A 107,398-nucleotide genomic window follows, 5' to 3' on the forward strand; every position below is an offset into this window, starting at 1 on the left:
CCACACCACCCCCACCATATCCCCCCCCTACCCCCCCACACCACCCCCACCATATCCCCCCCTACCCCCCCCCTACTCCACCTCCCTCCCCACACCCCTCCCTACACCACCCCCACCATATCCCCCCCCCTACCCCCCCACACCACCCCCACCATATCCCCCCCTACCCCTCCCTACTCCACCTCCCTCCCCACACCCCTCCCTACACCACCCCCACCATATCCCCCCCTACCCCCCCCCCCACTCCACGCCGCACAGCCCCCCCTACTCCGCCCCCCCCCACACCACCCCCCATAATCCATCCCCCCACTACCAGCTGCACATCCCCCACCACTCTCCCCACTCCACCCCCACATCCCTATCCCCTCTACTTCCCCTCCCACGTCCCTCTCCTACCCCCCCACTGCCCCCCCAACTACACCCCCACATCCCCCCCTACCCCCCCTAACCCCCCCCCACTCCCCCCCAACTACACCCCCTCTCCCCCCCTACTCCCCCTCCCATGTCCCTCCCTTACTCCCCCCTCTACTCCACCCCTCCTAATCCCCCCCCCCCACATCCCCCCCGACTCCCCCTCCCCGCCCGCCCGATCCCCCCCACATCACGCGCCAATGACCTCGCGGCATGGAGTCGCGAGGGGGGGGGGCGCTGGGGGGGGCGGTGGCGTCGGCGCGTGGCGGTGAATCATTGATGAGCGGCGTGGGCAGGGCACATGGGTGGTGAGGGTGGTGAGGTGAGGTGTGTGGTGAGGTGTGTGGTGAGGGTGTGGTGAGGTGTGTGGTGAGGGTATGGTGAGGTGTGTGGTGAGGGTGTGGTGAGGTGCATGAGGCTGGTGAGGTGAGGGTGTAGTGAGCGTGTGCTGGGCTGGTGTGGTGAGGGTGTGCTGGGCTGGTCTGGTGAGGTGTATGGGGCTGGTGTGGTGAGGGCGTGGTGAGGGTGTGCGGGGCTGGTGTGGTGAGGGTGTATGGGGCTGGTGTGGTGAGGGTGTGGTGAGGGTGTGCGGGGCTGGTGTGGTGAGGGTGTGGTGAGGTGTATGGGGCTGGTGTGGTGAGGGTGTGCGGGGCTGGTGTGGTGAGGTGTATGGGGCTGGTGTGGTGAGGGTGTGGTGAGGGTGTGCGGGGCTGGTGTGGTAAGGGTGTGGTGAGGTGTATGGGGCTGGTGTGGTGAGGGTGTGCGGGGCTGGTGTGGTGAGGTGTATGGGGCTGGTGTGGTGAGGTGTATGGGGCTGGTGTGGTGAGGTGTATGGGGCTGGTGTGGTGAGGGTGTGGTGAGGTGTATGGGGCTGGTGTGGTGAGGGTGTGCTGGGCTGGTGTGGTGAGGTGTATGGGGCTGGTGTGGTGAGGTGTATGGGGCTGGTGTGGTGAGGTGTATGGGGCTGGTGTGGTGAGGGTGTGGTGAGGTGTATGGGGCTGGTGTGGTGAGGGTGTGCTGGGCTGGTGTGGTGAGGATGTGGTGAGGGTGTGCTGGGTTGGTGTGGTGAGGGTGGGCTGGGCTGGTGTGGTGAGGGTGTGGTGAGGGTGTGCTGGGTTGGTGTGGTGAGGGTGTGCTGGGCTGGTGTGGTGAGGGTGTGGTGAGGGTGTGCTGGGTTGGTGTGGTGAGGGTGTGCTGGGCTGGTGTGGTGAGGGTGTGGTGAGGGTGTATGGGGCTGGTGTGGTGAGGGTGTGCTGGGCTGGTGTGGTGAGGTTGTGGTGAGGTGTATGGGGCTGGTGTGGTGAGGATGTGGTGAGAATGTATGGGGCTGGTGTGGTGAGGGTGTGCTGGGCTGGTGTGGTGAGGGTGTGGTGAGGGTGTATGGGGCTGGTGTGGTGAGGGTGTGGTGAGGGTGTGCTGGGTTGGTGTGGTGAGGGTGTGCTGGGCTGGTGTGGTGAGGGTGTGGTGAGGGTGTACGGGGCTGGTGTGGTGAGGGTGTGGTGAGGTGTATGGGGTTGGTGTGGTGAGGCTGTGCCGTGGTGTGGATAGCTGGCGGTATGTGGGAAGACATTGGGAGAGGCGATGGAGGCAGGTTTGTTATGTAAGGTGGTTCGTGAGGAGGTGTGGGTTGGCGCTTGCTTTGGTGTGGTATGATGGGGTGGTTGTGGTATGTTGGGGTGGTTGTGGTATGTTGGGGTAGTGTGGTATGTTGGGGTAGTGTGGTATGACGGGGGTGGTGTGGTATGATGGGGTGGTTGTGGTATGTTGGGGTGGTTGTGGTATGTTGAGGTAGTGTGGTATGACGGGTGGTGTGGTATGTTGAGGTAGTGTGGTATGACGGGGTAGTGTGGTATGATGGGGTGGTTGTGGTATGATGGGGTGGTGTGGTATGATAGTATAGCGACACCAACACGTTCTTGCTTTACGAAGAGCCTTTATTTCGGACACGACACTTTCTAGGCCCGGGAATCACTTCTTGATGCTTGAACTTCGTCTTCTCTCCACCTGTCCCCTCCCCTTGTGCTGTCCCCTTTTATAACCTCCGAGCCTCCTTTCTGGAAGCTTCGCTCACCCCATTCCCTTCAGCCAATTATCGTCCTCCTCCAACGGTTGTCAAACATCGCCCCTACAGTCAACTCTCGTTTACTGCCTTTTGCGTTTTAATCTCCTCTTTGAATCTCCCATCGTGACCAATCAGAGAACCTTGATTGACTCACTGACTGCCCATTCACACGTACGCTTTTGTCAGGTTAATAGTCTGTGGCCTCGGTTATTACATCAATCCCCCCCCCCCCCCCATTCTTTAAAAAACAAACGAGCTGTCCCAACTAACTCCACACACAACGTTGCGGGAACAACAGAGTGCAACAATTACATGCTGCGTCCAGGAACAGTGTTCACGTATTCGTACACATGTCGTACACATGTCGTCCACATGTTGTCCACATGTTGTCTGGGTTCTCGTTGCCGGACCGGCGTATGCTGCTGGGTCCAGCATCGCGTTGTCCTGCATTAGTCTCGGTCCTGTGGGTGGGACAGGAGCATGCACAGGATACGTAGATGCTCCGGGCAGCTGTCAATGGCTTGTCGGACACCCCAGACTCCGGCGGTATGTAGGGCATTGAGCTGAAGGTGCTTTGGTGATGGTGAAGGTGAGGTTGGAGGTGCGACGGGTGGGCATACCAATGGTGACATCCCGACTGTACATGCACGCACTGCGGCCGATTAACCTCCAGAATTTCAAACGCGCCCTGCCATGGCCGATGCAATTTGGGAGAGGTACGTAATGGGACCCGCGGGCAATGTAACAATGAAGTGTGTGAACCTGTCGCAGTGTATTTAGCTTTGTTTTAGAGGCATGTGCTTTCGGGGTGTCCGCCATTGCCGCTGTCCAGATTTCGAGCAATCGACTGAGCGTGATCTGCCGTACCCGAGGTAGGGAGAAAATCCCGTGGAGGCATGTGCGGTCAGCCTCTATGCTCCCAAGACCCCCCCCCCCGGAACAGGGAGATCCCAGTCAGTTTGCATTGTATCGACGACTTGGCAGAGCATTGCTGTTAGGGTTTCACAATACTATCCGTTTCAGGGTGGTACGGGGGAAGTGCGCACCTTCTTTGTACCCAAGCGCCTCGCACATCTCCCATAGAAGTTTTTATTTTTTTACGAAAAATTCCATTCCTGGTTGGTGAGGAGCTGCTCTGGATGGCCTTTGTCAATCATGTAACGTGAAGGAACGCATCAGTGATTGATGCTGCCGTTTGATCAGGCAGCGGCCAGGCCATCGGCCACCTTGTGAAATACTCAACCCCCACCAGCGTACATGTATTTCCCCTTTTTGAGCATGGGAAAGGCCCGAGAATATCAAGGGTGGCCAATAAGTTGACCCAAGAGACATTAATGGCCTGTAAGGGAAGCTGTGACCTGTGTGCCAGTGGTTTCCGACGCGCACACTCCGTGCAACTCGCGACCAAGCCATTAACATCAGCAGATATACGCGGCCGACATGAATCGCGTTGCAAGGTCAACAGCGTCTTACGGCATTATGGACCTCCCGTGTCAATCTGCCCCAAAGGGATGTGGGATCCACCAGGCATCGTCTGCGAGCGATTTCGTCCCACCCCATCAACAGTCCCTCGTGTAGTATAAATGGAGACCCTACTGGGGAGGTTGACGTGGATATAGGTCTACCTTTACCCCGTGGCACAAGGGTAGCAGGCTGGTGTCACCGACCTGCAGCTGTCCCCACTCGGTGTACGTGCAGTCCCTGCACGGTTCCTCTGCAGGTGGCTCCGCGGGCTAAAATGCTGTTATTGTTGAGTTATCCGACTCTAAAGATAAAGGTACCACACGACCTAGCACCGTCCCCGTCTGAACAGTGTTCGGACCCTCCCCAACATTGAGCACTTGCAGGAACAGTCTTTGGTCCGCGTTAACCCGCGGGTCGTTGCCTTTGACGGGGAGACCACAGTTGGCAAGTCAACCCACGTCATCACTAGTGGTTTGCGGTATCGTGAGGGTGCCAACATCTGTATACCTGGAGGTAGGGTCGCGGACTCACTAACCAGTGCCTGCACAGACAAACACTGACCCACTGGTTGCAGGAATTTCTATGCAACCCTGGTCGAGTATCTAGAGGGGCATCCTAATTAAGAAATCGTTTCCCAGCAGGCATGGAACTGTCAGCATGCTGGAGACCAGTATAGGTCCCGACAATGTAAGCTCCCCTATTTGCACCCACACATCAATCTGCCCTACAATCCCCATGTTACCGCCGTTATCCATCACATAAGTGCTGGTGACCGGCACTAAGCAAGGGCAACTGGACGGTAACAAGTCATATATAAATGTCGAAATGATGGTGGCCGATGCCCCCGTATCAATTAAAATGCAGATCTCTACTACTGTTGTCAGTGCCGACAGCAGTGGGTCGCTCCTGCACCCGCACGCAATGTGCCCTGGTGTGCGGCAGTGATGGCAGGTGATAGGTGGGCTCCGACACGGAGTCGCCATCTCCCCTCTCGTCCCCCATCCCCGAGGTCGCTGTAGAGTTGTCTCATTGGGCCCCGTCCACCCGTGGACTGCCACCACTCCTCGCAGCGGCCCTCCGCTACCTCCAACTTTCGCCACGACGGGCGGGCCCCCGCCGACGGCAACCCTTGCTCTGCAGCCTGAGCAGGAGGAGCAGGCACCGCTCCCAGGGACCTCATCTCTCAGTGCCACTACTCGGGTCCACCGGTTCATTTTTTCCTGTGCCCGCAAACACCGGACTACCCACAAGGAGGCCTATGCTTCCTCATCCAGGGCCAGCATTCTCTCCATCACGATTGAGTCCACCACCGCTTCATCCAGCAGAGGGTAAGCCACCTACCCGAGTGCCATCAGAGCACTGCGGTAGACGAGGGGCGACTCTGCTTTCTCTCGCACTGTTGGAACTTCCTCTTCACGTTGGATGGTGGGTTGAATACTTCAGCTATCTCGCGGCAGGCTGCTTGTAGCGTGGCCCTTCGCTCTGCCGGTGTGGCCTTGAAGACGGCGAGGGTTTCATCGTTAAGGCTAACTGGTAGTGCCCTTAACACCCATTCCTCCGTCCAGTCCATGGCTTGGTACGGGGCCTTGAACCATCCGGTGAAGGCTCCCCAGTCGCCTCCTGCTGCCACGAACTCCTTAACCAGCCTCAGCCGGCGAGGTCTGTCGGCTGCTCTCTCACGCGCTGCGGGAACCGCCTCCCGTGATGGTGCCCAGACCATCGCTGTCGCCGCCGCTGTTGTCGGCTGAATGGTTCCAATCGCCGGTTCCACGGTTCCTGGCCTCCCCTCTTTCTCGGCAAGGTGTAGCATGAGCCGGACAACCGCGTTCGTGAGGCGGTCTACTCGTCCTTCCAGCCCTTCCATCCGTCGGCTACCAGCGGCGTTTGGATGAGTGGACGCTCCCGTTGTTGCGGCTGCCCCTTTTCTATCGCCGCTGGTGCCACCACAGCCTCTCTCGCGTCCCTGAGGTTGGTTTCCGGGTCCTCTTCACCCCGGGACGTTCTGGATGAAAAGCTCCTTGTCGTCGGACGTCACTTTTGGGTTCTTTCATCGGCTTGTGCGCGATATCTTTCAGAGACCCCATTCTTGTGACATCAGTTGTAGGATGCCAACACACGTTATTGTTTTTCTAAGAGCCTTTATTTTCGGACACAACACTCTGTATAGGCCTGGGCATCGCTTCTTGATGCTTGAACTTCATCGTATGTCCAACTGTCCCCTCCTCCGAGCCCCCTTTCTGGAAGCTTCGCTCACCCCGTTTCCTTCAGCCAATCCTCGTCATCCTCCTCCATCGGGTGCCAGCTGTCGCCCCTACACTCAACCCTCGTTTCCCGCCTGTTACGTTTGAGTCTCTCCTCCAATCTCTTTGAGCTCTTATCCCAACCAATCGGCTTTGAGGCCTCCCCACACCAATCATAGGCCTTGATTGACTCCTTGACTGTCCGTTCACACGTCCGCTTGTCAGGTAAGTGGTCTGTTGCCTCAGTCATTTGAATAGGGATGGTGTCGCATAATAGGGTGGTGTGGTATGATAGGGATGGTGTGGTATGAGGTGGTACTGAATTTGTATTGGGTGCGTTGAGGGGCAGTGTGGTGAGGCGTTGAGCGGTGAGGTGTGGGGTGCCGTGGGAAAGAGGGCGCGGCGGTGGCTATGAGATGTTAACAACCTCGCCTGGTACACAGGAGGTCGTGGGCTCGGTCCCGACCCTAACGCCTGCTGCTGCTGCTGCTGTATATTTGGGGTTTGGGGCGTCTTCTCTCCCCGTGGTCGGTCCTCCGGTTTTTCCTTCCACATTTTTAGAATTAACATCACGTGTTGAGAGTTAACATCACGTGTTGAGAGTTAGCATCACGTGTTTAGAATTAACATCACGTGTTGAGAGTTAACATCACGTGTTTAGAGTTAACATCACGTGTTTAGAGTTAGCATCACGTGTTTAGAATTAACATCACGTGTTTAGAGTTAACATCACGTGCTTAGAGTATTTGGCTGCTATAATTAGTGGCAAATGTCGCTTCTGATAAAAGCTATATATACTGTACCTGCTAAAATTAAGAATAGTTTAATTGTTTTAATAGAGTGGTGAGGCGTGGCATCGTGTGGCGTGTGAAGCAGCGATGAGAGATGGAGGGAGGTGGCAAGGGAAGGAGTGGTGAGGGGTGATGTGGGAAGGAATGGTGAGGTGTGGCGTGGTGAGGTTTTGGTGAGGTGTGGCGTGGTGAGGTTTTGGTGAGGTGTGGCGTGGTGAGGTTTTGGTGAGGTGTGGCGTGTTGAGGTTTTGGTGAGGTGTGGCGTGGTGAGGTTTTGGTGAGATGTGGATGCGCCGTGCAGGTCACGTGTGACCCCTCAGCCGCTTGCAGTCGACGCATTCGTGGCCCCCCTAAAGCCTCAACAACAACAAATCTCAACAACAACAAATCTCAACAACAACAAATCTCAACAACAACAAATCTCAACAACAACAAATCTCAACAACAACAAATCTCAACAACAAATCTCAACAACAACAAATCTTAACAACAACAAATCTCAACAACAACAAATCTCAACAACAACAACAAATCTCAACAACAACAACAATAAATCTCGCATCCGACAAACGCCGCCTCGCCAAGTTCATGGCAAAAAATAAATGATTACGGCAGCTGTCAACTCGAACATTTTAACTTCGATAATCTCATAAATAAAACAGAAATAACTCGCAAAATGCGATGCTTTTTCTTTGTTCGACAGCAAAATATTGCGGACCAGTCAATCGATCCTCCCTGCCCGAGACACACAACTATCATTTATTTGAGGCAAAACAATCACGAGCGACGTTTGCGGAGGACATGCAATCATCAATTGACAGGCTCGTGTCGAACTTAGGACGCGCGTCTATCACTCCCTGCATCATCACGTTCCATGAAATAGATAAAAAATGTATTACTCCTCCACGACATTCTGGTCGGGTCTGCTGCACCTTATAAAAAGGTAATTATTAATAATAATAATAGTTGTTGTTGTTGTTGCTTTAGGCGACGGTGACGCGCCGCTAGTGCGCCGACCGTTGCAGAGATTCGCGGTTCAACACCCGGCGGCCGCCCCGGTCAGTACTGCGCCGCGTTGCATTCACGGAGGATTAGGAGGGTGATGCAGACGGCACAGCTGCCACCGCACTGTCTAAGCGAGTGGCCGTGCAGGGTGGCCAGGCGTTGTGGGCGCCGCGGTGGCTATGAGATGTTAACTCCCTCGCCTGGTGTGCAGGAGGTCGTAGGTTCAATCCCGATCTTGACGACGCCTGCTGCTGTGTATTTGGAGTTTGCAGTGTCTCTCTCATCATCATCATCACGGTGGCTATGCGATGTTAACTACCTCGCCTGCTATGCAGGAGGTCGTGGGTTCAATCCCGACCCTGACGCCTGATGTTGTGTATCTGGAGTTTGCGGTGTCTCTCTCATCATCATCATCACGGTGGCTATGAGATGTTAACTACCTCGCCTGGTATGCAGGAGGTCGTAGGTTCAATCCCGATCTTGACGACGCCTGGTGCTGTGTATTTGGAGTTTGCGTGTCTCTCAATCTGCCCGTGGCCGCGTGAATTTGTCTCCGGGTCCTTCGATTGTTGCCCTCCACATTTATAAACACGCGTTTACGGAATGTAGCCGCTACACACGTCCACGCGACGATAAGCCACTTAGTTATCTTTTGTGGTGGCCAGCTCGCTCTCGAAAAAGAGCGACTCCACATCTCAGTGGGGCCTTACCGGGTAAAAATAGAAGTTGTAGTTTAAATAATACAAATATTTTGCCATCCTTTAACAAAATGAACTCCGCACGTGACACAATTTGGTCAAATCATTCAGCAACACCCCCCCCCCCCCAATCAATCCCGACTGGCAGACGCAAGATCCGTCTGTGAAAGGCAGCCTTGCGTTACACACGCATGGCACGATGAAGACAGGTGTAGTCTATGACTCATGAACAGGTGTAGTCTATAACTCGTGAACAGGTATAGTCTATAACTCATGAACAGGTGTAGTCTATGACTCGTGAACAGGTGTAGTCTATAACTCATGAACAGGTGTAGTCCATGACTCGTGAACAGGTGTAGTCTATGACTCATGAACAGGTGTAGTCTATAACTCGTGAACAGGTGTAGTCTATAACTCGTGAACAGGTGTAGTCTATGACTCATGAACAGGTGTAGTCTATGACTCATGAACAGGTGTAGTCCATGACTCATGAATAGGTGTAGTCTATGACTCATGAACAGGTGTAGTCTATAACTCGTGAACAGGTGTAGTCTATGACTCATGAACAGGTGTAGTCTATGAATCATGAACAGGTGTAGTCTATAACTCATGAACAGGTGTAGTTTATGACTCATGAACAGGTGTAGTCTATGACTCATGAACAGGTGTAGTCTATGACTCATGAACAGGTGTAGTCTATGACTCGTGAACAGGTGTAGTCTATGACTCACGAACAGGTGTTGTCTATGACTCATGAACAGGTGTAGTCTATGACTCATGAACAGGTGTAGTCTATGACTCATGAACAGGTGCAGTCTATGACTCATGAACAGGTGTAGTCTATGACTCATGAACAGGTGTAGTGTATGACTCATGAACAGGTGTAGTCTATAACTCATGAACAGGTGTAGTCTAATGACTCATGAACAGGTGTAGTCTATAACTCGTGAACAGGTGTAGTCTATGACTCATGAACAGGTGTAGTCTATGACTCATGAACAGGTGTAGTCTATAACTCGTGAACAGGTGTAGTCTATGACTCATGAACAGGTGTAGTCTATGAATCATGAACAGGTGTAGTCTATAACTCATGAACAGGTGTAGTTTATGACTCATGAACAGGTGTAGTCTATGACTCATGAACAGGTGTAGTCTATGACTCATGAACAGGTGTAGTCTATGACTCATGAACAGGTGTAGTCTATGACTCGTGAACAGGTGTAGTCTATGACTCACGAACAGGTGTTGTCTATGACTCATGAACAGGTGTAGTCTATGACTCATGAACAGGTGTAGTCTATGACTCATGAACAGGTGCAGTCTATGACTCATGAACAGGTGTAGTCTATGACTCATGAACAGGTGTAGTCTATGACTCATGAACAGGTGTAGTCTATAACTCATGAACAGGTGTAGTCTAATGACTCATGAACAGGTGTAGTCTATAACTCGTGAACAGGTGTAGTCTATGACTCATGAACAGGTCTAGTCTATGACTCATGAACAGGTGTAGTCTATAACTCATGAACAGGTGTAGTCTATGACTCATGAACAGGTGTAGTCTATAACTCGTGAACAGGTGTAGTCTATGACTCATGAACAGGTGTAGTCTATGAATCATGAACAGGTGTAGTCTATAACTCATGAACAGGTGTAGTTTATGACTCATGAACAGGTGTAGTCTATGACTCATGAACAGGTGTAGTCTATGACTCATGAACAGGTGTAGTCTATGACTCATGAACAGGTGTAGTCTATGACTCGTGAACAGGTGTAGTCTATGACTCACGAACAGGTGTTGTCTATGACTCATGAACAGGTGTAGTCTATGACTCATGAACAGGTGTAGTCTATGACTCATGAACAGGTGCAGTCTATGACTCATGAACAGGTGTAGTCTATGACTCATGAACAGGTGTAGTATATGACTCATGAACAGGTGTAGTCTATAACTCATGAACAGGTGTAGTCTAATGACTCATGAACAGGTGTAGTCTATAACTCGTGAACAGGTGTAGTCTATGACTCATGAACAGGTGTAGTCTATGACTCATGAACAGGTGTAGTCTATAACTCATGAACAGGTGTAGTCTATGACTCATGAACAGGTGTAGTCTATAACTCGTGAACAGGTGTAGTCTATGACTCATGAACAAGTGTAGTCTATGACTCATGAACAGGTGTAGTCTATGACTCATGAACAGGTGTAGTCTATGACTCATGAACAGGTGTAGTCTATGACTCATGAACAGGTGTAGTCTATGACTCATGCACATGTGAAGTCTATGACTCGACAAAAATGAAAAGTCCGTGGGTATTGTGAGTTTCTATAAGTCGATGCATCTCTGTTTTGAGTCGATGGGTCTCTGTGTGAGTCAATGGATCTCTATGCTCATCATGGGTCTCTATGCGAGTCAATCGGTCTCTGTGTGAGTCAATGGATCTCTATGCTCATCATGGGTCTCTGTGGGAGTCAATGGGTCTATGTGTGAGTCAATGGGTCTCTGTGTGAGTCAATGGGTCTCTGTGTGAGTCAATGGGTTTCTGTGTGAGTCTATGGTTGTCTATGTGAGTCAATGGGTCTCTGTGTGAGTCAATGGATCTCTATGCTCATCATGGGTCTCTGTGTGAGTCAATGGGTCTCTGTGTGAGTCAATGGGTCTCTATGCTCATCATGGGTCTCTGTGTGAGTCAATGGATCTCTGTGTGAGTCAATGGATCTCTATGCTCATCATGAGTCTCTGTGTGAGTCAATGGGTTTCTGTGTGAGTCAATGGGTCTCTGTGTTTGTCAATGGGTCTCTGTGTGAGTCAATGGGTCTCTATGCTCATCATGGGTCTCTGTGTGAGTCAATGGGTCTCTGTGTGAGTCAATGGATCTCTATGCTCATCATGGGTCTCTGTGGGAGTCAATGGGTCTCTGTGTGAGTCAATGGGTCTCTGTGTGAGTCAATGGATCTCTGTGCGAGTCAATGGGTGTCTGTGTGAGTCAATGGGTCTCTGTGTGAGTCTATGGTTGTCTATGTGAGTCAATGGGTCTCTGTGTGAGTCAATGGATCTCTATGCTCATCATGGGGCTCTGTGTGAGTCAATGGGCCTCTGTGTGAGTCAATGGGTCTCTATGCTCATCATGGGTCTCTGTGTGAGTCAATGGATCTCTGTGTGAGTCAATGGATCTCTATGCTCATCATGAGTCTATGTGTGAGTCAATGGGTCTCTGTGTGAGTCAATGGGTCTCTATGTGAGTCAATGGGTCTCTATGCTCATCATGGGTCTCTGTGGGAATCAATGGGTCTCTATGTGAGTCAATGGGTCTCTATGCTCATCATGGGTCTCTGTGTGAGTCAATGGGGCTCTGTGTGAGTCAATGGATCTCTATGCTCATCATGGGTCTCTGTGGGAGTCAATGGGTCTCTGTGTGAGTCAATGGGTCTCTGGGTGAGTCAATGGATCTCTGTGCGAGTCAATGGGTCTCTGTGTGAGTCTATGGTTGTCTATGTGAGTCAATGGGTCTCTGTGTGAGTCAATGGATCTCTATGCTCATCATGGGGCTCTGTGTGAGTCAATGGGCCTCTGTGTGAGTCAATGGGTCTCTATGCTCATCATGGGTCTCTGTGTGAGTCAATGGATCTCTGTGTGAGTCAATGGATCTCTATGCTCATCATGAGTCTCTGTGAGTCAATGGGTCTCTGTGTGAGTCAATGGGTCTCTATGTGAGTCAATGGGTCTCTATGCTCATCATGGGTCTCTATGCTCATCATGGGTCTCTGTGTGAGTCAATGGGTCTCTATGTGAGCTGTTGGGTCTCTGTGGGCATTTTAAATGGCACGCGTGAGTTCCTCCCACTCGTGCCATTCGTGACGCTATTTGGGATTGCTCGCTCGGTTTCCATTGGACATCGTTCCGGCTGTTTATACCTTCACTGGTCGAGTTATTCCTAAATACACACATCCCCCACACCTGGTTTAGTGTACACGCAGCCCCCTGTTAAGCGCCCTCCCTTCCCACGTCATGCGCCACGCAGTCCCCTGTCAACCCTCCCGGCCACCGACTCGTTCCACCCGAGGAGCCGGTTTGAATCACGAAGCCCACCCAGGGATCGAGATCCAGAGACTCGGCGTAGTCAACGCGTTGCGGCGTTCGCGACACGGCCACATTGTGAAGCCAGTGAGCCACCCACTCATTCAGGTCCCCCCGCCCCCACCAGGGCACATACATCCACGACCGCGAGATACTTTTAGGATGATGCCTTTTTTTTGTACTTTGAACAAAGACTTCCGCGCGGGTTGCAAGAGGCACTTGCAACCCGCCACCGGGCGTGGCCGCGCGCGACGCCCGACGTTTCGCTCCCAGCTGGGGCTGTGGACGTGTCGGCGTCTACGGGCACGGGTGGGCAGACGGCATCACAACGCAAACCCGGGGGGGGGGGGGGGGGGGGGCAGCAGCCCCGTGACGTCACGGTCGACCCCTTAAATGGAGCTGCTGAACTCTCTCATTGGTGGTCGCTACTTACATTTGGCAGCCGCCGCTTTCCCATTCAAACGTGCGGCAGTGGCGGCGGTAGTGGCAACGGCGGTGGTGGTAGTGGCGGTGGTGGTGGCGGTGGTGGTGGTAGTGGCGGTGGTGGTAGTGGCGGTGGTGGTGGCGGCGGCGGTGGCGGTGGTGGTGGCGGTGGTGGTGGTAGTGGCCGTGGTGGTGGTAGTGGTGGTGGCTGCGGCGGCAGTGGCGGTGGTGACGACACCACCGCGAGTCGTAATCTTGTTTTGATGGTCACCGTCCGCCGTGGAAATTATTCCAGAAATGAATCGAGAAGCCGTCCGACTCAAGCCCAGGGCACGAGTACAGGTTGCCGCGGTGGCGAGGAGATGTCAACTACCTCGCCTGGTACGCAGGAGGACGTGGGTTCCATCCCGACGCTGACGCCCGCCGCTGCTGCTGCTGCTGCGTATTTGGAGTTTGCGCCGTCTCTCTCCCCGTGGTCGCGTGGATCTTACTCCGGCTCCTCCGGCTCCTCCCATCACATTTCGAATCGGCGTCGCGTGTTCAGAGTACTTGGCTGCTATAAATTTCCACGCGGCGATAAGCCAACCTCGTTGGGGCTACCATTTGCGACGACCCACGCAGCGGTGACCGAATTCTGCGTCTCAAAACGACGCGCGGCGCCCCCCCGACCGTGCCGGATGAAATCGCTCGGCAACGAGCCAAACGCACGCACGTCCGCATGGGAGAGAGAGAGAGAGAGACGCCAACACCGCGCACACGCACGCCGATGTGAAATGTTGCCAGGCACGTGGGAAATGCGCCCGTGTGTGTGTGTGTGCGCACGTGGCCATTAAGTTGTTTTATTTCCATCTCGCCACACGACCAATTCCCGTGACGCTGCGCGGGTGGGGGGGGGGGATGGTGGGGAGTGGTCGCACGCGGTGTGGCCACAACGGGTTTCCACGATTCAGGTGTCGGCCACAGAGGCTGTGGACGCGCCCGGGTGTGCGCGTCCACTATCCGCCGTCGCCTGTAGCCGTGTGGGTGCCGCGTCCCGAGGGCAGTAGCCAACTGATTGTTGGCGACGTCAGCGTCGTCAGCAACAGCAACAACAACAACCAGCTAAGACACTGCCAAGGGGCCACGCACAGGCGCAGGCTGTCACCACCAATAACAACAACCACAGGATTGGTGGTGGCTTTTGTAGGGTGATGGTTGATCGTGCTGCTGCTGCTGTTGTTGGGTGGTACAGGGACTCCTCCAATTACGAACATTCGACTTAAGAACTTTCAGAAATATAAACAAACCTCCCTGTATATCCAGTAGTCCATTTGGACCGAAAGTCGTAAGTTCAACCGCCGCTGAATAGATATCGGTGGTGGTGGCATCTACATCTGCAGAACGTGAACAACCAGTGGCATCTACATCTGCAGAACGTGAAGAACCAGTGGCATCTACATATGCAAAATGCAAAGAACCAGTGTCATCTACATCTGTAGAACGCGAAGAACCAGTATTATTTACCTATGCAGAACATGAAGAACCAGTGGCATCTACATCTACAGGGGATTATACAACTTTTAAAGCCATTCCCCGTGTTTAGTGTACACGCCGTGCAACATGTTTGGAATTGACAGGTGTAAAGTTGGACTTATGAACAAATCGACTTACGAACAGACACCTCTGGAACATAACTCGTTCGTATGTCGAGGAGTCCCTATACAGGCAGAAGGCCGCGCCACACGTGTGTGTGTGTGCTAGCGTGTGTACACGTGTGTGTGTGTGCTAGCGTGTGTACACGTGTGTGTGTGTGCTAGCGTGTGTACACGTGTGTGTGTGCTAGCGTGTGTACACGTGTGTGTGTACACGTGTGTGTGTGCTAGCGTGTGTACACGTGTGTGTGTGCACGTGTGTGTGTGCTAGCGTGTGTACACGTGTGTGTGCTAGCGTGTGTACACGTGTGTGTGTACACGTGTGTGTGCTAGCGTGTGTACACGTGTGTGTGTACACGTGTGTGTGCTAGCGTGTGTACACGTGTGTGTGTACACGTGTGTGTGCTAGCGTGTGTACACGTGTGTGTGCTAGCGTGTGTAAACGTGTGTGTGTGCTAGCGTGTGTACACGTGTGTGTGCTAGCGTGTGTACACGTGTGTATGTACACGTGTGTGTGTACTAGCGTGTGTACACGTGTGTGTGTACACGTGTGTGTGTACACGTGTGTGTGTGCACGTGTGTGTGTGCTAGCGTGTGTACACGTGCGTGTGTACACGTGTGTGTGTGTACACGTGCGAGCCTCCACTGCCAATTCTCCACTGCTGGATGAGGTTCCTCCGGACGCAAACTCCACCCACGAGCAGTGGCTTGGAGCTCCTCCCCATCGTCAGTGTCGGGGTCAGCAGGTGGACGTTCCACGTTACTGTGACGGGGCCAATTCCTCCCTGATGAAAGGAAAGACAGTGGCACCATGCTGTGTAGGGAGCGTGGGTGCACAGCTGCGTGAGCCTCGAAACCTCCACCCCCTAGCCCCCAAACCCCCACCCTCTGTCCCCCAAACCCCCACCCCCTATCCCCCAACCCCCCACCCTCTGTCCCCCAACCCCCCACCCCCCACCCCCTATCCCCCAAACCCCCACCCTCTGTCCCCCACCCTCTGTCCCCCACCCCCCCCCACCGCCTATCCTCCACCCCCCGATCCCCGACGCGAACAAAGTGGTGGCACTCATCACATCGACCCTGAAAGGAGGGGTGACGGTGGTGATGATGATGATGGCGGTGATGAAGATCATGACATCGACAGTGATTTCATGATGACGATAACGATGATGGTGTTGTTGTTGTGATCATGATGATGGTGTTGTTGTGATGATGATCATGATGATGGTTTTGTTGTGATGATGATCATGATGATGGTGTTGTTGTGATGATGATCATGATGATGGCGTGTTGTTGTGATGATGATCATGATGATGGTGTTGTTGTGATGATGATCATGATGATGGCGTGTTGTTGTGATGATGATCATGATGATGGCGTTGTTGTGATGATGATCATGATGATGTTGTTGTTGTGATGATGATCATGATGATGGTGTTGTTGTGATGATCATGATGATGGTGTTGTTGTGATGATGATAATGATGATGGTGTTGTTGTGATGATGATCATGATGATGGTGTTGTTGTGATGATGATCATGATGATGGTGTTGTTGTGATGATGATAATGATGATGGTGTTGTTGTAATGATGATCATGATGATGGTGTTGTTGTGATGATGATCATGATGACGGTCTTGTGATGATGATCATGATGATGGTGTTGTTGTGATGATGTTGTGATGGTGGTGGTGTTGTGATGATGATCATGGTGAAGGTGATGATTGCTATCAGTGCACTTGGCTGCAACTGGAACTCTTGTGTGTTTTTGTGTGTTTGTGTGTCTGTGTGTATGTGTTTGTGTGTGTGCTGTGTGTTTGTGTGTCTGTGTGTGTGTCTATTTGTGTGTGTCTGTGTGTCTGTGTGTGTTTGTGTGTGTGTGTGTGTCTGTGTGTCTGTGTGTGTGTTTGTGTGTGTCTGTGTGTGTGTGTTTGTGTGTGTGTCTGTGTGTGTGTTTGTGTGTATGTGTGTTTGTGTGTGTGTTTGTATGTGTTTGTGTGTGTGTGTTTGTGTGTGTCTGTGTGTGTTTGTGTGTGTGTTTGTATGTGTCTGTGTTTGTTTGTGTGTATGTGTTTGTGTGTATGTGTTTGCGTGTATCTGTGTGTTTGTGTGTTTGTGCGTGTTTGTGTGTTTCTGTGTGTGTGTATTTATTGTTCATGCTCAGTCTACCTAGGGGAATCTCAAACCCGGGCGTGCATAGCACTGTATCGGTGCATGTGTTACGATGTGTGGAACGTGAAACACCACTACACACACACAAACCACACACACACATACAATACTGCACACACATAAACTTCACACACTATACACACTACACAAACTACATACACTACCCACACACACAAACCACACACACATACAATACTACACACACACTACCCACACACACAAACCACACACGCAATATTACACACACATAAACTACACAAACTATACGCACACAAACCCCTATACCATCCCTAATACTGACCCCTATACCATCCCTAACACTGACCCCTATACCATCCCTAACACTGACCCCTATACCATCCCTAATACTGACCCCTATACCATCCCTAACACTGACCCCTATACCATCCCTAACACTGACCCCTATACCATCCCTAACACTGACCCCTATACCATCCCTAACACTGACCCCTATACCATCCCTAACACTGACCCCTATACCATCCCTAATACTGACCCCTATACCATCCCTAACACTGACCCCTATACCATCCTTAACACTGACCCCTATACCATCCCTAACACTGACCCCTATACCATCCCTAACACTGACCCCTATACCATCCCTAACACTGACCCCTATACCATCCCTAACACTGACCCCTATACCATCCCTAACACTGACCCCTATACCATGCCTAATACTGACCCCTATACCATCCCTAATACTGACCCCTATACCATCCCTAACACTGACCCCTATACCATCCCTAACACTGACCCCTATACCATCCCTAATACTGACCCCTATACCATCCCTAATACTGACCCCTATACCATCCCTAATTCGATCCTTGCCCTAATACATTATCCTGGATTATAGCCGCCATACAATACTGGAGTCTTGGCACTATTCACACTCACTAAGCCGATAAACGGCAGCCCTTAACACTAATAATTATTATAAGAGTACAGCACGAGCCATAATAACTCTCACCAAACCACAAGTCACATCCCAAACTGTAATCACCACGACTCCCTCACTACACCATCCCCACGACATCATACAGACCTCACACATCTCACCACACTGAGACAACGTCATGCCACCACCCCTACCACACCTACCAAACCACCCCTACCACACCTACCACACCACCCCTACCACACCACCCCTGCCACACAACCATACCACACCACACCTACCACACCACACCTACCACACCACATCTACCATACCACTCCTACCACACCACACCTACCACACCACACCTACCACACCACACCTACCACACCTGCCACACCACACCTACCACACCGCATCTACCACACCTACCACACCACACCTATCCACCCACACCGCACTACCCTCACCTAACCATACTTCACCAGACCTACCACACTACCCCTACCTAACCATACTTCACCACAGTAACCACACCACTCCGACCTTCACCTCTACCTACCTACTTTACCACCCCAACCACGGAGATAACACAAAGATCCCCCGTATAGTCTTTCACAGACTGTTGGGGCAAGAGCTGTTAGCGAGTAGCATTCTATGAAGGCCGGCACGGCACACGAAGGGGCGGGTGGCCAGCACCAGGCCCGGCCGCCTTTGTCTCCCCGGTGACTTACCACTTTCAACCACAACGATCCCCTCCGAGCCGCCACCCACCCAAACCTCCATCACGCCCACTCCACCACCTCCACCGCCGCCACCACCACCACCACCACGCCCACTCCACCACCGCCACCACCACCACCGCCACCACCACCACGCCCACTCCACCACCGCCACCACCGAGTTCCCGAATCGTTGTCGCGGTGGGGAGGCCAAAATCGTGGTGGTTTGCGGTGGTGACATCACCCCCCCTCCCCATAACCCCCCCTCCCCATAACCTCCCCCTCCCCATCACCCCCCCTCCCCATAACCCCCCCTCCCCATAACCCCCCCTCCCCATAACCCCCCCTCCCCATAACCCCACATCACCACCACCCCACAGCCCCCGTCTGTGTGTCTGCGGGCTCCCGTTTAGGAGAGACGAGAAAAAGAGTGACTCAGCACGAACAGAGAGAGAGAGAAAGAACCCAGTAAAATAATAAATCATTCGCCCATCGTTGGGATTTAAAAGCGGACATCACGGCACTTGCGGGTTGGGTGATGGATCCATCATTGTTTGCCAACATCATCTTCTCGCGGTCCGCAGTCCAGCACGCTGCGTTTGAAAGTAATCCGTGCTCGGATTACTCTGGCCAGATACCGGCGGTGTAATGTTGAAGTGATCCGTACTCGGATTACTTTTGCAAGGTGGAACGGTGGCACGAGTTTTCCCTTCAACCCACAGTGGGGAAATATGGTCATAACAATCCCCCAAAGAAGCGACACAGCCAAGGGTGGCCTTCATCCAGCAGCGGACTGGAGACGATATTCATCTCCACTGTTGCGCAGACCATTCCACGTTCCGGTGGCAGGGTCAGTCCATCCACAGAACAGCCGCTGTCGACTCCGCACATAGTGCTTGCTACACGCAATTACTTTACCGACCCCAGCCGTCGGAATTGTGATGGTGGTGATGATGATGATGACCGGCTAAGTCTACATCTTACCTTGTGTGCCAGGTCACAAAACCAACGTGTGCCGATCAACAGGCGCGCCGGGGTGGTGGAGAGGGATCAATAGATGTGTCACCCAACAAATGCGCCACTCTCCCCTGGTGTGCCGTTCACCGGACGTGTCACAAGACCAAGGTGTGCCAATCGGCGAGTGTGCCGGCGTTCTTCAGCAGGGTGGTGGTGTGTGTGTGGGTGGGTGCCACTACCGGGGCGCGTGACAGCAATGTTTGGCGTGGTTGTGCGAGCTTCCGCCGATGTCTGTCGGCTGCCACGGACGCGGGCGTCAAGCGAAGCGAAGGCCAAACAATGATGCGGGATTGGTAAAGGCAAGCCCTGACACGCGCTCACACACACACACACACGCGCGCGCGCACTCGTACACACGCACACACAAATACTCCTATACACTCATACACACGCACTCCTATACACACACACTCATACGCACACACACACTCATACGCACACACACACGCACGCACTCCTATACACACACTCCTATACACACGCACACACACTCCTATACACTCATACACACACACACTCTCGTACACACACACTCCTATACACACACATCACACCTATACACACACACTCGTACGCACACATACACACGCACACCAATACACGCACACACATCTATACACACACATCACACCTATACACACACACTCATACACACTCATACACACACACTCATACACACACACTCGTACACGCACACCTATACACGCACACACTCATACACACAAAACAAAACAAAGAACCCCCGTGTAGCCTTAACAGACTGTGGGGGCAAGTGCTGTTAGCGAGCACCTATGAAGGCCGGAACGGCACACGAGGGGGTGGGTGGCCAGCACCACGCCCGGCCGCCTTTGTCTCCCTAGTGGCGATGTTTACTACACACCTCACCAGGTACTCATTTTAGGCCGAGACGACCTAGGGGAGGAGGCCCAGGACCGGTTCAGGAAATCGTCACGTGGTGTTGGCCGTGGGACAAGTGCTGTTAGCGAGCAACTATCAACTATCACTAACGTCATCACCAGTGCCAGCCATTCACTATCAGTGACACATCGTGAGTGGCACATCAATACTACCTAATGACCCACTCACACGTGCAAAGACAAAGACCCACCCCCGAATAGCTCTGGACAGACTTAATACAGAGTTTTGTTTGGGTTAGATCGCGTCAGTATAAATGTGTCGTTAACCCGCCACAGTAAATTAGTAAGGGTCGTCACATAAACAGAACATGCCATTAATTACGAGCAGAGCACACCGCTGTGTTGGACAGCGAAGCCACAACTTTGACTATCTGAGCACGACGTTTTGCCACGGCACACGAGGGGGGTGGGTGGCCAGCATCACGCCCGGCCGCCTTTGTCTTCCTGGAGCCTCAAATGAGTACCGCACCAGGTACCCATTTGAGGCCGAGTCGACCTAGGGGAGGCCCAGGACGGGTTCAGACAATCGTCACTGGTGGTAGCCGCGAGCGGGAATCGAACTCGCGTCGCCGGGTTCGTAGCGCAGCGTCGCGCTAACCGCTGCACCACCGCTCCCCACGCAACACTCAATACCCCCGCCATTCGCCACGTGGTGACGGTGACCACGTCGCCTGTGCCAGGCTAGGTGCACTTTGAGGTCACGTGAAGTGTCGAAGGCTCGCTGACAGCAGATCTCTGGACAGACCCAGCAGGTGCCATGGGTCGGCTGATTGAGATCGGTTAATGCACCACCAGCTGTACTCCCTACTGTGCCAGGCTAGGTGCAGGAGGTCTCGGGACAGACCCAGCAGGTGCCATGGGTCGACAGACTGAGATGACCACTGGTAGATGCACCACCAGCCGTACCCTCCTTACTGTGCCAGGCTAGGTGCAGGAGGTCTCGGGACAGACCCAGCAGGTGCCATGACTGAGATGACCACTGGTTGATGCACCGCCACCCAGCCAAGGTGGGGAGCCGCAGGTATCCCAAGAGGACGCGACAGGGGTGGCCTCTGGCACCAAGGAGAGACGGCGCTCAACGTCAAGCGATAATCGCCGTGACGAGGTCAACTTCAGCTCTCATCCGCACCTCGTCGACTGTCCTCTTCTGTCACCTCGTTTACACCTCCCGACTGCGGGAGGTCTCGTCCGCATGCCGATAGCTCGTCTTCACGCGCACGCGCAAGCTCCGTGATCGTCTCCTCTCTGCATCTCCACTGCTGTCTTACCTCCGCCACCACTTGCTTCTTACAAAGATAAAGATCAAGATCCCCCCCCCCCCCGTGTAGCCTTCACAGACTGTAGGGGCAAGAGCTGTTAGCGAGCAGCGCCTATGAAGGCCGGCACGGGCACACGAGGGGGTGTGGGTGGCCAGCACCACGCCCGGCCGCCTTTGTCTCCCCGTTGGCGATGTTTACTGCACACCGCGCCAGGTACTCATTTAAAGGCCGAGTCGACCTAGGGGAGGCCCAAGGCCGGTTCAGAGAATCGTCACCGGTGGTGTTGGCGGCCGTGAGCGGGAATCGAACTCGGGTCGCCGGGTTCGAAGCCGCGGGGCCGCTAACCGTTGCGCCACCGCTCCCCACACGCGCTCGTATTTCCATTCCACATGAACACGCGCTCTGTTCAGTCAGCAAAACACAAACTTGTGAATAATGCACCAGACACACACTGCACGGCTGTGTGTGTCAGTGTCGGTGTCTGTGTGTGTGTGTGCGTGTGGGGAGCGGTAGTGTCGTGGTTTAGCGCTGTGCTGCGCTACGAACCCGTAAGGGTCGAGTTCAATTCCCGCTCACGGCCACCACCGGTGACAATTATCTGAACCGGTCCTGGGCCTCCCCTAGGTCGACTCAGCCTCAAATGAGTGCCTGATACGGTGTGTAGTAAACATCGCCACTAGGGAGACAAAGGCGGCCGGGCGTGGTGTCGGCCACCCACGTCCTCGTGTGCCGTGCCGGCTTTCATAGGTGCTCGCTAACAGCACTTGCCCCTACAGTCTGTGAAGGCTACACGGGGGGTCTTTGTCCTTGTTATCGGGGTGTATTTGTGTCGGTTCAGTACTTTTGACACGGCCTTTATGAACCCCGCGATAGAGACACGCAGACACTGGAATCGTAGACACAAAAACAAAGATCACCCGTCTAGCCTCAACAGACTGTTGGGGTAAGTGCTGTTAGCGAGCACCTATTAAGGCTGGGATGTCACACACGGTGGTGGGCGGTCAGAAATACGCCCGGCCACCTTTGTCTCCCCAGTGATAATGCTTACACACCGGGCCAGGTATCCATTTGCGCTAAATGTCGGGAGCGGTGGCGCAGTAATTAGCGCATTGCGCTAATTACTGCGCCACCGCTCCCGACAGCCACACGCACACACAGACACACAAACACACACAGACACACAAACACACACAGACACACAAACACACACACAGACACACAAACACAGACACAAAAACACACACAGACACAAACACACACAGACACACAAACACACACAGACACACAAACACACACAGACACACACACACAGACACACACACAGACACACACACAGACACACAAACACACACACACAAACACACAGACACACAAACACACGAACACACACACAGACACACAAACACACACGCACAGACACACAAACACACACGCACAGACACACAAACACACACACAGACACACAAACACACACAAACACACACAGACACACACGCACAGACACACAAACACACACAGACACACAAAAACACACACACACAGACACACAAACACACACAGACACAAAAACACACACACACAGACACACACACAGACACACACACAAACACACACAAACACACACACAGACACACAAACACACACAGACACACAAACACACACACAGACACACACAGACGCACAAACACACACACAGACACACTTACACGCACACTGACACACACCCAAACACACATACACACACACACCCAAACACACATACACACAGACACACATACACACAGACACACTCACACACAGACACACAATCACACACACACACAGACACACACACAGACACACAAAAACACACACAGACACAAAAACACACACACAGACACACAACACACACACAACACACACACAGACACACAAACTCACTTACAGACACACTCACACACAGACACACACACAGACTCACTTACAGACACACTCACACACAGACACACACACAGACACACATACTCACACACAGACACACAAACAGACTCACATACAGACACACTCACACACAGGCACACTGACTCACACGCACACTGACACACGCACAAACACACACACACAGACACACAAAAACACACTCACTTATAGACACACTCACACACAGACACACACAGACACACTCACACACAGACACATAAACACACACAGACACACTCACACACAGACACACTCACACACAGACACACCGACACACACACACCGACTCACTCACAAACGCACTAAAGCTCAAAGTCACTCCACGTGCCAGAATTGCGCTGACATCGCGATACCTTCTAGACCTGCCTATATATACACACTCACCCTTACACACTCACCCTTACACACTCACCCTTACACACCCTTACACACCCTTACACACTCACCCTTACACACTCACCACACCCTTAGACACTCACCCTTACACACCCACCCTTACACACTCACCCTTACACACTCACCCACTCACCCTTACACACTCGCCCTTACACACCCTTACACACTCACCCTTACACACCCTTACACACTCACCACACCCTTAGACCCTCACCCTTACACACCCACCCTTGCACACTCACCCTTACACCGTCGCCCTTACACACTCGCCCTTACACACCCTTACACACCATTACACACTCACCCTTACACACCCTTACACACCCTTACACACTCTTACACACTCACCCTTACACACTCACCCTTACACACTCACCACACTCACGCTTACACACTCACCACAATCACACTCACCACACTCACGCTTACACACTCACCACAATCACACTCACCACTCACCCTTACACACTCACTCTTACACATTCACACTCACCACACCCACCCTTGCACACCACTCACCCTTGCACACTCACCACTCACCCTTACACACCACTCACCCTTACACACTCACCACACTCACACTTACACACTCACCATACTCACCCTTACACACTCACTTTTACATTCACACACACACACTCACACACTCACCACACTCACCCTTACACACTCACCACACTCGCCCTTACACACTCACACTTACACACTCACCACACTCGCCCTTAAACTCGTTTGCGTGTCACAGACTAACGCCGTGAGGGGTCAATGATAAAGTGACACAGATGATGATAATGATAGTGCCGTGATGTCAATGCTGATGGTGACAAATGTTCGTGATGCTGTTGGTGATGTTGTGTCACTGATGATGCGACTGATGTGATGCCACTCGTGATGTTAGTGATTATGATTATGGTGATCAGTTGTGGTTATAATAATAGTTATTATTATATCAATATCGCGCTTTTCGTCAAGGCTCTCAAAGCGCCTTAACAGGACAGGGCAGCGGCACTCAGCCTAAAACTAATGAGACTATAAATACATTACAAACACAATCCATTGACTAAAAGTTGCTTAAGTGTTCCCCTCTGATAACGATGATGAGCTGCTACGCTCGTTCCGGGGCCCACTCACTTGAGCGATGAGGATGCCCCGCGATGCTCGTTCCGGGGCCCGCTCTGCTCCCCACGCCGTGCACGCGGCCCGCACTACACAGACACACGTGGTCTCACACAGACACACGTGGTTTAAATAGAGCCGCCAGGGGAGGGGCTGGCGGGCGGGTCACGTGAACCACCCGCCAGCCCCTCCCCCCCCGTCCCCCCCACAGTTGGTGATCACTACGGGCAATTACGTGGCTTTAAGTGGCGTGTATGGGTGTGTGTGTGTGACAACGTGTGTGTGTGTGACAACGTGTGTGTGTGTGTGTGACAACGTGTGTGTGTGTGACAACGTGTGTGTGTGTGACAACGTGTGTGTGTGTGACAACGTGTGTGTGTGTGTGTGTGACAACGTGTGTGTGTGACGTGTGTGTGTGTGACAACGTGTGTGTGTGTGTGTGACAACGTGTGTGTGTGTGTGACAACGTGTGTGTGTGTGACAACGTGTGTGTGTGTGACAACGTGTGTGTGTGTGTGACAACGTGTGTGTGTGACGTGTGTGTGTGTGACAACGTGTGTGTGTGTGACAACGTGTGTGTGTGTGTGACAACGTGTATGTGTGTGTGACAACGTGTGTGTGTGTGACAACGTGTGTGTGTGTGACAACGTGTGTGTGTGTGTGACAACGTGTGTGTGTGTGTGTGTGACAACGTGTGTGTGTGTGTGACAACGTGTGTGTGTGTGTGACAACGTGTGTGTGTGTGACAACGTGTGTGTGTGACAACGTGTGTGTGTGACAACGTGTGTGTGCGTGACAACGTGTGTGTGTGACAACGTGTGTGTGTGTGTGACAACGTGTGTGTGTGTAGCAACGTGTGTGTGTGTGTGACAACGTGTGTGTGTGACAACGTGTGTGTGTGTGACAACGTGTGTGTGTGTGACAACGTGTGTGTGTGTAGCAACGTGTGTGTGTGTGTGACAACGTGTGTGTGTGACAACGTGTGTGTGTGTGTGACAACGTGTGTGTGTGTGACAACGTGTGTGTGTGACAACGTGTGTGTGTGACAACGTGTGTGTGTGGCAACGTGTGTGTGTGACAACGTGTGTGTGCGTGACAACGTGTGTGTGTGTGATAACGTGTGTGTGTGTGACAACGTGTGTGTGTGTGACAACGTGTGAGTGTGTGTGGCAACGTGTGTGTGTGACAACGTGTGTGTGTGTGACAACGAGTGTGTGTGTGACAACGTGTGTGTGTGTGTGTGACAACGAGTGTGTGTGTGACAACGTGTGTGTGTGACAACGTGTGTGTGTGTGACAACGTGTGTGTGTGTGACAACGTGTGTGTGTGACAACGTGTGTGTGTGTGTGTGACAACGTGTGTGTGTGTGACAACGTGTGTGTGTGTGACAACGTGTGTGTGCGTGACAACGTGTGTGTGTGTGTGACAACGTGTTAGTGTGTGACAACGTGTGTGTGTGACAACGTGTGTGTGTGACAACGTGTGTGTGTGCGTGACAACGTGTGTGTGTGTGTGTGACAACGTGTGTGTAACAGCGTGTGTGTGTGAAAACGTGTGAGTGTGACAACGTGTGTGTGTGTGACAGCGTGTGTGTGAGTGTAACAACGTGTGTGTGAGTGTGACATGTGTGTGTGAGTGTAACAACGTGTGTGTGTGTGACAACGTGTGTGAGTGTGACAACGTGTGTGTGTGTGTGTGACAGCGTGTGTGTGAGTGTGACAACGTGTGTGTGTAACAACGTGTGTGTGTGTGACAACGTGTGTGTGAGTGTGACAACGTGTGTGTGTGTGTGACAGCGTGTGTGTGTGTGTGACAACGTGTGTGTGAGTGTGACAACGTGTGTGTGTGACAACGTGTGTGTGTGTGTGAGTGTGACAACGTGTGTGTGTGACAGCGTGTGTGTGACAGCGTGTGTGTGTGTGACAGCGTGTGTGTGTGAGAGAGCGTGTGTGAGTGTGTGTGACGTGTGTGTGTGTAGCTTAGCGGTAAGCGCGCTGCGCTACGAACCTGGCGGGATCGATTCCCGCTCACGGCCAACAGAAGTAACGATTATCTGAACCGGTGCTGGGCCTCCCCTAGGTCGACTCAGCCTCAAATGAGTACCTGGTGGGGTGTGTGAGAACATCGCCACTGGGGAGACGAAGGCGACCGGGCGTGGTTGCCGGCCTTCATAGGTGCGACTCCCTCACAGCCCTTGGCCCAAAAGTCTGTTTAGGCTACACGGGGGGGGATCTTTGTCTCAATATGAATGCAACGGGAACGGGCAGTGAGTGAGCGGGGATTTCCAATAAAGTTTCAACTTTTTTGTTTTTATAAGCCAGTTAGCGTCGAATAATCATTGCCCCGTGAGCTACCCACTGCTGGATGGACGAGGGCCTGCGTGCGGGTGGACGTGCGAGCGAGCGAGCGAGTCACCCGGCGTTGGCACTGCGAAGCCGCCGACGACGACGACGATGATGAGCAGCCACTTCGCTGGGCTGTCTTCCGTGGTCGCTGGGCTCGCTTCTGGAAAAGAAGGAGACAGGCTCAGTGGGCTTCAAACCTGGCAAAAATAATATATCATGGTTTATTTTGTTGGAGTGCTTTGATGACCTTTCCCGTGCGTTGCACGATCGTGTTTTTTTTTTCCTTCTAGATTTGAAGTTTTCGTGACTGCGAGGATCCATGCTCTTTGGTTATTCCGGTGTTGCTTTGTTGCGTTGTTGGTGTAACCGTGCCCCGACTGAACATTTGTGAATCAAATAATAATGAGCTTTATAGCTCATCGGATTCCTCCAGTGTAAATAAAGATTGTGATGCGTTTCGACCATCACCATCACCACCTTCATCCCTTCGAGCGGCGTATTCTGCCCAAAATCCAATCATGACCTTACATTTCAGCACAGCCAACATTGGATTTGACCTGTATAATACTAATAATAATTTATAATCATAATTTGATTAACATCCCATGTCTCATCAAGGATCTCAAAGCGCTGTACGTAGGACATAGCAGCAGCAGCAGACGCTCAGCTTGAACATGAATTAGATTATTCATACATTTTAAAGATCCCATTTACTCCAATGAATCTTGACTTAAAGCTTTCGTGACTGCAGGAATTCATATTCACGGAGATAGGTTCAAATAAATTAACGAAACACGAGGACGTTTCGATCGCAACACAAGCGGTCGTCCTGATGACGTCCGCTGGTGTAGCGATCGAAACGTCGTAGTTTATTATTATTATTTGCTTTGAACCTATCCCCGTGACTTTACCGAAAGACCCAGAGAATACTCTAATGAACTAAACGTTTCGTAAGCGGAAGGGTATATAAATAAAAAAAAGTGTCCACAGGCTCAGAGAGATCACTCTGATGTCTCGTGGGACAGCGGTCCGTGGCCTGGGGGCTTCACGGTGACAACGCCTCGGACGGTCACCCACAGAGCGAAGACGCCGTGACCTGGGGACGCAGAGACAACAGCTGCACCCTCACGTGCTAGGGGCCTTGAGGGGGACACGTGGGGGTGCAGCATGGCAATGATGGAGGCCCGGGCGAGATGGTGATGCAATTGTAACTTTGATTCTTTATTTATTTAGTGGGCGCCACGGTGTCGAGTTGTCATCTTCCTCGCCTGGTACACAGGAGGTCGTGGGTTCCATCCCGACCCTGACGCCTGCTGCTGCTGTGTATTTGGAGTTTACGTGTCTCTCTCTCATCATCATCATCATCACGGTGGCTATGAGATATTAACTACCTCGCCTGGTATACAGGAGGTCGTGGGTTCGATCCCGACCCTGACGCCTGCTGCTGTATATTTGGAGTTTGTGTGTCTCTCTCCGTGGTCACGTGGATTTTTTTCTCCGGGTCCTCCGGTTTTTCCCTCCACATTTAGAAGCACGCGCTTAGACTATTTAGATGATTTGGCTGCTACAAATGTCCAAATGATGGGCCACTCTGTTGAGCTGTCATTTGTGGCCAGGTCGCTTCTGAATAATATGTTTATATTTCGATTTAAAGCTTTCGTGACTGCAGGGATTTATATTCACGTAGAAGGGAAATAAGAATAAAAAACATAATAAAATAAAATTCTCACGACGTTTCGGCCACAACTCAAGCAGCCGTCCTCAGGTGAAGAAACCGAGCTGTCACACTAAGGCGCTGTCTTTCCGACAGCTCGGTTTCTTCACCTGAGGACGGCTGCTTGCATTGTGGCCGAAACGTCGTGAGAATTGTATTTCATTATGTTTTATTTTTAATATGTTTATACCTCAGTAAGCTTTCTCTGGGTAGGATGGTGACGGTTTCGTTGTAGTTTTTGTTTGTGTTTGGGTGATTTATTGACCTTTCTTGTACTTTGCACTAGTATCGTGTTTGTCTACCGTTTGGTGTTGTAACGTTCTTACCCCGTGCCGCTATTGGACATCTGTGAAACAAAACATCTTTATAGCTCATGGGATTCCTCGTGCAGTATAAATACAGATTCTGATTAACAAAAGGATTTTAAATTTTATTCTCCGTGAAACTGGAAGGCAGTGCAGGGAGGCCAACATTGACGTACTCCGATGTGAAGAAGGCCTTCTGGTGAACACTCCTTAGCGGTAGCCGCATGCTGAGGCACGTGCTCCTCAGTCGTTCTGGTGAACACTCCTTAGCGGTAGCCGCATGCTGAGGCACGTGCTCCTCAGGCGTTCTGGTGAACACTCCTTAGCGGCAGCCGCATGCTGAGGCACGTGCTCCTCAGGCGTTCTGGTGAACACTCCTTAGCGGTAGCCGCATGCTGTCCTCTGAGGCACGTGCTCCTGAGGCGTTCTGGTGAACACTCCTTAGCGGCTGCCGCATGCTGAGGCACGTGCTCCTCAGGCGTTCTGGTGAACACTCCTTAGCGGCAGCCGCATGCCTAGGCACGTGCTCCTCAGGCGTTCTGGTGAACACTCCTTAGCGGCAGCCGCATGCTGAGGCACGTGCTCCTCAGGCGTTCTGGTGAACACTCCTTAGCGGCTGCCGCATGCTGAGGCACGTGCTCCTCAGGCGTTCTGGTGAACACTCCTTAGCGGCAGCCGCATGCTGAGGCACGTGCTCCTCAGGCGTTCTGGTGAACACTCCTTAGCGGTAGCCGCATGCTGTCCTCTGAGGCACGTGCTCCTCAATTCTGGAGGCCTTCGCATTTTGGGGTCGTGATACAGATCGAGAATCTCAGACGGGTTTTCGAGACCGGCATGATGCCCGACGTTTCGGCCCCCCGTGCTGCAACGGAATTCAGCTCGAGGGTGGGGGGGGGGGGGAGACGGATGGTGAAGATTTCGGGTTGAACTTCCCGCTGGGGAAGTTGAAGTAATTTCGCGTTCAATTGTTTGTTGTTGTAGCTTCAACCAGGTGAGAAGTGACGAGATTCAGGATGATCGGGGCGCGGTAATGAGAAGAAGAGGAATAAGAAGAGGAATAATAAGAAGAGGATGAATAATAAGGCGAAGAAGATTAAACGAATTAGAGCAGAAAGTCAACCGCATCTATCATCACGATGAGGAATTTGAAATAATTGCACGCGGTTCCACGCCGATTCTTCGCAGTGAAAATCGATTTCCCCCCACTCCTCCTCCTCCGTGCGTATTTACCGCAGCACGAGTTGACAACACACCAAGCCGCACAGATGCCACTGAAGAACTACTGGCATCTACATTTTCAGAACGTGAAGAACCAGTGGCATCTACATTTTCAGAACGTGAAGAACCAGTGGCATCTACATTTTCAGAACGTGAAGAACCAGTGGCATCTACATTTTCAGAACGTGAAGAACCAGTGGCATCTACATTTTCAGAACGTAAAGAACCAGTGGCATCTACATTTTCAGAACGTAAAGAACCAGTGGCATCTACATTTTCAGAACGTGAAGAACCAGTGGCATCTACATTTTCAGAACGTAAAGAACCAGTGGCATCTACATTTTCAGAACGTGAAGAACCAGTGGCATCTACATTTTCAGAACGTAAAGAACCAGTGGCATCTACATTTTCAGAACGTGAAGAACCAGTGGCATCTACATTTTCAGAACGTGAAGAACCAGTGGAATCTACATTTTCAGAACGTAAAGAACCAGTGGCATCTACATTTTCAGAACGTGAAGAACCAGTGGCATCTACATTTTCAGAACGTAAAGAACCAGTGGCATCTACATCTGCAGAACGTGAAAAACCAGTAGCATCTACATCTGCAGAACATGAAGAACCAGTGGCATCTACATCTACAGGAGATTATACAACTTTTAAAGCCATTACCTGTGTTGAGTATAAATTTCCATACGGCGTGTTTGGAATCGACAGGAGTGAAGTTGGACTTAATGAACAAATCGACTTACGAACAGTACCTCTGGATCCAAACTCGTCCGTAAGTAGAGGAGTCCCTGTAGGGTGATTGGTAATTTATCGGTTGATGCCGGGTGAGCTCCTCGCTCGCTCGCTCGAGACCTGAGCCTGCCCCCACCCGCCCTGTTCACAGCCCAATGATTGCCAGCCAGCGATGTTAAATAAGCTCTAACGAAACGTGGGTGCCCGCATACATTGCCGTGAGATAAATGACTCTTCAACAACTACAACATTAACCACACGTGTCCCCCGGTGGTGATTACCGAAGCTGTGATATAGTTACATGGCGACGTTTCGTTGCCTATGTCGGGTGGAGGAGGGTTTTACGACAAGACAAAGATGACCCTGTAAGCCTATAACAGACTGTTGGGGCAGGTGCTGTTAACCCGCAGTTGCCTCTTGCGTCTCCCGAACGACCAAGGTGTGTCATTATCATCACTACATGTACAGTGTGTATGTATATATTTATAGACACTCATAGGTATGCATCATCACCATCATCATCCCTTTGGGGAAGGGTGGATGGACGCGATGCGCGTTCGCATTACATTTATACAACCTATATGCACACGTACGTGTGTGTATATGTACACGTGGGTGTGTGTGTATGTACACGTGTGTTTGTCTGGGGAGCGGTGGTGCAGCGGTTAGTGCTACGCTGCGCTACGAACCCGGCGACCCGAGTTCGATTCCCGCTCACGGCCACCAACAGCAGTGACGATTATCTGAACCGGTCCTGGGCCTCCCCTAGGTCGACTCAGCCTCAAATGATTACCTGGTGCAGTGTGTAAACATCGTCGCTGGGGAGACAAAGGTGGCCGGGCGTGGCGTTGGCCACCTACCCCCGTCGTGTTTCGTGCCGGTCTTTATAGGTGCTGCTCACTTACAGCACTTGCCCCAACAATCTGTTAAGCTATACGGGGGATCTTTGGCTTTGGGGAGCGGTAGTGCAGGGCCTAGCACGCTGCGCTATGAACCCAAAGCCCATCAGGAGGTCATCATCATCATCATTCACCACGACCACCACCGCTACCATCGTCATTGCGTCTGCGAATGGTCTTGGTGGATGAATGAGCGAGTGGATGAGTGGTTGACTGAGTGGATGAGGTTGAGTGAGTGAGTGAGTGGATGAATGATTGAGTGGATCAGTGGTTGAGTGAGTGAGTGAGTGGATGAGGTTGAGTGAGTGAGTGGATGAATGGTTGAGTGGATCAGTGGTTGAGTGAGTGAGTGAGTGGATGAGGTTGAGTGAGTGAGTGGATGAGGTTGAGTGGATCAGTGGTTGAGTGAGTGAGTGGATGAGTGGTTGAGTGAGTGGATGAGGTTGAGTGAGTGAGTGGATGAATGGTTGAGTGGATCAGTGGTTGAGTGAGTGGATGAGGTTGAGTGGATCAGTGGTTGAGTGAGTGAGTGGATGAGTGGATGAGGTTGAGTGAGTGAGTGAGTGAATGAATGGTTGAGTGGATCAGTGGATGAGTGGTTGAGTGAGTGGATAAGTGGTTGAGTGAGTGAGTGGATGAGTGATTGAGTGCCTCAACGAGTGAGTGACGATGTGATTGGTTGACTCGGGCAGTGAGTGACTGGGTGGGTGAGTGAACTCGCCGGCTTTGTAGCGCAGTGCGCCCACCACCACACTGGCCGCTGCGTGGGGAGCGGTGGCGCAATGGTTAGCGCACTGCGCCACTACATCGAGTTCAATTCACGGCTACTAAACTGGACAATGTTTTGCACAGGTCCCAGGCTCTCCTCTATGTCGACTCAGCCTAAAATCAGCACCTGGCACGGTGTGTAAACATTAAGCATTGGGGAGACAAAGGCGGCTGGGTCTGGTGGGGTTGGCCACACAACCACCCTCATCCTGTGACGTTCCGGTCTTCATTGGTGCTGGCGAACAAGGACTTGCCCCAACAGTATGTCACAGGCTACCCAGGGGATCTTTGCCTTTGTGTACTCGTTTGTGTTGGCCACGTGTACACGTGAACGTTCATCAACGTGGTGGTTCATGCTGATGATGATGATGGCGCGTGAACTCTCTGTGTGTGCTTGATGGCAGTGTGGACTGGAGGGAGTTCACCCCGTCCTATGAACGGGGTGACCTTCATCACATGAGTGGATGAATGATTGAGTGGATCAGTGGTTGAGTGAGTGGATGAGGTTGAGTGAGTGAGTGGATGAATGGTTGAGTGGATCAGTGGTTGAGTGAGTGAGTGAGTGGATGAGGTTGAGTGAGTGAGTGGATGAGGTTGAGTGGATCAGTGGTTGAGTGAGTGGATGAGTGGTTGAGTGAGTGGATGAGGTTAAGTGAGTGAGTGGATGAATGGTTGAGTGGATCAGTGGTTGAGTGAGTGGATGAGGTTGAGTGGATCAGTGGTTGAGTGAGTGGATGAGTGGATGAGGTTGAGTGAGTGAGTGAGTGAATGAATGGTTGAGTGGATCAGTGGATGAGTGGTTGAGTGAGTTCATCAACGTGGTGGTTCATGCTGATGATGATGATGGCGCGTGAACTCTCTGTGTGTGCTTGATGGCAGTGTGGACTGGAGGGAGTTCACCCCGTCCTATGAACGGGGTGACCTTCATCACACCTGCGGCCACTACTTTATGGACGTTCTGAGCCCCTGGCATAGGAACATGGAATGTCTCGTAAGGGGTTAGGGCCGCCATCCGTACGAGCAGTGCTGACGCGTCGTTTTTGTTGAGTGCTTTTTTTTCCCCATTTCAATTTCTAAATATATATTTTTCATGGAAATTCCACATTCCTGTGGCGGGGGATGGCGGGGCGGGCAGGGAGGGAGGGGGGGCTGAGTAACAATGTGAGCGCAGTCGCTAAGGGGTTTGTTGAAGTTGCCGAGTTTCGTGGGAACACGCGCGCGCACCCTGGGGGGTCGACTCAGGCAAGCCGCGACTTGCCTCCAGCTACCCTTTAGTTCCCCGAGACCCCCCCCTCTCTCTCCTCCCACATCTCCTCCACCTCCCTCTGAACCCTCTCTCCTCAGGTTTACCTCTCGCACCTCCATCTCCCTCCTCACTTTGAACTCTCGTCCTCAATACCCTCGGCCCTCGCTCTCACCCCCGACATCATCTCGCTCCACTCTTTCTCTCTTTCTCTCTTCTCTCTCTCCCCTTCCTCTCTTACCTCTCCGTCAGCTCTCCCCTCCACTCTCTCCTCCTCTATCCCCGTCCACTCCCCCCGTCTCTCTAATCTTTCTCTCCCCCCTCTCGCTCCCCTCCACCCCTCTCTTTCACCTCTTTACCCCCCCCCCCTCCATAGCCCCCTTCTCTCTCACCTCTCTCTTTTTTTTACGATCAGAGGAAACAAGAAGATGCTCAGTGTAGTCGGCACTTTGCTCCGTTCATCATTTTGTTTTTTTATGCTTTGCTTTATGTAAACCGCCCCCCCCCCCCCGTTTTAAATGAAAGACCAAACAACGTATATTTTTTTTTCTGCTCGCCTTACCCCTTCCCTCTCTCTCTACCCCCCTCTCTCCCCCCCCATCTCTCTCTCCCCTCCATCTCCCCACTCTCCCACACCTCTCTCTCTCTCCCCTCCATCTCCCCTCCATCTCCCCCGCCCCCGTCTCTCTCCCCTCCATCTCCCCTCTCTCTCCTCTCTCCCTCCCCTCTCTCTCCCCTCCATCTCCCCCCCCCCCGTCTCTCTCCCCTCCATCTCCCCCCTCTCCCTCACCTCTCTCCCTCTCCTCTCTCTCCCCTCCATCTCCCCCCCCCCCCGTCTCTCTCCCCTCCATCTCCCCCCTCTCCCTCACCTCTCTCCCTCTCCTCTCTCTCCTCTCCATCTCCCCCTCTCTCTCTCTCCTCTCTCCCTCCCCTCTCTCTCCCCTCCATCTCCCCCCCCCCCCCGTCTCTCTCTCCTCCATCTCCCCCCTCTCCCCCACCTCTCTCTCTCTCCCCCCTCTCTCCCCTCTATCTCCCCTCCATCTCCCCTCCATCTCCCCCCTCTCCCTCACCTCTCTCTCTCCCCTCTCCCTCACCTCTCTCTCTCCCCTCTCTCTCCCCTCCATCTCCCCCCCGTCTCTCTCCTCTCTCCCTCCCCTCTCTCTCCCCTCTCTCTCCCCTCCATCTCCCCCCTTTCCCTCACCTCTCTCCCTCTCCTCTCTCTCCCCTCCATCTCCCCCCCCCCCGTCTCTCTCCCCTCCATCTCCCCCCTCTCTCTCTCCTCTCTCCCTCCCCTCTCTCTCCCCTCCATCTTCCCCCCCCCCGTCTCTCTCCCTTCCATCTCCCCCCTCTCCCTCACCTCTCTCTCTCCCCTCTCTCTCCCCTCTCTCTCCCCTCCATCTCCCCCCCCCCGTCTTTCTCCCCTCCATCTCCCCCCTCTCCCTCACCTCTCTCTCTCTGTCCCCTCCATCTCCCCCCTCTCTCTCCCCTCTCTCTCCCCTCCATCTCCCCCCCCCCCCGTCTTTCTCCCCTCCATCTCCCCCCTCTCCCTCACCTCTCTCTCTCCCCTCCATCTCCCCCCTCTCTCTCCCCTCTCTGTCCCCTCCATCTCCCCCCCCCCCCGTCTTTCTCCCCTCCATCTCCCCCCTCTCCCTCACCTCTCTCCCCTCCATCTCCCCCCTCTCCCTCACCTCTCTCCCCTCTCGATCCGGCAGCCGGGTTCTCGAGTGAGGGCCTCAGCCCGGTCACCGATGACTGCACAAACAAAATTAAACAAATCCCTGATCACGATTTCATTTTGCCTCAATTTCAGCTTCGAGAATTTCAAATACGCATCGAAAATAATGTTGTGTTGTTGATGCTGCTGCTGCTGTATTGGCAGCGGTACGCAACCACAACTAAAATAACAACAAACAATAAAATTACTCAACACAATCGTCAATAGCAACACACACAACTAAAATAGACGACGTTGCGGGCAATGGCACCCGTGGTATGCGGGAAAGTGCTGCCACCTACAGTGTTGAACAGACGTCACTTGAAGAAGAGGATAACTCAGAGGTAGCTCTATGATATCCGCTTCCGCAGATCGTTCTGTCTGACGGGGGGGTGGTGCGGGGGGGCGGGGGAGTTCACATCGGATTTATCATCTCTTGACACCGATGTGTGTGCACACCATTGTGATAACATTGGATGGGACAATAGATGGGATAATGGATTGGACAATGGATGGGACAATGGATGGGACAATAGATGGGACAATGGATGGGACAATAGATGGGACCATGGGTGGGACAATGGATGGGACAATGGATGGGACAATGAATGGGACAATGGATGGGACAATAGATGGGACCATGGGTGGGACAATGGATGGGACAATGGATGGGACAATGGATGGGGCAATGGATGGTACAATAGATGGGTCCATGTGTGGAACAATTGATGGCACAATAGATGGGACAATGGATGGGACAATGGATGGGACAATGGATGGTACAACGGATTGGACAATAGATGGGACAATGCGTCAAATCACTGCACACCCTGAAATCCTTTGCAAACGAGATGTTTCCATCTCAAGGGATTAACCCCGTGCAGGTGAGGTGTATTCATGAATAAATAACGGTGACAATGGTGATTGTTTTGGCGACAAATATCCATGATACGTTTCTGACTTGTGGGTCAGATCACGCGTGTGTATGTGTCGTATGCTGCTGTTCTCTAAACGGGTGACGTCGATTCTCAATGTGAAGGGAAAACCGGAGGACCCGGAGAAAAATCCACGCGACCACGGGGTGAGAGACACCACAAACTCCAAATATACAGCAGCAGGCATCGTCAGGGTCGGGATCGGACCCACGATCTCCTGCATACCGCGCGAGGTAGTTGACATCTCACCACCGCGGCTCTGTGAGTTTCACAAAGCCACCTCTCGATTATTATGAGTATCTCATTATGAATGTTTTATTCCGCTTATGGGCCCAGCGTGAGCCTCAGTGACCCTCAAGACTTCTATTTCAGGAGGGTGGTGACACGTTTTCCGCAGTAGGGAGATGGTGGCGTTGCTGCTGCTGCTGCTGTGTGATCCCAATGGAGTCGTTTGTTGGCATTGGGATGTTTGGTTAATGCCGGTTACCTCGCGTGCGTTTGTTTCGTAACTTGGGAGGGGGGGGGGGGAAGGGGAGGAGGAAGGGGAGGAGGAAATCCACGAGCCACACACCAATATAAAGACCCCCCCCCCCCGTACAGCCTGAACAGACTGTTGGGGCAATTGCTGTTAGCGAGTAGCTCCGACGAATATATTTACACGATCTAACCCCCCCCCCCCCCCAACACAACCTCTATTATGGATAATATTGGTCGCGAAAGCCCGCTACGTGTTCAATAAACATCTATGAAGGCCGGCATGGCACACCAGGGGGTGGGTGGCCAACGCCAAGGACAAAGATCCCCCGCGTCACCTTCACCAGACTCTTAGGTCAAGCGCTGTTCGCGAGTGGCACCTATGAAGGCCGGAAAGGCACACAAGAGGAATGGGGGGGGGGGGACAGCACAACGCCCGGCCGCCTTTGTCTTCCCACTGCTGATGTTTACACACCCCGCAGCAAGGACTCATTTAAGGCTGAGTCACCCTTGATGAGGCTCTGGACCGGTTCGAATATTCGCCTCGATGAGCCGCAGAGCGCTGTAATGACTTCACTGGCGCTCCCCACACTTACTGCAGGACAGGGGGAGGAAGGGGACGAACAGGGAACTCCACACACACACAAGAACAACCGGCTCGGGGAATCGAACTCAGCATGCCGTAAATCGTCTCAATGAGCCACAGCTCGGTGCAGTGAACATTCGTACGGTGCAGTTGTAAATGTGCGATGCAGCACGCACAAGCCGGGCAGAAACATTAAGGAGGCTTCATTAGTAGGCAAACAGACGCCCAGACAGACACGTCAGCCTAAGCGGCAGCCCTGCCTAGCCCTGGCAACTCATCCTGACACTAACACTAACCCTGACGCTAACACTAACCCTGGCACTAACCCTGACACTAACACTAACCCTGACACTAACACTGACACTAACCCTGACACTAACACTAACCCTGACACTAACACTAACCCTGGCACTAACACTAACCCTGACACTATCACTAACCCTGACACTAACACTAACCTTGACACTAACACTAACCCTGACACTAACACTAACCCTGACACTAACACTAACCCTGACACTAACACTAACCTTGACACTAACACTAACCCTGGCTCTAACACTAACCCTTACACTAACACTAACCCTGACTCTAACACTAACCCTGGCACTGACACTAACCCTGACACTATCACTAACCCTGGCACTAACACTAACCCTGACACTATCACTAACCCTGACACTAACCCTGGCACTAACACTAACCCTGACACTAACACTGACACTAACACTAACCCTGACACTAACCCTGGCACTATCACTAACACTGACACTATCACTAACCCTAACACTAACCCTAACACTAACCCTGACACTGACACTAACCCTGGCACTAACACTAACCCTGACACTATCACTAACACTGACACTATCACTAACACTAACCCTGACACTAACACTAACCCTGACACTAATCCTAACACTAACCCTGACACTAACACTAACCCTGGCACTAACACTAACCCTGACACTAACACTAACCCTGACACTAACACTAACCCTGACACTATCACTAACACTGACACTATCACTAACTCTAACACTAACCCTGACACTAACACTAACCCTGACACTAACCCTGACACTAACCCTAACACTAACCCTGACACTAACACTAACCCTGACACTAACACTAACCCTGGCTCTAACCCTGACACTAACACTAACCCTGGCACTAACACTAACCCTGACACTATCACTAACCCTGACACTAACACTAACCCTGGCACTAACACTAACCCTGACACTAACACTAACCCTGACTCTAACACCAACCCTGACACTAACACTAACCCTGACACTAACACTAACCCTGGCACTATCACTAACACTGACACTATCACCAACCCTAACACTAACCCTAACACTAACCCTGACACTAACACTAACCCTGGCTCTAACCCTGACACTAACACTAACCCTGGCACTAACACTAACCCTGACACTATCACTAACCCTGACACTAACACTAACACTGACAGTATCACTAACCCTGACACTATCACTAACACTGACACTATCACTAACCCTAACACTAACCCTGACACTAACACTAACACCAACCCTGACACTAACACTAACCCTGACACTAACCCTAACACTAACCCTGACACTAACACTAACCCTGGCTCTAACCCTGACACTAACACTAACCCTGGCACTAACACTAACCCTGACACTATCACTAACCCTGACACTAACACTAACACTGACACTATCACTAACCCTGACACTATCACTAACACTATCACTAACCCTAACACTAACCCTGACACTAACACTAACCCTGACACTAACACTAACCCTGACACTAACCCTAACACTAACCCTGACACTAACACTAACCCTGGCTCTAACCCTGACACTAACACTAACCCTCACACTAACACTAACCCTGACACTAACCCTAACACTAACCCTGACACTAACACTAACCCTGACACTAACCCTGGCTCTAACCCTGACACTAACACTAACCCTGGCACTAACACTAACCCTGACACTATCACTAACCCTGACACTAACACTAACCCTGACACTAACACTAACCTTGACACTAACACTAACCCTGGCTCTAACACTAACCCTTACACTAACACTAACCCTGACTCTAACACTAACCCTGGCACTGACACTAACCCTGACACTATCACTAACCCTGGCACTAACACTAACCCTGACACTATCACTAACCCTGACACTAACCCTGGCACTAACACTAACCCTGACACTAACACTGACACTAACACTAACCCTGACACTAACCCTGGCACTATCACTAACACTGACACTATCACTAACCCTAACACTAACCCTAACACTAACCCTGACACTGACACTAACCCTGGCACTAACACTAACCCTGACACTATCACTAACACTGACACTATCACTAACACTAACCCTGACACTAACACTAACCCTGACACTAATCCTAACACTAACCCTGACACTAACACTAACCCTGGCACTAACACTAACCCTGACACTAACACTAACCCTGACACTAACACTAACCCTGACACTATCACTAACACTGACACTATCACTAACTCTAACACTAACCCTGACACTAACACTAACCCTGACACTAACCCTGACACTAACCCTAACACTAACCCTGACACTAACACTAACCCTGACACTAACACTAACCCTGGCTCTAACCCTGACACTAACACTAACCCTGGCACTAACACTAACCCTGACACTATCACTAACCCTGACACTAACACTAACCCTGGCACTAACACTAACCCTGACACTAACACTAACCCTGACTCTAACACCAACCCTGACACTAACACTAACCCTGACACTAACACTAACCCTGGCACTATCACTAACACTGACACTATCACCAACCCTAACACTAACCCTAACACTAACCCTGACACTAACACTAACCCTGGCTCTAACCCTGACACTAACACTAACCCTGGCACTAACACTAACCCTGACACTATCACTAACCCTGACACTAACACTAACACTGACAGTATCACTAACCCTGACACTATCACTAACACTGACACTATCACTAACCCTAACACTAACCCTGACACTAACACTAACACCAACCCTGACACTAACACTAACCCTGACACTAACCCTAACACTAACCCTGACACTAACACTAACCCTGGCTCTAACCCTGACACTAACACTAACCCTGGCACTAACACTAACCCTGACACTATCACTAACCCTGACACTAACACTAACACTGACACTATCACTAACCCTGACACTATCACTAACACTATCACTAACCCTAACACTAACCCTGACACTAACACTAACCCTGACACTAACACTAACCCTGACACTAACCCTAACACTAACCCTGACACTAACACTAACCCTGGCTCTAACCCTGACACTAACACTAACCCTCACACTAACACTAACCCTGACACTAACCCTAACACTAACCCTGACACTAACACTAACCCTGACACTAACCCTGGCTCTAACCCTGACACTAACACTAACCCTGGCACTAACACTAACCCTGACACTATCACTAACCCTGACACTAACACTAACCCTGGCACTAACACAACCTTGACACTAACACTAGCCCTGACTCTAACACTAACCCTGACACTAACACTAACCCTGACACTAACACAACCTTGACACTAACACTAACCCTGACACTAACACTAACCCTGACACTAACTCTAACCCTGACACTAACCCTGACACTATCACTAACCCTGATACTAACACTAACCCTGACACTATCACTAACCCTGATACTAACACTAACCCTGACACTAACACTAACCCTGACACTATCACTGGCACTAACACTAGGCCTAGCACTATCACTAACCCTGGCACTAACGTTCGTACTAACACGATGGCCCTTGTACTAATACTGCGCACTATCAGCACTTGCCCCGGCAGTCTGTGGAGGCTACGCGTCGGAGCACACTTTGTCTTTCCTGTCCTCACCACCTACGTGTGCCACGTGGACCTTAATAGGTGCTCGCATACAGCTCTGGCACCTTCATCGTACACGTCTCTGATTGGCACGGTCGGCTACGTACGGTGCGAAAGAAGTTCAACATACATGCGTATCGATGGGACTTGATGCCTTGAAAAAGGTATCCATTTGTTGCTTGAACATCTTAACAGCTGTTCTATTGCCATTAAAGGTGAAACCTATTCCTATTTTTCATCATGCTTATCGATCCAAGTCAGGGGAAGCCTCCCGTACGTCACGTGACTTCTGTGTGGCCACTCCCACTCTGAACCGCTCCCCTCTCCCCGCCCACTCTGAAAACAGACGCTGCTCCCCCTCCACGCAGCAGCAGCGTGGAGGCCCTGATGGGGCCTCTCCCTCGTCCCTCTCCTCATCTAATCCCGAACCCTCTTGCTTCCTTCCTTCTCCATCCCTGTTCTGTCATTCCCCGTTATTTATCATTTCTTCCCTGTCCCGTCCCTCTTTACATTTCTCATCCATTCCATTGCAACATCCGCGACTCGCCCCATACTTGCCGTGCTGTAGCCGCCATGGGTTAACGAGCTGCTGCTGTAAGCCTAAAACCACGGGTAATCATCATTCTTCACATTTCACCGATTCTCGAACACGCGAAAAAATAATAATGAAAAACGTGAGCGTTGGATGTTTAGAATGCCTTGCGAGGTTGCTGCACGTTTATGCTCACTCGTCTTTGTGTGACTTTGTGTGACTGTCTTTGTGTGACTGGGCTATACGGGGGATCTTTGTCTTTGTGTGACTTTGTGTGACTGTCTTTGTGTGACTGGGCTATACGGGGATCTTTGTCTTTGTGTGACTGGGCTATACGGGGGATCTTTGTCTTTGTGTGACTTTGTGTGACTGTCTTTGTGTGACTGGGCTATACGGGGGATCTTTGTCTTTGTGTGACTGGGCTATACGGGGGATCCTTGTCTTTGTGTGACTGGGCTATACGGGGGATCTTTGTCTTTGTGTGACTGTGTGACTGGGCTATACGGGGGATCTTTGTGTGACTGGGCTATACGGGGATCTTTGTCTTTGTGTGACTGGGCTATACGGGGGATCTTTGTCTTTGTGTGACTGGGCTATACGGGGGATCTTTGTCTTTGTGTGACTGGGCTATACGGGGGATCTTTGTCTTTGTGTGACTGTCTTTGTGTGACTGGGCTATACGGGGGATCTTTGTCTTTGTGTGACTGGGCTATACGGGGGATCTTTGTCTTTGTGTGACTGGGCTATACGGGGGATATTTGTCTTTGTGTGACTGTGTGACTGGGCTATACGGGGGATCTTTGTGTGACTGGGCTATACGGGGATCTTTGTCTTTGTGTGACTGGGCTATACGGGGGATCTTTGTCTTTGTGTGACTGGGCTATACCGGGGATCTTTGTCTTTGTGTTACTCTCTTTGTGTGACTGGGCTATACGGGGGATCTTTGTCTTTGTGTGACGGGGCTATACGGGGGATCTTTGTCTTTGTGTGACTGTCTTTGTGTGAGTGGGCTATACGGGGGATCTTTGTCTTTGTGTGACTGGGCTATACGGGGGATCTTTGTCTTTGTGTTACTGGGCTATACGGGGAATCTTTGTCTCTGTGTGACTGGGCTATACGGGGGATCTTTGTCTTTGTGTGACTGTCTTTGTGTGACTGGGCTATACGGGGGATCTTTGTCTTTGTGTGACTGGGCTATACGGGGGATCTTTGTCTTTGTGTGACTGGGCTATACGGGGGATCTTTGTCTTTGTGTGACTGGGCTATACGGGGGATCTTTGTCTTTGTGTTACTGGGCTATACGGGGAATCTTTGTCTCTGTGTGACTGGGCTATACGGGGGATCTTTGTCTTTGTGTGACTGTCTTTGTGTGACTGGGCTATACGGGGGATCTTTGTCTTTGTGTGACTGGGCTATACGGGGGATCTTTGTCTTTGTGTGACTGGGCTATACGGGGGATCTTTGTCTCTGTGTGGCTGGGCTATACGGGGGATATTTGTCTTTGTGTGACTGTGTGACTGGGCTATACGGGGGATCTTTGTCTTTGTGTGACTGGGCTATACGGGGGATCTTTGTCTTTGTGTGACTGGGCTATACGGGGGATCTTTGTCTTTGTGTGACTGGGCTATACGGGGGATCTTTGTCTTTGTGTGACTGGGCTAGACGGGGGATCTTTGTCTTTGTGTGACTGTCTTTGTGTGACTGGGCTATACGGGGGATCTTTGTCTTTGTGTGACTGTCTTTGTGTGACTGGGCTATACGGGGGATCTTTGTCTTTGTGTGATTGGGCTATACGGGGGATCTTTGTATTTGTGTGACTGTCTTTGTGTGACTGGGCTATACGGGGATCTTTGTCTTTGTGTGATTGGGCTATACGGGGATCTTTGTCTTTGTGTGATTGGGCTATACGGGGGATCTTTGTCTCTGTGTGACTGTCTTTGTGTGACTGGGCTATACGGGGGATCTTTGTCTTTGTGTGACTGGGCTATACGGGGGATATTTGTCTTTGTGTGACTGTGTGACTGGGCTATACGGGGGATCTTTGTCTTTGTGTGACTGGGCTATACGGGGGATCTTTGTCTTTGTGTGACTGGGCTATACGGGGAATCTTTGTCTCTGTGTGACTGGGCTATACGGGGGATCTTTGTCTTTGTGTGACTGGGCTATACGGGGATCTTTGTCTTTGTGTGACTGGGCTATACGGGGAATCTTGTCTCTGTGTGACTGGGCTATACGGGGGATCTTTGTCTTTGTGTTACTGGGCTATACGGGGAATCTTTGTCTCTGTGTGACTAGGCTATACGGGGGATCTTTGTCTCTGTGTGACTGGGCTATACGGGGGATCTTTGTCTTTGTGTGACTGGGCTATACGGGGGATCTTTGTCTTTGTGTGACTGGGCTATACGGGGGATCTTTGTCTTTGTGTGACTGGGCTATACGGGGGATCTTTGTCTCTCTGTGACTGGGCTATACGGGGGATCTTTGTCTTTGTGTGACTGGGCTATACGGGGGATCTTTGTCTTTGTGTGACTGGGCTATACGGGGGATCTTTGTCTTTGTGTGACTGGGCTATACGGGGGATCTTTGTCTTTGTGTGACTGGGCTATACGGGGGATCTTTGTCTCTGTGTGACTGGGCTATACGGGGGATCTTTGTCTTTGTGTGACTGGGCTATACGGGGGATCTTTGTCTCTGTGTGACTGGGCTATACGGGGGATCTTTGTCTTTGTGTGACTGGGCTATACGGGGGATCTTTGTCTCTGTGTGACTGGGCTATACGGGGGATCTTTGTCTTTGTGTGACTGGGCTATACGGGGGATCTTTGTCTCTGTGTGACTGGGCTATACGGGGGATCTTTGTCTTTGTGTGACTGGGCTATACGGGGGATCTTTGTCTCTGTGTGACTGGGCTATACGGGGGATCTTTGTCTTTGTGTGACTGGGCTATACGGGGGATCTTTGTCTCTGTGTGACTGGGCTATACGGGGGATCTTTGTCTTTGTGTGACTGGGCTATACGGGGGATCTTTGTCTCTGTGTGACTGGGCTATACGGGGGATCTTTGTATTTGCGGCTCTGGGGAGCGGTGGCGCAGCGTTTAGCGCGGTGCCACACGAACCCGGCCACCCGAGTTGGATTCCGGCTCAAGGTCAACGCCACTGACGATTATCTGAACCGGTCCTGGGCCATCGCCCAAGTCGACTCAGCCTCAAATGAGTACCTGTTGCGGTGTGTAAACATCGCTACGAGGGAGACAAAGGCGGCCGGGGGTGCTGCTGGCCACCCACCGCCTAATGTGCATTGGCGGCCTTCATAGTTGCTCGCTAATAGCACTTGTCCCAAACGTCTTTGAAGACTATACAGTACGGGGATTATTTGTCTGTGTAAGTGTGCGTGCGTGTGCGTGTGTGTGCACTAAACAGGCGCACCTGCACTTGTACGAGTCAGTGCTGCACGGGTATGGAGTTTGAGTGCACGCAGGGAACGTACGTCATGTCTATGTACGATGGGTGGACACGTGTCCTTGTCTTTGTAGGCGTTATTTGTAAACTTAGACAAAGACGGGCCGGGCGTGGAGCTGGCTACCCCACCCCCTCGTGAGCCGTGCGGCCCTTCAGAGGTCCCGGCTAACAGCACTTGCCCCAAATGGCTGTAAAGGCTCTACGGGGGATCTTTGTCTTTGCGTGCATCCACTTTGACAAACTCAAGTCACCCACTCTGACTTCACCTCCCCACCCCGCCCCCCGATTACTCACCCCCCTCCCTCCCACTCTCATCCCCCATTCTCCCCCCCAACTATCCAACCCCCGCATCACCCCCGCAATTCACGACATCGCCCCCGTTCGCACACGCGGTGACGTAATGCCCAGGTTACGTCACCGCCGACGGGACGCGGTGGCGGAATGAGCCCGGAATTGAGTTTACCCCTCCCCCCTGCTTCACCTACCGCCCCTCCCCTCCCCCTCACCGCCCCTCCCCTCCCCCTCACCGCCCCTCCCCTCCCCCTCACCGCCCCTCCCCCTCCCCGCCCCTCCCCTACACCTCGAGCACCCCCACCCCACACTCCCCCATTGTGCGTGAGCAGCGAGGCACGTTGAGATACAGACCTACACTGACCCCAGCCATGACCCTACACTGACCCCAGCCATGACCCTACACTGACCCCAGCCATGACCCTACACTGACCCCAGCCATGACCCTACACTGACCCCAACCATGACCCTACACTGACCCCAACCATGACCCTACACTGACCCCAACCATGACCCTACACTGACCCCAGCCATTACCCTACACTGACCCCAACCATGACCCTACACTGACCCCAGCCATGACCCTACACTGACCCCAACCATGACCCTACACTGACCCCAACCATGACCCTACACTGACCCCAGCCATGACCCTACACTGACCCCAACCATGACCCTACACTGACCCCAGCCATGACCCTACACTGACCCCAGCCATGACCCTACACTGACCCCAACCATGACCCTACACTGACCCCAACCATGACCCTAAACTGACCCCAACCATGAGCCTACACTGACCCTAACCATGACCCTACACTGACCCCAACCATAACCCTACACTGACTCCAGCCATTACCCTGCACTGACCCCAACCATGACCCTACACTGACCCCAACCATGACCCTACACTGACCCCAGCCATGACCCTGCACTGACCCCAACCATGACCTTACACTGACCCCAACCATGACCCTACACTGACCCCAACCATGACCCTACACTGACCCCAGCCATGACCCTACACTGACCCCAACCATGACCCTACACTGACCCCAACCATGACCCTACACTGACCCCAGCCATGACCCTACACTGACCCCAGCCATGACCCTACACTGACCCCAACCATGACCCTACACTGACCCCAACCATGACCCTACACTGACCCCAACCATGACACTACACTGACCCCAACCATGACCCTACACTGACCCCATCCATGACCCTACACTGACCCCAGCCATGACCCTACACTGACCCCAACCATGACCCTACACTGACCCCAGCCATGACCCTACACTGACCCCAGCCATGACCCTACACTGACCCCAACCATGACCCTACACTGACCCCAAACATGACCCTAAACTGACCCCAACCATGACCCTACACTGACCCTAACCATGACCCTACACTGACCCCAACCATAACCCTACACTGACTCCAACCATGACCCTATACTGACCCCAACCATGACCCTACACTGACCCCAACCATGACCCTACACTGACCCCAGCCATGACCCTGCACTGACCCCAACCATGACCTTACACTGACCCCAACCATGACCCTACACTGACCCCAACCATGACCCTACACTGACCCCAGCCATGACCCTACACTGACCCCAACCATGACCCTACACTGACCCCAACCATGACCCTACACTGACCCCAGCCATGACCCTACACTGACCCCAGCCATGACCCTACACTGACCCCAACCATGACCCTACACTGACCCCAACCATGACCCTACACTGACCCCAACTCTGACCCTGGCACTGGCCCCTCGCACTGACCCGAGCATTCCAACTGATCCTACCCATAAACGAACATTAGCTTTGACCCTTACCCTGATCGTAATAGTACAGCACTATCTCCGTACCTAGCACTGATCATTACCTAACAGTGGACCTTAACACTAGTCCTTAAGCTAAGACTGACACGAACCATGACTCTCACCGGGTTCAATTGGAACTCACTCAATCACGTCACCGCTCACTCACTCACCCACACACCCACTGACCAACTCACTCACTCATCCACCCACTCATTCACCCATTCTCTCACTCACCCACCCACCCATTCACTTCCTCACCCACACACTAAATCAAACGGAGACCGATTCAGCCACTCACTCGCTCACTCACCTACCCACTAACTCACTCATTCACCAACTTACCCACCCACTAACTCACTCATTCACCCACTCACCCACCCACTAACTCACTCATTCATCCACCCACTAACTCACTCATTCACCCACCCACTCACTCACTCATTCACCCACCCACTCACCCACCCACTAACTCACTCATTCACCCACTCACCCATCCACTAACTCACTCATTCACCCACCCACTCACCCACCCACTAACTCACTCACTCATTCACCCACTCACCCACCCACTAACTCACTCATTCACCCACCCACTCACCCACCCACTAACTCACTCATTCACCCACTCACCCACCCACGAACTCACTCATTCACCCACTCACCCACCCACTAACTCACTCATTCACCCACCCACTCACCCACCCACTAACTCACTCATTCACCCACTCACCCACCCACTAACTCACTCATTCACCCACCCACTCACCCACCCACTAACTCACTCATTCGCCCACTCACCCACCCACTAACTCACTCATTCACCCACCCACTCACCCACCCACTAACTCACTCATTCACCCACCCACTCACCCACCCACTAACTCACTCATTCACCCACCCACTCACCCACCCACTAACTCACTCATTCACCCACCCACTCACTCATTCACCCACCCACCCACTCACCCACCCACTAACTCACTCATTCACCCACTCACCCATCCACTAACTCACTCATTCACCCACCCACTCACCCACCCACTAACTCACTCATTCATCCACCCACTCACTCACTCATTCACCCACCCACCCACTCACCCACCCACTAACTCACTCATTCACCCACCCACTAACTCACTCATCACCCACCCACTCACCCACCCACTAACTCACTCATTCACCCACCCACTCACCCACCCACTAACTCACTCATTCACCCACCCACTCACCTACTCATTCACCCACCCACCCACTCACCCACCCACTCACCCACCCACTAACTCACTCATTCATCCACCTACTCACTCACTCATTCACCCACCCACCCACTCACCCACCCACTAACTCACTCATTCACCCACTCACCCACCCACTAACTCACTCATTCACCCACCCACTCACCCACCCACTAACTCACTCATTCACCCACTCACCCATCCACTAACTCACTCATTCACCCACCCACTCACCCACCCACTAACTCACTCATTCATCCACCCACTCACTCACTCATTCACCCACCCACCCACTCACCCACCCACTAACTCACTCATTCACCCACTCACCCACCCACTAACTCACTCATTCACCCACCCACTCACCCACCCACTAACTCACTCATTCACCCACCCACTCACCCACCCACTAACTCACTCACTCATTCACCCACTCACCCACCCACTAACTCACTCATTCACCCACCCACTCACCCACCCACTAACTCACTCATTCACCCACTCACCCACCCACTAACTCACTCATTCACCCACCCACTCACCCACCCACTAACTCACTCATTCACCCACTCACCCACCCACTAACTCACTCATTCACCCACCCACTCACCCACCCACTAACTCACTCATTCAACCACTCACCCACCCACTAACTCACTTATTCACCCACCCACTCACCCACCCACTAACTCACTCATTCACCCACCCACTCACCCACCCACTAACTCACTCATTCACCCACCCACTCACCCACCCACTAACTCACTCATTCACCCACCCACTCACTCATTCACCCACCCACCCACTCACCCACCCACTAACTCACTCATTCACCCACTCACCCATCCACTAACTCACTCATTCACCCACCCACTCACCCACCCACTAACTCACTCATTCATCCACCCACTCACTCACTCATTCACCCACCCACCCACTCACCCACCCACTAACTCACTCATTCACCCACCCACTAACTCACTCATTCACCCACCCACTCACCCACCCACTAACTCACTCATTCACCCACCCACTCACCCACCCACTAACTCACTCATTCACCCACCCACTCACCTACTCATTCACCCACCCACCCACTCACCCACCCACTAACTCACTCATTCACCCACTCACTCATCCACTAACTCACTCATTCACCCACGCACTCACCCACCCACTAACTCACTCATTCATCCACCCACTCACTCACTCATTCACCCACCCACCCACTCACCCACCCACTAACTCACTCATTCACCCACTCACCCACCCACTAACTCACTCATTCACCCACCCACTCACCCACCCACTAACTCACTCATTCACCCACCCACTCACCCACCCACTAACTCACTCACTCATTCACCCACTCACCCACCCACTAACTCACTCATTCACCCACCCACTCACCCACCCACTAACTCACTCATTCACCCACTCACCCACCCACTAACTCACTCATTCACCCACCCACTCACCCACCCACTAACTCACTCATTCACCCACTCACCCACCCACTAACTCACTCATTCACCCACCCACTCACCCACCCACTAACTCACTCATTCAACCACTCACCCACCCACTAACTCACTCATTCACCCACCCACTCACCCACCCACTAACTCACTCATTCACCCACCCACTCACCCACCCACTAACTCACTCATTCACCCACCCACTCACCCACCCACTAACTCACTCATTCACCCACCCACTCACTCATTCACCCACCCACCCACTCACCCACCCACTAACTCACTCATTCACCCACTCACCCATCCACTAACTCACTCATTCACCCACCCACTCACCCACCCACTAACTCACTCATTCATCCACCTACTCACTCACTCATTCACCCACCCACCCACTCACCCACCCACTAACTCACTCATTCACCCACCCACTAACTCACTCATTCACCCACCCACTCACCCACCCACTAACTCACTCATTCACCCACCCACTCACCCACCCACTAACTCACTCATTCACCCACTCACTTACTCATTCACCCACCCACCCACTCACCCACCCACTAACTCACTCATTCACCCACTCACCCATCCACTAACTCACTCATTCACCCACGCACTCACCCACCCACTAACTCACTCATTCATCCACCCACTCACTCACTCATTCACCCACCCACCCACTCACCCACCCACTAACTCACTCATTCACCCACCCACTCACTCACTCATTCACCCACCCACCCACTCACCCTCCCACTAACTCACTCATTCACCCACTCACCCATCCACTAACTCACTCATTCACCCACCCACTCATCCACCCACTAACTCACTCATTCACCCACCCACTTACCCACCCACTAACTCACTCATTCACCCACTCACTCACCCACCCACTAACTCACCCACCCACTAACTCATTCATTCATCCAGGTCACGCTGGCAAATGAGGCGACTGTCCCGTGATTTGTCTGGTTCAACAAAATCGACTTGAAACCTGAACCTTTAAATCCCTCTTGGGGGCGTGGCGGTAGGGGGCGTGGGGGGAGGGCGCGGGGTTGGGCAGTCTGTGGGGGACTGGGAAGGGGGCGGGGCTGGGCAGTGGGTGGCTGTGAAGGGGGCGGGGCTAGGCAATCGGGGGGAGGGGCTAATAAGTGGGCGGAGCAGGGCAATGGGGGGAGAGGGCGGGGTTGGGCAGTCTGGGGGGACTGGGAAGGGGGCGGGGCTGGGCAGTGGGGGGCTGTGAAGGGGACGGGGCTGGGCAGTCGGGGGGAGGGGCTGGAAAGGGGGCGGGCCCGAGCAGTGGCTTCCCTGCAGTCCCGCCTTCCTCGTGGCCACGTGACTACGTGACCACGAGGGAGTTCGGGGGCGTTGCCAACATGACGTCATTGGGACCCGGACTTCCTGCTCTGGGTAAGTAGTCGCACCACGTGGGGCGTGCAGCACGTGGGCCGGATGGACGCAGCGGCGTGCGCTGTACATATTTTAAGTTATTTTTTAAAAATATTCTGGTCGCAATGAACCTTCTAAGCTGAGTTCAAACCTTGGCGACGTGCCAACCAACGTGGGTGGTGGCGCGTGAATATCAGAACCGATGACCCTGGCGTCTCCCCGCCCCCTACCCCCACTTTGTTTGCCAACCGTAACGGGTTTGACAGGGACAGTCCCACTCGTTGAGGCTGGGGGGCATCTTGCCCGGCCGCCTTCTGGGCACATTTGCGTCCACATGACGTGGTGGTGGGGGCACTTTGTTGAGCTGTCATTTGTGGTGGACAGGGCGCTTCAGAAAAATAAGTTTATACCTCAAGTGAGCTTTTGCCTGGTAGGGTAGGGATGGGTTCGTGTTTGGGTGATTTGTTTACGTTGTACTGTTGTAACGGTCTTGCTGCGTGGCTCGACTGGACATCTGTGAAAAAGAGCTTCACAGATCATCGGATTCCTCCCGCAGTTACGAATACAGATTCTGATTAAATGTCCCAGGTTTTTTTGTGTGTGTAAAAATGTCTCCCCCCTCTTAATGAATCTGCGAGAGAGAGAGAGAGAGATATACAGTATATCCCTTCGCCCTTTGAACACACACAAGTCGCGGTGGTGTTTTTCCTCGTCTTGTAGCTCAAGAAGTGGCAAAAACCCGACACGGTAATCCTCTGGGGCGAAGAAGCTCCGAGCCCTCGCAGACAGCGTCGGTGAAGTGACGGCCTCACGATAACCCCTGTGGGCGGGGGCGTTTATCCAGCAGTGGATTGACAAGAAGAGGGCAGATGATGGTTGGCTCTACCCTCCGATGGGTCTAATCTCGCCTGCACTCGCAAGCTCAGCGGGGGACATTTGTGGCCTGGCGAGCACTGGGCTGAGTCACCAAGCCAAGGCCGTAGCCATGGAGTCAACATTGTGGGGGGGGGGAGCAAATCTTCCAGGGGGTCTGGGGGTCCCAACCCAGAAAAATATCTACATTTGAAAACGAATTTCTTGCCTGAAATATTTAAAAATTCACGAACACATGGGATGGACTTTTTATGTATTTATTTACAACAATGTCTAATAGTGTATATTGTATTACATTCCTCTTTTTACCTTTTTACCATTTATTGTTTCATTGTATGCAATGACAGAGATTAGGGATTAATAAAGTACAACCACAATCATATAAACAGAAATCTATGCATTGATTTATATGAAGACAAGTCCAGATGTTGTGGCCAAGGTTTATCAAATTGTTTTTTTAATCTACATAGCATAGCAATTATTGTTTTATAGCAATATTTATTTGGGGGGGGGGCATTTTGAGCATATTTGAATATGCAATGTGTTGAATCGGACCTGGACCTTGTGTTTGTTCAAGATTTTGGAGATCTTTTTTGTGATCCCCGCAATGTAGGGTAAAGTGATGGTTTTGAAAGCTCCTCAAGAGAGTCCTTCATGGTTGGAGTGATAGCTTTGCGGATTGTGTAGTCGGAATAACCATTAGCCTTAAGAGCTTGGTGTACGTGCTTGAGTTTTGTCTACAGGAAAGCTACCCATACGGATGCTTACCTGAAACTGGATTCCCACCACCATCCATCCCAGAAGAATTCCCTCATCAAGACTCTGCACCATAGAGCCCAATGCATATCCGACCAGGAACACATTGCCAGTGAACTCAAGCACGTACACCAAGCTCTTAAGGCTAATGGTTATTCCGACTACACAATCCGCAAATATATCACTCCAACCATGAAGAAGGACTCTCTTGAGGAGCCTTTCAAAACCATCACTTTACCCTACATTGCGGGGATCACAAAAAAGATCTCCAAAATCTTGAATAAGCAGAAGATCCAGGTCCGATTCAACACATTACATAAAATCCATGATCTGGTTCCGTCTGTAAAAGATGTGATTCCTGACATACAGTACCCTGGTGTCTACAAACTAAGTTGCCTCTGTGGTAGTAGTTACATTGGTGAAACCAAACAACATGTCTCGGACCGCATTCGTGAACACAAAGCAGACCTGAAACACGGTAGGACCAATACCTCGGCCGTGACAGATCACTGTAATAATTCAGTAGGTTCACATGACATTGACTTCTCCAAGACAGAGGTTCTTTGCAAGCCATCTGGCTACCATGAGAGATTCGTTCATGAGGCTATCCACATATACAAACACAGAGACAATTTCAACCGAGAAGATGGATTCTGGCTTAGCAATCATTGGAAGGATTTGATAAACCATTTCGGGTCTTAATTGATTGATCACGCTTGAGGTGGCTTTCAGACAGCATCCATTATTTTTCGTCTCCCCCCTCCGCTTTTCCGAACATAGATGGACTCGTCCATCTGAACAAACTGTCAAATCTCTCTCCGTGGTGCTAACGTTAAAAATAACCGCCACTTTCAAATTTTCTTGTGTTTTTCACGCCTGATGATGATTGCTGGTGTTGCAGTCGAAACGTCGTGAGAATTTTATTGTTTTATATTTTTATTATGTTTTTGTTTCCCTTCTACGTGACTTTACCGAAATAACCAAGAATATAAAAATAAAAATATTTTATAAAATAAAATATTTTATTAAATATTTTGTTTTATTTTAAAATATTTTATTATGTTTTATTTTTATTATTTTATTGTTTCCCTTCTACGTGACTTTACCGAAAAATAACCAAGAAGATGAATCCCTGCAGTCACGAAAGCTTTACATCGAAATTTTAACTTCCGTTTATTCGGGAGCCCTGGGTCTCGCCATGAGGTTCATCGAGTTTATTTCTCGCTGCAGTTTATCGCTGCAGTTTATCACGTAGAATGGAAATAAAATAATAAAAATAAAACATAACGAAATATTCTTATCATGTTTTATTTGAATATAAAATATTTTATTACTTTTTTTTATTTTCATTATTTTATTTCCCTTCTACGTGAATTTACCGAAAGAACCGAGAAGTGGAAGTTAAAATCTTAATTTATTTTTTTGGCGGCTCCGTCCCACCGCTCACAATAAACGCCGTGAGCCGCCTGGCGCCGATCGTTCTGTTGTGAAGTCGTCCAAGCAGCAGCAGCAGCAGCAGCAGCAGCCACAGCGAGGGCGGACGCGGCAGGAGAAAGAAAACTGCGAAACTTTGATGAGCGCTTCGTGTAGAGCACGACGAGAGGAAACGGATCGCCGCGGCGTTCGCCGCCTTCGACAGACATCAAATGACGTCGCGACGCAGTTCATGCGGGAGCCGGGGGCCTCAGGGACCCCAGAGTCCCCGACACAAGGCTCGCGTGTTGAATCCATTTGGTGGACTGCCGCACGACGCTCCCACGTCTGCGCCGACCGGCGTGGTGAAGTATGGTCAAATGTTTCCCCCACGACGAGAACGGCTTTGTCGGGTTGGGGGGGGAGGGGTGAGGGGGCGCTCATCCAGCAGTGGATTTGACAACTCCGCGTCTGTCCTTGGAGACTCCATACAGCACAAACTTTGCGACGCGTCTCTTAGAGAACGCCGCCGTCTTCAAAGGAAAGCAGCGGCAGCAAAATTAGGTGACGATGATGTGCTGTGAAGAAGGGTCATTTACCGAAACGTCGCCTATTACATATGTTGTTCCCTTTTAAGGCCACGTGCACTTTGACATCTAAATTGAAGACTAATTCATTTAGTACTCACTTTTTGTGTGTGCTTAGTTTGTGGTCCTTACCCCGCCGCACATCCGATTAGCATGGTTGGCTACGTAGGGTACGAAAGAAGTTCAACACACACGCTGTTGCTATCCAAACTATTGCTACATTAAAAAAAAATATTTTATCATGTAAGGCTCCAGTGAGCTGTGTAGCACCTTTTCAGAAGCGACCTGGCCACAAATGATAGCCCAACGAAGTGGCTTATCGTGTGGAAATGCAAGGCAGCCAAATTACTCGGAAGCGCTTGTTTCTAAATGTGGAGGGGAAAACCCGGAGACAGTTGCCCGCGACCACGGGGAGAGAGCAAGAGAGAGAGAGACACTGCAAACTCCAAATATACAGCAGCAGCAGGCGTCAGGGTGGGAATTGAACCCACGACCTCCTGTGTACCAGGCGAGGTAGTTAACATCTCCTAGGCCACCGTGATGATGATGATGAGAGACAGACGAAAACTCCAAATATACAGCAGCAGGCGTCGTCAGGGTGGGGATTTAACCCACGACCTCCTGCATACCAGGCGAGGGAGTTAACATCTCCTGACCACCGTGGCATCCAATGGTGGTGAGCGGTGATGCCGAATTGTGCGCATCACTGCCAACGCTGCTGCATCACCACCGCCACCACCAACCACCAAATATAAGGGTTGAACATAGAGTTGTAGCCTCGCAGAGAACCCGCGTCAGACCCGCACAGATCTTAATCTATGCTCGCGGCCTTGCAAAAATTACAAGGGGCCAACTTTAACCCGTCTCAATAAAAGTTGCGTTAATCATTTGAAACGTCACGTGGTGCGCGTGGCGTTTTGTAAACCTTGCGGCGGGAGGGGGGGGGGTCCATGGTTCCCGGGCTTGGTGTCAGGTAAGCAACGTGGCCCTTTATTGGACCAGATGACGGTCCTTGGAGATCACCCCCCCCCCAACCCCCCTTTGTGATTTGTAATTGGTAAACTATGTTTGATATTTTTCACGCAGAGACCGAATCGTGCTGATTAACACGAATATACCGTAACAGATGTGCAACCCGTAAGGCGTGTTAAATAAATAAATAAGAGTGTTAATGTTCGCGTTTGTGTTTTGCTGAAAATTAAGTTTGCGGAATTCCACCCTGCAATCTCCTGTAACTGATGTCACTACTCACGGCCTTGCGCTGATGCCTCTTGAGTCTCTGTGTAACTCTATGGCTCTCTGTGTCACTCTGTGAGTCTCTTTGTCACTCTATGGCTCTCTGTGTCACTCTGTGAGTCTCTGTGTAACTCTATGGCTCTCTGTGTCACTCTGTGAGTCTCTGTGTAACTCTATGGATCTCTGTGTCACTCTGTGAGTCTCTGTGTAACTCTATCTATGGATATCTGTGTCACTGTGAGTCTCTTTGTCACTCTGTGGATCTCTGTGCCACTCTGTGAGTCTCTATGTAACTCTATGGCTCTCTGTGTCACTCTGTGAGTCTCTGTGTAACTCTATGGATCTCTGTGTCACTGTGAGTCTCTATGTAACTCTATGGATCTCTGTGTCACTCTGTGAGTCTCTGTGTAACTCTATGGCTCTGTGTCACTCTGTGAGTCTCTGTAACTCTATGGCTCTGTGTCACTCTGTGAGTCTCTGTGTAACTCTATGGATCTCTGTGTCACTCTGTGAGTCTCTGTGTAACTCTATGGCTCTCTGTGTCACTCTGTGAGTCTCTATGTAACTCTATGGTTCTCTGTGTCACTCTGTGATTCTCTTTGTCACTCTATGGATCTCTGTGTCACTATGTGAGTCTCTGTGTAACTCTATGGATCTCTGTGTCACTCTGTGAGTCTCTATGTAACTCTATGGCTCTCTGTGTCACTCTGTGAGTCTCTGTGTAACTCTATGGCTCTGTGTCACTCTGTGAGTCTCTTTGTCACTCTATGGCTCTCTATGTCACTCTGTGAGTCTCTTTGTCACTCTATGGCTCTCTGTGTCACTCTGTGAGTCTCTATGTAACTCTATGGCTCTCTGTGTCACTCTGTGAGTCTCTATGTGACTCTATGGTTCTCTGTGTCACTCTGTGATTCTCTTTGTCACTCTATGGATCTCTGTGTCACTCTGTGAGTCTCTGTGTAACTCTATGGATCTCTGTGTCACTCTGTGAGTCTCTGTGTAACTCTATGGCTCTCTGTGTCACTCTGTGAGTCTCTATGTAACTCTATGGTTCTCTGTGTCACTCTGTGATTCTCTTTGTCACTCTATGGATCTCTGTGTCACTATGTGAGTCTCTGTGTAACTCTATGGATCTCTGTGTCACTCTGTGAGTCTCTATGTAACTCTATGGCTCTCTGTGTCACTCTGTGAGTCTCTGTGTAACTCTATGGCTCTGTGTCACTCTGTGAGTCTCTTTGTCACTCTATGGCTCTCTATGTCACTCTGTGAGTCTCTTTGTCACTCTATGGCTCTCTGTGTCACTCTGTGAGTCTCTATGTAACTCTATGGCTCTCTGTGTCACTCTGTGAGTCTCTATGTGACTCTATGGTTCTCTGTGTCACTCTGTGATTCTCTTTGTCACTCTATGGATCTCTGTGTCACTCTGTGAGTCTCTGTGTAACTCTATGGATCTCTGTGTCACTGTGAGTCTCTGTGTAACTCTATGGTTCTCTGTGTCACTCTGTGAGTCTCTGTGTAACTCTATGGTTCTCTGTCTCACTCTGTGAGTCTCTATGTAACTCTATGGCTCTCTGTGTCACTCTGTGAGTCTCTTTGTCACTCTATGGATCTCTGTGTCACTCTGTGAGTCTCTAACTCTATGGCTCTCTGTGTCACTCTGTGAGTCTCTTTGTCACTCTATGGATTTCTGTGTCACTGTGAGTCTCTATGTAACTCTATGGATCTCTGTGTAACTCTGTGAGTCTCTGTGTAACTCTATGGATCTCTGTGTCACTGTGAGTCTCTATGTAACTCTATGGATCTCTGTGTCACTCTGTGAGTCTCTGTGTAACTCTATGGCTCTCTGTGTCACTCTGTGAGTCTCTATGTAACTCTATGGCTCTCTGTGTCACTCTGTGAGTCTCTTTGTCACTCTATGGCTCTCTGTGTCACTCTGTGAGTCTCTGTGCAACTCTATGGCTCTCTGTGTCACTCTGTGAGTCTCTGTGTAACTCTATGGCTCTCTGTGTCACGCTGTGAGTCTCTGTGTAACTCTATAGCTCTCTGTGAGTCTCTGTGTAACTCTATGGCTCTGTGTCACTCTGTGAGTCTCTGTGTAACTATATGGCTCTCTGTGAGTCTCTTTGTAACTCTATGGCTCTCTGTGTCACTGTTAGTCTCTGTGTAACTATATGGCTCTCTGTGTCACTCTGTGAGTCTCTATGTAACTCTATGGATCTCTGTGTAACTTTATGGATCTCTGTAACTCTATGGTTCTCAATGTAACTCTATGGATCTCTGTGTAACTCTATGGATCTTTGTGTGACTCTATGGATCTCTGTGTAACTCTATGGCTCTCTGTGTAACTCTATGGATCTCTGTGTAACTCTTTGGCTCTCTATGTAACTCTATGGATCTCTGTGTAACTCTATGGATCTCTGTGTAACTCTTTGGCTCTCTATGTAACTCTATTGATCTCTGTGTAACTCTATTAATCTCTGTGTAACTCTATGGATCTCTGTGTAACTCTATGGATCTCTGTGTAACTCTTTGGCTTTCTATGTAACTCTATGGATCTCTGTGTAACTCTATGGATCTCTGTGTAACTCTATGGATCTCTGTGTAACTCTATGGATCTCTGTGTAACTCTTTGGCTCTCTATGTAACTCTATGGATCTCTGTGTAACTCTATGGATCTCTGTGTAACTCTATGGAGCTCTGTGTAACTCTATGGATCTCTATGCAACTCTATGGATCTCTATGTAACTCTATGGGTCTCCGTGTAACTCTATGGATCTCTGTGTAACTATATGGATCTCTATGTAACTCTATGGATCTCTGCAATTCTATGGATCTCTACAACTTTATGTATCTCTGTGTAACTCTATGGATCTCTGCGTAACTCTATAGATTTCTGTGTAACTCTATGGATCTCTGTGTAACTCTGGATCTCTGTGTAACTCTATGGATCTCTATGTGACTCTATGGCTCTCTGTGTCACTCTGTGAGTCTCTGTGTAACTCTATGGCTCTCTGTGTCACTCTGTGAGTCTCTATGTAACTCTATGGTTCTCTGTGTCACTCTGTGATTCTCTTTGTCAGTCTATGGATCTCTGTGTCACTATGTGAGTCTCTGTGTAACTCTATGGATCTCTGTGTCACTCTGTGAGTCTCTATGTAACTCTATGGCTCTCTGTGTCACTCTGTGAGTCTCTGTGTAACTCTATGGCTCTGTGTCACTCTGTGAGTCTCTTTGTCACTCTACGGCTCTCTATGTCACTCTGTGAGTCTCTTTGTCACTCTATGGATCTCTGTGTCACTGTGAGACTCTGTGTTACTCTATGGTTCTCTGTGTCACTCTGTGAGTCTCTATGTAACTCTATGGTTCTCTGTCTCACTCTGTGAGTCTCTATGTAACTCTATGGCTCTCTGTGTCACTCTGTGAGTCTCTTTGTCACTCTATGGATCTCTGTGTCACTCTATGAGTCTCTAACTCTATGGCTCTCTGTGTCACTCTGTGAGTCTCTTTGTCACTCTATGGATCTCTGTGTCACTGTGAGTCTCTATGTAACTCTATGGATCTCTGTGTAACTCTGTGAGTCTCTTTGTCACTCTATGGATCTCTGTGTCACTGTGAGTCTCTATGTAATTCTATGGTTCTCTGTGTCACTCTGTGATTCTCTTTGTCAGTCTATGGATCTCTGTGTCACTATGTGAGTCTCTGTGTAACTCTATGGATCTCTGTGTCACTCTGTGAGTCTCTATGTAACTCTATGGCTCTCTGTGTCACTCTGTGAGTCTCTGTGTAACTCTATGGCTCTGTGTCACTCTGTGAGTCTCTTTGTCACTCTATGGCTCTCTATGTCACTCTGTGAGTCTCTTTGTCACTCTATGGATCTCTGTGTCACTGTGAGACTCTGTGTTACTCTATGGTTCTCTGTGTCACTCTGTGAGTCTCTATGTAACTCTATGGTTCTCTGTCTCACTCTGTGAGTCTCTATGTAACTCTATGGCTCTCTGTGTCACTCTGTGAGTCTCTTTGTCACTCTATGGATCTCTGTGTCACTCTGTGAGTCTCTAACTCTATGGCTCTCTGTGTCACTCTGTGAGTCTCTTTGTCACTCTATGGATCTCTGTGTCACTGTGAGTCTCTATGTAACTCTATGGATCTCTGTGTAACTCTGTGAGTCTCTTTGTCACTCTATGGATCTCTGTGTCACTGTGAGTCTCTATGTAACTCTATGGATCTCTGTGTAACTCTGTGAGTCTCTGTGTAACTCTATGGATCTCTGTGTCACTGTGAGTCTCTATGTAACTCTATGGATCTCTGTGTCACTCTGTGAGTCTCTGTGTAACTCTATGGCTCTCTGTGTCACTCTGTGAGTCTCTATGTAACTCTATGGCTCTCTGTGTCACTCTGTGAGTCTCTTTGTCACTCTATGGCTCTCTGTGTCACTCTGTGAGTCTCTGTGTAACTCTATGGCTCTCTGTGTCACTCTGTGAGTCTCTGTGTAACTCTATGGCTCTCTGTGTCACGCTGTGAGTCTCTGTGTAACTCTATGGCTCTCTGTGAGTCTCTGTGTAACTCTATGGCTCTCTGTGTCACTGTTAGTCTCTGTGTAACTATATGGCTCTCTGTGTCACTCTGTGAGTCTCTATGTAACTCTATGGATCTCTGTGTAACTTTATGGATCTCTGTAACTCTATGGTTCTCAATGTAACTCTATGGATCTCTGTGTAACTCTATGGATCTTTGTATGACTCTATGGATCTCTGTGTAACTCTATGGCTCTCTGTGTAACTCTATGGATCTCTGTGTAACTCTTTGGCTCTCTATGTAACTCTATGGATCTCTGTGTAACTCTATGGATCTCTGTGTAACTCTTTGGCTCTCTATGTAACTCTATTGATCTCTGTGTAACTCTATGGATCTCTGTGTAACTCTATGGATCTCTGTGTAACTCTATGGATCTCTGTGTAACTCTTTGGCTCTCTATGTAACTCTATGGATCTCTGTGTAACTCTATGGATCTCTGTGTAACTCTGGATCTCTGTGTAACTCTATGGATCTCTGTGTAACTCTTTGGCTCTCTATGTAACTCTATGGATCTCTGCAACTCTATGGATCTCTGTGTAACTCTGTGTATCTCTGTGTAACTCTATGGATATCTGTGTAACTCTATGGATCTCTATGTAACTCTATGGATCTCTGCAATTCTATGGATCTCTACAACTTTATGTATCTCTGTGTAACTCTATGGATCTCTATGTAACTCTATGGATCTCTGTGTCACTCTTTGGATCTCTTTGTAACTCTTTGGCTCTCTGTGTAACTCTATGGATCTCTGTGTAACTCTATGGATCTCTGTGTAACTCTATGGATCTCTATGCAACTCTATGGATCTCTATGTTTTTCTATGGATGTCTCTGTAACTCTATGGATCTCTATGTAACTCTATGGATCTCTGTCTAACTCTATGGATCTCTATGCAACTTTATGGATCTCTGTGTAACTCTTTGGATCTCTATGTAACTCTATGGATCTCTGTGTAACTTTTTGGATCTCTGCGTAACTCTATGGATCTCTGTGTAACTCTATGGATCTCTGTGTAACTCTGGATCTCTGTGTAACTCTATGGATCTCTATGTAACTCTATGGATCTCTGTGTAACTCTATGGATCTCTATGTAACTCTATGGATCTCTGTGTAACTCTATGGATCTCTATGTAACTCTATGGATCTCTGTGTAACTCTGGATCTCTATGTAACTCTATGGGTCTCCATGTAACTCTATGGATCTCTGTGTAACTCTATGGATCTCTATGTAACTCTATGGATCTCTGCAATTCTATGGATCTCTACAACTTTATGTATCTCTGTGTAACTCTATGGATCTCTATGTTACTCTATGGATCTCTGTGTAACTCTTTGGCTCTCTATGTAACTCTATGGATCTCTGTGTAACTCTATGGATCTCTGTGTAACTCTATGGATCTCTGTGTAACTCTATGGATCTCTGTGTAACTCTTTTGCTCTCTATGTAACTCTATGGATCTCTGTGTAACTCTATGGATCTCTGTGTAACTCTATGGATCTCTGTGTAACTCTATGGATCTCTGTGTAACTCTTTGGCTCTCTATGTAACTCTATGGATCTCTGCAACTCTATGGAGATCTGTGTAACTCTGTGTATCTCTGTGTAACTCTATGGATATCTGTGTAACTCTATGGATCTCTATGTAACTCTATGGATCTCTGCAATTCTATGGATCTCTACAACTTTATGTATCTCTGTGCAACTCTATGGATCTCTATGTAACTCTATGGATCTCTGTGTCACTCTTTGGATCTCTTTGTAACTCTTTGGCTCTCTGTGTAACTCTATGGATCTCTGTGTAACTCTATGGATCTCGGTGTAACTCTATGGATCTCTATGCAACTCTATGGATCTCTATGTTTTTCTATGGATGTCTCTGTAACTCTATGGATCTCTATGTAACTATGGATCTCTGTCTAACTCTTTGGATCTCTATGCAACTTTATTGATCTCTGTGTAACTCTTTGGATCTCTATGTAACTCTATGGATCTCTGTGTAACTTTTTGGATCTCTGCGTAACTCTATGGATCTCTGTGTAACTCTATGGATCTCTATGCAACTCTATGGATCTCTATGTAACTCTATGGGTCTCCGTGTAACTCTATGGATCTCTGTGTAACTATATGGATCTCTATGTAACTCTATGGATCTCTGCAATTCTATGGATCTCTACAACTTTATGTATCTCTGTGTAACTCTATGGATCTCTGCGTAACTCTATAGATTTCTGTGTAACTCTATGGATCTCTGTGTAACTCTGGATCTCTGTGTAACTCTATGGATCTCTATGTGACTCTATGGCTCTCTGTGTCACTCTGTGAGTCTCTGTGTAACTCTATGGCTCTCTGTGTCACTCTGTGAGTCTCTATGTAACTCTATGGTTCTCTGTGTCACTCTGTGATTCTCTTTGTCAGTCTATGGATCTCTGTGTCACTATGTGAGTCTCTGTGTAACTCTATGGATCTCTGTGTCACTCTGTGAGTCTCTATGTAACTCTATGGCTCTCTGTGTCACTCTGTGAGTCTCTGTGTAACTCTATGGCTCTGTGTCACTCTGTGAGTCTCTTTGTCACTCTACGGCTCTCTATGTCACTCTGTGAGTCTCTTTGTCACTCTATGGATCTCTGTGTCACTGTGAGACTCTGTGTTACTCTATGGTTCTCTGTGTCACTCTGTGAGTCTCTATGTAACTCTATGGTTCTCTGTCTCACTCTGTGAGTCTCTATGTAACTCTATGGCTCTCTGTGTCACTCTGTGAGTCTCTTTGTCACTCTATGGATCTCTGTGTCACTCTATGAGTCTCTAACTCTATGGCTCTCTGTGTCACTCTGTGAGTCTCTTTGTCACTCTATGGATCTCTGTGTCACTGTGAGTCTCTATGTAACTCTATGGATCTCTGTGTAACTCTGTGAGTCTCTTTGTCACTCTATGGATCTCTGTGTCACTGTGAGTCTCTATGTAATTCTATGGTTCTCTGTGTCACTCTGTGATTCTCTTTGTCAGTCTATGGATCTCTGTGTCACTATGTGAGTCTCTGTGTAACTCTATGGATCTCTGTGTCACTCTGTGAGTCTCTATGTAACTCTATGGCTCTCTGTGTCACTTTGTGAATCTCTGTGTAACTCTATGGCTCTGTGTCACTCTGTGAGTCTCTTTGTCACTCTATGGCTCTCTATGTCACTCTGTGAGTCTCTTTGTCACTCTATGGATCTCTGTGTCACTGTGAGACTCTGTGTTACTCTATGGTTCTCTGTGTCACTCTGTGAGTCTCTATGTAACTCTATGGTTCTCTGTCTCACTCTGTGAGTCTCTATGTAACTCTATGGCTCTCTGTGTCACTCTGTGAGTCTCTTTGTCACTCTATGGATCTCTGTGTCACTCTGTGAGTCTCTAACTCTATGGCTCTCTGTGTCACTCTGTGAGTCTCTTTGTCACTCTATGGATCTCTGTGTCACTGTGAGTCTCTATGTAACTCTATGGATCTCTGTGTAACTCTGTGAGTCTCTTTGTCACTCTATGGATCTCTGTGTCACTGTGAGTCTCTATGTAACTCTATGGTTCTCTGTGTCACTCTGTGATTCTCTATGTCAGTCTATGGATCTCTGTGTCACTATGTGAGTCTCTGTGTAACTCTATGGATCTCTGTGTCACTCTGTGAGTCTCTATGTAACTCTATGGCTCTCTGTGTCACTCTGTGAGTCTCTGTGTAACTCTATGGCTCTGTGTCACTCTGTGAGTCTCTTTGTCACTCTATGGCTCTCTATGTCACTCTGTGAGTCTCTTTGTCACTCTATGGATCTCTGTGTCACTGTGAGACTCTGTGTTACTCTATGGTTCTCTGTGTCACTCTGTGAGTCTCTATGTAACTCTATGGTTCTCTGTCTCACTCTGTGAGTCTCTATGTAACTCTATGGCTCTCTGTGTCACTCTGTGAGTCTCTTTGTCACTCTATGGATCTCTGTGTCACTCTGTGAGTCTCTAACTCTATGGCTCTCTGTGTCACTCTGTGAGTCTCCTTGTCACTCTATGGATCTCTGTGTCACTGTGAGTCTCTATGTAACTCTATGGATCTCTGTGTAACTCTGTGAGTCTCTTTGTCACTCTATGGATCTCTGTGTCACTGTGAGTCTCTATGTAACTCTATGGTTCTCTGTGTCACTCTGTGATTCTCTTTGTCAGTCTATGGATCTCTGTGTCACTATGTGAGTCTCTGTGTAACTCTATGGATCTCTGTGTCACTCTGTGAGTCTCTATGTAACTCTATGGCTCTCTGTGTCACTCTGTGAGTCTCTGTGTAACTCTATGGCTCTGTGTCACTCTGTGAGTCTCTTTGTCACTCTATGGCTCTCTATGTCACTCTGTGAGTCTCTTTGTCACTCTATGGATCTCTGTGTCACTGTGAGACTCTGTGTTACTCTATGGTTCTCTGTGTCACTCTGTGAGTCTCTATGTAACTCTATGGTTCTCTGTCTCACTCTGTGAGTCTCTATGTAACTCTATGGCTCTCTGTGTCACTCTGTGAGTCTCTTTGTCACTCTATGGATCTCTGTGTCACTCTGTGAGTCTCTAACTCTATGGCTCTCTGTGTCACTCTGTGAGTCTCTTTGTCACTCTATGGATCTCTGTGTCACTGTGAGTCTCTATGTAACTCTATGGATCTCTGTGTAACTCTGTGAGTCTCTTTGTCACTCTATGGATCTCTGTGTCACTGTGAGTCTCTATGTAACTCTATGGATCTCTGTGTAACTCTGTGAGTCTCTGTGTAACTCTATGGATCTCTGTGTCACTGTGAGTCTCTATGTAACTCTATGGATCTCTGTGTCACTCTGTGAGTCTCTGTGTAACTCTATGGCTCTCTGTGTCACTCTGTGAGTCTCTATGTAACTCTATGGCTCTCTGTGTCACTCTGTGAGTCTCTTTGTCACTCTATGGCTCTCTGTGTCACTCTGTGAGTCTCTGTGTAACTCTATGGCTCTCTGTGTCACTCTGTGAGTCTCTGTGTAACTCTATGGCTCTCTGTGTCACGCTGTGAGTCTCTGTGTAACTCTATGGCTCTCTGTGAGTCTCTGTGTAACTCTATGGCTCTCTGTGTCACTGTTAGTCTCTGTGTAACTATATGGCTCTCTGTGTCACTCTGTGAGTCTCTATGTAACTCTATGGATCTCTGTGTAACTTTATGGATCTCTGTAACTCTATGGTTCTCAATGTAACTCTATGGATCTCTGTGTAACTCTATGGATCTTTGTATGACTCTATGGATCTCTGTGTAACTCTATGGCTCTCTGTGTAACTCTATGGATCTCTGTGTAACTCTTTGGCTCTCTATGTAACTCTATGGATCTCTGTGTAACTCTATGGATCTCTGTGTAACTCTTTGGCTCTCTATGTAACTCTATTGATCTCTGTGTAACTCTATGGATCTCTGTGTAACTCTATGGATCTCTGTGTAACTCTATGGATCTCTGTGTAACTCTTTGGCTCTCTATGTAACTCTATGGATCTCTGTGTAACTCTATGGATCTCTGTGTAACTCTGGATCTCTGTGTAACTCTATGGATCTCTGTGTAACTCTTTGGCTCTCTATGTAACTCTATGGATCTCTGCAACTCTATGGATCTCTGTGTAACTCTGTGTATCTCTGTGTAACTCTATGGATATCTGTGTAACTCTATGGATCTCTATGTAACTCTATGGATCTCTGCAATTCTATGGATCTCTACAACTTTATGTATCTCTGTGTAACTCTATGGATCTCTATGTAACTCTATGGATCTCTGTGTCACTCTTTGGATCTCTTTGTAACTCTTTGGCTCTCTGTGTAACTCTATGGATCTCTGTGTAACTCTATGGATCTCTGTGTAACTCTATGGATCTCTATGCAACTCTATGGATCTCTATGTTTTTCTATGGATGTCTCTGTAACTCTATGGATCTCTATGTAACTCTATGGATCTCTGTCTAACTCTATGGATCTCTATGCAACTTTATGGATCTCTGTGTAACTCTTTGGATCTCTATGTAACTCTATGGATCTCTGTGTAACTTTTTGGATCTCTGCGTAACTCTATGGATCTCTGTGTAACTCTATGGATCTCTGTGTAACTCTGGATCTCTGTGTAACTCTATGGATCTCTATGTAACTCTATGGATCTCTGTGTAACTCTATGGATCTCTATGTAACTCTATGGATCTCTGTGTAACTCTATGGATCTCTATGTAACTCTATGGATCTCTGTGTAACTCTGGATCTCTATGTAACTCTATGGGTCTCCATGTAACTCTATGGATCTCTGTGTAACTCTATGGATCTCTATGTAACTCTATGGATCTCTGCAATTCTATGGATCTCTACAACTTTATGTATCTCTGTGTAACTTTATGGATCTCTATGTAACTCTATGGATCTCTGCAACTCTATGGATCTCTGTGTAACTCTATGTATCTCTATGTTACTCTATGGATCTCTGTGTAACTCTATGGATCTTTATGTTTTTCTATGGATCTCTATGTAACTCTATGGATCTCTATGTAACTCTATGGGTCTCTGTCTAACTCTATGGATCTCTATGCAACTTTATGGATCTCTGTGTAACTCTTTGGATCTCTGTGTAACTTTTTGGATCTCTGCGTAACTCTATGGATCTCTGTGTAACTCTATGGATCTCTGTGTAACTCTGGATCTCTGTGTAACTCTATGGATCTCTATGTAACTCTATGGATCTCTGTGTAACTCTATGGATATCTGCGTAACTTTATGGATCTCTATGTAACTCTATGGATCTCTGTGTAACTCTATGTATCTCTATGTAACTCTATGGGTCTCCATGTAACTCTATGGATCTCTCTGTAACTCTATGGATCTCTATGTAACTCTATGGATCTCTGCAATTCTATGGATCTCTACAACTTTATGTATCTCTGTGTAACTCTATGGATCTCTATGTTACTCTATGGATCTCTGTGTAACTCTTTGGCTCTCTATGTAACTCTATGGATCTCTGTGTAACTCTATGGATCTCTGTGTAACTCTATGGATCTCTGTGTAACTCTATGGATCTCTGTGTAACTCTTTTGCTCTCTATGTAACTCTATGGATCTCTGTGTAACTCTATGGATCTCTGTGTAACTCTATGGATCTCTGTGTAACTCTATGGATCTCTGTGTAACTCTTTGGCTCTCTATGTAACTCTATGGATCTCTGCAACTCTATGGAGATCTGTGTAACTCTGTGTATCTCTGTGTAACTCTATGGATATCTGTGTAACTCTATGGATCTCTATGTAACTCTATGGATCTCTGCAATTCTATGGATCTCTACAACTTTATGTATCTCTGTGCAACTCTATGGATCTCTATGTAACTCTATGGATCTCTGTGTCACTCTTTGGATCTCTTTGTAACTCTTTGGCTCTCTGTGTAACTCTATGGATCTCTGTGTAACTCTATGGATCTCGGTGTAACTCTATGGATCTCTATGCAACTCTATGGATCTCTATGTTTTTCTATGGATGTCTCTGTAACTCTATGGATCTCTATGTAACTATGGATCTCTGTCTAACTCTTTGGATCTCTATGCAACTTTATTGATCTCTGTGTAACTCTTTGGATCTCTATGTAACTCTATGGATCTCTGTGTAACTTTTTGGATCTCTGCGTAACTCTATGGATCTCTGTGTAACTCTATGGATCTCTATGCAACTCTATGGATCTCTATGTAACTCTATGGGTCTCCGTGTAACTCTATGGATCTCTGTGTAACTATATGGATCTCTATGTAACTCTATGGATCTCTGCAATTCTATGGATCTCTACAACTTTATGTATCTCTGTGTAACTCTATGGATCTCTGCGTAACTCTATAGATTTCTGTGTAACTCTATGGATCTCTGTGTAACTCTGGATCTCTGTGTAACTCTATGGATCTCTATGTGACTCTATGGCTCTCTGTGTCACTCTGTGAGTCTCTGTGTAACTCTATGGCTCTCTGTGTCACTCTGTGAGTCTCTATGTAACTCTATGGTTCTCTGTGTCACTCTGTGATTCTCTTTGTCAGTCTATGGATCTCTGTGTCACTATGTGAGTCTCTGTGTAACTCTATGGATCTCTGTGTCACTCTGTGAGTCTCTATGTAACTCTATGGCTCTCTGTGTCACTCTGTGAGTCTCTGTGTAACTCTATGGCTCTGTGTCACTCTGTGAGTCTCTTTGTCACTCTACGGCTCTCTATGTCACTCTGTGAGTCTCTTTGTCACTCTATGGATCTCTGTGTCACTGTGAGACTCTGTGTTACTCTATGGTTCTCTGTGTCACTCTGTGAGTCTCTATGTAACTCTATGGTTCTCTGTCTCACTCTGTGAGTCTCTATGTAACTCTATGGCTCTCTGTGTCACTCTGTGAGTCTCTTTGTCACTCTATGGATCTCTGTGTCACTCTATGAGTCTCTAACTCTATGGCTCTCTGTGTCACTCTGTGAGTCTCTTTGTCACTCTATGGATCTCTGTGTCACTGTGAGTCTCTATGTAACTCTATGGATCTCTGTGTAACTCTGTGAGTCTCTTTGTCACTCTATGGATCTCTGTGTCACTGTGAGTCTCTATGTAATTCTATGGTTCTCTGTGTCACTCTGTGATTCTCTTTGTCAGTCTATGGATCTCTGTGTCACTATGTGAGTCTCTGTGTAACTCTATGGATCTCTGTGTCACTCTGTGAGTCTCTATGTAACTCTATGGCTCTCTGTGTCACTCTGTGAATCTCTGTGTAACTCTATGGCTCTGTGTCACTCTGTGAGTCTCTTTGTCACTCTATGGCTCTCTATGTCACTCTGTGAGTCTCTTTGTCACTCTATGGATCTCTGTGTCACTGTGAGACTCTGTGTTACTCTATGGTTCTCTGTGTCACTCTGTGAGTCTCTATGTAACTCTATGGTTCTCTGTCTCACTCTGTGAGTCTCTATGTAACTCTATGGCTCTCTGTGTCACTCTGTGAGTCTCTTTGTCACTCTATGGATCTCTGTGTCACTCTGTGAGTCTCTAACTCTATGGCTCTCTGTGTCACTCTGTGAGTCTCTTTGTCACTCTATGGATCTCTGTGTCACTGTGAGTCTCTATGTAACTCTATGGATCTCTGTGTAACTCTGTGAGTCTCTTTGTCACTCTATGGATCTCTGTGTCACTGTGAGTCTCTATGTAACTCTATGGTTCTCTGTGTCACTCTGTGATTCTCTATGTCAGTCTATGGATCTCTGTGTCACTATGTGAGTCTCTGTGTAACTCTATGGATCTCTGTGTCACTCTGTGAGTCTCTATGTAACTCTATGGCTCTCTGTGTCACTCTGTGAGTCTCTGTGTAACTCTATGGCTCTGTGTCACTCTGTGAGTCTCTTTGTCACTCTATGGCTCTCTATGTCACTCTGTGAGTCTCTTTGTCACTCTATGGATCTCTGTGTCACTGTGAGACTCTGTGTTACTCTATGGTTCTCTGTGTCACTCTGTGAGTCTCTATGTAACTCTATGGTTCTCTGTCTCACTCTGTGAGTCTCTATGTAACTCTATGGCTCTCTGTGTCACTCTGTGAGTCTCTTTGTCACTCTATGGATCTCTGTGTCACTCTGTGAGTCTCTAACTCTATGGCTCTCTGTGTCACTCTGTGAGTCTCTTTGTCACTCTATGGATCTCTGTGTCACTGTGAGTCTCTATGTAACTCTATGGATCTCTGTGTAACTCTGTGAGTCTCTTTGTCACTCTATGGATCTCTGTGTCACTGTGAGTCTCTATGTAACTCTATGGATCTCTGTGTAACTCTGTGAGTCTCTGTGTAACTCTATGGATCTCTGTGTCACTGTGAGTCTCTATGTAACTCTATGGATCTCTGTGTCACTCTGTGAGTCTCTGTGTAACTCTATGGCTCTCTGTGTCACTCTGTGAGTCTCTGTGTAACTCTATGGCTCTCTGTGTCACTCTGTGAGTCTCTGTGTAACTCTATGGCTCTCTGTGTCACGCTGTGAGTCTCTGTGTAACTCTATGGCTCTCTGTGAGTCTCTGTGTAACTCTATGGCTCTCTGTGTCACTGTTAGTCTCTGTGTAACTATATGGCTCTCTGTGTCACTCTGTGAGTCTCTATGTAACTCTATGGATCTCTGTGTAACTTTATGGATCTCTGTAACTCTATGGTTCTCAATGTAACTCTATGGATCTCTGTGTAACTCTATGGATCTTTGTATGACTCTATGGATCTCTGTGTAACTCTATGGCTCTCTGTGTAACTCTATGGATCTCTGTGTAACTCTTTGGCTCTCTATGTAACTCTATGGATCTCTGTGTAACTCTATGGATCTCTGTGTAACTCTTTGGCTCTCTATGTAACTCTATTGATCTCTGTGTAACTCTATGGATCTCTGTGTAACTCTATGGATCTCTGTGTAACTCTATGGATCTCTGTGTAACTCTTTGGCTCTCTATGTAACTCTATGGATCTCTGTGTAACTCTATGGATCTCTGTGTAACTCTGGATCTCTGTGTAACTCTATGGATCTCTGTGTAACTCTTTGGCTCTCTATGTAACTCTATGGATCTCTGCAACTCTATGGATCTCTGTGTAACTCTGTGTATCTCTGTGTAACTCTATGGATATCTGTGTAACTCTATGGATCTCTATGTAACTCTATGGATCTCTGCAATTCTATGGATCTCTACAACTTTATGTATCTCTGTGTAACTCTATGGATCTCTATGTAACTCTATGGATCTCTGTGTCACTCTTTGGATCTCTTTGTAACTCTTTGGCTCTCTGTGTAACTCTATGGATCTCTGTGTAACTCTATGGATCTCTGTGTAACTCTATGGATCTCTATGCAACTCTATGGATCTCTATGTTTTTCTATGGATGTCTCTGTAACTCTATGGATCTCTATGTAACTCTATGGATCTCTGTCTAACTCTATGGATCTCTATGCAACTTTATGGATCTCTGTGTAACTCTTTGGATCTCTATGTAACTCTATGGATCTCTGTGTAACTTTTTGGATCTCTGCGTAACTCTATGGATCTCTGTGTAACTCTATGGATCTCTGTGTAACTCTGGATCTCTGTGTAACTCTATGGATCTCTATGTAACTCTATGGATCTCTGTGTAACTCTATGGATCTCTATGTAACTCTATGGATCTCTGTGTTACTCTATGGATCTCTATGTAACTCTATGGATCTCTGTGTAACTCTGGATCTCTATGTAACTCTATGGGTCTCCATGTAACTCTATGGATCTCTGTGTAACTCTATGGATCTCTATGTAACTCTATGGATCTCTGCAATTCTATGGATCTCTACAACTTTATGTATCTCTGTGTAACTTTATGGATCTCTATGTAACTCTATGGATCTCTGCAACTCTATGGATCTCTGTGTAACTCTATGTATCTCTATGTTACTCTATGGATCTCTGTGTAACTCTATGGATCTTTATGTTTTTCTATGGATCTCTGTGTAACTCTATGGATCTCTATGTAACTCTATGGGTCTCTGTCTAACTCTATGGATCTCTATGCAACTTTATGGATCTCTGTGTAACTCTTTGGATCTCTGTGTAACTTTTTGGATCTCTGCGTAACTCTATGGATCTCTGTGTAACTCTATGGATCTCTGTGTAACTCTGGATCTCTGTGTAACTCTATGGATCTCTATGTAACTCTATGGATCTCTGTGTAACTCTATGGATATCTGCGTAACTTTATGGATCTCTATGTAACTCTATGGATCTCTGTGTAACTCTATGTATCTCTATGTAACTCTATGGGTCTCCATGTAACTCTATGGATCTCTCTGTAACTCTATGGATCTCTATGTAACTCTATGGATCTCTGCAATTCTATGGATCTCTACAACTTTATGTATCTCTGTGTAACTCTATGGATCTCTATGTAACTCTATGGATCTCTGTGTAACTCTTTGGCTCTCTATGTAACTCTATGGATCTCTGTGTAACTCTATGGATCTCTGTGTAACTCTATGGATCTCTGTGTAACTCTATGGATCTCTGTGTAACTCTTTTGCTCTCTATGTAACTCTATGGATCTCTGTGTAACTCTATGGATCTCTGTGTAACTCTATGGATCTCTGTGTAACTCTATGGATCTCTGTGTAACTCTTTGGCTCTCTATGTAACTCTATGGATCTCTGCAACTCTATGGAGATCTGTGTAACTCTGTGTATCTCTGTGTAACTCTATGGATATCTGTGTAACTCTATGGATCTCTATGTAACTCTATGGATCTCTGCAATTCTATGGATCTCTACAACTTTATGTATCTCTGTGCAACTCTATGGATCTCTATGTAACTCTATGGATCTCTGTGTCACTCTTTGGATCTCTTTGTAACTCTTTGGCTCTCTGTGTAACTCTATGGATCTCTGTGTAACTCTATGGATCTCGGTGTAACTCTATGGATCTCTATGCAACTCTATGGATCTCTATGTTTTTCTATGGATGTCTCTGTAACTCTATGGATCTCTATGTAACTCTATGGATCTCTGTCTAACTCTTTGGATCTCTATGCAACTTTATTGATCTCTGTGTAACTCTTTGGATCTCTATGTAACTCTATGGATCTCTGTGTAACTTTTTGGATCTCTGCGTAACTCTATGGATCTCTGTGTAACTCTATGGATCTCTGTGTAACTCTGGATCTCTGTGTAACTCTATGGATCTCTATGTAACTCTATGGATCTCTGTGTAACTCTATGGATCTCTATGTAACTCTATGGATCTCTGTGTAACTCTATGGATCTCTATGTAACTCTATGGATCTCTGTGTAACTCTATGGATCTCTATGTAACTCTATGGGTCTCCATGTAACTCTATGGATCTCTGTGTAACTCTATGGATTTCTATGTAACTCTATGGATCTCTGCAATTCTATGGATCTCTACAACTTTATGTATCTCTGTGTAACTCTATGGATCTCTATGTAACTCTATGGATCTCTGCAACTCTATGGATCTCTGTGTAACTCTATGTATCTCTGTGTTACTCTATGGATCTCTGTGTAACTCTATGGATCTTTATGTTTTTCTATGGATCTCTGTGTAACTCTATGGATCTCTATGTAACTCTATGGGTCTCTGTCTAACTCTATGGATCTCTATGCAACTTTATGGATCTCTGTGTAACTCTTTGGATCTCTATGTAACTCTATGGATCTCTGCAATTCTATGGATCTCTACAACTTTATGTATCTCTGTGTAACTCTATGGATCTCTATGTAACTCTATGGATCTCTGCAACTCTATGGATCTCTGTGTAACTCTATGTATCTCTGTGTTACTCTATGGATCTCTATGTAACTCTATGGGTCTCCATGTAACTCTATGGATCTCTGTGTAACTCTATGGATGTCTATGTAACTCTATGGATCTCTGCAATTCTATGGATCTCTACAACTTCATGTATCTCTGTGTAACTCTATGGATCTCTATGTAACTCTATGGATCTCTGCAACTCTATGGATCTCTGTGTAACTTTATGTATCTCTGTGTTACTCTATGGATCTCTGTGTAACTCTATGGATCTTTATGTTTTTCTATGGATCTCTGTGTAACTCTATGGATCTCTATGTAACTCTATGGGTCTCTGTCTAACTCTATGGATCTCTATGCAACTTTATGGATCTCTGTGTAACTCTTTGGATCTCTGTGTAACTTTTTGGATCTCTGCGTAACTCTATGGATCTCTGTGTAACTCTATGGATCTCTGTGTAACTCTGGATCTCTGTGTAACTCTATGGATCTCTATGTAACTCTATGGATCTCTGTGAAACTCTATGGATATCTGCGTAACTTTATGGATCTCTATGTAACTCTATGGATCTCTGTGTAACTCTATGTATCTCTATGTAACTCTATGGGTCTCCATGTAACTCTATGGATCTCTCTGTAACTCTATGGATCTCTATGTAACTCTATGGATCTCTGCAATTCTATGGATCTCTACAACTGTATGTATCTCTGTGTAACTCTATGGATCTCTATGTAACTCTATGGATCTCTGTGTAACTCTTTGGCTCTCTATGTAACTCTATGGATCTCTGTGTAACTCTATGGATCTCTGTGTAACTCTATGGACCTCTGTGTAACTCTATGGATCTCTGTGTAACTCTTTGGCTCTCTATGTAACTCTATGGATCTCTGTGTAACTCTATGGATCTCTGTGTAACTCTATGGATCTCTGTGTAACTCTTTGGCTCTCTATGTAACTCTATGGATCTTTGCAACTCTATGGAGATCTGTGTACCTCTGTGTATCTCTGTGTAACTCTATGGATATCTGTGTAACTCTATGGATCTCTATGTAACTCTATGGATCTCTGCAATTCTATGGATCTCTACAACTTTATGTATCTCTGTGTAACTCTATGGATCTCTATGTAACTCTATGGATCTCTGTGTAACTCTATGGATCTCTATGCAACTCTATGGATCTCTATGTTTTTCTATGGATGTCTCTGTAACTCTATAGATCTCTATGTAACTCTATGGATCTCTGTCTAACTCTATGGATCTCTATGCAACTTTATGGATCTCTGTGTAACTCTTTGAATCTCTATGTAACTCTATGGATCTCTGTGCAACTTTTTGGATCTCTGCGTAACTCTATGGATCTCTGTGTAACTCTATGGATCTCTGTGTAACTCTGGATCTCTGTGTAACTCTATGGATCTCTATGTAACTCTATGGATCTCTGTGTAACTCTATGGATCTCTATGTAACTCTATGGATCTCTGTGTAACTCTATGGATCTCTATGTAACTCTATGGATCTCTGTGTAACTCTGTGGATCTCTATGTAACTCTATGGGTCTCCATGTAACTCTATGGATCTCTGTGTAACTCTATGGATCTCTATGTAACTCTATGGATCTCTGCAATTCTATGGATCTCTACAACTTTATGTATCTCTGTGTAACTCTATGGATCTCTATGTAACTCTATGGATTTCTGCAACTCTATGGATCTCTGTGTAACTCTATGTATCTCTGTGTTACTCTATGGATCTTTGTGTAACTCTATGGATCTTTATGTTTTTCTATGGATCTCTGTGTAACTCTATGGATCTCTATGTAACTCTATGGGTCTCTGTCTAACTCTATGGATCTCTATGCAACTTTATGGATATCTGTGTAACTCTTTGGATCTCTGTGTAACTTTTTGGATCTCTGCGTAACTCTATGGATCTCTGTGTAACTCTATGGATCTCTGTGTAACTCTGGATCTCTGTGTAACTCTATGGATCTCTATGTTACTCTATGGATCTCTGTGTAACTCTATGGATATCTGCGTAACTTTATGGATCTCTATGTAACTCTATGGATCTCTGTGTAACTCTATGTATCTCTATGTAACTCTATGGGTCTCCATGTAACTCTATGGATCTCTCTGTAACTCTATGGATCTCTATGTAATTCTATGGATCTCTGCAATTCTATGGATCTCTACAACTTTATGTATCTCTGTGTAAGTCTATGGATCTCTATGTAACTCTATGGATCACTTCAACTCTATGCATCTCTGTGTAACTCTGTGTATCTCTGTGTAACTATGGATATCTGTGTAACTCTATGGATCTCTATGTAACTCTATGGATCTCTGCAATTCTATGGATCTCTACAACTTTATGTATCTCTGTGTAACTCTATGGATCTCTATGTAACTCTATGGATCTCTGCAACTCTATGGATCTCTGTGTAACTCTATGTATCTCTGTGTAACTCTATGGATCTCTGTGTAACTTTATGGATCTTTATGTTTTTCTATGGATCTCTGTGTAACTCTATCGATCTCTATGTAACTCTATGGATCTCTGTCTAACTCTATTGATCTCTATGCAACTTTATGGATCTCTGTGTAACTCTTTGGATCTCTGTGTAACTTTTTGGATCTCTGCGTAACTCTATGGATCTCTGTGTAACTCTATGGATCTCTGTGTAACTTTGGATCTCTGTGTAACTCTATGGATCTCTATGTAACTCTATGGATCTCTGTGTAACTCTATGGATATCTGCGTAACTTTATGGATCTCTATGTAACTCTATGGATCTCTGTGTAACTCTATGTATCTCTATGTAACTCTATGGGTCTCCATGTAACTCTATGGATCTCGCTGTAACTCTATGGATCTCTATGTAACTCTATGGATCTCTGCAATTCTATGGATCTCTACAACTTTATGTATCTCTGTGTAACTCTATGGATCTCTATGTAACTCTATGGATCTCTGCAACTCTATGGATCTCTGTGTAACTCTATGTATCTCTGTGGAACTCTATGGATCTCTGTGTACCTCTATGGATCTCTATGTAACTCTATTGATCTCTGCAACTCTATGGATCTCTGCAACTCTATGGATCTCTGTGTAACTTTTTGGATCTCTCTGCAACTCTATGGATCTCTGTGTAACTCTGGATCTCTGCAACTCTATGGATCTCTTTGTAACTCTGTGTAACTGCAGTGTCCTGTAACTGCCGCCACTGCTGACGGTGTATGGCTGTGGTCTTCCTTGCAGTAGGCCTATGCCCGAAACGTCACCTCTTACACGTTTTACTTTTCAAGGCCGCACAGCTCATAACACAATCTGCTGGCCACAAGTGAAATGCCTTTCCGAAGCTTGGGAATTGAAGATGCAATTTTAACTTATATACAGTGGCCTTCGTTTCAGAAGGCCATTCGAACACCGATTTGTTCGAACACAGAATTAATTTTCCCCATAAGAATGAATGTAAATGACATTAATTGGTTCCAGACACAAGAAATATCTCATTATAAAGCATTTTTTACACGAGGCTTACAGTAATTACACACATAAAATCATACAACAAAAACAAGAAACAATAAATAAATGGATTGAATGAATAAATAGTGTATATGGAAATAAATGAAATAATGAACATTGAACTTCACTTTACCTCTTCTTTGGTTCTTTCGGTAAAGTCACGTAGAATGAGAATAAAATAATAAATTGATAAAATAAAATAACACAATAATATTCTCTCGACGTTTCGTCCACAACACAAGCGGCCTTCATCAGGTGGAGGGATGAGACTGTCTGGTAGGACAGCGCTGGAGTGAAAGAGCCACGTTCAGATCACGACCTTTAAGTTGTGTCAGAAGAAACAAAGCGCCTTGACAAAGGAATTAGCATAGGATTTTCTCATTCTACGTGACTTTACCAAAAGAACCAAAGAAGATGAATCCTTGCAGTCACGAAAGCTTTAAATCGAAATTCACTTTACCTGTAGTAAGGAGATTTGATGGCTCGAGTGGAAGGTGGTGAGGAGGCGGAGGTGGTAAAACCTTTGTCTGGGCAAGCGTCGTGCACGCTGTTGACCATGCGCGCCTAAGCCGTAGAAGTTCTTTCAAGTCGCGATTGCCCATTCGACGTCCGAATTTCGTTCGGTTTCCGGGGCAAAAAATGTTCGGGAATATCGTTCGAACACCGATTTGTTCGAATTCTACTGTACCTTATTTATTTAAGGACGCCAGGGTGGCTATGAGATGTTAACTACGTCGCCTGGTACACAGGAGGTCGGCGGTTCGATCCCGACCCTGACGTCTACTGCTGCTGTATATTTGGAGTTTGCGTGTCTCTCTCTCTCCCCGTGGTCACGTGGATTTTTTCTCCGGGTGCTCCGGTTTTTCCCTCCACAAACACGCGCTTAGGCTATTTAGATTATTTTGTGCTGCTATAAATGTCCAAATGATAGGCCACTCTGTTGAGCTGTCATTTGTTGCCAGGTTGCTTCTGAAAAATAAGTTAAAACCTCAGTGGGCTTTGCCTGGCAGGATGGGGATGGTGTAGTGTTGTATTTGTTGGTGTTTGGGTGATTTTCTTTGGTTCTTACGGTAAAGTCACGTGGTTCTTTCGTGACTTCACCGAAAGAACCAAAGAAGATGAATCCTTGCAGTCACGAAAGCTTTGAATCGAAATTTAGGTGATTTGTTTGCATTTCTTGTACTTTGCACTCCTATCCTGTTTGTGTTACTGTTTGTTGTTGTAACGTTCTTACCCCGTGCCCCTATGGGACATCTGTGAAAAAGAGCTTCATAGCTCATCGGATTCTTCCTGCAGTATAAATGAATGTGATTCTGAACCACAACACCTCGTCAAGGAGCAGAGACTATAGTCACGTGAACTCTGCTCATCCTCGCAGCAGCAGCAGCGGCAGTGGCTTTTGTCTAAGGCATCAAACAAACGCGGTGGTCACTGCATCATCATCATCGCGCGGTGCTTCCAGACCCACTTCTGCAGTCGTCTGGAACGTCTCTTTTCTTCCCGTATTTTAGGAAGCAACCATTGAACTACGCACTTTTAAATCATCCAGATAACAAACAAAAAACCACGAATTTCTTTGTAGAACTGCTTGTTGTTGTGTTCGGTTCTGTTGGCCCTTTCCCCTGCGCCTCCGATTTAGCACGGTCGGCTATGGAGGGCACGAAAGAAGTTTTAATGCGCGTGCGTACACGTACAGCGTGCGACTGATGGGTGTGTTGAGTTTTCTTGAATTTAACCAGGGCCAAGCTGCCTGTCGACGGGTGTTTTTTTTTCCGTTGAGATTTTGTGTTGCGATTGGCGACCTTTATTTTGGTGTCAGATGATAGCTCCCCCCCCCCCCCCCCCCCCGCTGAGACTTGTCATCCCATGCGAGTCACTTCCTGTACAGGTGAAAGAAGACTATGGCCCTTTTCTTTATCCACTAGGAAGGATCTCTATTCCACGTCACGGGTCCACACCTTGCTTCTCATATTCTTGGTACTTTCGGTAAAGTCACCACGTCGAAGGGAAACAATAAAATAATAAAAATATAAAACAATAAAATTCTCACGACGTTTCGACTGCAGCACAAGCAATCATCATCAGGTGTGAAAACCACAGCAAGAACATTTTCTTGCTGTGGTTTTCACATCTGATGATGAAACGTCGTGAGAATTTTATTGTTTTATATTTTTATTATTTTATTGTGTCCTTTCTACGTGACTTTACCGAAAGAACTAAGATTATGAATCCCTGCAGTCACGAAAGCTATAAAATCAAAATGTAAAAACCTTCCTTCTCGTTCTCTCTCCCGCAAAGCCCCGGAATCCGCCTCCCGCTCCCTCTGTTAACCGCTTCCGGGCTCCGCACCTCGTCGCACCTCGTCTCCACCAATCTTCATCTTCTCTAACCCTCATCTAGCCTCACCGTCTGACCTGATGCTCACCCAACCCTCCAGCTCTTTTCCATTTTCAATGTTCCGGCCAATCCTCTTGCTCTCGTGTGGGACAAGCACTACACAGGGACTCCTCTACTTACGAATGAGTTCGGTTCCAGAGGTCCTGTTCGTTAGTCGATTTGTTCGTAAGTGTAGTGTTCTTCACGGAGGCACACACTTGACTTGGACGCAACACGTTTATTACACAGCCCAACAGGGTTAACTGCATAAACTTACACACGCTAACTAGACCCCAACAGGGTAGCTGCATAACCGGGCCAGTCAGTAACATCCTGACTGACCCACGATGCCGAGCGGAGGCCGAAGATCGGAGAGACGTGGCGCCGAGGGTTGATTCCAGAGAACAGCCACGAACGCTCCTGGCACTGCCCAATTATGCTCCTGGGCGTGGCCTCGCTCCGCCCTCGGCCACGCCCCCTTCGGGATCTTTCCCAAAGGGGGCGTGGCCTCGCTCCACCTTCGGCCACGCCCCCTTCGGGATCTTTCCCAAAGGGGGCGTGGCCTCGCTCCGCCCTCGGCCACGCCTCTTTGGGATCTTTCCCGAAGGATCACGTGTCCCTCAAGCCCGCTACCCTGTCCGGGTCACGTGCCCTCTCGGGTTCACCCAGACTACCCCGTCCTCACTTGCCCTCTCTCAGGCCGTCACCAGGACTATGCCCCCTAGGGCCTGCTCGCATGCCGTACTCACTCTGGCCCCCGTGAGAGGTTCCAGACGCACAGTAGCACTCTTGTGACAGTGGCTGGCGCTAACACCATCGCGACACCATTAACCTCACTACACAAGTACAACTTTACTCCTGACGATTCCAAACACGCTGTATGGCATGTACACTAAACATGGGGAATGGCTTTAAAAGTTGTCAAATCTCCTGTAGATGTAGATGCCACTGGTTCTTCACGTTCTGCAGACGTAGATGCCACCGCCGCCATCTATTGCGTGGCCGTTGAACTTGCGACTCTCGGTCTGAACAGGCATCTGGACATATGGACAGGTTTTTTCGTATCTATAAAAGTTTCTAAGTCGAAAATTCATAAGTAAAGTAGTCGCTCTGTATTTTACTCGGCATGGCTCCATTTAGATTCATCGCTGCCCCCTTGTGATCCCCTTTATTGAACCAGGTGACATCCCGGGTGAAACTTGTCGCGGATGAACAAAACCAAGAGGGAAATAACATCGAGGCGAGGACCGACATCTGGAAGCAAAGGAGGAGGAGGGGGACGAGGAGGTGACAACAGAGCAGCAGCGGCAGCATCAGGAAGAGGAGGAACAGGAGGTGGAGGAGGAGACGCCATCGTCACCACAATGGCGCGTTTACCGGGGGCGGCCGTGCGATGGCTGCTCGTGACCTTCGCCCTGCGCCCCCCTGTGCTGACCCAGGGCGGTCACTACAGCGTGGTGTTGCTGGGCGCCACGGGGGACCTGGCACGCCGCCACCTGTGGCCGGCGCTCTTCAGCGTCTACGCCCAGCGGGCGAGCGTGCCGGCACCGCCACCACGAGGAGGAGGAGGGGGAGACGATGGCGGGGGGTGGCGGCGAGACACGTTCTCGTTCCACGGCGCGGCGCGAGCGGAACCCGCGGAGGGGCGGCCCGCGATGTTCAGCGCGTTGGGGCCGGGGCGGCTACGGTGCCCGCGGAGGGTGGCTCCGGCGCTGTGCGGCGTCCTGAGGTCCCTCCGTCGTTCGCCCGCTCTATCGCTCGCCCGCTCGATCGCTCGATCGCTCTTCCGCTCGCTCAACCGCTCGCCCGTTCGCTCGCTCGCTCCCATTGCTCGCCCCCGCTCGCCTACTCCCTGTGTCACTCGCCTGCTCCATCGCTCGATCGCTCCAATACTCGCCCACTCGCTCGCTTGCTCTCTTCCCTGCTCGATCGCTCGCCCACTCCCTCGCTTGCTCGATCGCTCGATCACTCGCCCTCTCAATTGCCCAATCGCCCGCTCGATCGTTCGCCCGCTCGCTCGTGTTCCTCTCCGTTCACTTGTTCACCCGTTCCTGCTGTATGTTGCTTATTCTAATCGTTGAGTCCCTTCTTTGTTTGTTAACACTTCACAACCCGTGCTGGAGACGTTAACGGGTTGGCTGTGTTAACACGGGTAGCTCTGTTAACGCGTTGGCTGCGTTAACGCGTGTGGCTGTGTTAACGCGTGTGGATGTGTTAACGCGTGTGGCTGTGTTAACGCGTGTGGCTGTGTTAACATGTGGCTGTGTTAACGTGTGGCTGTGTTAACGTGTGGCTGTGTTAACGTGTGGCTGTGTTAACGCGTGTGGCTGTGTTAACGCGTGTGGCTGCGTTAGCGCGTGTGGCTGTGTTAACGTGTGAATGCGTTAACGCGTGTGGATGTGTTAACGCGTGTGGCTGTGTTAACGCGTGTGGCTGCGTTAACGCGTTGGCTACGTTAACGTGTGTTGCTGATGCTGACGATGTTGCTGATGATGACGATGCTGCTGACAATGATGATGCTGACGAAGATGATGTTGCTGACAATGGTGATGACGATGCTGACGATGCTGACAATGTTTCTGACGATGTTGCTGATGATGCCGCTGACGACGATGCTGACAATGTTTACTGATGATGACGACGTTGCTGATGATGCTGCTGACGACGATGCTGATGATGTTGCTGCAGGCATCAGTTTGTGATGCTCACCTCGTACCACCGCCTGTCGACGGAGGGCGACTTCCTATCGCTGTGCCGGGACTTCCTGTCGGCGCGGGCTGAGGAGGAGGGCCTCGTGGAGAACGGGCGGCTCTTCTACCTGTCGGTGCCGCCGCACGCCTATCCCGGCATCGTCGCCCGCCTCCACAGGCACTGCCGCCCGCCACAGGTGAGACCGCGGGTGGACGGCGAGTGAGAGGATTCATGGTGAGAGAGGAGGGGCGGACAGGTGAGACGTAGGTAGACGGGTGAGGTGATTGATGTTGATTGATGGTGATGGTGATGGAGGGGTGGACAGGTGAGATGAAGGGGTGCGCCTGCTGCGTGTACAGGCCAGCACATTACTACATGGCTAAAAATGCACGTGTGTAAAAAATGCACGTGTGTGCACGTGTGTGCATGTTGGGGAGCGGTAGTGTAGCGGTTAGCACGCTGCGCTACGAACATGGCAACGACAAATTCGATTCCCGATCACGGCCACCACCAGTGACGATTATTTGGTGGTGAGACATCGTTCGTGTGCCTTGCCAGACTTTATAGGTGCTGCTCTGTAACAGCACTTGCCCCAAAAGCCTGTTAAGGCTGTTCGGGGAACCTTTATCTTTGTTTCTGCATGTATGTGGGAAGTGTTAGCGTAGCGGTCAGCACACTGCACTATGAATCCGTCAAACCCAGTTCGATTCCGGTGCAGTGCATAAACATCACCACTGGGGAGACAAAGGCGGCGGGGCGTGGTGTTGGCCACCCACCCCCTAGGCCTTTGCAGGCGTTTCTCGCCTACAGCGCTGGCCCCAACGGTCCGTTTCGGCTGTGCGGGTTGACGTTCGCGCGCGCGTGCGTGCGTGCACCCAGCCCGGCGCGTGGCTGCGCGTGCTGCTGGAGAAGCCGTTTGGACGGGACCTGGCGTCGTCGCGGGAGCTCGCGGCGTCGCTCGCCGGCTCGCTGCGCCACGGCGAGCTCCACCTCGTCGACCACTACCTCGCCAAGCCGGTGCGCAACTCCGCCTCGCCGCACCCGGGGGGCGGACCGGTCCATCCGACGGTGTCGTCGACCCGGTTACCCTTTTAGTGGTTTACGCGTGTGGTTGTTGAGGTCTACGTGTGTGGATGTTGAGGTCTACGTGGTTGTTGAGGTCTACGCGTGTGGTTGTTGAGGTCTACGTGTGTGGTTGTTGGGGTCTACGTGTGTGGTTGTTGTGGTCTACGTGTGTGGTTGTTGAGGTCTACGTGTGTGGTTGTTGAGGTCTACGCGTGTGGTTGTTGAGGTCTACGTGTGTGGTTGTTGAGGTCTACGTGTGTGGATGTTGAGGTCTACACGTGTGGTTGTTGAGGTCTACGTGTGTGGATGTTGAGGTCTACGTGGTTGTTGAGGTCTACGCGTGTGGTTGTTGAGGTCTACGTGTATGGTTGTTGAGGTCTACGTATGTGGTTGTTGAGGTCTACGTGTGTGGTTGTTGAGGTCTACGTGTGTGGTTGTTGAGGTCTACGCGTGTGGTTGTTGAGGTCTACGTGTGTGGTTGTTGTGGTCTACGTGTGTGGTTGTTGAGGTCTACGCGTGTGGTTGTTGAGGTCTACGCGTGTGGTTGTTGAGGTCTCGTGTGTGGTTGTTGAGGTCTAAGTGTGTGGTTGTTGTGGTCTACATGTGTGGTTGTTGAGGCCTACGTGTGTGGTTGTTGAGGTCTACGCGTGTGGTTGTTGAGGTCTACGTGTGTGGTTGTTGAGGTCTACGCGTGTGGTTGTTGAGGTCTACGTGGTTGTTGAGGTCTACATGTGTGGTTGTTGAGGTCTATGTGTGTGGTTGTTGAGGTCTACGTGTGTGGTTGTTGAGGTCTCGTGTGTGGTTGTTGAGGCCTACGTGTGTGATTGTTGAGGTCTACGTGTGTGGTTGTTGAGGTCTACGCGTGTGGTTGTTGAGGTCTACGTGTGTGGTTGTTGAGGTCTATGTGTGTGGTTGTTGAGGTCTACGTGGTTGTTGAGGTCTATGCGTGTGGTTGTTGAGGTCTATGTGTGTGGTTGTTGAGGTCTACGTGGTTGTTGAGGTCTACGCGTGTGGTTGTTGAGGTCTACGTGTGTGATTGTTGAGGTCTACGCGTGTGGTTGTTGAGGTCTAAGTGTGTGGTTGTTGAGGTCTACGTGTGTGGTTGTTGAGGTCTACGCGTGTGGTTGTTGAAGTCTACGCATGTGGATGTTGAGGTCTACGTGTGTGGTTGTTGAGGTCTACGTGTGTGATTGTTGAGGTCTCGTGTGTGGTTGTTGAGGTCTACGCGTGTGGTTGTTGAGGTCTACGTGTGTGGTTGTTGAGGTCTACGTGTGTGGTTGTTGAGGTCTACGTGTGTGGTTGTTGAGGTCTACGCGTGTGGTTGTTGAGGTCTTTGCGTGTGGTTGTTGTGGTCTACGTGTGTGGTTGTTGTGGTTTACGCGTGTGGTTGTTGTGGTCTACGTGTGTGGTTGTTGAGGTCTACGTGTGTGGTTGTTGAGGTCTACGTGTGTGGTTGTTGAGGTCTGTGTGTGTGGTTGTTGTGGTTTGCGCGTGTCGTTGCGTTCGGACATGTGCTCGTGGGTGTGCCGATGTGCGGTTGCCGATGTGTGCGTGGATGTGTGGTTGTCGTGTGGTTGTGATTGTATGTGTTATTGTATAGTTAATGCGTGGTTGTGTTAGTGTGTGTGATAGTGTGTGGGGAGCGATAGTGTAGCGGTTAGCGCGCTGCGCTATGAACCTGGCGACCCGGGTTCGATTCCCGCTCACGGTCAACACCACCAGTGACGATTATTTGAATCGGTCCCGGGCCTCCCCTAGGTCGACTCAGCCTCAAATGAGTACCTGGTGTGGTGTGTAAACATTACCACTTGGGAGACAAAGGTGGTCGGGCGTGGTGCTGGCCACCCACCCCCTCGTGTACCATTCCGGCCTTCATAGGTGCTCGCTAACAGCACTTGCCCCTACAGTCTGTTAAGGCTATATGGGGGATCTTTGTTTTGTTGATAGTGTGTGTTAGTGTGTGTGTGTTCGGCAAAACAACCCCCTACCTCTTTGTGGTGCCGGACGGGCAATGCTGTCGTGGGCAGTGCCGTGGGGGGAGGGCCAATTCTGATTGGTGCCTTTCCCTTCACGGCGTTTGTAACCACCACAACGGTTAAATGGGGGCTCTGGACGGGTGCGAGGGGCTGGTAACCCCTCCACCTTCAATTAATTACCACTAATACACGACCACAAAATGTAATAAGTAAGTTTGTGCCGGAGGCCTCGGGGGGACAGGCATCTATGATGTCTCCTGGCCACACCCCATTTGGCGGAGCCAGGAGACTGAATCCTTACCCTCGGGGCTCCTCCAGAAACAACAAAAAAACACTCCGCGTGGCCACGTGGAATGTTCGAACGCTCGCTAGGGAGGAGAGGCTGCCACTCCTCTGTCAGGAACTGGACCGGTACCGCCTGGATTTCCGTGGTATTCAGGAGGGTCCGGTGGACCGGCTCTGGCTCCTGCCACCATGAGGGGTGGACAGTCCTCTACTCGGGGCAGGAGACTGCCAAACAACAGGGTGTGGCTCTTCTCCTGAACAAAATAATGAAAGGGGCTTGGGAGCGTGGCGGTGAGGTATGGGAAGCTGTAAGCCCCAGGCTACTTTGGGCTCGCCTTCCCATCAACCAGGTGAGGAGTGGTGGTCGTGGTTCCTTATGCCCCCACCTTAGACGAACATCCGTGGAGGGATGCAGGCAAGGCCTATGAGTTAGATGCCTTCTATGACCTCAGGTCACAGGTGCTGGCTAAAGTGGCCCCTCGGGATCGAGTGATCTTGTTGGGTGACTTCAATGCCCGAGTTGGTCATGATGCTGGCACCTGGTCTGGAGTGATTGGAGGGCATGGGCCAGATCAGCTCAATAACAACGGCAGGAGGCTGCTAGATTTTTGTGCAGCCCATGGGCTTGTAATTACCAACACGCTGTTCTGGCATTGGTGCATCCACACCACATCATGGATGCATGCCGGGTCCAAGCAAGAACATCTGCTGGACTACATAGTGATGGAACAGCGGATGCGGGCCCATGTCCTTGACACCAGGACCTACCGTGCAGCTGATCTGCCCACTGACCATCGACTTGTCATTTGTAAGATGTGCCTGCCATTCTTCCACTCCAGTGGTGGGTGTACACCCAGGACCCCATTCAAACCCTTAGTGGCATGGTCTCAGCTAGCTGATGAAAGTTGCAAGCGAGAATTTCATCATCACTTGCAGATGATGAAATGTGGCTCATGCAGCTGCAATGGCTGCTTTGGGTACACGGTCCAGACCTCCCCAGAGACCCTGGCTGACAGAGGAGGTGTTCAAGCTGGCTGAGAAAAAGCGACAGGCCCACTCTCATCGGCTACAGCATCCCACGTCGGAGAATGAGGAGGCTTACCGCAGCCTTCGCTCGGAGGTTTGGAGAGCCGTGAGGCGCTGCAAGGATGGGTGGTGGTCACGGGTTGCTGAGGAGATGGAGTCTGCCTCAGTGGCCCGCGATCACAAATCGCTCTTTAATTCCATCAAAAAAGTAATCTGCAGCACCACACCTATTACCTTCATTAGGGGAAAGAATGGTGATCCAATCTCCGTCCCCCAGGAACAGGTTTGCAGATTTGCTGAACATTTCTGTGAAGTCCTGGGGCAGGGGAAATCCCTCAGCCAGGAAAACGTGGGACAAAGTGGGGATGACCCTGCTGAGGCTGCGGTGCCTCAAATATTGGAGGAGGAAGTCACCCCCTGTAAGTGGCTGGCTGAGGTGCCATCTGTTGAGGAAGTACTGAAGGCGATCCAGAGTCTGAGACCAGGAAAGGCACTGGGCAGAGATGATCTCCCAACCGAAATGCTGAGGGAGGGTGGTGTTTGTGCACAGACTACCCTACATGACATCATAACAACAGTCTGGACTACTGGACGGGTTCCACAAGATTTGAAGGATGCCCTGGTGGTCCCCCTTTAACAACTACAGGGGCATGTCACTCCTCAGTGTGCCGGGAAAGGTCCTGGCAAGGATTATTCAACATCGCCTTGTTAGGCACGCTGAGGAGAGGCTTGCGGAGCCCCAATGCGGTTTCAGGAAAGGGCGGTCCTGCACAGATGCCATATTCTCTGTCCGTCTGCTAGAGCAGAGGTGTAGGGAATTCCAACAAGACCTACATCTCTGCTTTATTGACCTGGTCTATGTTACCATCAGTAGGCCTGATGGGTTGTTCTTCGTGCTTTCGGAGTCCCTGACCCTCTGCTCACGATCATTAAGGACCTTCTTGATGGTGAGCGGGCCTGGGTAAAACTACATGGCCGGGAGTCAGAGCCATTCCCTGTACACTTTGGGGTGCGATAGGGATGTCCTCTGGCTCCCACATTATTTAACATCTCTTTTGACCAAGTAGTTCGTAAAGCCTTCAATAGCTTTTCCAGAGGAATTTCCATTTGGTACAGATACAATGGGAGGCTGATCGATGCCCAGGTGCGGTCAAGGGATGGCTCCCTATTGCTCAACCACATTATGTATGCCGATGATCTGGTAATTTCTGCTCACTCAGAGGAGGAGTTGGAGGCGCTGCTGCTGAACCTGGAGCTTGCCACCAAGAGGTGGGGCCTTACCATCAGACCCACCAAAACTAAGCACCTGCCTGGGTATTTTGTACCATCGGACACTCCACCCCCACAACTCCCAATTGGTGATAGGGCAGTTGTGGAGAGAGTGGAGAGTTTCCCATACCTTGGCAGTGTGCTCATGACCGGCTCCGGTTTAACAGCAGAGGTCTCACTCTGAATCAGTCGAGCGGCATAATCTTTTCATCAGTTGCATAACGCTGTGTGGAAGCTACCTGGTTTATCACTCCACATGAAGCTTTAGGTCTTCTCGGCCACGGTCATTCCCTCCATTCTCTATGCTTGCGAAACGTGGACCCCCCTAATGGAACATCTTCGCCGGTTAGAAACATTTAGGCTGGCCTGCCTACGATCCATCCTGGGGTAAAACCAGGCTGGATTGTGTGAGGACCTCACAAATCCTTGAAAGATGTGGACAATGTCCCATCGGTGAGCTCCTCCGGCAGGCAAGGCTGCGTTGGTTGGGTTATGTAGTCCGCATGCCCAGCCACCGCATGCCTAAACAGCTTTTGTTCGGCCGTATTGAGGGGGCTAAACGGGCATGGCACGGGCTAGAGAAGAGATGGAGTGATGTGGTACAGGTGGACGTGGAGCTGAGTGGACTTGCCGATGACTGGTACCAGCGGTGTTAAGATCGGCCTCTGTGGACGAGGCTCGTGAAGGACGCTACTGGGCAGTTGGAGGCAGTCGCCCTCCAACAACAATGGAGGGCGGAGGAGCGACGCTCACAACAATGAGCGGAGTGCCGGGTGGCTAAAGCACATCAAGTTGGCACAGTAGGGGGCACAGGTGGTGCATCAGCCAGTCATCTCTGTCATCTTAGTCAGTCGACCCGTGGCACCTGGGTCTGCCCCGTGACCTCCTGCCAGTGGGCATTCGACACTTCACGTGGCCTCAAGGTGCACATGACCTGGCACAAGCGTCGTGGTGATGTCACCGCCACTTAGTGGCGAATGGCGGTTGTTGTTGTTGTTGTGTAAGTGTGTGTGTTAGTATTAGTGTAGTGTTCGATTTCACTCGGACAACTTTTGTCTTTCTTCGAACACCGCTTTATTTACAACTCTCCGCATGTCCTCAATATTCCACAGTATCCACGTCGCCACGGCTCGCTCGCCGTGCTTCACTCGACTCACTCGCCACCTTTGTCTCTCCACTCCCCACTATCACTGCGCTTACTCCACCGCTAACTTCTTCGTTTCCACTCTCCGCTATCACCGTCGCTATGCTCTCTCCACTGCTAACTACGTCTCTTCTTCAGCTCTGCTATCGTTACACTCTCTCTACTACTAGCTGCTTCTCTTCTTCAGCTCTGCTATCGTTACGCTCTCTCTCTACTGCTAGCTGCTTCCCTTCTTCAGCTCCGCTATCGTTACGCTCTCTCTACTCTGTCTCCAAACTCTGTCTCCAACTCTGTCTCCAAACTCTGTCTCCAAACTCTGTCTCCAAACTCTGTCTCCTCAGCTGCTCCACGTCTTGCCTCGTCCAGCCCCCAACTCCAACTCTCACTCCAACTCCAAAACCCCCCGTTTCTCCTCACGTCTCCCCAATTTATCCCCGCTCTCATTACGCCCCAATTAATCAACCCGCGTCCCAACGGCGCTCCGCGTGACCGTTGCACCTGTTACCTCCCAGACTTCAAGACGCCACTCTTAGCCTTGACGACAACACCAACCAATCACAGCCGTCCTTGGCTCCCCCAGCTTAATTGCCCTAACATAACCTGTACTCTATTTGCCTTCGCTACAGGCTGACCCAACATGACCCGTAATGACTTTGCCTTCACAACAGGCTGACCCAACATAAGCCGTGCTGTCTTTGTTACCATGCAATCACACTTTGCACTACGCACTTTCCTACTCCACTACATCAGTATGTGTGTGTTAGTGTGTGTCCATGTGCGGTTGTGAGTGTGTGGATGTGTGGTTGACGTGTGGCTGTGTGTGTGTGCCCTGTCTGTATGGAGTCTGTATGTTCTCCCGCGCCATTCTGCAGTGAGTGCGGTTAGTAAACATCACCACGAGGGAGACAAAGGCGGCCGGGTGTGGTGCTGACCACCCACCCTCGCTCCGGCCTTCATGGGTGCTCACTAACAGCACTTGCCCCAACAGTCTGGCTATACGGAGGCATCTTTGTCCTTGTGATTGTTAGTGTGTGGACGATGGCTGTGTGTGTGTGGCCACGTGGTTGCCACGTGGTTATGTGTGGCTGTGTGGCTGTGAGTGTGTGTTTGTATGGTTGCGAGTGTGAATGTGTGGATGACGTGTGCGCCTGTGTGGCTGAAGTGTGGTTGTGTGTGTGTGGCTGTTTGTGTGTCTGTGTGGGCGTGCTTGTGTGGCTGTGTCTGTGTTTGGTTGCGTGGTTGTGAGTGTGTTGTTGACGTGTGGTTGTGTGGTGTGTGGCTGTGTGTGGTTGTGCGGTGAAGGCGGTGGCTGCGATCCTGCCGTTCCGAGCGCTCAATGCTGCGTCTCTCACCACCGTCTGGGGCGGCCCCAACGTCCGCAGGGTGGAGGTCACGCTGATGGAGACGCACGGGGTCAAAGGTTAAACTATATTTTTTTATTTTAACAGGTGTAGGGCACCATTGAGCTGCTGTGTAGCTCTTCATTAGAAGCGATCTGGCCTATCGTCATTGTGTGGAAATTTACGGAAGCCAAAATGATCTGAACGCTTCACGTTGATGCGAAATGTGGAGGGGAAGACTGGAGGGGGAGACTGGAGGGGAAGACTGGAGGGGAAGACTGGAGGGGGAGACTGGAGGGGGAGACTGGAGGGGGAGACTGGAGGGGAAGACTGGAGCGGGAGACTGGAGGGGGAGACTGGAGGGGGAGACTGGAGGGGGAGACTGGAGGGGGAGACTGGAGGGGGAGACTGGAGGGGGAGACTGGAGGGGGAGACTGGAGGGGGAGACTGGAGGGGAAGACTGGAGGGAGAAAAGTCGACGCGACCACGGGGAGAGAGGAGGTTCAGAATGGCCGTGTTCGAGGCGCTGATCCGGCAACCGTTGAAACCCTGGGTCGATCCCTGAATTGGTGTGTCTGCCTGGGGAGTGCAAAAACGGTCGTGTCATGTGACGCCAAGCAAGCACCGCTGAGACCTGCGGTCAATCTCAGTGTCTGGTGTCTCTTTCTTTACGGGCTCAACCTCAGCAGTCTCATCCTCAGTGTCTCTGACACGGCCAAGATGAACGTCCCTGGAAGAAAGAGACGCTCCGATACCCAGGCTCTCGGTGTCACGGCCTCGGTGTGTCGTTAACACGACCGTCACGGACCCCCGACGGAAACACCCCGTGCCTGGTCCCAAACCCACAGCCCCCCCCCCCCCCCCCCCCCTCAGCAATTGCCACCGACACGGCCACTGTGAACCTCCGGGGAGACGGAGACGCACCGGGCCGGAGCCCTCCGACTCACACTCGGCGTCTTGCCGCTTTACAGCCGACACGGCCATCACGACCCGGCGGCTGGAAAAGGTCTCCGGGCCACCTCTTTCCCATCGTCGTCATCGTCGTCACGCCATCCCCCATCCTCCCCACCCACAAAAGACAAAGATAGCCCGTGTAGCCTTAACAGACTGTTGGGGCAAGTGCTGTTAGCGAGATGCACCTGAGAAGGCCGGCACGGCACACGAGGGGGCGAGTTGGCCAACTACACGCCCTGCCGTCTTTGTCTCCCCAGTGGCGATGTTTACACACCGCTACCATCATCACCACCATCAACATCAACCACCACTTGAAACATCGCCATCAACATCATCATCACTTTCAACAGCACCAATACCAAACACAAAGATCCCCCGTATAGCCTTTTGCAGACTGTTAGGTGAAGTGCTGTTCGCGAGATGCACCTATGAAGGCCGACACAGCACACGAGGGGGTGGGTAACCAGCACCACGCCCGGCCGCCATTGTCTCTCCAGCGACGGTATTTACAACACCGCACCAGGTACTCATTTAAGGCTGAGTCGACCTGGGACGGACGCCCAGGACCGGTTTCGGATAGTCGTCACTGGCGGCGTCGGCCGTGAGCAGGAAATCGAACCCAGGATCGCCAGGTTTGTAGTGCTAACCGCTGCGCCACCGCCTCCCACCCACCTCCATCCCACACCCCCCACAGGGCGGATGAGCTTCTACGACAAGTACGGGGTGGTGCGCGACGTGCTGCAGAACCACTTGACCCAGGTGGCGGCCCTCATCGCCATGGAGATGCCCCCCGCTCGCGACCCCGTCGCCGCGGCGATGCTGCGGGCCGCCTCGTTGGCCGAGCTGCTGCCGCCGGATCGCTCGAACGCCGTGATTGGCCAATACGAGGGCTACGGGGAGGAGCTTGCCCAGGAGCTGGGGCTGGCTGGGGTCGCCGAGGGCAACGGCAGCCGCACGGCGACCTATGCAGGTGTGGCGCCTGCCCGCACGCATCCCCGCGCCCGTGCACGGGCCCGGGCCTTGGTGGAAAAGTACGGTTATGATCAATCGATTATCCGGCACCGCGCGCTTATCCGGCCTGTTTTCCTGGGGGGGGTGGGTCGATCCGGCGAAGCCGGCAAAACACCGCTTTGAAGGCTGTGACCCAGTTCCGGCGATCGGCAAACGTGTTCGTGGAAAAAAAAAAACGGAGCTATTCTTGATTTTCAGATGTCAAATATATACGGCACATGATACACTACATACAACTTGATGAAAATACTGCACGTGTATACATCGCCCCATGATGCAGAGTCTTGGAGATTGGAGTGGTAAGTACGGTACGGTAAATATAGTAACATTTTAAAATGGAAGGATGTTTATTTTTTGCTTTGCCATGTATGGGAAGGAGGTCCGGGGGGGAGGGGTCTTGTTCACTCCACGCGGCTTCCACTCATCGCTCGTTCGTTACCCCCCTCTCCCCCGCCCCCCCCCCCGCCCCCCCCCCCCATGCAGCGGTGGCGCTGCGCTGGTCCTCACCGCGCTGGCGCTCCGTGCCCTTCGTGCTCGCCTCGGGCAAGCTGTCGTCACGGCGCCGCGTGGCCCTCGCGCGCCTGCTGCTGCGCCGGCCCCGCGGGGCCCAGGTCGCCTTCCTCATCGGGGGCTGCGGCGGCGGCGGCGGCGCCCACGACCCGGAGTCCGAGTCCGGAGCGGGATCCGGAGCCGGAGCGGGATCCGGCCACGCGTCGGCGCTGCTCGTGAGCCGCACTCTCTTCCGGCCGCGCGTCGACGAGCGGCTCTGGAGGGAGGCGCGGCACCCGGAGGAGCTCGGCCTCGGAGACGACGACCTGGAGCCCCCCCTCGGGGGGCGCGAGGGGGGGGCTGTCGCCGCAGCAGGGAGGAGAATCCGATGGCTGGGCGCGCCGCTCGACTCGTTCCACGTGTTCGTGCCGCGGTCACGGCCCGTCAGCGGCAGCGGCGGAGACGGCGCGGTGAGTCCTGGTGGTGGTGGTGGTGAGTCCTGGTGGTGGTGGTGAGTCCTGGTGGTGGTGGTGAGTCCTGGTGGTGGTGGTGAGTCCTGGTGGTGGTGGTGGTGAGTCCTGGTGGTGGTGGTGGTGATGGTGAGTCCTGGTGGTGGTGGTGGTGAGTCCTGGTGGTGGTGGTGGTGAGTCCTGGTGGTGGTGGTGAGTCCTGGTGGTGGTGGTGAGTCCTGGTGGTGGTGGTGAGTCCTGGTGGTGATGGTGGTGGTGAGTCCTGGTGGTGGTGGTGGTGATGGTGGTGAGTCCTGGTGGTGGTGGTGGTGGTGGTGAGTCCTGGTGGTGGTGGTGATTCCTGGTGGTGGTGGTGGTGGTGAGTCGTGGTGGTGGTGGTGAGTCCTGGTGGTGGTGGTGGTGGTGGTGATGGTGGTGGTGATGGTGGTGGTGGTGGTGAGTCCTGGTGGTGGTGGTGGTGATGGTGGTGAGTCCTGGTGGTGGTGGTGGTGGTGAGTCCTGGTGGTGGTGGTGAGTCCTGGTGGTGGTGGTGAGTCCTGGTGGTGGTGAGGCCTGGTGGTGGTGGTGGTGGTGGTGAGTCCTGGTGGTGGTGGTGGTGGTGGTGAGTCCTGGTTGTGGTGGTGAGTCCTGGTGGTGGTGGTGATGGTGGTGAGTCCTGGTGGTGGTGGTGGTGAGTCCTGGTGGTGGTGGTGAGTCCTGGTGGTGGTGGTGAGTCCTGGTGGTGGTGGTGGTGAGTCCTGGTGGTGGTGAGTCCTGGTGGTGGTGGTGGTGAGTCCTGGTGGTGGTGGTGGTGATGGTGGTGAGTCCTGGTGGTGGTGGTGAGTCCTGGTGGTGGTGGTGAGTCCTGGTGGTGGTGAGTCCTGGTGGTGGTGGTGGTGATGGTGGTGAGTCCTGGTGGTGGTGGTGAGTCCTGGTGGTGGTGGTGGTGGTGAGTCCTGGTGGTGGTGGTGATTCCTGGTGGTGGTGAGTCGTGGTGGTGAGTCCTGGTGGTGGTGGTGGTGGTGGTGATGGTGGTGGTGGTGGTGAGTCCTGGTGGTGGTGGTGGTGATGGTGGTGAGTCCTGGTGGTGGTGGTGAGTCCTGGTGGTGGTGGTGAGTCCTGGTGGTGGTGGTGAGTCCTGGTGGTGGTGGTGAGGCCTGGTGGTGGTGGTGAGTCCTGGTGGTGGTGGTGGTGGTGAGTCCTGGTGGTGGTGGTGGTGGTGAGTCCTGGTGGTGGTGGTGAGTCCTGGTGGTGGTGATGGTGGTGAGTCCTGGTGGTGGTGGTGAGTCCTGGTGGTGGTGGTGAGTCCTGGTGGTGGTGGTGAGTCCTGGTGGTGGTGGTGGTGAGTCCTGGTGGTGGTGAGTCCTGGTGGTGGTGGTGGTGGTGAGTCCTGGTGGTGGTGGTGGTGATGGTGGTGAGTCCTGGTGGTGGTGGTGAGTCCTGGTGGTGGTGGTGGTGAGTCCTGGTGGTGGTGAGTCCTGGTGGTGGTGGTGAGTCCTGGTGGTGGTGGTGGTGAGTCCTGGTGGTGGTGGTGGTGGTGGTGATGGTGGTGAGTCCTGGTGGTGGTGGTGAGTCCTGGTGGTGGTGGTGATGGTGAGTCCTGGTGGTGGTGGTGAGTCCTGGTGGTAGTGGTGAGTCCTGGTGGTGGTGGTGGTGAGTCCTGGTGGTGGTGGTGAGTCCTGGTGGTGGTGGTGGTGATGGTGGTGGTGGTGGTGGTGAGTCCTGGTGGTGGTGGTGAGTCCTGGTGGTGGTGAGTCCTGGTGGTGGTGGTGAGTCCCGGTGGTGGTGGTGGTGAGTCCCGGTGGTGGTGGTGGTGAGTCCTGGTGGTGGTGGTGGTGATGGTGGTGGTGAGTCCCGGTGGTGGTGGTGGTGGTGAGTCCTGGTGGTGGTGGTGGTGATGGTGGTGAGTCCTGGTGGTGGTGGTGAGTCCCGGTGGTGGTGGTGGTGAGTCCTGGTGGTGGTGGTGGTGAGTCCCGGCGGTGGTGGTTGTGAGTCCTGGTGGTGGTGGTGAGTCCTGGTGGTGGTGGTGGTGAGTCCTGGTGGTGGTGGTGAGTCCCGGTGATGGTGGTGGTGGTGATGGTGGTGGTGGTGAGTCCTGGTGGTGGTGGTGGTGATGAGTCCTAGTGGTGGTGGTGGTGAGTCCTGGTGGTGGTGGTGGTGAGTCCTGGTGGTGGTGGTGGTGGTGATGGTGGTGAGTCCTGGTGGTGGTGGTGGTGAGTCCTGGTGGTGAGTCCTGGTGGTGGTGGTGAGTCCTGGTGGTGGTGGTGGTGGTGAGTCCTGGTGGTGGTGGTGATGGTGGTGAGTCCTGGTGGTGGTGGTGGTGGTGAGTCCTGGTGGTGAGTCCTGGTGGTGGTGGTGAGTCCTGGTGGTGGTGAGTCCTGGTGGTGGTGAGTCCTGGTGGTGGTGGTGGTGGTGAGTCCTGGTGGTGGTGGTGAGTCCTGGTGGTGGTGGTGAGTCCTGGTGGTGGTGGTGAGTCCTGGTGGTGGTGGTGGTGAGTCCTGGTGGTGGTGGTGATGGTGGTGAGTCCTGGTGGTGGTGGTGGTGAGTCCTGGTGGTGGTGGTGGTGAGTCCTGGTGGTGGTGGTGAGTCCTGGTGGTGGTGGTGAGTCCTGGTGGTGGTGGTGGTGAGTCCTGGTGGTGGTGGTGGTGGTGAGTCCTGGTGGTGGTGGTGGTGGTGAGTCCTGGTGGTGGTGGTGAGTCCTGGTGGTGGTGATGGTGGTGGTGGTGAGTCCTGGTGGTGGTGGTGATGGTGGTGGTGGTGAGTCCTGGTGGTGGTGGTGGTGGTGAGTCCTGGTGGTGGTGGTGAGTCCCGGTGGTGGTGGTGAGTCCCGGTGGTGGTGGTGGTGAGTCCTGGTGGTGGTGGTGATGGTGGTGGTGGTGGGTCCCGGTGGTGGTGGTGGTGGTGAGTTCTGGTGGTGGTGGTGAGTCCCGGTGGTGGTGGTGGTGAGTCCTGGTGGTGGTGGTGGTGAGTCCTGGTGGTGGTGGTGGTGAGTCCCGGTGGTGGTGGTGAGTCCTGGTGGTGGTGGTGAGTCCTGGTGGTGGTGGTGGTGTTGAGTCCTGGTGGTGGTGGTGAGTCCTGGTGGTGGTGGTGAGTCCCGGTGGTGGTTAGTCCCGGTGGTGGTGGTGGTGGTGGTGATGGTGGTGATGGTGGTGGTGGTGGTGATGGTGGTGGTGATGGTGGTGGTGATGGTGGTGGTGGTGATGGTGGTGAGTCCCGGTGATGGTGGTGGTGGTGAGTCCAGGTGATGGTGGTGGTGGTGATAGTGGTGGTGAGTCCTTGTGGTGGTGGTGGTGATGAGTCCTGGTGGTGGTGGTGAGTCCTGGTGGTGGTGGTGGTGAGTCCTGGTGGTGGTGGTGGTGAGTCCTGGTGGTGGTGGTGAGTCCTGGTGGTGGTGGTGGTGAGTCCTGGTGGTGGTGGTGGTGGTGATGAGTCCTGGTGGTGGTGGTGAGTCCCGGTGATGGTGGTGATGGTGGTGGTGGTGAGTCCTGGTGGTGGTGGTGGTGATGAGTCCTGGTGGTGGTGGTGGTGAGTCCTGGTGGTGGTGGTGAGTCCTGGTGGTGAGCCCTGGTGGTGGTGGTGGTGAGTCCTGGTGGTGGTGGTGAGTCCTGGTGGTGGTGGTGGTGAGTCCTGGTGGTGGTGGTGAGTCCTGGTGGTGAGTCCTGGTGGTGGTGGTGAGTCCTGGTGGTGGTGGTGATGGTGGTGATGGTGAGTCCCGGTGGTGGTGGTGGTGATGGTGGTGGTGGTGGTGATGGTGGTGGTGAGTCCCGGTGGTGGTGGTGGTGGTGGTTAGCGCTACGTTGCGCTACGAACCGGAAGACCCGAGTTCGATTCCCGCTCACGGCCAACACCGCTGACGATTATCTTAACCGGTCTTGGGCCTCCCCTAGGTCGACTCAGCCTCAAATGTGTACCTGGTGCGATTGCCATGAGGGAGACAAAGGTGGCTGGGCGTGGTGCTGGCCACAGACCTCCTCGTGTGCTGAACCGAATTTCATCGCTACTCCTCGCTAGCAGCCCTGAGTGCAGCTGTGATGCTCACCGGTCGCGGCTTTGTACCAAACGCTCGCCATAGGCCAGGCGGCTCGAGCAGCAGCAGCAGCGGCGGTGACGATGGTGACGATGGTGACGATGGTGACGATGGTGACGATGGTGACGATGGTGACGATGACTCAACGGCAGCATCACCACCGTTCTTGTCGATTCCCAGTCGAACCGCGACCCCGACAATATCGGCGGCGATGAGGAGGTGGAGCTGGCGCTGGAGGGCAGCGCCCACGCCGTGCTGCTGGACGCCGCCCTGCGTGGCCGCGGCGCCGCCTTCGTGTCGCTGGGCGAGCTGGAGGCCGCGTGGGGGGCCTGGGACCCGCTTCTCGCGCAGCTGCAGGGGGTCGCGCCCATTCTCTACCCTCCCGGCACGCACCCCCCTCTGCACCCCGCGGCGTACGGTGGGGACGACGGTGGGGACGATGCCGACGGTGGCGACGGTGGCGACGGTGGTGGTGATCACGGTGATGATGAATTTCACAAGGGTGGCGGCATTGATGCGATAGATGATGATGAAGACATTGGTGATGGTGGTGGTGGCTTTACGAAGAGAGATGATGATGATGATGATGATAGCGGCGATGCTGATGGTAACGATCATGATGGTGATGATGATGGTCACGATCATGATGGTGACGATGGTAATGATCATGATGGTAACGATCATGGTGGTGATGATGATTTTCACAAAGCAGAAAGAGCTCATGATAAAAATGATGGTGATGGTTACAAGAGTGGTGAAGATCAACGAGATGACGACGACGACGATGGCTCTGATGATGGCTCTGATGATGATGATGGAGTGAACTTCATTACAAGCGACCCGTTCTATGACTCCATAGCCAAGGTGAGGCTTTCGCAGCGAATGTGGAACGAGTCCCATATTCCCGTCCACACCAATGTCTCCACTTCGACCCCATGAGTCCTCATCTTCCCGCCACCTCCTCTTCCTCATTACTTTACCAGGTAAGGCCCACTGAGCGATGGAGCTCTTTAACTGAAACAAATCTTGGCCATCACTAACGATGGCTCAATGATAGTGGCTCATCCATGTGGAAATTTACAGCGTAAAAATTTTTGCTCTAAAACGCGCGACGTTGATTCTAAATGTGGGGGGAAAAACCGGAGGACCCGGAGAAAAATCCACGCGACCACGTGGAGAGAGACACCACAAACTCCAAATATACAGCAGCAGGCGTCAGGGTTGGGATCGAACCCACGACCTCCTGTACACCAAGCGAGGTAGTTAACATCTCCTAGCCACTGTGATGATGAGAGAGAGGGAGACACGCAAACACAACATTTACAGCAGGCGTCAGGGTCGGGATCAGAACCACTACCTTCTGTGTACCAGGCGAGGTCGTTAACATCTCCTAGCCACCGTGGAGCCCCCAACACCTTATTGTGAACCTCCCTGGCGCAGGGAGGTTCACAATGGCCGGCACTGCAGAGGACCTGGGTTCAAGTCCAGGTTTGAGTCGCACACACAGTGATTACTCCGCGTTCCCTGCTGCAGAGAGTTAATGGTCTCGGCCCAGTTGCAATAGACCCACCCACAGACCTGTAGACTCACCTACAGACCCGTAGACACACCCACAGACCCGTAGACACACCCACAGACCCGTACACTCACACAGAGACCCATAGACACACCCACAGACCCGTGCACTCACACAGAGACCCATAGACTCACACAGAGACCCATAGACACACAGATACCCATAGACTCACATAGAGACCTGTAGCCTCACACAGAGACCCATAGACTTGCATAGAGACCCGTAGACTTACACAAAGACCCATAGACACAGAGACCCATAGACTCACACAGAGACCCATAGACACACAGATACCCATAGACTCACATAGAGACCTGTAGCCTCACACAGAGACCCATAGACTTGCATAGAGACCCGTAGACTTACACAAAGACCCATAGACACAGAGACCCATAGACTCACACAGAGACCCATAGACTCGCACAGAGACCCATAGACACACAGAGACCCATAGACTCACACCGAAACCCATAGACACACACAGAGACCCATAGACTCACACAGAGACCCATAGACACATACAAAGACCCATAGACTCACACCGAGAACCATAGACACACACACAGACCCATAGACACACACAGAGACCCATAGACTCACACCGAGACCCATAGACACACAAAGACCCATAGACACGGAGACCCATAGACACACACGGAGACCCATAGACATACACGGAGACCCATAGACACACACGGAGACCCGTAGACTCACACAGAGACCCGTAGACACACACAGAGACCCATAGACACACACAGAGACCCATAGACTCACACGGAGACCCATAGACTCGCACAGAGACCCATACACACACAGAGACCCATAGACTCACATAGAAACCCTGTCGCAGCTCCGGTCATCTGCAATCCCCTCCGTCCTGGTGTCTCACCATCCCAACGTCGGTGTTGTCAGTGTGATGACTTCTCACGGAATCTGGTGATTCGTTTCACCGTCATTTATCCTCCCACGCCTCTCGGCGTCTTTTTAAAAGTTCTATTTTGTGTGCGTTGCAAATTTTACAATGAGCTCGTTAATTTAAAGCCGTTAAGTGTTAATAAGTTAGCGTCTTACGTTAAGCACGTGTAAATATAATTAAACCATAGTAATTTAACAGCAATATTTAATCTTGATTTGAAGCTTTTGTGACTGCAGGAATCCTTGCTCTATGGTTCTTTCGGTAAAGTCCACTTAGTATGTAGAAAATAAAATAAATATAATCCAGCAGTTCCATTGCTGGATGATATTTTTTTCCGCCTGAGCACGACCGCTTGTGTTGCTATTGACACGTCGTGATTTATTTTATTTACTTGCAGTGCCTAGAAAAAAAAGTTTGTGAAACCCTTAGGACTGTCACACATTTTACATATTTCAGACCTAAAATGTCTATTAGCTCTTAATCTAAATCCTAATATTAGATAAAGGTAACCTGAAGAAACAAATGACACAAAAACATGATGTATGTATCCCCAAATGATTCTACATTCAATCACCACGTGTGAAAAAGTAGATGCAGTAACCGGTGACACACCCCCTTGAGCAGCAATGTCTGCAACTAAGCGTTTCCTGTAACCGCTAGTCAGTTTCTCTCCCACCAGATTTGAGGAATTTTGGCCCATTCCTACTTACAGAACTGCGTCGGTGACATTTGAGGTTTGACTTGCATGGGCAGCTCGCTTCAGGTACTGCCACAACATTTCGATTGGGTTTTGGTCCGGACTTTGACGAGGCCATTGTAAAACGCGGAATTTCTTCTTCTGCAGTCATTATTGTGTAGATCTGCTTGTGTTTCGGATCAAGAACCCACTTCCGGTTCAGCCTCGGCTCGTGGATGGATGGCCTGACATTCACCTCTATAATCTTCTGATACAATGCAGAATTCATCGTTGCGTCAATGATGGCAAGCCGTCCAGGTCCTGAAGCAGCCCCAAAGCGTCACATTCCCACCACCACGCTTGACGGCTGGAATGAGGTTCTTCTGTTCGAAAACGGCGTTTGGTTTTTTGCCAAACACAACGTTTCTCATTGAGGCCAAGAAGTTCTTACCTTTGACAGAGAACATTGCTCCAGAAGTCTTGTGGGTCATCGGTGTGATTTTTGGGGAATGTTCTTTTTGGAAAGCAGTGGGTTTTCTCCTGGCTATCCTTCCATGAACAAATTTCTTCTGATGGTTGAGTTATGAACACTCACATTAGCCAAGGCGAGAGTGGCCTGCGGATCCTTGGATATTCCTCTGGGATTCTTCGTGACTTTCTTGACGATTTTCCGGTTTGTTCTTGTCGAGATTTTTGAAGGACGACCGCTCCTGGGTCGAGTGGCTGTGGTCTCGAACTTTCTCCACTCGTAGACTATCTGTCTGACAGTGGATTGGTGGAGCCCCAAATCATTAAACATGGGTTTATAACCCTTTCCGGACTGATGAGCATCAGTAACTCTTTTTCTGAGGCCCTCAGATTTATTTTGATCGTGGCGTGACTTGTTTCCACACACCTATGTGGTGAAGACCCAACTCACAAATGTTCTGATCTTTATATAGGGTGGGGCCTTCCAAACTCACCTTTAAAGATCTACCTAATTATTGAAACACCTGATTCTAATTATTCCCTTAATTGAGCTAACGAAACCAGGGATTCATTGACTTTTTCACATACCCTGAACCTTAATTACTCATTGTTTAATTCCTACATGGAATTGACTAATATAAACCCTGTTGGATTTTTAAGAAAAGGCCGGTTTTTATTCAAGAAGGCTCTCGTGGTAAAACTATGGAATTTCCATAATTATCATTGGGTTTAACACGTAGGCTTTCGCGACCAATAACTACAATACAGGGTTTTTTTGGGTTAGATCGCGTAAATATATAAATGTGCCGTTAAACCCTCCACCACCCTGCAGCTAATTAGTGATGTTTGTCATGTAAACAGAACATGCCAATTGGTCACGAGTACAGCACTGAACGGTTGTGTGTTGGAGAGCAAATCCACAACATTTACAATCCGAGTACGACGTTTCGGCAGGAAGCTAATTTGCTCTCCAACGCACCGGTGTGCTGTACTCGTAACGAATTGTCAAAATAAAAATGGTCAAAATACCATGCATTGTGGGAGTAACTGATAAACTAGCCAGATGTTTGGAAAAACAAAACATCTGAGTAAGATTAAGCACGGTACATAAAATAGATAATTTTATATCTATCAACAGAAGGTGTGTACAGGATTAACTGGAAGTGTGGTAAATTATATGCTGGGCAAACGTGACAAATGGGACTAAAGCACGAGACTAAAATAACATCAGAGAAATATTAAATTCTCCCAAATGCAACTGTCAGCAGCAGCACAACACGCGTGCCAACAAGGACACTCAATTGATTTTGATAATGTTGAAGTTCTGTGCAAAACTATCTACTACTGACCAAGACTAAATTAGAGAATCTATCGAAATTGAAATAAATAAAAATAACTTTAACCGTTCAGATAGCTACCGCCTTAGTGCTGCGTGGAAGCGAATCATCATATTATACATTGTTTAAATGCATGCCTACAAAGGGCAGCGTTCTTCAATAGGGATTGCCGTTGGTAGGGCTATTTTAATACACAATAGACAGGAAGGACAAGTTCAAAGGGCTCGCGTAATGTACATGCATCATGTACGTTGACTCAGTAATACCCCCCCCCCGTGACGCAAGAGCGCAGAAGCGTGGTCACCACATCTACGCCTCTATATAAGGAACGGAACAGAAAGACTTCTCCACAAATCTGGCTATCGCCTGATGAAGCTGGTTGTAATTACTGGCGAAACGTCGTACTCAGATTGTAAATGTTGTGGCTTGGCTCTCCAACACACCGGTGTGCTGTACCAGTGACGAATTGGCCACGTTCTGTTTACGTGACAAACCCCTTACTAGTTGGCTGTGTAGGGTGGTGGCGGGGTTTAACGACACAACATTTATATATTTACGCGATCTAACCTAAAACAAAAGCTATATTATGAATTACCTTTGGCGTTCACAAACTTTTTCTCGGCACTGTTTTTTTTGCAGTGTTTGCCGGACACGAACCAGAAGGGGGCTCTGTCCCTCGCGAGTCCGGCTTCGAGATATCTTTAATTGTTCTTTAACTCGATCGCGCACACGTACGTGGGCGCACGTACGTGTGTTGTGTACGATTTCTTTGTCTCTGGGTACATTTTGCAAGTGACTGCGAATAAAAAATAAAAAAAATCCCCCGTTCGGGAATAATCGCTGCAATGATGACAATTCATGATGACGATGCTGATGATGATTTAAAAAAAATAAATATAAAAAAGAACCACCCCCCTGGCTTAGTGAAGTGGGTTTTTATTTGATGAAAGCGGCGGCGAGTCGGCAGGACCCCACTGAGACACAAACAGCGTCGCTCCGTGCAAACCGTTCTGCGCCGGGGCCCATGCTAAAGCCAAGCCAGCCCAGATGTGTTTTTTTCCACTTGCCGGGAACCGAGCCGTGCCGCCGACGTCACGCACGCAGAGCGAGTGACGTCGTCATCATCCGTGCAGCCGGAGAGGAAATGGCACGCCGTGCAAAGTCGTGAAAATTAAACACGAAGATCCCCCCCCCCCCCGCCCCCTGTACAGCCTGTAACAGACTGGTGTGAGCAAGTGCTGTTAGCGAATAGCAACCCTATGGAGGCCCGGGGGGGGGGGGGGGGGGGTTGGTCAGCACCCCACGTGGCTTATGGCCTCCCCCCAGGGGCAAAGTTTTACAAACCGCACCCAGCGTACTCATTTGAGTCCGAGTCAACCTAGCGGAGGCCCAGGACCGGTTTCAGATACTCGTCACTGGTGCTGATGGCCGTGAGCGGGAATGTAACTCGGGGTTCCAGCCGGATTGGTGGCTCGGCACGCCAAGCGCCGACACTACCGCTGCCCGGCTCGCTCAGACGCAGACGGTTTAGAGCCACGATCCGGCAACTGGTCAACATCTGGTGACCCAGAATCTGACTGAATCTGATCCACAGCTGCCCCGAGCGGCCAACTTGGGACGGTGACGTCCAATGAGATCGCACGTCGCCGTCTGATGTCCAAGCTGTGTCCGTCATTTGAGAAATGGCTAAAAGTCGGTGCGTAGCAGAGATTCATCTCTTTTCACGGAAATCAAAGCTTGTGCTATTTCAAACTTATTTTTACCAGGTAAGGGGCCGTCCATAAATGACGTCACGTGATTTTGTACGATTTTTGACCCCCCCCCCTCCCCTTCGTCACACGACGTCACGAAAAGTCAGACCCCCCCCCCTCAAATATGACGTCACAAAGCTCTGCCCCCCCTCCCCCCAAAATCAAATAAAACATGCTTCAAATCGCTTTAAACTATTGTCATTGTAGTGCGTACTTAATGTGCCGCTGCACTGTGATGTTGTAGGAGAAAACATTTATTAAAAAGTCTATTTAATTCAGTAGAACGTGTAGTCTAGTTGTTTATATTTATTTAAAGTTGCGAATTTTGATGTGACGTCACATTTCTCAACCCCCCCTCCTGGTCACACATCGTCACAAATGTCTGACCCCCCCCCTAGGTGCGTGACGTCATTTATGGACGGCCCCTAAGGCCCATTGAGCTGTGTATGGCTCTTTTTTTCAGAAGTGACCTGGCCATCACAAATGATAGCTCGTCCATGTGGACATTTATAGCACGTAAATTTGCTCTAAAACGCTTGACGTTGATTCTAAATGACTTAAAGCTTTCGTGACTACGTGACTTTACCGAGAGACCCAAAGAGTATGTTGATTCCTAAATGTGGAGGGGAAAACCCGGACGTCCTGGAGAAAAATCCACGCCGCCACGGGAAGAGGGACACCGCAAACTCCGAATGTACTCACAATTGACTGATCGAGTGAATGACCATGTGGGTGAAAGGGTGAGTGATGAAGTGACTATAAAGGAATGGCTCTCACTCCAATCCGTTGTCCACAAAGCTGCCAGAGTCGCTCGTGGCTCATGCGTTGCTGCCGACGGTTGCTGGGAACAATTGCCCTAGAGTTGCTCTCGTGGATCGTAGACTTCAGGGCTAAGGGTAGGTGACAGTCGTGTTGTCTGTACACACACCGGAGGATCTAGACCAGGGGTGAGGAACCCTACGGCCCTGGGGCCAGACACGACCCTTGACGTCACTACACAGCCCGGTACGTCAATACACACAGCTCGTGACTTCACTTCACACAGCACGTGACTTGACTTCACACGTCACGTGACTTCACTTCACACAGCACGTGACTTCACTTCACACGTCACGTGACTTCACACAGCACGTGACTTCACTTCACACAGCCTGTGACTTCACTTCACACAGCCCGTGACGTCACTACACAGCCCGTGACTTCACTTCACACAGCCCGTGACGTCACTTCACACAGCCCGTGACGTCACTACACAGCACGTGACTTCACTTCACACAGCCCGTGACGTCACTACACAGCCCGTGACGTCACTTCACACAGCCCGTGACGTCACTACACAGCCCGTGACTTCACTTCACACAGCCCGTGACTTCACTTCACACAGCCCGTGACTTCACTTCACACAGCCCGTGACTTCACACAGCCCGTGACGTCACTTCACACAGCCCGTGACTTCACACAGCCCGTGACGTCACTTCACACAGCCTGTGACTTCACACAGCCTGTGACTTCACTTCACACGTCACGTGACTTCACTTCACACAGCCCGTGACTTCACTACACACAGCCCGTGACTTCACTTCACACAGCCCGTGACGTCACTTCACTCAGCCTGTGACGTCACTTCACACAGCCCGTGACTTCACACAGCCCGTGACGTCACTTCACACGTCACGTGACTTCACTTCACACAGCACGTGACTTCACTTCACACAGCACGTGACTTCACTTCACACAGCACGTGACTTTACTTCACACAGCCCGTGACTTCACTTCACACAGCACGTGCCTTCACTTCACACAGCACGTGCCTTCACTTCACGTCACGTGACTTCACTTCACACAGCACGTGACTTGACTTCACACAGCACGTGACTTCACTTCACACAGCCTGTGACTTCACTTCACACAGCACGTGACATCA

At 50.3% G+C, this 107,398-nt stretch overlaps 1 protein-coding gene across 2 annotated transcripts; it reads left to right on the forward strand.

Moving 5' to 3' along the window:
- Positions 1-52,318: 52,318 nt before the first annotated feature.
- LOC116950559 (GDH/6PGL endoplasmic bifunctional protein-like) lies at positions 52,319-104,635 on the forward strand. 2 transcript variants are annotated; one of them, XM_032968439.2, is made up of 9 exons: positions 52,319-52,414; positions 82,205-82,753; positions 83,713-83,911; positions 84,595-84,732; positions 91,783-91,900; positions 93,469-93,744; positions 94,269-94,744; positions 98,931-99,614; positions 104,363-104,635. In XM_032968439.2, the coding sequence occupies exons 2-9, from the start codon at positions 82,233-82,235 to the stop codon at positions 104,426-104,428; spliced, it is 2,478 nt and encodes an 825-aa protein (XP_032824330.1). In that variant the 5' UTR covers positions 52,319-52,414; positions 82,205-82,232; the 3' UTR covers positions 104,429-104,635. The 2 variants fall into 2 exon arrangements, with proteins under 2 accessions (XP_032824330.1, XP_032824329.1); XM_032968438.2 differs by having other exon boundaries at positions 98,931-104,635.
- The last annotated feature ends 2,763 nt before the right edge of the window (positions 104,636-107,398 follow it).

Source organism: Petromyzon marinus, chromosome 39 (genome assembly GCF_048934315.1).
Source record: "Petromyzon marinus isolate PM22_M1 ecotype Great Lakes invasive population chromosome 39, UKy_Petmar_22M1.pri1.0, whole genome shotgun sequence".
NCBI classification, from domain to species: domain Eukaryota; kingdom Metazoa; phylum Chordata; class Hyperoartia; order Petromyzontiformes; family Petromyzontidae; genus Petromyzon; species Petromyzon marinus.

What these genes read in the sequence shown, in the direction of transcription:
- LOC116950559 (XM_032968438.2), top strand. Translation starts at nt 82,233, where the DNA reads ATGAACAAAACCAAGAGGGAAATAACATCGAGGCGAGGACCGACATCT. An exon ending in GGAGACGCACGGGGTCAAAG is followed by an intron (nt 91,901 to 93,468) that starts GTTAAACTATAT and finishes CACCCCCCACAG; the next exon opens with GGCGGATGAGCTTCTACGAC. An exon ending in GCAGCGGCGGAGACGGCGCG is followed by an intron (nt 94,745 to 98,930) that starts GTGAGTCCTGGT and finishes GTCGATTCCCAG; the next exon opens with TCGAACCGCGACCCCGACAA.